Raw genomic sequence first — 144,179 nt, forward strand, 5'->3', positions numbered from 1 at the left:
ATAACGATTTGTATGTTGAAGATGGAACCGAGCCAAGAGCCGGTAGGCGGTGGTGAAGAAGGGATCCGGGATTGCTTGTGAGACACCCTCTTCCCAACAGCAGGAAACCGATGGTGGTCCGGAACCGTCGTCGTTACCACCCACAGCGACGATGCATCCCAAGTGTGGCTGTTACGAGACAATAACTGTCCGATTAGTTTAGCACCTTCTACCAGCAGCAGCCCATCAACGCCTCCGATTTACGGTACCATCAGTGCTAATAACAATAACAATTCTACAGAACAAACGGCCGCCAAATGTGGCTGTAATTGTAGTAAACCGATAGTGTCAACAATATTGAAACAATCAATGGAAACCCACTTCCAAGCGTTGGTGTGACAACACCGGCCAGTGCTATCTCGGCATCAAATGATTGTGCAAATAACAATGAAGCTTCATTGATCAGTGATATCCTGAGCAATCATCATCATCTGCTGCACCATCACCATCATCACCATCACCACCACCATCATCACATTGGACCGTGGACGTGTCCGACGTCTTCCTTCCTGGCGGTTGCCACCACTGCCACTCCAATTCCACGACTTCCTACTCCGGAAACGTGATCTGTGATAGCACTTCCAACAGCATGAGCAACAATGCCAATGTCCTGAATCGTACTAGGCAACAGCATCAGCAGCAGCTGCGACAGCAGCAACAATTGCTCGCCAGTGCCGCTACCCAAGGTCCAGTCAGTCCCATTTGATGGTTACGGCTAGTTCAGTGTGTGAAATGAGTGATAAGTTGAGTGATTTGAAGCTGAACCAAAGTTCCAACATCAGTGCTACAGAAGCTCACAGCAGCGACGAACACCCATTCAGTGCAGGGGAATGTCCTCGCTGTGCGATGGCATCGATGCGACAGGGCTCGACTGGGGAATGTGAGGAGAAGATATTGAACACAACCCAAGGAAGCAGCACGAAAGGTGAGTCGATTTTCTGTTCTGTTGCCCGGGGTTATCAAGATGTTTGTAAACTTTGCGGCGCAGGAAAGATGAACCTACAACCAACAAACAACAACAACGACGACAGGGCATTTGAGTTGTGGTTTGTGCGGTGTGGGAACACAATATGAATGAATGCATCCTATCAATGGCTGACGACAGCTGGGTGTAAGATCCAGCCATGGTCGTCGTCGGTAGTGTGCAATTCAATATTTATTTGTGGGATTGGTGTCACTGAGGAGATTCTTTGTTAACGATGTTGTTCATTTGTGGCGTTTCTAAGAACAAGCGATTGCGCCATGACACATGTGGGGCGTTTGGGTCGTTATTGAGACAGATGAGACACGGAGATCGTTGGAGTAATTGTTAGTTGTTTTTTACGGTTGTTCCCTTTAGAAAACCATCTTGATCATTTCACTATTCGAAGTTGCTTCTAAACCTCACCAAAATGTAGAGGAACTTTTTACAGATATTAAAACTGTGAACTTCTGGAGCATTTAGTCTTAATTCCACACTGTAACAATCAATTAATTTAAAGTACTTAGTTCGAAAAATATATGGGTCTTAATATTTCTCTCCGATACGTCGCCGCGCAAAATTTTTTAATCTGCATCATCATGACGTTTTTCATGATTTTACGAATGTTAATTGCTGTTGGCAAAACACACAATAACTCAAAGTATTAACAATAAATAAAAATATTCTAAAATGTGCATGTAATAGCAAATAGGTGGAACATTATGCTCTAATCTCGTGCGTATAAGTTGTACGAAAATTTTTATTCGGTCTTTCTCAGATCGTCGATGCGGTACAGCTCGTAGCTCGTAGTCAGTAATTGTTCGCTCAAACTGGAGAGATGGAGTATTTCTTATAACTCAATGAAAAATGCTACGATGAAACATGAGTCCAATAAAAGCATTGTGGATTGGATTTCTGAGATGCATTCTAAAAGATAAATTTCAGCAAAATTTGCATGGTCATCCATAACAGATGGGGTAGTCAAAGAGTGTCAACAAGGAGGAGTGTTTTCGTCTCAATTATGGTCTGCAATAGTTGATGAACTTCTAAAACAATTGGAAGCGCAGCGTAGGCTTCGCAGATAATATCCTCATAATAATACAAACTGCTCTAAATTATGTTTGATCGTGGTGTGTTGGAAAAGGATTTAATATAAACCTTCTAAGGCTAGTATGGAAAGGAATACACAGTCAAGTATCTGGGAGTAACTCAGGACAGCAAATTCAATCGGAATTCACATCTAGAGCAAGTTGTTAATGAGCTTGAGCTTTAGCTTGAGCTTGATTGACCGCCCACGGTTGCTACTCTGTTACTGCAAGATCAGCTATAATTACACAGAGAACCAATAGACGATGCTTGGGACTAGCAATCATCCTCAATGTGTAAAAACTGGTGATCTTAAATTAGGCAATACCAGCACCGGCCGTGCCCGAACACAGGTCAAGAAAGGAATGGGAAGGATTGTGTTGACATGACACTCGCTTTGATGGAAGCCGAGAACACCTTCGCACTTCTACGAGGAATCACTGGGATGTTGGATAAGAGGGTTGGGTTTGCAGCAGGGTTCGTTTTGGTAAACGATAAGCTGAATTGATGTCCTAACGATCATATAACGCGAAGGAGCTTGGGACTAAACCCACGGTCTTCTGCTCAGTAAGCAAAAACGTTTGCCACTAGGCAGACGAGCACCTTTTTCATCACCGAGTTGCTGTTATTACCATGTAGTCATATTAACAAATAAAACGATTGACGAATCTTGAATGTGGATGGGCCTGAGATTAGACTCATGATGTTCTGCTCAGTAAGCAAAAACGGTTGCTCTAAGGCCACCGAGCCCCTCATATCACATAATACCGTTGCTCAAATTTGTGTATCCATTCAAACCCGGAACCAACGACAACAACGAGTTTCGCAAAATACACGATACACAAGCGATTTTACCATAAATCTCTTTGATATGTAAGGACCTGGGACAGCGTTTTTCTGCTCAGTAAGCAGGCCACTGTAACCGACGATCTTTCAAATCCGAAAACGAAAAAGTACTTAGGCCTTAATTAAGGACAGCAAATTCAATCGGAATTCACATCTAGAGCAAGTTGTTAATGAGGCAAAAACAACAAACTTTTGGTTGGAAATAGAGTCTAAAGCTTAAAATGATCAACTGGATTTATTTGCCGATTGTAAGACCAAGAATAACCTATGCGTGACATTTATTCATACTTGAGTAATATTTTACTCAATCTATGAGCGACGCTACGGTTTTGCGATTTTGAGTGAACGCAACTCAAATATGAGCCAGATTCATTGGCCGTGTGTGTGAAAAGAACAGCACGTGATTTTAATAAATTAATATTTTAGAGATGGAAAATTTCTTCGTTTGCTTTTATCCAAAGGAGATGAATAATTCTCAATGGATCAATGAATTGTGGGAAACCAGGCGCTTCTTCGAATAATTAATGGAGAAGAGAGTATTATATTCTTTAAATATTCAATAAAGTAGGAAATAGTCCCTGAATTAAAAAGAGAATACTCCTTTCATTAAATATACAATAAATTAGGAATTCCACTAAACCCTGAAGGCAAATATATGACTGCTTTTTGGGTTTGCAAGCATTTTAAATTAAATCATTCTCCATCGAAAACATTATATTGGAGCAATTTCTTAGAACACCACCCCAGTACATAGTCAATAGTTCACATCGGGTTGTTACCTGTCGGTATCACACATTCAAAAGCTCAGATTGCATGACTAATGGTATTTGGATCTGCTCACCAATCTAGTACCGTTACGATGACGCCCGAAAAGCGAAAGTCCAGCAATAACATAAATTCTTGACAACAGAAATGTGTCGATCGCAGCCGACAAATCGAAGCTTGTTCTCGTGTTTCGTGTTCCATTACAACCTCCGCGTGTAGGTATGTGACACTCTGGTGACTTGTAGTGCGATCCGTCAGCACAACTTGACCCAGCAAATAGAAGCAAATACAAAAAAAAAAAGAAGGTGAAAAGCAACAAGAATATCAGACCTGACAACAAATGCACAGAAACTGCGCGAAACGGTACCGGAGAAAGAAGGTGTCGCAATTCGAGACTCCCCGAAACGAGAAGTCAGCAGTTCAATCGGTTCAGTTTGGGCACCGTTAGACTCGATTGTCGACGACGACTGGGGTAATTCGATGCGCGTGTGGAACCGAGCTCAGTTCACCACTGGTCTTTTTTTGTTGTTGTTGCGAATGGACAATTCCTGGTAATCACTTTCCAATTAGTTTCGTCATTTGTCTGTCCATCATGCACAGCGCAGCGAAATCACGAGAATGCAAAACGAGTTCCACTAAAAACTGTGATGATAACAAGTGTTGGTACATGCAGTGTTGGTCGTGTCATTTATCCCCAAGCTTGAGATTCGAAAAGTTGCAAATGTTCTGGTCAACACTGTTGAAAGTAAAAATATGAAACTCGGTGTTCGTTTTTATACTGATACCAGCGATTTCGAACTAATTAAAACTTTCTCAGAATTGTCCCGAGCGGCTAGCAAGACCTTCACACCCAGGCTATTTGCGTTGCTTGCGCAATGTTCGTATAAACTCCTCTTCATCGCGCCTTAACTATTTTCTCTCTCTCTTTAGCATAGTACATTGCTTTATTGAATCAAATTTCCTTTTGTGTTGGAGTAGAAAAAAATAATACTCCCAATCCCAACTGAATCCCGGTCCGAGATTGATAGATGAGTCACACAAAAATGATTCTCCCATCCTTTCGGATTGTAATTCCACGAAGGCACAGACACGACAATTTTCTAATGAGAATTTGCTGCGCATCCCGGGATTTCGTCGTGTTCAGCTGGCAGGCGAGGTCGAGCCCCAAGGGTCGGGATTTGCTCGAAAATAACAACCTGCGGCGCGCGTTCCGCTCCGACAGCCTTCATCCATCGTTCCAAGTAGGGCAAAGAACATAAATCCCACGAAAATCATGCTGGGTTCGTTCGTTTACACCTACACAACGAGTGTCTGGTGGGTGTTTTGGGTGGGTGAATGACGAAAGAAAATCGATATCCTTGTACCATCTCGTTTATGTGTTCAACTTTTGCGGACGATGTTGTTGAATGTGCTACCCTCATTCGGGGGGAAAATCCTGCCCCTCTGCTTGCTCGCTGGTTCGTTGCTTCTGTAGTTGTCGTAGGTTGCATCTGACATACATTGGGCTGTGGGCTGCGTGAGGAGCGGAATATAACCCACTTCCGGGAAGCATTTATTTTCCGAACATCAAAAGTGACGAACGAAAGCGGTGGTGGTGATGTTGATATGGAACAGCGTGAATATGATGGATTAAAATGATATTTTTCCGTCCGGCACAGGAATCCTCCACTGTTTCGCGCTCTGGTGTGACTCTTGGTTCGGTATAATCATTAGCACTTCCTAGAATAACAAGGTCGAAAGAGTGAAACGAGAAATGGCGTTTAAAACAAACTATGCAAGAGTGATGAAGGAAAAGGAAGACGGTTTGATCTGCTTTTCAAAACCTTCCAGGAAAAGGTCGTCGGTTGCCGACTATATGATAGCATTGCTGCACTTGGCTGAGCGTTCCAGCTACCTCTGCACTTGTCCGGAATGAAAACAGATGCAAGGTGCTGATTGGTGCTTAGCACATGATAGAACGTAGTTTCAAATGAATGAGAACGGGATAGGTTTTGAAGTAAGCCATTAATTCGATTTGAAAATTAAAAATTATTGTAGAGCTAGTAAACTGATCTTAAAAAATCTATACAAGAATAGAAGTGTCGATCATGAAAAAAAATCACACTTGGTTTTCTAAAATCAAATATATGAAGAACCATTTATTATTATTTTTTAAATCGAGAACTTGGTAAACTATTCAGATCCCGTAAGTTTAGTTCTAGAGGCAATCACGCTTACCACTACACCACCGGTGCCGCAGTCAGTAAATTTGTAGAAAGAGTTTAAAATTCGAAGAGAATCGAAGGACGAATTTTAATTTTTGTTTTTTGGTGTTCTACAAAGAATTTCTGAACTGTTATACATATATACATTTTCAAGGGACTTCCAGAGAGAATTTCAAATTTGTCTTAGAAGAATTCTGAAAAGAACTGTCAATCAAATAAAAACCTGTATAGTTTTGAGTAAAGACTTCGAACGTGTCGCAGAACCAAATTCAAGATCCAGAAAAGGTGCTGCTGTATTGGAAATGAGCCATTTAGCCTGCGCACATAGGACAGGGCTGGTAGCTTTTTAGTGACTTGGTCACTGTTTTGAAACCAGTCACTAAAAAGTCACTTTTTACACCAAAAAGTCACTAAAGTCACTATTTCCCTAAAAATAGTCACTAAATTCACTTTTTCACTACTAAAATAGAGTGAAATTTAAAAATATCAACAAAATGTCTAAGAAAGTCTACAGTAGTTTTAACAAAATATACATATCTGTAAATAAATTGAAAATTTTAACCAGGGTGACCAGTAAACCGCAAAACATTAGAACATCAGGAAAACTATTGGGAAATGCCTACAAATTCGATTATAAATCGGGGAAAATATACCTCCTATCCCAGAAAATAAATTGTAAACCTTGGAAACTTTCCAAAGGGATTTGTACGTGATAGATTTTCAAAAGTCTTTCAAGGATAATCAAGAACTTTAAAAAATCCAAAGTAAGTTTCAGGAGAAACGATTTTAGGGATGACACCAAGATATATCAGAGAAGAATAGCAAAGTACAGACTGCGAAACTATCATGTAAAATTAAGTGCTCTGAGGACCGATTTCTTCTTCTCCGCTTAAATCTTAAGGTTACCTATATAGTTAAACTTAGCTTAACACATACGAGCGTCGCTTTTGATTATTTTTTAAATAATTAGAGACGCAAAATTCAGCTCCGAAACAATTTTGGAAATAATTCTAATATAATTTAGAGTGAATTTTCACGAGAGTTCTGAGCAGAATTCTATAAAGATTGGATGAGGATTCTAGGTCCAATTCTAATAAGAATTCAAAATTAGTTCTGAAATTTAGAAAATCATGAAAATTCCATGAAAATCCTGTGAACTCCAAAGATGGTCTCTGCGGATAGTTCTAAAGGATTTCTGACGATACTTCCAAGAGAATTCTAAAGAGTTCGAAGTAAATTCTAAGAAGAATCCCAATGGAATCGAATTTGGATGGTTCAATCTTAAAGGAATTCTGATAAGAGTTTCAAAGTTTGTGATGGATTTTTGTTTTGAGAATTCTGAGGAAATACTATGGGGATTCTAAGGAGAATACGAATTCTATTCTATTTACAATTGAATGCAAGGGAGAAGTCCAAGATTATTCTAAGTAGAAATTTATGAAAGGAAATTCTAGGGATGGATTTATAGAAGGAGCCTTCAGGGAGTTCCTAGAAGAATTAACAGAAAATCGAAAATATTCTACTTTCACTAAACATGTGTTATTACTTCATGCGTGAATTTAACGATTTACATAGTCGGAGGTGTTTAACGTCAAATATCAGCGTGAAAGTGGAGATTTTATACGATACATGGGGAGATTCAATTATAGAGTTGATAGTTCCGTTATAGTACGGCAGTGTAAAAATTGTATATACAAAGTAAAAAGCGAGCAAAGGACAATTTTGAGGAAGGTACGAATCGGGTCGTCAGATGGCGAATTGAGTGTGAAACAATCGATAGAACTGTTTCCGCACATCGGAGGTACATGAGCAAATCGGCGATCATCCCTTTCGCCAGTGGTGGCAGGGGGAAACACCCCTCACCATCCCTCATTAACGGATGAGCTTGGTAAAGGAGATGCTCTACCCTATTCGTACCTTCCTCAAAATTGTCCTTTGTTCGCTTTCTATTTTCTATACACAAATTTCACACTGCCACACTATAACGGAACTCTCAACTCTTTACTTTCATCTCCTCATCTATCGTATAAAATTTACACTTTAATTCTGATATTTGATTTTCAGCATTTCCAACTACTAAAATAATCTATTTCCAAGCATTTTGTTTATTGTTCTGTAAAGAATTCAACAATGCAATATTATTTTTGTAAAAGCTTAATTGCCTCTAAGTTTAAGAGAAGGGGAATTATTCTAAAAAAGTTCTTGAGATCATTCTGAAGATATTCTGTGAAAAGTTCATAGCAAATTATCAAAGTTATCTACCTAGATATATCAAACAGGGTGTCGACTACCTGAAAAAACCTGGAAATTCAGGGAATATCAGGGAATTCATTTTTGGACCTGGAAAATCAGGGAATCTCAGGGAATTTAATTGAAATTCTGGGAAATATTTCTTAATCACAGAAGTATGACAAACTTTGCTAGTTCAAACAAATTAATTACTCGGTGTAGTTTGAGGATGGTTTAAAATTTAGTATAGTTGCGAGTTTGAGGCTGCTCAATGTTTGATGTGGCATTTTTGCAAGTTGAGCAAGAATTACTAAAATAAAAGGGTATTTTAATGATTTTGCACCTAATATAAATTCAGCTCCTACTGGGTGTTGACACATTCCTGAGTAAAACTGAGATCCTGAGGGTTGATAAAAATATCTTTATTAAATCTATATATATATAGACGTTGTTATTTGTTGCAAAATATATCCTCCAAATGGGTATGTGCGTCTCTTAATGTCACGACTGATTGCGTCTGACGTAGATCCTTTGGGTGCATTGGAGCGCTTTTTAACAAATTCAATACTGGTAAAGAGTTTAGATAAGAAGATCACTTGTGGTTCTTGTTCCTTATTTTGTTCTTTACAGCTGGACTAGCTCAGAGAATAAACTAAATGAGAATTTACGATAATGGCCTTGGAATAGCTCTTTTATGATTGGATAATAATTCAAGAAACGCATACTAACATTGCCTCGAGAGCATAGAGTGGCGTTATTCAGTATTCTAGTTCTTATCTTCTCAATGAAGTTTTAGTATTTCAATTGCGATGAAATTAAGCTACTAAATTTTAGAGGTGAAAGCCGTTGTTTCTACGATTGCCCACCATAGGAATCTGCCCGTGAATTAGCGTATTGTAAAGCGTATTATCCGGAATAGTTTTCTTGTGCAGCTGGGTCTCAAATTTTACTCAAGGGAAAAAATTACAAAGGGGTTAAAGACAAGTGTTTCATATGCAAGATGTAGGAGAACTGTGTAAATTTTTGCCCCTAGCGTTGATTGAAAAAGTTCACGATATTTCATGAAAAATTCGCGAGTCATAGATAATGGTGAATATTTTCAAAACTGCTTCTAAGGGTGAGAAAATCGCCATGCCAAGGACCTCTTCTCATATCATGAAGTTAATCGAGCAAATTTGCTGCAGGAAGCCTTGTTTGTAGATTGATATCGAGATGGTTGCTGGTTCCTCCACACATCACTATTAATCATGAATTGAATCTGGCGCTTACAATTTATTAATTTAGAAAAATGTATTTTTGGCAACACGTGATTACTGTCTTTTTTGCATCCTATAAAATGTATCGAACGTTTTATTCAATTTGAGATTGTACTGGACCGGTCTTCATGGGTTAGAGGTCCATGTGGCATTTCATGAAAAATGTCCAGAAAGCACACCCAACAATCAAAAATTTCCTATATAGTGTGCCTATATAGGCTAGTCTGCAGCTAGAATTGTTTGTTGGGTAGTACATATCTGAGGAAAGTAATAACTGATGAGGTCGTGTTGACTTAACCATTGAGACATTTTACCTGGATTTTCTTTTTAAATTACTGGAAAATCAGGGAATATCAGGGAATTTGGTTTTCTTCATTGAGTCGACACCCTGTCAAATATTTAAAGATTTCGAACGCAGAATCGAATTCAAGATCATAAAAAATGGGAATTACTATTTGCTAGTCATCATGTATAACGTAAGCAAAAGTAAATTATTCAAATCACTTCAAATGCTCTTCAAAGGAGATTCCGTTGTGAGATTCGATTAACCGTCATCGGAATTGACCGACATAATTCATTGTTGTGAGATTCGAATGAATTAGATGAATTTATGAAATTTGATTTTAAGTTCCAGGACATAAAAAGTTTATGTCAATATCAAACCGTATTTTAATTTCTAAGTTACCATCTATAGTATTTACAAGTCACTATTTGTATTTCCGAAATTTTAGTTACTAAAATCACTACTATGATATCGCATCAGCACTACCAGCCCTGATAGGAGTATTTGACCCAAAAAGTTGTACTTTAACTATTTTGTTTATATTTGTTCATCGTTGAAGATTCTAAGCGTCAAATAACAGACTTAACGTGGTCATTTTATACGATAGGTGGAGGAGATGAAAGTATAGAGTTGATAGTTCCGTTGGAGTACGGCAGTGTGAAAATTGTATATAGAGTTTAGAAAGCGAGCAAGGACAACTTTGAGGAAGGTACGAATCGGGTTGATCATTTCTCTTTACCAAAATCCCCATTTGAAGAGGGATGGTGAGACGTATCCTCCCCGCCACCACTAGCAAAAAGAGATGATCACCGATTTGCTTATGTTGGGTAGAGAACTACTTCGGCCTAATCGCCCATTTTAGGTCTATCGAGCAGAAAACTTCAAATAAATCCATGATTTCAGAGTTAACATGTCAATTATGCGTCTGGTACGATACTTTAGTTAGTAAGCTACCGAACAAAGTCAATCAGGGTTATGTCTGTGTGTGTGTGTATGTGTGTATGTGTGTGTGTATGTAACGAAATGAATGCGCTCACGTTTCTCAGCAACCGCTCAACCGATTTGGACAAACTCGGCGCCAAATGATAGGTCTTGGGGTCCCATTGAACGCTATTGAACGGTTTTGGAATCGGTGAACCGGTTCCAGAGATATGGCCGGAATAAGATCCGGTGAATATGGGCCTTCACGCTGGATTTAACGGAAAACGTATCAAAACCATCATGCGACACATCAAATTACTACAGAATTCAAAAATAAGATCAATACAAGTCGTGTTAAGTGTTCCAGACCACATTGGACACACTTGGACATGTTACGGGTACCCCGGGGAAGTTGCTTGAATATGAATTGAATTAAAACCCATTAAATCACATTAAAATACGATGATAAGGTGATTGGTAGCCTCACCAAATAGACTACACCCGGATATATTCCGGGTACCCCCAGGCAGTGGCGTAGCGTCTCTGGATGACACGGGGGTGGGGGGCTTGGTCACTGATAATGACAATAAAATAAATAAACTTGAATAAGTAAGAAGGGTCTGATCACACCATAGGCGGATAAATTCGGGTTTTTATATTCAAGATGGTGGCTTCCAGTTACAGGAAAATTGAAAAATACTATGAAATACCCCTCAATATGGGTATTTTTGCAATCGTGGTGATGTGTAGAGGCCGTAAATGCATGGCTGACGACATTTTGAATTCAATATGGTGGCTTTCCGTTAGCAAAAAACTTGGAAATTCTGTCCAATATGGGTATTTTTGGAATTGAAGTGACGTGTATGGACGGAAAACCCGCCTGTATTTTTCTATTTTTCTGTAACCGGAAGCCACCATATTGAATTTCAAAATAGCATCAGACATGGATTTCTGGACCCTACATGTCACCCGATTCCAAAAATATTCATATTGTGGTGTATTTGACAGTGTTTCCAAGTTTGTCTTCTATCGGAAGCCACCAGATTGAATTCAAAATGGCCTCAGACATCGATTTACGGTCGATACACATCACCCCAATTCTTAAAATACCCATATTGAGGGGTATTTGACAGAATTTTCAAGTTTTTCTCCAACTGGAAACCACCATCTTGAATTTCAAAATGGCCCCAGCCATCTTTTTCCGAACCCTACAAGTCACCAAGATTCCAAAAATACTATACTGTGTGAATTAAAGATAGCCTCAGACATCGATTTCTGGTCCCTACATGTCACCTCAATTCTAAAAATACCCATATTGAGGGGTATTTGACAAAATTTCCAAGTTTTTTCTCTAACCGGAAGCCGCCATATTGAATTTGAAAATGGCCTCAGACATCGATTTCCTGTCCCTACACGTCATCCCGACTGCAAAAATACCAGTTTTGTGGGGTATTGGCAGAATTTCCCATTCAAAGTGTTTTTTATGTTACTTCATACGCGAAGTTAACGATTTTCAGAGTTGGTTGGAAATGCTAACATGAAGCTTTAGTGTGATGATTTATTAGCTAGAGAATGATCTTTAGAAGAGGGTAGGTGGATAGTTCCGTTAGAGTACGGCAGTATGAAAATTGAATAGAAGTTGAAAATGAGCGAAGGGCCATTAAAGCTTCATGTTAGCATTTCCAACCAACTCTGAAAATCGTTAACTTCGCGTATGAAGTAACATAAAAAAACACTTTGAATGTAACAACTCAATGCGGGAGTAGCCGTCAACAATGCTGATGATGGTACAGCACGCAACAACCACCCTACTGCTTTCTCTCTGAGATGATCACGGTGGTCATGACGAGAGGAGCAACACAATAGTTGGGTAAAGAAGAACTGCATTATAACACACCATCGACTGGAAATGCTCTCGCCACGTGGGGCTTTAGGTAGTGATGAAAACGTCGCTAGAACTATTCCACAGCCGCAGTCAGTTTATGAGCAACAAGAGGGACGCACATTTTTGCCTGTGGACTTGGAGACTTGAAGTATGTCCCCGCGTACATCGTACGGGTTAGGCAAAAATGTGCGTCTATCTTGAAAAACTGTCGCTTTAATGGCCCTTCGCTCATTTTCAACTTCTATTCAATTTTCATACTGCCGTACTCTAACGGAACTATCCACCTACCCTCTTCTAAAGATCATTCTCTAGCTAATAAATCATCACACTAAAGCTTCATGTTAGCATTTCCAACCAACTCAGAATTTCCCAGTTTTTCTCCAACCGGAAGCCGCCATATTGAATTTCAAAATATCTTCAGACATCGATTTCCGGACCCTACACGTCACCAAGATTCCAAAAATACTCATACTTTGGGTAATTTGGTAGTAATTCCCAGTTTTTCTCGCAACGGAAGCCGCCATATTGAATTCAAAATGGCGTCAGACATCGATTTCAGGTCCCTACACGTCACCCCAATTTTGAAAGTACCCATATTGAGATATTTGACAGAATTTCCAAGTTTTTTTCGAACCGGAAGCCACCAGCTTGAATTTCGAAATGGCCTCAGACATCGATTCTGGACCCTACACGTCACCAAGATTCCAAAAATAGTCACACTTTGGGTAATTTGGCAGTAATTCCCAGTTTTTCTCGCACCGGAAGCCACCATATTGAATTCAAAATGGCGTCAGACATCGATTTCCGGTCCCTACACGTCACCCCAATTCCAAAAATACCCATATTAAGGGATATTTGACAGAATTTTCAAGTTTTTCTCCAACCGGAAGCCACCATCTTGAATTTCAAAACGGCCTCAGGCATCGATTTCTGGACCCTACACGTCACCAAGACTCCAAAAATACTCATACTGTGCGTAATTTGGCAGTAATTCCCAATTTTACTACAACCGGAAGCAGCCATATTGAAGTCAAAATAGCGTCAGACATCGATTTCCGAACCCTACACGTCACCAAGATTCCAAAAATACTCCTACTGTGGGTAATTTGGCAATAATTCCCAGTTTTTCTCCCACCGGAAGCCGCCATCTTGAATTCAAAATGGCGTCAGACATCTTTTTTCGGACCCAATACGTCACCCCAATTCTAAAAATACCTATATTGAGGGGTATTTGACAGAATTTTCAAGTTTTTCTCCAACCGGAAGCCACCATCTTGAATTTCAGATTGACCTCAGACATCGATTTCCGGTCCCTACACGTCATCCCGACTCCAAAAATACCAGTTTTGTGGGGTATTTGGCAGAATTTCCAAATTTTTCTCAAACCGGAAGCCGCCATATTGAATTTTAAAATGGCCTCAGACATGGGTTTCCGATTCCTACACGTCACTCCTATTCCAAAAATATCCATATTGAGGAAGCCGAAGAAACAAAAAAAAATTGATTGAAACAAATTTAGAAGTAATAAATTAGCGAAAACCGCAACCATCGCTTATAGAACTCTAAGGTTTTCCTTCCAGTCGACTGCAGCGGAGGTTACGACTCTTGTCACCTAAAATCGTCACTTCAGTACGACTTTTGTCACCCAAATACGACTGTGAGAATAAGGTGAGAGTTCATCGGGTTCATCCCAAGTGACTCTTCTCACCTCACTCGCCAGCTGGAATCGGGTGACACGAGTGACTCGAGTCGTCTCACCTCATTCGCCACGCAGAATAACCCTGAATGAGAACGCGTGATATGGAGGTTTGCACCCATTCTCCCTTATTCTGCGAGTCACGTGACTCTCTGTCACCGCTGAGGTGACAATTGTCACCTCGTGTGAGGTGACTCTCCATGTAAATCAAATGGACAGTCACCTCACACGAGGTGACTATTGTCACCTCACCGGTGAGAGAGAGTCACGTGACTCGCAGAATAGGGTAGATTATTCCCAAAAACAAAAGAAGCGCTCCGACCGATTCAATTTTTATCTTCATCCGATAGGCCGAAGTTAATTCATCGGCGTTTCAATGGCGTTTCAATGCGTTAGGCCGAGTTTGGCGTCAAGAAGCAGCGTTAGACTTTTGATAAATCTTATTATCAAATCTTATGGTACGTACAGAAAGGTAAATACATTTAGAAGCCATCAGTAATAATAACATTCTGTTTGGTGCTAAACTGCGTTAGATTCAGAAAGATTAAGTGCGGGTTGTGCTTAATAGGCCGGAAATTGGGTAGTTAACCCTACCTACGATGTGTTAGAAACAGTTCTACCGATTTTTACCGCACTCCAGTTGTTATTTGTAGGAAGGCATCCAGTCGTAGGTTTGTAAATTGCAGCTATTGTTGCCTCTACCACTATATGTGCTCCTGTCATAGTCGACTTGACGATCTCGACTGGGTAGTTTGGTAGAAAGAGTTGATCAACCCGATTCGTACCTTCCTTAAAGTTGCCCTTACTCGCTTTCTACTCTCTATATACAATTTTAACACTGCCGTACTCTAACTATCAATTATACTTTCAGCTCCTCCATCTATCGTATAAATGACCACTTTAAGTACGTTATTTGACGCTTTCTTTATGTAAAAGATGCATTCCGTCACTTGTTAAATTAGTTATTTCTAAGTGTCTATGCCAGAATTCCGAGTTCTTATAAGCTCTTTTACAGTAGAGAGCATTGTAAGCCGACAGTTTCGTGATTTTTGATATTGATACAATCATGCCCAGGGAAATCAAGCAAATTTACAACCCGAAAACGTCGTCGACCGGACCCGGAATCCAGCATGGAATATTGCGCTAATCGAATACGATTTCACCCAGAAACTCATTAATTTACCAACTATATACAACTCCTATCAATTAATCCCAGTGATTACAAAAGTAATAATATCGAAATTGCCCGGCATAATTCATTGGCGCAATCCTTCCATTCTGCGAGCCTTCGTGGAACAATCCTTTCAGACCACAGTGCGCTTCTGTCCTCTGTCCATGCATAAAATTAATTGCATTTGCCAGGGGGAAAAATGAACTGCAATTACTCATTCATCGAATGATAAATTTCGTTTTTCGCTGGAGTTCACTTATGTAATCATGTCCTCTTCTCGGAACTTTTCCATTGGAAAAATGACAGGGGTTCCCCACCACACCTCTATCGAAGGGTGCAGTGTGCATTCCCAGAAGCACTTATATTAGATATCGATAAAATTGCGATAGTAGCGAGTGGCTGCACTAATGCCTAAACGGGGAACAATATGAGGTGATAAGTGCATTCCGGGAAAGAGAGGCATTTTCATAATCAAGCGTGCAATTGTTTCAAAATCTATGTTCGATTGAATGCGGTTTTGTTGGATGTATGAAACATGCATGACACAAAGTGCTTTTATTGAAAACAAGTAGCAGTGAACTGTGGTGCGACGAAATTGATATCGATTATGACGCAAATATTGACTGGACTCTTCTTCCGGTTGGAAATGTCATCGCAAAGTTGTCGTCACCTACAAAGTTTGTTTTTCAACTCGTGAGTTGCACAAACGACCGGATACGATGACGAAAGACAAATTGTAAATACCGTAGAAAATCCAATCAATTTCGTTTGATAACACATCAAAATTCTTGTGTCAACCAAGCGACCTTAATCAAAACTGATAGCCATAGCGGGTAGCCGACACAAAAAAAAATAGGAAGAAGAAACAGAAGAAGAAGACGGTTTTCATTCATAAAAATGATTACCTTATCTATTATTGGCCGGCCAACCGTAGTAAATCACTATCTAAGCGTATTGGGCAAGTTCCTGTCGTTGCGCATCGCCGGCGTTATGGTCATTGTACATCTCTTCACATATCTGATGTGTGCAGTTTTAGACAAGCCTCAAGCTACCTATTTCAGAAACAGCAGTCTGGGCAATAATTCAATCAACGCTCGAATTGAAATAATAACCGTGGCATATTCAGCTTCTTTTGTCATCGCTTCGGGTGGAGGAGATACTACTACTACTACTAATAATAATACTACTACTTGTAAACTACTACTGAATACACACGTATGATAGTTCGGTTAGTTTTCTTTCACAGCTCTTGTTGTTGTTTTGTTTTTTTTTTTTAGAAAGGCGTACGTCAAACGTGGCCTCATGCTGCGACGACGAACGCGATGGGATCTTGAGAAACCATCATCTCCGAACATAACTCGTCCATCCGTTCGCCGTCGTCGGTCGGTCGGTTGGTTGGACGAGTGAAGATGTCCATCTTCTCGAATGCGACCAAACATTAATTTACTGCAGCGAAGAATGGATGTTGTGGATACATACAATGACCAATAATTTTATTATTTGATTAAGTAATTTCTTCCTCGTGTTTGGCTCGTTGGTCAGGGGAGCGGACCCTGCGGTGGTTTAATTTGATTCAATCTGAAGGAATGAATAAGTCTGTGATTGAAATGTGTTAAAGTTCTCTTTGTTCAGCGAACGACCATCAGGCCATGCTGGCGAATAGACTTCTGTGTGGTCATATTCATTCCCGTTTGCCCTTTATGTGGTGTTTATTAACAGGGCTACTTCCACTCACTTCGCTGTGAACATTGTTTTTTTTTCCGGAATTATAAAATCATAAGATATTACAATGATATTTTGTATTTTTAAACTACGACTAGAGGTTGGGAAGTATGTGTTTGACACATAATCTTATCAATCAGAGAGTCACAATTTGAGATTTTCCTATTCGTAAGAGAGTTCACTCAGAGTGAGCGGTCACGAATAACATGACATAATCATTATTCGGAATACAATTTTTTACAACGAAGCGAGTGCAAGCAATCCCGAACCAAATTCGTAAGGGGTGCTTCAACTAGCAGATCTTAGCGAGGGTGTATCACACTCTTGAAACGATCTGTTTTAACCTTTCAATTATTTACTTCAATATCAATCAATATAATATATAATTATTACTTCAAATGAATTATTGGAGTTTTGTAATTCCCCAAAATATGACACACGGTTAGTACGGTATCCTGACAAACACAGAATGGTCAGCAATCCGAGAAAACCGGAAATTTGAAAAGTAGCCGGGAAAACCCGGGAATTCGACGGGAGAACCGGGAAAAATCAATGAACTTTAACATACGGTCAAATTTTTGCTAGTGTTTTAAAATCAAGTAGCGAAAAATAGTAAGTCTTTATCAAAAGAAAGACGAACTCTTTTTGTTGCATATTTCAACCAACACATCTTTTTTTTCTGCTCAAAAAATGGTCGTTCGTTGACGCAGAAAAATAAGGAGTGGTATTCTAAAAGTAACCAGGGAAATCGGGAAATTGCCCGGTTTGCCATGATCTCTGAGTCGTGCAGATTTGAACTTAATCAATTTATGTGTTACTTTTCCAAATGGTTTCCACAAGATAATACCTTTAGAGCTCTTTTAGTACCTTGGATTTTTTGTTTGAAATTCCCTCGAAACTCCCCTAACAATTTCCTCGGAATCCTCCATTGGATTCCTTTAGTATTATGCTGAGAATAAAATTCCTTTGAAAATATTCTCAAAATATTAATTAAAACTTTCCTCGGGAATTCCAGTATTGTAAATTAGACTAGACTAGACTAGAAAACTTTATTCTGGAATCCACCAGAGTCTATTTCTTCATAAATACTCCTCAGAACAACCTATAAATTCTGTTAATTCTTATCTTATTATCTCACAATTCCTCATAACTATCCAGGCGTTAGCGTGTGAAAGGTGTTGAAAAGTTAAAATGCTTAAAATAGCCAAACAATAAGTAGTAAGTGGTAATATTGCGCTCGAGTGTGACCTGATTCCCTGTAGCGTCCTTTTTCGTGTTGCACTTCGCAATTTCACATGTAAAAATAATAACTTTTCTGTGAATGCACGTAGCTGAAACTACTACTTTTTGTTTGCTGCGGAGAAGCAAGCAATGTTTGAAATTTTCAGATGTATAAACCTCGTAGATCTTGAGTTGTGTACTCTTGAAATTGCGAGGTGTGATGAAAAAATGGACTCTACAAAGTAACACCTTACGAACCTTCTGTGTTACCGTTTTGGTAGACACCGCCATTTTGTCCGTTGACAAGATCAACGGACGCGCACGTGATCCGGCTTAGCAGCCCATAGGCCTAAAAGTAAAGGAACTAGTCTTCCTCAAGCCAGACCAAAAATAATTGGTAGGTAGGAATTTATCTCGGGAACTCTCCCTAACCGCCAAGGAAACGTTCCTCTCTCAGCAGAGTCACTCCGGCCTTGGCTGGGCTCTGCCGATGTAAGTCTATGAGGAAAGACGATTGGGAGGAACTATAAAGGGTGTGCACGATGAAATTGCCACACACAAAATTGATTTTCAAAATACGAGTTTTCATCCGATTGCCATCAAATTTTCAGGGATTGAGAAATAGCTATTAAACTTCATTTTACCATTTTACTCGTATTTTATTTACAGTCCATACGCAAATGCCCGCACCTTGGCCTTAACCCCGGCCATAAGATTCTGCACAACCTGTGAATCAACCGTTTTTTGCATGTAAACCCATACTTTCTTCAGTTCCTCGACTGTCTTCACTACCTTAGGTCGTTTAAGAAGGTGCTGCTTCATAATCGCCCAGTACTTCTCGATGGGGCGGAGCTCCGGTGTGTTGGGAGGGTTGAACATTTTCGGCACGAAATTGACCTTATTGTCCGCATACCACTTCAGCACGTCCTTGGAGTAGTGGCATGAGGCCAAATCCGGCCAGAAGATTGTTGGGACGTTGTGGGCCTTCAGGAGAGGAAGCAGCCGCTTCTGGAGGCACTCTTTTATGTACACCTGTCCGTTCATCGTGTCCTGGGTCACGAAAGGTGCACTCCGCTTCCCGCACGTGCAGATGGCTTGCCAAACCAGAAAATTTCTTCGCAAATTTGGACATCTTCTGAGTGCGGACATGCTCCGGAACGCTGAACTTATCCTTGGCCGTGAAAAACAGGTTGCCGGGGATCTGTTTGAAGTCGGCCTTCACATATGTTTCGTCGTCCATGATGCAGCATTCAACTTTCGTCAGCATGTTGAGGTACAACTTCCTGGCACGGGTTTTGGCGGACTTGTTCTGCTTCTCGTCGCGATTAGGGGCCTTTTGTACCTTGAACGTTCGAAGCCCAGCCTTAGTTTTGGCCTTCTGGACAAAACTTCAGCTTAGGTGCAGCTTCTTAGCCACATCCCTAACGGAGGCGTTCGGATTTCGGTTGAAGGCCCCAACTACGCGGTTGTGATTTTTGGTGTTGTACGGAATACTTTTTCCTTCACTTCTGGGCTTCCGATCGGTGGTCAACCGTTCCTCGAACCGCTTAATCACTCGCGACACCGTGGAATTCGCGATTCCCAACGTTTTAGCGATGGAACGATGCGAGAGATCCTTGTTCTCGTGATGAATGCGCAAGATTTTATCACGCACGAGCTGTTCTTTCGACTCCATTTCCGCGAGTTTTGATCACAGGACTTTAAAACTTGCAGGATGTAAATAATGCACTATGAACTAAATTCACCCACATTTTCATTAAATTCTACCCAACGGTTAAAAAGTTAGAGCAATTTCATAGTGTGGCAATTTCATCGTGGACACCCTTCAGTGGTTTCACGCGTCAACGAAACCGCTTGCTCACACCGCCATTCAACCAACTTTGACCACGATTGCCACACCGAAGCCGTCCATCTTCAGCATCAGCCATTATCATTCGGAGTACCGGTATGTTTTTCTAGAATAAACCACCCACACCCACACTAGTAGTAGCTTCAATAAACCAACCCTCACAAACAATAGTTTTCCTAAATAAAAGCTTTCCATCTTGAACCACTGTTGCATTGTTTCCATAACATTAATCAGGTGACAGTTTGATCAGTAGTAAGCCAACCTTGAGACCCAGCTATTGAGAACTTACCGGTAACAGACAGTAGAGTTACATATTATAGATCTTCAATGAAGTGCCACCAAATTCACAACAATTGTTGGAACTTCACAGAAGTTCTGTGGAATGAAAGGAAATGCTGATAATTTTTAGTAAAGCTTCATAAACAACTTACTGGAAGCTTTAAGAACTTCCAGTGAACTTCATACAAGTTCAGACGTTCAAACTGCAAACACTTTAAAGACGGTTTGAGAACTTCAGGAAAGAACAGAGAACCTGACATTAGAGAAACTACATAAATTTTAAAGAAGTTTCGAGAACTTGAGCTAATTGTTAAAACTTTTGAGGAAGCTTTAGGAAAACGTTCAGGGAAGTTTAATTTTTTTATTGTGCATCAGCCTAGTTGTGGACATCAGCCTAGTTTCTCAAACTACAAAAGAAGTTCAAGACGATTTCATTAATAGTTCTGAAGACCTCAGTATAGTCCATTCCATATTCAACGGAGATTTATCATGAAAATTCACTTGGAGTTCAACTCAGTATTCGCTTCGTATTCTTTAGAAACTCTCATGGAATTATTCTAGAAATTCACCTGGAACGCTTCTCTGAATTATCTAAAAAAATATCACCAGAATATACTTAGAATACTTCTCGCAATTCCATTGAAATATTTCTCAAAATTTCGTTGGAACCATCCCCCGAATTCAATGCTCTGTATAACCCTTGGGAAAGATTCTCAAAATGTTCATTAAATTCGTTTCGGATTGCCTTTTGAATCTCATTCCTTCCCTTGGAAACATTGAAAAGTATCATAATTGCTTTTTTTTCCTCTGTTCGGGACATAAATCTAAACCAACATTTGATAAGGGCGTAACTCTAAAATTACTATATCGAGAAAATCGCTTCCGAATTTTTATGACCTAAAAATTAATCCTATTTCACGACTTTCCGTTTTCTGGATGATTTTTTAAGCTAGACATATAGTTAATAGTGTAATCTATCATCATGCATCAGTAAAAACTAAAAAAAAGGTTTATTTGTCATGAAATTGAGCAGAAAACATCATAATTTCTTACATTTTGTTACCCCCTGGATCTTCCACCCTTTGAACTGCCAACACTGGTGATACGCCGTGGAAGTACACCCTCGGGATTTGATCATAGAGTTGAAAATTGGAAATACGCCATGTAAGAAGAAACGTTTTTGATGATCTGAAGTGATATTTTCTTATACTTTTTCGTGTTAATCGTGTTTGTGAACTGTTCTCTCTATACGTGGAAAAATATGGTTTGTTTACATTTTGGAGTTACGCCCTTTTAAAATGTTAGTCTAGAAATCTACTGCGACCAGTTATTTGATCTATTGTGGTATATCCCGTGTCCTCAGTTTAGTGCATGTCGTATTACTTCATCACTATTGAGAAAGGATGAAGTATTCTGTGTTGATACAGTTGTCATTCTTGCCTTTATCGCAAGGATCCGATTCTAATTGAAAGGTCCTGCTGTTTATACCCTTCTGAGTGTTGGAACACTCTCCAAAGGCGCGCCCCTGTGTCAGTCAACGGATTCCTTCGCAACAAAATCAAGCAATAACACCGATAATGACCATGCATCAGAATCCTAGTCTTAACCACTTCAAAATAGAGAACAACGAATGAAAGATTAGGATTCACGTTGATTAAAAATAACTACCTAGCTCATTTTTCCCTTGCTTCTAGTTCATCCTCGGAGGGCAAAGCCGAGTCTTGTCACTATCAACAATGCATTAAAAGTAATAAGGACTCAAAACAAAACAAAATCAATACTTTTCCTTTAGTTTGAAGTAGTTCGGACGAGCATTCTGTGGTAGATCTTAATGCCAGTAACGCACCACAAAAAGGTGATCTACCAGGCGTTACTGGGTCACAAATTCCGTAGATTTCTCCTCATAATTTGCTTGGCAAACTCTTTTGGAATTCTTTTCCGAATTCGTTTGAAGATTTTGTGGAGTTATTCTAAGTATTTTGACAGCATTCATCGCTCCAGCTCTGTAATTATAACGAGGCACAATCTTGAAAATTATGTTTGTCTTGAATCTGGATAAGTTTGTCTATTCATGGAAGTTTTATATTTTCAGGGTATAGGTTATTTGAGCTCGCAATTTTGTGTCAATGGTATTGTCTTGATTTTTCATGTTTTAAAATATAGAAATTTTTTGAAGAATTCGAAATTTGAAGAATTTCAAATGTGTTTGAATTTTCATATTTTACAATTTTAGAAGAAATTTTGTTACAAATCTTCAAAAATTTCCGTTAGAGATTGAGATTCTTCGTTTCAAAATCCCAATCTACTGAAAACCTCTTAGATTCTGGGACCTGGAATGAGTTTTACGTTTCTGGTGCTTAGCTTTTGTCCGATTCCGAACATATGAAATGATTCAAAATGTTCATGATCGTGGTACTAAAAAAAATCCAGATTCTGGGACTTAATAATTTTGGTCCTTTGATTTTTTTTGAGAATTTCTCGAGATTTAGGAATCAGATATATCCGACGTTCCTGACTATGAAAAATATCAACATTGGAAATAAGATTGAGATCATGGATTCTGGGAAATATTACAGATGCTAGAGTTTGAAAAAGTATTTTTTTCAAAATTTCACACATAAAAGAATATGCTGGAGTCAAGAATTTTTTTATGCACTTCACCCACGTTCACAAAATCGCGTTACTGTACTCGATGTGCTAAAAGCGTAAGCATTTTTATTGGTAATTTAAAAAACATCGATAATCATTAATCGATAATCTTGATTTATTACTTAGACTTTGATGTCTGTGCTAGGGAAGTTTGTTTCCACTTGCAGGGCTGTTACAACAGGCGCGGATTTCGCGAATTTCGCGATTTTCGCGGATTTGAACTTTCAGTCGAGAAAATCGCGAAGGGACTGATGTGCTGTCACAAAAATTGTGGAATTCATTGAAACCTTTCCGTCCCAGATTTTTTGCTGTCATCAATTTTTTGTTCATTTGACTCTCAATTTTTTACCGGTTCAAACCAAACACCCTGCAAATAATCGAGAAATGATCTCAATTCCATAAGTCACACCGAATTTACACGGAAAGTCCGTGAGGTCTGTCCAATGTGAGACATTTTCCTTTTTGATCTAATATGAACATAGCATTTTTCGTTGTCAAATCATAAACGAATCGTATATATGCGAGTAATTTCCATTTATACCGGATATTCTAGGTTCTCCAAATCGTCCTGGAGTTCAGTTGCTTTGTTCAACTATATCAACCAAGACTCCAATAATGTCTGTAGTATCGAAATATGTCCAAACAGATTCAAAGTGTCTAGGTGGATCGTGCCCGACCTATTGGTACGTATACAAGATGTTATAGGTTCTGAAATCATTCTGGAGATCATATTATTTTTCTACAAGATCACCCAAGACTAATTCAATATCTGTTGTATCGAAATATGTTAAACAAATTTGCAGTGTCTATGTGGATCATGCCAACCTACTTTCGTGTATGCCAAATGTTCTACGATTTCCATATCGATATTACTAAACTACAATTATCCCAGTCTTTGTTGATCTAGTAAAACAAATCATCTCAACTGCAGGACGATTTGGAGAACCTAGATCATCTGGTATACGTGGAAATAGTTTAACATTATCCATATAGACACTATGAATCTGTTGGGACATATTTCGATACTACAGACATTATCCCAGTTATGGTTCATCTAGTAGAATAAATCATCTGAACTCCAGAACGATTTGGAGAACTTAAAACATCTGGTATACATCTGGTTTCGATACTAAAAACATTGTCCCAATCTCGGATGATCTAGTAGATCAAATTATCTGAACTCCAGGACGATTTGAAGAACTTTGAACATCAGGATTGCTCGGAAATAGATCATGCATGATCCACATAGACACTTTGAATCTGATTGGACATTTTTCGATACTGCAGACATTATTGCAGTCTTGGTTGATCTAGTAAAACAAATCAACTGATGTCCTGGACGATTTCGAATACCAATAATTTCCGGTATGCATAGTAATAAGTCATGCATGATCCACAAAGTCACATATCAGGCATAACATTTGATAACGGCACAAAAGCGTTTGTAAACAAACATTCTAAGGCCCTTTACACGCGAACCAAAGTACGCCCACGCAAACATCATCGGATAGAGGTAACTATCACCTTTCCGAAAGTGGTATTGGTTTGCGTGAGCGCACTTTGGTTCGCGTGTAAAGGGCCTTAGAATGTTTGTTTACAAATGCTTTTGTGCCGTTATCAAATGTTATGCCTGACATATACGAATCGGTTATGATTTGACAACGAAAAGGCTCATATTAGAAAAAAATATCATTGCATATCTCACCATTGGACAGACCCAGAGGAATATCCGTGTAAATACAGAAATTGAGAAAACTAGAGCCAAATTAACTACAACATTTAGGACAGCAAAATACGTCCGAGACGCAAAGGAATCACATCTAGGCCGGTATTATTCAATAGAATCTCATAATGTAAGGGTGTTTTATTATGTTCACTTATTACTCATAATTTATATTATACATAAATAACTGAAGCAGTGGCGTCGCGTCCACATGTGCAACCTGTGCACGACACAGGTGTAAATAATTAAAACAAATGCGTTTAGATTTTTATAGATTTTATTGTCACATTATAGCTGTACTTCTTTACTCCTGACAACAAGTGACAATGAATACACTCTTTTATAGTGTGGCTCAATTAAATCTTAGACCTTGGTTTGCTTCAAAAAGGGTTAAATTCAGTTTGGATGGTCTGCCTAATCCCTAATGCATTGATTTCCAAGCATTTCGATAACACTACCATGACAAAACTCGTTAAATAGTGCACCTAAAAGCGAGCTTTTTTGGGTGGCGGGTGGCAAGTTTGAGAATGGTCAAATGTCTGATGTAAGCCAAGCAGACCTTCTATCACCTCTTGAAACATACCACAAATTTTCCACAATACATGGCGGTTTGCACCACTAATTGTAATTGAAGCTTTCGCTTTTCGTCAAACGGGAGCAACACGGAAACAGCAGTCTGGTACGCTTTGGACGTTATCATACTTGCAGTCCGGTTTGAATGTGTGAGTTTAAATTAGAAGAACATTTATGATGTATGGGTGCCCAAAGCGTGCATTTCTCGTTGTGCACTTGAATACTTGATTGCAGACAAAGAGAGTAATGGAGAAAGAGAGCGCAAAAGCCCACTCTCACTCTCTTGTTAGTTGTGAATCTCTCAACTACCGATAGTTGCGCCGGTGCGCCTGTCAAAACTTATGAGCTTCCTCTGGTTCATTCTAGGATTGGGCGATCTTCAGAGAAAGATCGATCTTAATTTTGGCTCTAGAACCGATCTACTGATTAAATCGATACCAAAGAATTGATCTTTGGTAGATCGATCTTTGAATTTTGGTAGCCCGAGAAATTGTTTCCTTTATAATATTCAATTAAATGTTTTCGCGACGGTAAGCAGTAATAAGCACAGGAGGGAGCTAGCACAAACCTTCAAATGTTGCTGTATTCGTAAATATCGGAGCAAATAGTGACGCATTGTAGGGAGCGATGCTGATGTTGACGTTATGATCGTTAAATTTACTACGCAGTCTGTAGTAAGAGTAAATCGTTTTTTTTCTATGTAAATACACTTAAAAAAAAATCCCACCTTTTTTTTTTGAAGATCGAAAGAAGAGATCGATTTTTTTTTCGATCTTTTCGTGGACAAAGAATCGATCCGAAAAATCGGAAATCGGGATGAAAAAGATCGATCCAAGATCGCCCAATCCTAGTTCATTCTGATAGTGTTGTTCTGATGAATAAAGAGTTGATTAATTCAAGTTTGCTACCCAGGGGACTATGTATTTTCTCTAGATTTTGACACTTATATTACTTAGGACCTAATGCAATGTTCAGCTTGAATTAGTTAATTTTTGCAATTTCGGTTAGCGCGAAAAGGGCCTTACAAGTTTTGTTTATACAAGATGATAAGCCCTTCAAATGTTACGTTAGGTAGTGATTAATATAGTAATGGAGAATATGTCTCTCGAATTCATGGAGCATTGAAAAATAAAGCAAAAACTAATATGTGGTGGTAAACTATAATGAACAAAGCTTGGTGCACAGGTAAACAAATGAGGCACGCCACGCCTCTGAACTGAAGATGATACATTGTTATTTTTTTATTTTTTTTTTTCAAAGATTACAAACGATACTCCTTTAGCTCAGTCGGTAAAGGCGCAGCTACAAAGCAAGTCCATGCTGGAGGCGACTGAGTTCGATTCCCGTCCGGTCTATTAATTTTTCAGGTTGGGAACTTTCTATACTTCTTCTCACTTCGACGATATTTTTGGAGCTCGTTTCAATTCTATTTTATAAAAGTGAGCGTATTTCATTATCTATCTGAGTTTGGAAATCAAAATGCCATATTCGAAGCAGCAGTATAATTCAGATTACATTGACTGCAACTACGGAGGAAACTTAGGATAAACGTTTGTATTCGAATTTCGTCACCACTTTTTCCAGTCAGTAGGACCTTATTTTCAAGATAGGGGAGAGCATACAAGTGTTATTAATTAGTTATATTACCTCTTCACTTATGCAATATACCTTCGTATCTTCGAAGCGCATTGCATTTGTTACATACATTGAAGGCTTAAAACGTAACAATGACTAAAATGATGTTCCTTTGATTACTGAAAAATACTGTTCCCCTAGTTTGAAGTAGTCAGAACACTCCACCGTAACGCTTTATCCCGTTTTTTCGGTTCTCAGTGGATTTTTTTTCCAAGGTCAACATCAAAAAATTCCCCATCAATGTCATCAATTGTCTTACGTCATCCAGTCCCGAAAGCTCGTTTCTTCACAATATGACTCATCACGGAATGCTCCAGCATTTCTCCAGCATTTGCGATGACAAATAAGTCAGAAGTCTAAAGTCATCCCGACCAGTTGTTTTCACTTTCGTGTCCTCTGTTAAGTGAATCACCAGCACAATCCGATCCTAAACTTGGATACCATTCCTCCCTCTCCTTTAATTTATCCCTCACCCGTCTCGTTGATGAACGCAATAAAGAGATAACAGTGAGTCATGCCTAATGCACGCTTTTTGCTACCACTGCCAGTGACACACCCCCGTACTAATAAATACCCATTCGAGAGGACCGTGCACTGTTTTTGTTGTTCACAGCTACTCAGTTCGTTGGTCGAGTTATTTCTATTGATTTATGAGGTTTAATATGGCAATTATGGGTCCGTGGCAAAGGGGCTATAAACATCGTCTGTACAAACTAACAACCATCAGCCTTGGTCTAACTAATTGTGGCTTTATTAATGGATTAATTGCCTGGTTTCTACTGAGTCGGGTCGCGTTAGTGAGGTTTGAGGATCGTGTATTGAAATCAATTAGTCTGAATTGATAGGAGAAATGGAGTCAGTGCTGATTGAGTAGTGTGCCGCTGAAACTGATAAGGGATCTTGGAAATAGTAGGAGGCGCCTGTCTGTGGCTTTGAGATGAACATTTGCTATATATTTCCTTCAGATAATAACGGAATGAAATGGTACGGTTGTGGTGGACCCACATTTCCTGCTGACGATGATAATACTTCAAAGTGGCAAATTAGTGCACCCGATGACGCGCGCTGTACGGCACTAGAGTGATGCAAAATTTGAAATGTTTGCTCCACAGTGCTCAAATGGTTCCAAGTCGAGTCTTGATCATTCTCCCAAAATTTGAACTTATTTAGTTAAAAACTGAATGTGCACAAACAATGTGAAGTTTCTAGGGGAATAACTTTTTTTTCACGATATGTACGTTCGAAAAATGTGCATGACATTTAATCAGCTACAATTTTGCTGAAGATATCTTTTCGATTAAATGTAAGGAACAAAAGTTATTAACGTTTCAAGACGCTGATGTCTTATGATCATGCTCAATCAACTGTTCAACAATTCGAGATAGAGCTGGAATTAGGGCGAAACAGTTTTTGTAAACAATGACTTCTTTCGATGATTTCTGGGAACTCAAAGCACGCCCACGCAGACCAACATAACCATCGGATAGTGGAAGTCTTTCCCTACCCGATGAAGCTGTTGGTTTGTGTGGGCGAAAATCCAAGATTTTTAGAAATCATCGATAGAAGTCATTGTTTACAAAAGCTATTAGGCCCTAATTCCAGCTCTATCTAGAATTGTAAGTGTAATTTTCATTAAATTGTTGAACGGAAACGTCACTTCCGATCGAAATGACGCCTGAGATAAAATTTTAGTGAAAAATAAAGTATTTCTGCCAAAATTATACACGTTATTTTTTCTTAGCAACTTAGAGTAAAAATTTCAAAAACGTTTTAAAAATTTTAATATTTCAAAAAGTAGGGGAAATGGCTTTATTGTTGGCCTATGGAACTAAGATTGGACCCATCGCTAAAAACCTGCTATTTATCAATTTTATCTAGATGAACGCGTCATTAGAACTGTACTAATTTGTATATTTGGTCGCTATTGAAAATTTAGTCAACTGCTGAATTTATGTATGGGCCCAATTAGGGGCATTTAGGCCGACATTACATCGATTTCCCCTATATCTTCAAATTTTTATTATTTTTTTTGTAAAAAAAAATACTCATAAAAATGCAAACTTTTGGAATACTTAAAACCTTTTACACTTGAAAATTGACAACAATTGTAGAACAAGAACTTTTGATCAAATTTTTTAACTTTTTGCTAATACGCTTTTAAGCTAGTAAAAAGAATTTTAAAAAATACGACCAAAAGTTGATGTTCTACGATTTTGATGTTTGACAAATTTCAAGTGTCCATGATTTTAAATATTCCAAAAGACTGCATTTTTCATGAGCTTCATAAAAAACCTTTAAAAAATTAAGATATACTTTTAGAAATATTTGAGTTTTATCACTTTTCTGGACATTTTACTCAAAATAAAAAAAATGCCATGCATATTTTTCCTAAAAGACGTTTCTCAAACAACTTTGTCCAAGACGTCATTTCGATCAAAAGTGACGTTTTCGTTCTTAAAATTTATTGAAAATTGTCAAAGATGCCATTTTGGAAGATCCAAAATGTTTGATTTTTTGAAAAAACAAAAACAAAAAAAAACAAAAAAAAAATGCAAAGTTTCATGCAAATTCTAGAAGGCCGACCCATTTATTTTATATTTTTTATGCTATTTGGCGTGGATCCGTCAAAAATTACCAATCTCCTAAATAAGCTGAGAAAAAAAAGCAATATAAAAAAGGGTAGAAGACAATGAACAAAAAGTTTGGATTTTCCATATTAATTCCCAGTTTGCATGGTTTGTGCACTGTCAGCTTCTAACCAAACGAGTTCAAATTTTGCGAGGCTAATCAGGGACCCGATTTGGTTAAACGGTTCCACAGTGGAGCGAAAATTTTATATATTGCATCAGCCTACTGGGCACATGTATGTGGTTCGGTCCGATTCTGTCGTAGGCAGCAGCGGTGGTGGTCCTCCGAGTTTGAATGCGGCACTGTGTGCTTGCTATGCTTGTATGTGATGAACTGTCATTAGTGAGAAATAAAGTCATAGGTCATTTTTCGTCTGAAGATGACGCGAGCAGTGTTTGAATGCGGTTGAATGGAAATGGGCATAAGCGGGAGCGAGAAACGAGCAATGGCGTGTGAAGAATAGGGTTTGGCTTGTTGATCCAACTGACAAGGGGAATGATTTATAACGGCGTTCGGCGAAATATTTTTGTTTGGTTGAAGATTAGATACTCGGAAAAGGAGCAAGTGCTATTTTTAAAAAAAGGTGTGCTCGAAACGTATTATCGTGTTTGTTGAAGCTAATTTTATCAATTCAAGGATGACTTATTTTAAAGACGTATCTTCTTCTGCAAACAAAGATTCAAACGGTCTTATTCTAGTTCTTTCTTGGGTAAAGTTTCCCTAGCGCTAGTTTGCGTGACCGAGCTAAGAGTTTCGATAAATTGACGCTTGATCTTTGTTTACGAAAGCAGATCCGTCCTCTTGAAAATTCATTCTTGAATTGATAATTTTCTATGAATCTGAACATTGGGAGTACATAGTAGTTTAACAATAATTTTTAAATTTTATTTCCTTTCAAAGCTTAGCTTTAGGTAATCACGTGATCCAAGTTCGAAAGGTCTAGTACTGTACCCACCATATTTACAATACTATTTTTATTCCAATTCTAAAACGATTCCAGTATACAACCCTATTCTGTTCGTAATCGAGCCGCAATTCCTGGTATTTTGGTAAATATATAGATGGCGTGGTTTCCCTTCCGACACTCTCGCTTGCACCCTCGTTAACACATTTTGACGTGTCGGTGTCGATGGTGGTAGTGGCCAAGGCGGCGGAGGCGGCAGCGCCGTCGGCGGATTGGTATTCAGTAAATATACATGTAGAGTAGACACATTCGCTTGAAGGTTGGTCCGCTCGCTCGTGCATGGGTTCTTTGGTTCCCTCTCTTATCTCTCCGCCAATCGCAGTGAGAGAGAACATTCGTTGCATAGCCTACTATAAACACGCTGCAATATCAACAGGAAATTCTACGGAACATGACCCGCCAAGAGAACGAGAGAAAGGGAGAGAATATGAGCCATTCGTGCTCCGCAAAGTAGGCTATACGGCGACCACCAGCTGACTGATAGCCGTGACTTGACGTGTATGTTATTACTCACTCACCCCGCAGTTGGCGTTCGGTTCTAAAGCAAAGGCGACGTACGGTTTTCGTCCGGTAACGAAACACGGTTCTTGCTTGGTTCTACGTACGTACATATCTACCAAAGAAGGAATTACAATCTAGTCCTACTAGTGCAAAAATTTCCCTAGTCTTTCGGTTCGGTTCTAGTCAAGAAGCGTGCGAAATTTAGTGCGACTGTGATAAGGAAGCGTGTTGTGCGTAGGTGTGGGAGGCGCGTTATTAAATTATCAATTTAAATTGCGATTAAGACATTTCAACGACGAGACGCGGAAACATACTACTGCAAGTGGTGATAAACGGTACCGGTTGTGTAGGCGTTGGGTGAAAAATATAGCGTTAAAGGAGTGAATGAATAGCGCACAGACACTACGTGCGCCCCCTCCAGCAGTCCGGCAAGATGCGAATTAAGTGGTTAAGTGGACTTACTTTCTCCGGTTCTAATAAAGGTAAATGGGAAAATAGGGAATTAATTGAATTATTGCTCGGCACTCTAAATGGGATTCTATTAAGATGTCATGTCTCGTTTGAGAGATGATTTTTGATGAGATGATAATGGTATGGAAGTCGCAGTCCAAGGGGGGAGGAGGAGAGAGCATAGCTACTATGGTGCAAATTCCAAGGAATCCAATCGATCCGTGGTGGTTTAAGTTTCCACTATGAGGGGAAAGATTTGAGCGGGACGATCCAATTTTCCTATTACCGTGAACTTGCGGATCACCTGCTGTGGAATATTTTGAACGATGATGATGAACGAAGTCTTGGAGCGAGTGGGAGTAGTTTGCTGGGACGTTTGCAACTATTTGAGAGTTGTTTTGAAAGGAGAACACCGACAACGGCAATTCTAGAAAGTTCAACCATTCTATGAAACTTTCAGTTTAATCTCATAAATTCATGGTTTTCTAGGTGTTCGTTGGAATTGATAACATTGTGAAGAAAACTTGATTACTTTATTCAAATTCTCCGAAGTCTATCATGTGGAAATTTATAGTTGTTTGCTGTGTGTTGTTGCTGACAATGTTAGCTTTAACAGTGGGTTAAGTTGAATGTATTTAATTTGACTAAGAAATATATTGTACTTAATAGTATCTAAACATATACCCGGCACCATACTGATTAGCCTCTCGTAAATCCAGATTTCAAGTTTCTTCGTAATCCGATGGAAAATAACAATATTAACTTATCGTATATGATAAGCTTTGTGCTTTAGTGTGGCTAGTTGTAAATTATTTACTGCACGTGCTTGTCGCTTCAAAAATGGTACAGACTTAGAACGCTCTCAATGACCCACTGTCGAAGGGTACAAAATAAAAGAAGTTGAGAGCAGGCATAAAAGAATAACTCCAAACCCCCTGAATGTTTTACTTCGTATCTTCGGTATTGCAAATCTCAGTTCCCGCACCCCGCATGCATCAAGGTGACTCTTTATTAATTTTTCATTTACCAATGAAGCTACGTGATCCCTTTTGACCCATTTAATTTAAACTTTTAGACAGAAGTATTTTTAAGCTTGATATTAGATTAATATTGCTTCCAAGAGGTGTGGTCTTTGCTGTTTTTCAATAGTTAGGAGAAATTATGTAATTTGGTCGGGCTGAGGACATTTATCTTTTATATTTATGATGAAATGCTTAATTGAAAAAACATATTAAGCTATATGGGTTTATCTAAATCAAGCAAGCAACTCAAAAAGGATGGGAGTTGCGTTCGACTCACGATCGCATTTGATGTCAAACCTTGCAGAGTCCGAAAAATGGTCATCCGCTTGAAGACACAATTTGAATAACAAAATTAATCGTGACTCTGTAAAGCTGCAGCAATTGAGCCTTAATAATCTAACAACATAAAAAAAAAACGGCCGTTATGATCACTATAAATTCAAATTTTCTTCAGCGCAAATCTCAGACGCTGTTGCGATAATGTGCATGCAACTGTTATGTCTTGGTGATTCCCTGTTCTGTGTAATTTTCTGATGGGAACTATAGTGGTCGTTCGTACAATACCCTGTAGTGAATAAGCTACTTTGTCTAGTGATATTTTTTATACAAAAGCTTCATATAATTTTTGTCTTGGTTTAGTGTATTGGTGGGAATGGGTGCACTTCATAAAACTAATTGAGATTAATTATAAATTATTGAAAAGTCTCATTATTAACTCTGCTCATGTTGATTTTTAAATGCAACCGTTTTCTAGGTACCTTGGAAAAATTTCGACATTTTTATTTTTTTTTTTTTCCTTTGGTTTGTTTTTTCCGTCGATCTTGTTTTCCGTGCTGAGCACCAATGCTACCGACGTGCCAGGAAGGCAGCTCCCACACCTGGACCCTACCTATCGACCCATCAACTCATGAACCGGGGACCAACGGCTTTACTTCCCATCCGAAGGAAGGCGTGATCAGAGATGTTATGCCTCAGAACATCCCGGCGGCGCTGACTGGGATTGAACCCAGGCCTGCTGGGGTGAGAGGCAATCACGCTTACCACTACACCACCGGTGCCGTTGAGATTTTTATTTTATTTTAAATGAAAAAAAAACTTCAAGGAATAGATTTTTCAAAATGTACATACAATTTATCAAATCCTTAATTTGTAATCTCAAAGAAATGGTCTCGCCATAGAATTTTCGCTATCTCGATTATTTTTTTTTATTAACTTATTGATCATTTGTGAATTCAATGAGAATTAGAGTGGTAAAGTTTGTATGGTGCATTACAACCCTCTGTTCCCCATTGCTCTTAAGATTTGCATTAAGATCCCCACCAACTGTGCCAAATTTGAACGAGTTAGGTTTGAATTAGGATTTACGGGAGGACTTTAAAGTTTTAGTTTGGAAAAACGTGTGTTCATACATTGTTCAACCTAACCCATATCTGAAACTTAGATTGGGTAAAGTATGCAGAACAATTGTGTCCAAAACTACAAATCGGTTGGAATTCTGTGCTTAAAGATATTAACCATTTACCATTCAGCATTTAGTGGGACACCTGGAGCACAAGCCTCTCTAGCAAGCCATGTGTTCAGATAATTTCCAAGGGAAAGACTTCCGAGTTCTATTTTTAAGTAGCTTTTCATCCCTGGAGATTACTGTTTTTTTACTGTGCCTTCTTGTATGTAGTTGGAAAGTTGTTACGTAATTAAGTTTTTTTTATTCGCTTAAATATCATGTTGTTCTGTGATATGTTCTGAAGCTCCTTAGAATTCCTTTGCAATTATGTGCAAAGTTTTCTTTGGATTCTTTTTTGTACGGTTGTATAAATTTTCTTTCGCTGGATTCTGATCTTTTGAAATCAGTTGCATTCAATTTTGGTGTCATTTAAAGACCGTGGACCGTTCAAGAAATGTATCGGGTGTAATTTTAGGAATACCCTTGAGCCTATCTCAGAATTACAATCAATAATTAATTTTTCTACACAGTGTTATTCAAATGGGAGCTACCCATTTGGTACCCAATGAATACTCCGTCACGCACCTAACGGTTGATTCTCCATTGAAGTTCATTAAAATTATTCATAGAATTCGCCAGGAATTCTACTTGCGTTCAGAATCATCTTAGAATTCTACTCAGAACTAATTTGAAATCCTTCCTAAAATTTACCAGGAATTCTTCTCACAATTTCCATAAAAGTCTTATCAGAATAACCTTGGCATTCTTGTTAAAACTGGCCTGGAATTCTCCCCAGAACTTACTTCGAATTCTGCTCCTAACTCTGATTTTTTTTTTGAAGTTTGACATCTCTTAGCCTCAGAGTATTGAAAATCTCAAAACATTTTCCAGGACCCAAAATATGATAATGATATTTTAAGCCTCTGCAAAGTCCCAGAATTATGATAAATGAATAATAACCCTTCTTAATTTAGTCATGAACCAAATACAAGGGACTGTTAAGCTGACATTAGGAAGAACATCCACCCTACCAAATCATTTTCCAAATGTTATTGATAATGATGGACGAAAATGGAAATAGCAATAACGATTCGCTATCATTCGAATGATAATTCCGGAACATTGATATTTAGGCGTAATTACTTTTGCAAACAAATATGTCAATCGCCGTTTTTCCGCGAATATCCGCTCAATATTGTAAACAACCTATGCCAAATGGTAGAAGAATCATTCCTATATTCCTATACCTGATTGCGTGATTCGTTTTCGAGAATGAGCTTTTATTCACAAGAAATCGGCGATTGACGAGTTTGTTTACAAATGGAATCACTCCGGAATTTCGATCTGCTTTGAGAAACGCAGTATTGAATATAATCTGCGGACAAATGGTTGAAGGGCGTAGTCAGGTTTCTATCTAAGGGGGAGACGAAATTTGGCCGAATGCCAATAGGCCGAACGTTTTGAAGTTGCTGAGTTTACCAATCCGACACCCATTAGACCTATACCAGACACCATCCCGACATTTGTCTGTCTCGAACCCGACGTTTGGACAACATCGGTCTAAAATTAATACAACATTGTGTTGACATACCTAATCGGAACCTTTTGTTTAGTGTTACTCCTCATTGAGAGCATTGAGAGTGGAAAATATCAAATTGCTAATGATTATATGCCATCACTGCTCCTCAGTCCAATGTCATACATCAATTAATAGTGAATGTGACACAATTGGCAGTAGATGAGCTTCCTTTGAAACAGCTTTTCTAGAATTGATGGAGATGAAAAAATACGTTGAACAGGACTAGTTGAATAGTTCTGGTGGATCGCATTCATTACAGTGATTTGAAAATTAGCTACAATAGCTCTAAGTGGGAGGGGGTGTAAGATTCTGTGATAAGCAATGTATTTGGTATATGAAAAACGTGACGAAAGAGGAGAGGGGGGGGGGGGGGGCGGGGGTTAAAATTTTCTTTAATTTAGCGTGCCATAATTAATGCATGGTTCATATATAATTTAAAATGTAATTGTGAAGTGCATGTAGGAGTCATCAGTGTTTCAAAACCCGTTCACTTGACCGACTCCAAACAATATTTTGTGAACTATCAATTCTACAATTCAAATACAATCCAATTGCAACGACGCAGTTAATCTTCTGCAACATTGCACTGTCATCAGTAAAATCGCCATTACCGCTATCAACATCGGTGACGCTGGTGAAAGTGGTCAGTTTAGTCGGTCGTTCGAGGGCTGCGTAGGTGTCTTCGTCTTCGTCAGCGGTGTTCCCGTTCTGACGTAGTGCAATAAATGCTTATCGCAACGTATTTAAATTCAAAGATTACACCATTCTGTCGTCACAGTTCAGGTAGGTGTGTGAATCATACATTGCCCGGCTCGTTATCGGAAAAGGTAATCTTCGTCCGAGGGTTTCCTGTGAACTGGCGAATGGGTATTTCCAGAAGAACGTGGAATGGTAATTCAAGGTAAATGGAACGACTTGTATTCGATTAGCATGAATTTCGGACGAGCAGACGATGAGAGCGGCATTTTCCAAGTATGTAGCACGTGCAAGACACTCACTCGGGCTTCTTCCTTGTATGACCTGTTTTGCGAGCTCGTTACTGTTACCGAACGGCCTCCGCCCGCCGTTCCAGGTCAGTAAACAGCTGGTTAGTAGAACGTGTGATTCACAGTTTTCCTCTCCTACACGCGTGTCAAAGAAGTTCATTGTTGTCGGTCTGTCGAAGGCGAATGTCGATGGCGATGCAGCGGCAAAACGGTTTGTTTATGTTTTTACGCCCCAGTTGCAGCTGCTTGTGCACACCTCCGCCCTCTTTCGATGCTTGTGTCGTGTTCGCCTCCCTCCGGTTGTTTCTCTCTGTGTCAGCTGCTGCTTCTTCAAGACCAACTACCTACCTACTTATGCGTACGTTGTACTTCTCTTTAAAATATAGATTAGGGGTTGCAGCTTTGCTGGCATCCTGCGAAAATACAGAACGACTCCCGTTTATGTCCCTATCAACAGCGGATCGTTCAGCTCGAATTTGTATCAACCGGCAGAAGACGAGTCTCAACTTGTCCGGACGTGTCTGTGTCTGGTTCATTTTATTTGCTTTGCAACTGTTGTGTACACTTGCGAGTCAGCGGCGCCCTATATGTATATGCCATATGAAATGAACCTCCTTATATTTGCTCATCATCATCGAATTTTTGCTCGGCATATCAAATGCATAAGGAAAATTTACTCATCGCTGAGTTCCTGTACTTTTGGTGATTATGAGTAAACTAAATTCAAATTTGGGTCGTTATCATTGACCGTGCAGCTACAAGTTTGGATCATCAGTACATTTCCGTTTCATGGTACAAAATGCTTTTCACGCAAGTCGAAAGTATAATTTTTTTTGCCATACAAAGTTTACTCAGTTTTGAAAAAAAGTGAAGTCAACTTAACTCAGTCGCCGAGTTACTTTCGACGGGCGTGTTCAGATTATTTTATCAAATCCAACACTAATTAGAATCGAAAGTTACTATCAAATAGATGTTATCACCCTTCTCGAAAAGCAAACAGTCTGAGAATTGGGTGAACGAAATCGATCTCAGCTGAAGTTTTCCCTTCCGTGGAAAACCCAATTCGGAATTTGAGGAGTTTTGCCCTCTCGAAGAGCATCAGTCGAATCCTAAGAAATGCCTCTCATCGTTGTCGTCGTTGCTGTTTATAAATGATTGATAAGGAAATAATTCCCCATGTCCCTTTCCTCGCCGGTTTCCTGCTTATCCTCTATACTTTTCCGGAACGGATAATTGAATTTCTCGTTGGCACTTCTAGCGAAATCCTACTTCAACGAAATCACATAGAAAGAAAGCAAAACATTGTATATTAGGGATCACTCAAAATTCCGGACAATATGGCGGCGCAAGGCCGCACGAGACATCTCTTGGGTGGCATCCGTAGTCCTAGTTGGAATTATCCTGGAACAAGGAAAGCGAAATAATTCTTCCTTCCTGGTAATGGCTGACCGGGGTCGCATGGGTGACTGTTTCTGCTGCAGTCATGAGTGACAGATGGCACTGAAACTTATTTCACGGAAATTCTCTATGCGGATTATTGTCGATAATTGTAGAGGTCATCTTATTTAAATATAATCAACATCCCGTGGGCCTCAATTGCATGCACGGTTCGCATAAAGCTCGGAGGCTACAAGTGTCAACCGCAAACAACTGTTCTCCTTCTCTGTGTCAAATTTTCCATCCATCACTACGAACGCATTAACTTGCCTGGCACTCGTACCACATTGATTACATTCTCAGGAAAAACGTCCGACTTAGTATTTTTTGACGATTTTGTTGGTTGGTACGCATTCATTTTAGAATGTGGGGCAAGGATGGAGATCAGTGGTGCAGTCAAAATGGTATATATTCTGTCAACGCCAACTTCGTTTTCCGATCATAAAATCGGCATTAAGGGTATATCAGACTTATTCAAGCACCATTTCTAGTGTTTCAAGGCCTTTTGGTGATTCAAGACTAGGGTGTTCCAAAAAAATGTTTTCCAAAAAGTTAACGTGGTCACCCCTAGAATGATAGATTAATCTGGAAAATATCGGGATTTTATTTTTAACCGGCAAAACCGGGAAAAAGCTGGGAATTTGAAAGATCCCCCAGGAAATTAATCTTGTTCCAATATATCTATCTATATGTCTGTCTGTCTGTCTGTCTGTCTGTCTGTCTGTCTGTCTGTCTGTCTGTCTGTCTGTCTGTCTGTCTGTCTGTCTGTCTGTCTGTCTGTCTGTCTGTCTGTCTGTCTGTCTGTCTGTCTGTCTGTCTGTCTGTCTGTCTGTCTGTCTGTCTGTCTGTCTGTCTGTCTGTCTGTCTGTCTGTCTGTCTGTCTGTCTGTCTGTCTGTCTGTCTGTCTGTCTGTCTGTCTGTCTGTCTGTCTGTCTGTCTGTCTGTCTGTCTGTCTGTCTGTCTGTCTGTCTGTCTGTCTTTCTGTCTGTCTGTCTGTCTGTCTGTCTGTCTGTCTGTCTGTATGTCTGTCTGTCTGACCCTTATAGACTCGGAAACTACTGAACCGATTGGCGTGAAAATTTGTATACTGGAGTTTTTGGGGCCGTGGAAGGTTCTTATGATGGTTCGAGACCCCTCCCCCTTCTGTAAGGGGGGGGGGGGGGCTCCCATACAAATGAAACAGAAATTTCTGCATAACTCGAGAACTAATCAAGCAAATGGAACCAAATTTGGCATGTGGAGGTCATAGGGGGTAGACCCTTAGGTAAGAGGGGGGTACGTACAATATAAAATGCTTTTTTTTTATTGGCGCATAAACTCAAGCTAATATTGAATCCCGAGCAAGGCCGGCACACTCAGCTAGTGATTTCAATAATGTTGGAATTTATTGATAATGGCACATATTTCAAAACTTAAACTTCTACGCGACTAAAAATGTGCTACAAGTTGAACAAAATTTTCCAAGAATACCTGTTCATACAAGTACATTCTAAGGTCACTTTTATATACAATAAGCCACGCATGAACACATCGATGGATCCATTGGATACATGTAATGCATTTACACTTCCAGAATTAAAAAAAAATACTTTTTTTTTTAGTCTGGCGCGTATTTAGTATAAGCAATTTTTGTATAAATATGAGCAATAATTTAAAACGATCTCACCATCTTTCACTCTTTCATCACTCTTCTGTCCAATTGGCGTGTCTATATGTGAACTCGTTGTCCTTATCTGCATCACTGGTAGTCTAGCCTAGCGAAAGTCTTGCATTATTTTTGTATGATGATCTTGAGTTCCTAGTTGCGTCTTATAAAACCGGAATACCATTGCGGAAAATTGACATTGTCCATCTTCGAGTATTTTCTTAACAAGCATCACTCCATTGTCGTATCGCATGTACTCAAATTTCCTGCTCTCCTTTCAATTTTACTTTGTTTACTCCATGGTTCCCGAAAAGAATATATACATTATTAGCAATGCTGTGATATAGCTACAACGGGATGGCCGTTCAGAATGGTTCCACGGATATGAAATGACGGACGATTTAAAGAACTTTATTGCAACATTCAATTTTTTGATTAACAATTAACACATTTTTTTTAATATCTGGAAGCATTGACTTCTGTTTTATACAAATCGTATCAATGTTCCGTCATATCGTATCTTTAAATGATCTTCGCCAGTGCCACATTTCATTCAGGCTCTTTGGAACTACATGTGATGATATATGAAACGCACCTTTAGAGTTAATTGCACATAACAATGACCAATGTCATCACTTACTCACACATGAAATCTACCTCGACCAACCTGTGTGACAATCTCCTATTTGGGTGGTGAATTTTCGAACACTTCCTCGAAGTATAGAAGCAATCAAAGTCAAAATAGCAGTGTTAATGTCGGTGACGGTACCACGATAGAGAGAAGTGGTTCCCGCTCAATACTCTTTTCAGGCCGGCTAGCCTCTCACAGCAATTAAGATGAACTAGCTACCGATGGCCGAGAATGAAATGATAATGACTTCATTCACAAGAAACTCAATCAGGTTCGAAATGATCGCGTAAAATGGTGTTTGCCACTCAAGGGTATAATGTGCATGTCACTAATGCTTAATTCTACTCAACGTTGGGGGCCCCGTACTGCTTCTGCTAACACCGTGACGTCGCACTACTGCACCGTGACGTCGGGTAGGCGAGCGTTTCCACATCTCCAGATGTCACACAACAAAGTCGTGTCGCTGGATAACCGTCGTGTCCAACCAACTTGTCGCACGGTTACTCGGATGTCGCACAACCAGTGCTTTAAATTCTCAAAATTAATTGAACATTTTTGATGAAAATGAGAAAAGCAGCTATTCGCTATCAAATGGGACTTCCTTCGAATGGGTGATATCAGTTGCTTAATCATTTGACGAAGGCATGGATGTTTCTCATTTGAGAAACGCTTGATATCATTCAATTCAGTGTAACCTACACATAAACGGAGCTCTGGTCGACATTCCGGCGAAAAAGCTCAGCCAACCCGACACCAACCTGACTTCTACCAAACTCAACCCGACATAAACCCAAAATTGACCCGACAACAACACGACATTGGGTCGACATCGACCTTAAATTTGCCTTACATTGATCCGGGTAGACTTGTCTGTTCGGGACAATTTTGCTGGGTGTCTTCCATACTCCACTGTCGTATATCAATTGACAGTGACAACCCAAGCAACCAAAAGTTCCGCATTCAACACTTCCAAGTTCAACAAAGTTCAAATAAAGTTCCGACAGAACATTCAAGTTGCATAAAGTTCAAATAAAGTTCCGACAGAACTTTCAAGTACCATAAAGTTCAAATAAAGTTCCGACAGAATTTTCAAGCCACATGAAGCAATCCGCACAAATCTTTTTTTGTTACAAAATTTAATGTACGTAAATATGAAATAATCAGTGGCCCGAATAAATCATAATTCTTATATTTATGCAACATTCTATCCAAAAAAAAATAAAAAAATAAAAAATACTTTCTTGGATTCGAACCCGTGTATTCGGCATGCGATCTACGAACGCTAACCTCTGATGGAAGTGTGATGGAATACCATGCGGGCAAACACCAATTTAAATTCATCAAGGTGTTGTGTTTCGTATTCAAGTCAGTCAGCTGGCTCAGAAAACTCCAACAATAGGCGGGACAACAACTCACTTTAATATATTTCAGATGACGTAGTGGTGCGTACTGAGACTCTCACGCAGAAGGACTGGGTTTAATTCTTCCAACAGCTCCATTACTACTACTAATGCTGATAAATCAATACACATTAATACCTGCCTTTAGAAATAACTTTCATGAAAGTGTGAACTTAAATATAGAATTGGTGTAGAGGACAAAACCTCTTTTAATTTATTTTCTTAAAGTTCCGTTCAAGTTCCGCCAAAGGCTGCTTAGAATGCTCTTCAATTACCGGAACTTTCAAGTTCTTATAACGACTTAAAAATGAGGCTGCTTAGAATTCTATAGACCACCTTCAACCAAGGTGCTTAAGCCATAAATAGCCTTTTATTATAACTTTTGGTTACTTGGGAATGAGCTTCGAATGAGAAAGGGGCTCTTCAAATTATGGTCATGTGCGAATTCGTTTTCACAGAATTGATTGAATGGTTGTATTGGTTCATCTTCAATCGAATGATATGAAAATTAACAGCACTGCGCATAACTGCTCGGTCGCGATCGCAATGCACTATCGATGGTGTATCGCGATCACCAACAATACGTATCTTATCGCTCTCCTTGGTTCTTCTACACTCCTTGTCTCGGCAATCGTTGCTTCGCGACGGCTCCTCGGATACTTTGGCTAGCAAGAAGTGGTATGTAGTGCTCTTGTGATGATTGTAAGGAAGTACGTGGCTGTGTCCTACCGGAGGAATCCGGGTATGATGGCTGTCGTACAAATCAGCCGTTGGAGTTAATGCTACAATCAAAAGGCCCTCTAACGAGGCGACACACTCTGTTAGTGGATCCATCACGTCATCAGATGTTGTTGGTGATAGACTTTACCTGATGAAGGCCTTTTCTGATTTGCGTTTAATACGGAAAAGCTGTGTAAGCAACATTGTGGGGTCTCACTAGGCAAGTTCGGTTTACCTGGTGATGATGAATTGACCTCCTGTCGTTCGATTGAAATGACCCGAACGGAACACTCTTCCAACTACAGAGATGATGGCCTCAAGCTGTATGCAAAGAAACTGTATTGCGCATGTTAGCATTCAAACGTGTTTGCAACCTGGAATGCGTCATCCCTTGTTGGAAAGTTATTCCCGTTGATGTGTCCGTCTCTGGCTAATGTCCAAAGCCGAGCACTTTTACTGGTTTGGTATTTCGGCAATTATTAAATGTTGTACCACTACTTGATGAAGCCAACCACACTTTAGCTGTTCTTTTACCACAATGCCGAGCTAATGTCCCTTACGGATATTGTTTTTCGATGCAGATGAGCGAGATGTTGGGATCTATCTATTGTTTCTTATCGATTTTATTGATGACGCCGTGAGACGTCTGAACGTATAACGGATGCTGTATTCAAAATTGGTAGCGATTTACGGGATACACAGGAATACATTTGTTGGCGCATTTTGTCGGCATTATCTCAAAAAGTGTAACACCTGGAAGAAAACGCCCTAATCCTCACAGAACTAAAGGGCAGGGGTCTAGTAAACGTGTAGAATATCTGGACCGGTGGATAGCTCAGTGGATGGATCTTCCGAAATCTGCACAGCAGAAATAAACACTCCTTTTGACGTAGGATTACGTCTTTCGGCAACATATTGTGGGTGCAATTTCAAAAAATCAAAATCGACCGCGTTACGAAAAGTGGTCAGGTTTTGACTACCTATAACACTGTCAATAGTGGACGGATTCTAGTTCTAAACAAGCCAATTGATTAGAAATTTATCTACGAATCTGCTAAACTTGAACACTTAATCAATTTTTAATACGTCACTATTGAAAATTAAACAAATGTCCAACTGCTGCAATGGTGATCAAAATTATCATCGATTGCCTGCTAACAGCGCTTTCCCTGACACAGACGCCGAATATTGATACCGAGCACGTAATCCTACGTCAAATCTACGGGCGTGTCTTGACGAGTACAACTTCTTACTTTTTTACATTTAACACTATTCTTTTCTTGAAGAGGACTCGACCAATCATTACATTTATTTACACCTAACAAATTTCTTCTTCATACTAATTTTGGTCACGCAGGACCGTCTTCGACCTTGTACTACTTCTCACTGAAAATAATCTGCAACTACTCCTAAAACAAATCCTGAACATAAACAATCTGTGGTGAATTTATACACCATTTCCGACGAATCGTTCTCCCACGCTCACCATCTATTGGCTACCGAACCCATCGATTGCATCGATGACGTCAACGTAGGTGCTATCGAAAGGGAAAGTGATCTCCCTTGTTGATCTGACTGGCCATCGAACGATTGGCAAGGCAAAAGCCATGCAAAACAACAGTCTGCCGTACTGCTGCTGGTCGGTTGAGATGGTAAGGTTTAGGGTGGTTCTCACATACAAAATGTATTGCATATGTATCGTTATTTTCATGATTTGTTTTTTCGAATCAATTGGTTTGACGATAGCAACGGGATTCGTTGATCGCAAATTCAGGCGAAAATTGATAGTATGAGTGTATGAGTGAGTATGGCGTGGCTGATCGCTGAGTCGCTTTCAGTTATAATTATAGGTAGCTTGATAGAACAAACCAATCCTTACAGAAAAGCACCGCAATCATCTAGGACAATTTTTATAATGCGGCTTTACTTTATCGGTCATTCCTGATTATCCGTAGAATCATGATATTAATTACGTTTTCATCTCGTTATTCTGAAATATATATATATAAAAAAATCGCTAGGTTCTAGGACAATTTTTGTAATGTGGCCACTTTATCGGTCATTTCGGATCCTCCTTTGGGCCAGCAGAGGTTCCTTGAGGGCGTATTTGGTGTCGTTACACCGTATATACTTAGTACTACTAATTTTCAGTAATATACATAAAGTAACACTATGTCGATAGATAACGGCATTTCCTACTTTACCGGGAACTCGACTTGATCCCGGCCCTCTATCTCGGCAGAAAAAAAAGTCTCCGGCCAATGAGACCACCACCAATCGATTAAGCAGAGTTTTCGTTTAGTCGCGGTTTTGTCAATTTTTGCCCACTGTGCAAGGTACCAATAAAATAATTTCCACCAAGTTTTTACGATAAGGACGTCAAATATTTGAACAAAACGAAGGACCAACAATTTCTTGCAACACGCTTCCTTGTTGTCCCGTCCGCATCTTCCAGGAATTCTACCGAATCCGCCTGTTCTTCAACGTCAAACATTCAAATTAGAACGAAACCCGTTCTGCCGGCAAAAAGGGATCTTCCCAGAATGGTTCCGAAAACCGTCCTACGCGCCCTCGGAAAAAAGTTTTGCATTTTCCACGATATGATTATTTTAAAAATGTCACCGCTATTGCTGCTGATGCAGTGAGGGAAGGAGGGGGAGGGAAGGGGGGTATGTGTATCTTTTCTCCCTTCGCCGAAGCGCTCTCGCGTCGTCCTAGAGCTTTTGGGTGCCACCGCCGCTCGCTACTGGTTCCCGGAAGTACTTACAGCATAATAAGATTTTTCCTTTCTTTCCTTTTCTCGATTCGATTCCCCAGAATCAACAAAAATCGTATCATCAGCAGCAGCAGCAGCAGCAGCGCCATCCCCAGCAGCTACAAATGCGGCGTCGGCGACAGGAGCAACGACGGTGACGGCAACGACATCGTTGTCCTCCTCAACCTGCTGTCGGCAGCCGTTGCTGACGACGACAACGACGACGACAAGGACGATAGCACCACCAGCGCCAGCAGCGACGTCAACGTCGACGGCGGCGACGCTGCTCAGTTCGCTCACATCATCCGGCAAGAAGTCACGCGTGTGCAAGTGCTGTCGCAGCTCCAACTGTGCCAATCAGGCGAATAACAATAACAACAACAACAGTGGTAAAGGAAGTTCTGGCACAAATTCATCAACAACAACAACCGGAACCAAATCCAAGAAGGGCAACTGGGGTCTCAAGTTCAACTGTGCCAAACTGCGCGGTTCCAAGTCCAGCCAGGCTGCGGCTGCGGCGGCCACACCTTCGTCATCGACGACAGCATCGACAGCAGCAGCAGCAGCTTCGTCAGTGACGAGCCCCTCGTGTGCGAGTACTGTCTCGTTGGCGGCGACCAGTCCGTCATCGTCGATTATTGGTTCCTCCAGTAGACTTCTCAAGAGTGAATCAGAAAAGGTTAGTATTGAGATGCGTCCAAACTCACCTTAGTTAGATTTCTTTGTTTGTAATTGTTTAAATTAGGGTCGGGTGGGGGCAAGAGTACCATATGGGGCATGAGTTAAACTATGGATGGTGTTGCTATGCAGCATTATAGAAACCTCTGTTCGAAATGAAGTCCAAATATTGTTTCCTTCAATTCCTGGATTAAGGCATCATCACTAATAACGATTAATTGAAATATCAATATCAAAGAATAGGTTCATTGATCAAAAATCATCCACCCCCCTATATGAATAAAATTATACAAAAATGTCAAAGAAATTGCATAATTTGGCAAAACCAGCCACATAAAATATCATCAACAATAGTTTTCATTTGAATTCATTGGTAAACATAGTCAATTGGTTATGCATTGAATAATATTGTAAAATTAAATAGTTAAATCTAGTAAACAATAACAACTGCTGCTAGCATGATTAATAATCAAAAGGCTATGTTTATAAACAAAAAATTAATAGATATCACTCAATTTAAGACACATGGCCCTTATGCCCCATAGAGGGTGGCACTCTTGCCCCATTACAGTTAAAAAAAAAAAGATTTAAGATGACATTTTGAACAAACATCGTAAACAACTTTTGACGAGATTTAATTTGCATTACATTGCTGATGTATGAAGGCAATAAATGAACTTGCAATACGGTGTAGAAACTCCTATCCTCTATTTAGCATAAATAGAAGGTACAATTGTTAAGGTATCACTCTTGCCCCACCAGGCCTTACTTCTCTCTTTGGGCATTGTGATTGGCACGCAATAGGCTAAACGTTACCCTTAGGAATCCGGGAATGAGCATTTCAGGATTCAATCGTCACCAGAAAAAACCTGGAAAATGCTGGGATTTTAGAAAAATTAACAGGAAAATTGTCGTGAAACAAAATCCATGGTTGAGGGGGCATTTATTTTCAAACAATCCAAGTTTTCTAGTTTAGGCACTGCTCCTAGCCTCCCGTAGACACGTTTTGAGAGGTTTTAAACCTCCCGTCTCCCTGCACAGACAATCGTTCATACGAATTTTTGAAAATACTACAGGGTGGCCACGGAACCGGGAGCAGGCTCACAGGTCACAAGATTAAAAGGACAATTTGAATAATTCTCTCTAATTTACTTTAATTCCTCTCTATAATTATCCTTAAAATTAACTAAGTGTTGGCCATTCTGATTTAGCATTAAAGCGATAGTCCTTAGAACCGGAATTCGTGGCCCGTGGATAGAAGTACTTTTTTTCCAAACTCGTTGTGGGACGTATTTTGAACAATCCTGGTAATCATAAAAGTTTAAATTTAATCAAAAAAATAAACTCAAAATTTAAAGAACGCTGTTCTACACATAAATTTCATCGGAATTCCACAAGTTATAAATAAGTATCATTGTGCCTACAATACAATATAGAAATGCAAAAATGGTACAGCCTTAGAAACTCAGAAATTGTTGAGGGCTAAAGCAAGAAGTACGGGGAGAAAATCAGGACGACTAGGGGCGGCAGAGTCAGCTGATGAGTTGATTGTCGCTTTTACGGAGCGGAAATCTGTTGAAAGTACATTCGTGAAGTAAAAAAAAAAACATCACTTCACGGAGACGCATTTTCCGATATCCTGCTCCGGGCGAGAAGAAGATTACACCATCCGCTAATTAGTTGACTTTGCCCGGTCAATGTTCGGAATAAAGAAGCAACGCGGATACACTGTCCTTTTTGCGATATCGCTTCAATGTTGTCGATCAAGTGGAAGGAGCAAGAGTACGTTGCTTCTAAAGTTTTCCATCGTTACAATACCGAGAACTGGGGCGCTTGTTTGTAAAAAATGCCAATACATAGAACTGAAAGTTTCCCTACCTTTTCAGCGAAGGTTGAAAGAATTTTTTCGCGGGTGTTACGATGTGCCTGACGGCATTTGCGCTTGTTAGAGAACTTTCCATACATACAAAGCAAATTCTTACCATCTGTCGTTTCCATCTACTTACAGACGGATTCATGCATTTGCACCCTGTACCGCAAGGTGGAGGACCTACCGTCGACGGTATCTTCCAACAATGGTTACCCGCTTTCCACGAACCCGTTGATGATCCCTCACCAGCAGATACGCTACCAGCACCACCACCTGGACGGATCAACTTCGAACGGCCCTGGAGGAACCATCAGAGGAGGAGTAACCGCTGGTAATCAGCAGAACCATGGATTCATCTTTCCGTCGGTGGCCACAACGGCAGCCGGAGCAGCAGCTAGTCATCACGATCTACACACTCACCATCATCCGGGAACGGCCACCACCACGACCATCATCCATCGGATAGATGGATCGGCAGCGCAGGCACTGTGGGGAACTGCCACCGGTCACCCGGCTGGTAATTCCGTAATTGTGCTTTCTACGCCCGGAATGTTCGACATTTCCAGGTAGGTTTCAGTGCGCGAGAATGTGAAAATAAATTACAATTATACCGCGAAGTGCCTGATTCAGCGTTGGCGACTGTTGTTCGTCTGGTTGGGAAGGGACACACTTTCTCTGGAACTAACTTTCGGAGATGGAATGTTTCTACGAAGCTTTCCTGTCGACCAACAGCGACAACTACACTCTTCCCGGAAGTGTTCATTTGCGCAGTGTATCAAAGTTCGCCAACGAAATATCATCATCATAAATTTCAAGCGAACTCCCAATGTCACCTTGCTGCTTGCCCTCGGTAACAATTTCATCTATGTGCTTTCAGGTTCAACAGTAGCGATGATTTTTCACTTGAAGATTGCGATGAACGAGCTAGGCTTCAGCGCGAGCTGGAAATTCGCGAAGGCGTTGACGCTCCACCCAATTTCACTCCGCGAGGTTTGATGTCCGGAGGAACGTTGACCGGCGGAACAGCATTGGGGGCAGTTGGAAATGCCTCGGGTGGTGTAAATACGACTGCCGCTGGCAACCATCAGATTGCTTTCATGTGCACACCGGACTCGTCGTCTGCGCTCAGTTTGCTCCAGCGAGGATTACTGCTACCGAATAATCTGCTCCATGCTGAGGAAATGCCTCGGCTGCTCCATGCCGAGGAAATGCCTCGGGTGCACTCACAGGTGAGATTATTTCATTCTTAAACATTGGTCCTTGGGTTCACTATTAAAATAATACTTACGTCCAACGCAGGTCGATTTCATCCACTGCCTGGTGCCGGATCTGCAGAAAATTACCAGCTGCTGTTTCTACTGGGGCAAAATGGACCGGTACGAGGCGGAGAAGCTGCTGGAAGGCAAACCGGAGGGTACGTTCCTGCTACGCGACTCGGCCCAGGAGGAGTTCCTGTTTTCCGTTTCATTCCGAAAGTACAACCGTTCGTTGCATGCTCGCATCGAGCAGTTTAACCATAAGTTCAGGTGAGTTGAACATTATTTTTCCTTTGCAATTTGAAGGTTTTTATAAATTTAATTGAAATCAATTCAGTGACTGGGCACTCAGAAAAAAAATTGACTCATAACAATCGTATGATTTGCTAATTTAAAAAAAAGGTGTGCACACATTGCAGCTACCGCCAGTTCGATTCAAATAAGAGTCTGTGCATGAAACGTCGAAGATTGCTGAAGGTTCATGGGTCGTGCAAAAGAGTTTATGTTTGCAAGGAGTTTACAAATGAAGATTTTCAAATTTCACTAATATCGCTCGAACTTTGATTCTAGTTGTGCAAAAGCTGCCAAATTAGAATAAGTGGTTACAATGACATTGCCTGTATTTGTTAGTTTGGCCTGGATATCCAAAAAGATAGAAATGCACGAAAATAATAAAAATTGGGTTGATTGATAAATATGTAGCAGGTCACTATTTTCAAGTCAGTCATCAAAAAGTCACTAAAGTTCCTTAAAATTGAGTCACTAAAGTCACTTTTTTACGAGCAATGTTGAGAGTAAATAATATGACTTTAAAAACTCAGAGTAAAGTCTGACAAGAAGAGTTGTGAACATATGGAAACGTTAACTGTTTACGGAATCTAATATTTTGATTTTTTATCTTGAAATTGGCATAGACCTATCATAAATTTTCAAAGATTTCGAAAAAAGTTCTACACCCAGTATTCTGGCTATTTTACATTGAGATTTTTCTTGCTTTATTATAGCGATCTTGAAAGTTGCCCAAGCCTACACTGCAAAAAAAAAAGTTACGTAAAATTCACCTGAAAAGGCATGTAGATATTTTCCATCACACTTTTCAGGTGAATAATATGTATTTTGGGGGCAGAGATTACATTTGAGTGATTCACCTAGAAATCAATTGATTTTCAACCATTTACAAATTTAATCGGACTTTTCGATGATCTTCAAATTGGCATCACTTTAAAGTTGCAGGAATTAGCAAGTAAATGTTACTGGATTTAGTAATAATGATCAAATGAGTCTGACTATAGATATATATTTCGATTTATTTGAGTCATGAAATGATTGCATTCTAGGAAAAAATACTAATTTACATGATCTCGAAGTTGCAGTACATTAACCGTATAGTACCACCCTTATAGTTCGTCAATTGTTGATTCTTAGCACCTCGAACAATCCATTCCCGTATTCTGCCATTTCATTTTTAATTTATAAATGAGTGTGAGTTTACGCTTGAAAACATGAAGAATTCTGGTAATTCCAACTCGTCCAACAACGACGAAAGCGCACTTTCTTCTATCGTCATTTTTGAATTACAAATACGACAAGAAATTCAAGATAGAGCTGGAATTAGGCAGTAACAGCTTTTGTAAACAATGACTTCTTCCGATGATGTCTTGAAAGTCATGACTCGCGCAAATTAATCAAGACTTCCCCTACCCGACGGTAATGTTGGTTTGCTTGAGTGTGCCTTGAATTCCTAGAAATCATCGAGAGAAGTCACTGTTTACAAAAGCTGTTACGCCCTTACTCCAGCTCTATCTAGAATTGTTCATACCATGAAATCACGAAAAGCTTACTTGAATTTCACTTAACCTTCACCAGCATGACATGTGGACTGGTCCAGTGAATCCAGTGGAATTCATTACCATGTAATTGCATTTTATGTGCGGCACGTGAACCTTATTGAATTCCTATTTTGAAGAGGATACCTGCATTTCTGGTAAAAATTACCTTTCCCGTTGGTTCAATGTAAAAAAAAATGGCCTAGGAAGATTTTCAAGCTCTCGACATTTGTTCAAAAGCCCGAAATTCATATAATCTTTAACCCCCGGTAGCTTTAGTATTTGTCCTAACATCGAGAAAATAAATCATGTCACAGGTTCTTGAGTTCCTTTTTAAGGCCATTAAATTGTATTGTATTTTGTCCATACTAATATTCCGGTAATACTAAAACAAAAATTCAAAAAAAATCAAAGAACTCTAAAATGTATTCCTAAAACTCTAATTTTTTACGATTGAGATTTTAAGTCCCAGACGCATTCATTTTGTTTTATGTCCGTGATCACTCCATCTGGGCCATAATAATGAGATTTTTTCTTAAACTGTGATCTAGAAAAGTTGCCTAGATGCCAGAATTATGATTCTTTTCTATGTTTTGAGGTGTTACAGAAGATTCCATTCTTGGGAGGTTACAATGAACAGAATGATATTTTATTAATATACTCATGGCTAACTTAAATCTATATACATTTAATTCTAGACTGCAGTTCTTCATGATGTTAAATGCATCGCTTCATATATATCCTAGATCTTCAAAAACTGCTGTCCTAAAATTGTAAATTGTGTCTCAATTTCGCGATCTAATAACAAATTCGTGATCTGCAGAGTGAGGAAGTGGAGGTTAGAATTGGACCGTGGTTACTTTTTAATTGTTTAAAGGTCACTATTTGGTCACTATTTTCGTAATTTTAGTCACTAAAGTCACTACTATTACATCACATGCCCACTACGAGTCCTGTTAAAGTACTTCTTCTTCTAGGCTTTTTAAGCTTCCTTAGCGAGTGTTTTGCCGGCTCTCAACTTAGTGCTCTTGGTGTACTTTCACGTTTTTTAAAACACTTTGTTTGTTCCAAATTCAAAGATTCAATTTTGATCTTAAAACTGAAAAACAAAAAATAAATCTTATCTAAATATAAAGGGAATTAATCGTTGCAATTGAAGCAATATTTCACTTGACTTGACCTTGGAACTTCGTTCACTTTTCTGCAGTCTGCTGCAAATAACACGAAGACTTCTTCCTTTAGCGGAAATGCCTGTGTCATCAGCGAACAAAGATGTGTGGCAACCCTGAAGCAAATCAGGGAGGTTCAAAGTGAAAATGTTATACAATATAGACCCAAGAATGCTACCCTGAGGAACTCCTGCTCTAAGAGGTAGTCGTTCAGATTTGGAATTTTGATAATTTACCTGCAGAGTTCAGTTACATAATTTTGAACTAATTTCATAATATAGAGTGCAAAATTAAACAATCAAACCTTCATGCCAAATAATGTCGAATGCTTTTGCTATGTATAGAAGAGCAACTCCAGTTGTGCAGCGTTCAGATGTGTTTAAACGAATTAAATTGGTAGCTCTTAAGAGTGGATGAATAGTTGAACGCCCTTGGCGAAATCCAAACTGCTCATCTGCTAAAATTGAGTTCGTATTGATGTGAAGCATCATTCTATTCAAAATCATCTTTTCAAAAAGTTAACGTATTGAAGAAAGCTAACTTATTGGACGATAGCTAGAAGCTTCAGCTGGATTTTTATCCGCCCTGGAACAACTTTTGCATTTTTTTCATTTATCAGGAAAGTATGCTGTTAAATAATTTTACCTAGAAAGACAAGGTACTATCTGGGAGTTTCTCTGATGACTATATAGAAAATTCCGTCATCACCTAAAGCTTTCATATCTTGAAACTTTTTAGTTTTTTGTAGATCTTACTTCGTCCAAATCCGTCCCCCAGGAATCATCAAACATATTTTCCCGAGAGAAAATATTCAGAAAATCCCGAGCAACCTGATTCTCAATAGGACTAGTAAGACCCAAACTGCCCCGTAACGTGGGTAGATCACCTTTTCGTGGTACGTTACGGGATGTAAGATCTACCACCGATTCCTAGTCTTGACTACTTCAAACTAGGGGAACAGGATTTTTCAGTAATCAAAGGAACACATCTTAGTCCTTGTTACTTTTGTTGCCTTGTTGATAGTGATAGTTGATAGTTGATAGTTGAAACAAGGAAAAATGAGTTAGTTAGTCTTCATCTATGTGATTCCTAATCTTCTATTCGTTGTTCCGTAGTTTGAAGTGGTTAAGACTAGGGTTCTGATGCATGGTCATTAGAGTGATGCAAAATTTGAAATTTTCGCTCCACAATACTTAAACGATTCCAAATCGGATCTTGACTAACCTCTCAAAATTTGAACCCATTTGGTGAGAAACTGAGATGGCACAAACCATTTGAAGTTTGTATGGGAATTACTATGGTAAAACCAAGATTTTTGTTCATGTCTATCTAATAATTTACCATACCGGTCTGCTTCAAAAGTTTTCAACTGCACTTGTAGGAAATTTTCCCAGCTACAACTTTGATGAAGACCACTTTTTGATAAAATGCAAGGATCGAAAGTTATTAATGGTTCAATGCACTGATGTCTTATGATCATGCTCAATCAACTGCTCAGCAGGCAACATTGGTGTTTCTGGGGCGTTGAATAGGACACAAAAATTATGGCTACTATGTCACACTGCAAAATACAGTGTTGCCTACAGAGCAGCTGCTTGATCATGTCATAAGTTTACCAATCTCTTAAATAATTAATAACTATTTCCTTCTCGATTTACATAGAAATGATATTCAGCAAAGTTGTAGCTGAGAAAATTTTCTATAAGAATAGCTATCGAGTTGTTTTGCAGCTCAATATGGAAAAAGACTAGAAGGCAATGAACAAAAAGTTGAGATTTCCCTTAGTAATTTACATGTAAACTTCAAATGGTTTGTGCGAAGTCTGTTTCTAACCAAATGAGTTGTAACTTTTGGAGGCTAATCACGACCCGATTGGAAACCATTTAAGCACTGTGGAGCGAAAAAGTCAAATTTTGCATCAGTCTAATGGTCATTATCGGTGTCATAGCTTGTTTTTGTTGTTAAGGAATCCAATTTTGACTGACAAAGGGGCACGCCTTTGGAGGGTGTTCCAACACTCCGAAGGGTATGAATAGCGGGACCTTTCAATTAGAATCGATTCCTTGCGATGAAGACAAGAATAACAACTGTATCAATACCGAATACTTCATCATTTCTCAATAGTGATGGAGTAATACGACATGCAACTAAACAAAGGACACGGAACATACTACAATAGATCAAATTACAGGTCGCAGAGGTATTATGTCCCGAACAGAGGGGGAAAAAAGACCCAAACTGAAATTATGGGAACTCTCGAATTGCTTAGCAAGTTTCTGAGCTTTTTCCGAATTTTTGATCAACATTTTACCACCTTCTTTAAGCACTGGAATAGGCTTTCGAGGTTTTTTTAAAAAATGTTATGAGCTTTCAAAAGGGTTTAGAGCTCGGGTCTAATTTTGAAACATTCGAAAATCGCGTTGTAAATTGTTTTTGCAAATCCCGCCAGATAACTTTCATGGCAGGATCGCGTATTCTTTAATATTGCCGCCTACGGACATTTTTAAGACGGATCAAGAGCTGAAGATCATCGTCAATTATAATTGAATCGAATTTAACATCGCATTTTGGTACTGAGGCAGAGATTCAAGAGCTTAATTAACATCATCTTTGGTTTGCAAAGGAATGTTTAGATCGAAGTTATATTCCATAAATGTTCGATATTGCTCCCAATCAGCTCTATGCTAATTGAAAGTAGAGCTGTTGAGATTAGAAATTATTTCTTGGAATATTTCAAAACCTACTGGAAGGTGATCAGAACCGAAGTCAGCATGGGTAACCAGTTGGCTACAAAGTTGACATGAATCAGTTAAGACCAAATCAATAGTTGAGGGATTTCTTGCAAAGGAAAAGCATGTTGGGCTGCCACCCTTAAAACAATCTTTTGCTGGCCATTGGCGCATTGGAGTGGCAAAACGGCAACTAGAAACGTAAGTTGTCTAAATTTTGTTTCGACAGAAACTCCCAAAGTTTCAAAAACTTTGGTTTCAAATGAAGAAAGAAATTGATGTTTGATTCGTCTATGAACAGTGATGCTAATGAACAGTCTATGAACAGTGATGACGATGATTTCGATAAATGAAGGAATTTGTGTCCCTTTTAACCTTATGATCAGGTTTAAGGAACGTTTCAGTTACATATAACGGCGATATGCACATTATAAACTCTCAAAAAGATGAATAGCTCGGCTTCATTATCTTTAAGGTGATTCCTTGTAGAGTCCACAAATGGCCGCCACGAAGGCTATACATGCACTACCACTTCGAATTTTCAATTACACAAATTTCAGAAATTATTGCTACAATTGTATGTATGTATATATGTACAATCCAACTTCCACTGTCCGGCAGTGTTTTTTATGAAAGAAACATGTTTGCAATATAATCTTTTAGTATCTTATACTGATCCCATTGCAAACAACTTTAGCCCGGAAGTTGAAAGGTGATAGCTCTGTTGAGATTCAGTAACCCATTTCAGAATTCCCTCCTATTAAGCACAACCCGCACTTAGTCTTTCTTAATCTAGCGCAGTTTAGAACCAAACGGAATGTTATTATTATTATTTATCTTTATTAAGGAGGCTTTCAGCCTTGGGCTGGTTCGCCTCCAAACGGAATGTTATTATTACTGATGGCTTGTAAATTTATTTACCTCTCCGCACGCACCGTAAGATTTGATAAAAAGAAATCAATCGTTGAGATATTGTCAAAAATCTAACACTGCTTCTTGACGCCAAACTCGGCCTACGGATTCTAAACTCGGCCTGATGCATTGAAACGCCATTGAAATGCAAATGAATTCACTTCGGCCTATCGGATGAAGATAAAAATTAAATTGGTCGGAGCGCTTCTTTTGTTTTTGGGAATAATGGGTGCAAACATTTATATCACGCGTTCTCATTGACTTCGTTCGGTAACTTATTAACTAAAGTATCGTACCAAACGCATAATTGACATGTTAACTCTGAAATCATTGATTTATTTGAAGTTTTCTGCTCGATAGGCCCAAAATGGGCAATTAGGCCGAAGTAGTTCTCTACCCTAGTACCGATATAAAATGTATATTGGTACTGCGTGTACACTTCCATCATCAAAGCAATTCCTGCTTTGTAGATGGCACGTATTTTTAGTAGGATGCATTTCATATTTTTATATCTAGTTGTAATCAGTTAGATCTCACCACTTATGTATTGTGTCCTCGACGCGGGAGCATCGTAGTCTAACCTGCAACCAAATACGTAAAAAGACACGGCAAACGTTACTTCCGGGAGTGGAGGCGTAGCACCGAAACACGCTAGCAATACGCTACAGCAACACAACTATTCAAACAAAATTCTTGCCCGGGAATTTTCACAATAATTCATAATATTAAAACACTGATCATGATGAATCTATATACACATGATAATAATGAAAACGAATTACTTTTTGTCTTGGTACAAGCCAAAAAGCACGAGGAAAACACGGAATTTGTGACAGCCAAATTAAAACTGACCATTTGCGGGCAGAGCCTACTGCGCACTCTCTTATACAAATCTCAGAAATTAGTGCTACGATTCACCTGAAATTGCTACTTTATGTATGCTGCAGTGCAGCGAACGTGGAGTAACAGTTTCATTGTGGTGTGGTACGTGTCCTGGAAGTTGATATTTCTGCACTTGAATTTTCGAAGTGATTACTAGAATAAGGGTCTCACAGCAAAACACCTTAAGTAAGCATTTAAATTCAAAATATTTAATGATTTAAAACCCATTACTGAATTTCAAAGTCATGACGATATTATTCGCAAATTGAACTCTAATTTGAATAGCATCAAACATGAAGTAAGTTTTCAGCATATCAGTAATTATGTCGATTAATGATTTCTGTAAAAATCCATTTTAGGAGCAGTAATAGAATTTTGTTTTGGGTTTCTATCAGCTCCAATAGCAGCATAGGTAGTTCCATTTACTTGTCAAACATTATTAGCATTATGTATGGTTATGACTTTGAACCGGGTACGAATGTAGAATTTGTTGCTCGCTGACCGTTGTTAATGTGAGCAATCAAATCTGCTTTCTAATCAAACGCAGCGGATCGCAATTGTGAAAATGGTGAAAAGGAATGCGCCGGTCTGCCTTCCTACCAATCACCTCGACACGTTGCGACCGACGGGTACCGTCAACAATTCGGGCTAGGTACCTTACTAGGCTCGGTTCATTCACACATGAGGCATCTATTTGGACGCCATCGTCGTCGTCTTTCTGAGAAGGCAGCACTTGGGTCTCGTAGCCCTCGACTACGACTACGACTACGACTATGAAATAGCGCTCAACGCAGGGGCAAACAAATGACCATTGCGCGATAAACAAAATTATCATAAGCGTGCGCGCTTCTCCGTTTTCGATTGATTTCTATAAATAATATTTTAGCAGAGAAATTAGTACCTGTTCGGGAACGTGTAGCGTTTCCAATATGTCACTTAGAACGAGATTGTAGGATCGCTTGGGACTCTTACATACCCAACAATTTGATTTGTGGTTTTCACCACAATTTGAATATTCAAATTTCTTAGGATTCTTCCTTCACAGGACAGTCGTCCTTTGTGTGAGAGGAATCACCACAATTCATGCATTCCGCAGGCATGTGGCATTTTTTGTTCCGTGACCCCATCGCTGGCACTTACGGCACTGGGTGAGGTTTTGAAAATTTCCTCCAGTCTTGCTGATGTGTTCCCACTTAACTCGGGCATGGAGCATAAGGCTAGCTTTTTCTAAGACCTTAAGGTTGTTTAGTTCACTAGACTTGAAGTGAACTAAATAAAAATCACTGGAAATTCCTTTGCGCGAATTGTCAGGACAGGATTGCATTTTCAGTTTGATTACTAGGAGTGGCTCAACTCCAAGTAATTTTGTCAAGTCATCTTTGATCTGATCCACTGAGACAATTTGTGTGGCTTATTTTTTAATATAATGTCCAGTTGAATTTTCAGTTAATTTATCTTACACTTAGTGTTTTCACTGAAAGTTCGCCCTTGTGAATTCTTCCGTGAAAACACGAAGTGTGGCTCAACGGTGCGAAATGTTAATCATATTGAAAGTCAAACAGCAACTATTGTTCCGTTGTTACCTTAATCCTTTCCATTTAAATCTCCATTATAGTTTCGACTCTCGGGATCCCGGCGTCTACACGGCATCGACGGTGACCGGTTTGCTGGAGCATTACAAGGACCCGTCCTGTGTGATGTTCTTCGAGCCGATGCTAACCTACCCGCTGAACAGGAAGTTCGTCTTCTCACTGCAGCAGCTGTGCCGGGCGACGATCGTCAGCAATACAACGTACGACGGAATCAACGAACTGTGTCTGCCAAAATCACTCAAATCCTACCTGAAAGAGTACCATTACCGACAGCGGGTACGTTTCAGGCCGCTCGATGAACACCTCTATCATGACCTATAGTATACAAGATCGCAGAACAGCGGTGCGCGAATGCGTCGACACCAATCACGACGTTCGATGCGATTTCGACGGCCGAGGTTTCTTACTGGCGACATATTCAGCAGCGTGCGAAGCAGCAGCAGCAGCATCAACAGCAGCAACGTCAGCAACAGCAGCGACGAAGTGGATTACAATTGGCCAGATCCACCGGTATCCGCTGCTGGGCACCGGTATTCTCCGAGTAGGAGGTCAATAGATCGTATTGTCTATCGTATTCCAGAGATGAGACATGATGATCATCCTTCTGAATTGGCACAAGCTTTCTTCGTAATGTTGGAACGGGAACCTCATAGGCGACCGCTGCCGCAGACGAACCAAAGGACGAGGAAGCGACTATTTTGTTGCTTCGGAGGGTCCCCGTAAAGATGATCTAATGTCTTGTGCCGTACTACTGTCCTGTATCATAGTTGTGGTAGAATCTTCAAAGATTGTAAATAGCATTCTATTATTTCCAATAATAATTTATACCAATCGTTGTTATTTAAGTTATTTTCCCAAGAATCATAGATCATTTTCGCTGTAAAAAGTAAGTTCAATTTTCTTCCATCAAAGTGGAACAAAATCCGCTTTGCAATGCACACATATAGCAGATAAGGCAAAGCAAACTATTTCCTTCCTAGATTTTAGCGACTGACGTTAGTAGAGAGAAAAGCAAAAAGGAAAGTTGTTGTAGTCACAAAATAGAACGATCGGAAAAGGTAAAGTAAAGGTTTAGTAACGGAGAATAGAGAAGGATCATAGCAAAAAGGCATATAGAGCAAAGACTAGCAAATTATAAGCAAAATGTAGGATCACCTTATGTTGTTTTTGTTGATTACTTTTAGTTCGAATATTAATTAGACATTATTTTTGCTGTGAACAATATACCTATGATAATACTAAAAAATAAACCAGTTGGATTCATTCGAAGCAAAGGAAAACGGAAACTTACCTTACTGTTAACCATGAACGGACTCACACACTCTCTCCACTCAATCTCAATCTCCAGTTGCCACCAGATGGAAACATATAACGAAACCAGCTCCCCGGAAGTTCAACAATGAAACAATCCCAGTATTCGAAGCTTTCTTCGCTAAATATTACAAACAAACAAATGAAAAGCGTACAACTGTTAGAATTACAATAGTGCTAAAACAAACGATAACAACAAACCCATATCTAAAACGGTAACATACACAAAATCACAGTAATACAAATGGAAGCGTTCCCAGTGGTGGTCTCTTGTTGCAATGGAAATCTGAAATCAAAGAAACTCACTCACTTAAGTCTAGAAGGTAAATGATTAGAAATCCATAAATAACCAGTAGATCAGTGCAGAACACAACAGATACACATACATTCAATTGTGCTAGTGTGAGTGTCGAATCCAAACTTGATTGCATTTTACGTTAATAACAACAGAAAAAAAAAAAACAAATCAAAACATGAACACACGCCACGAATGGAAGGATGAATGAACAAGGTATGATGAAACACAAGCAGAAGTGAGACTCGGCATAGAAGAATAAGAGGAAGTTATAAACAAACGGTAATCAAATACTAAAGCAAGCAAATCACAGTTGAGAAAGAAATACGTTCTGGTAGCTTTAATTAACTAAAATTATACAAACGTAGAAGAAGAGAAGCATAATATAAAGAAAACACTACCCCCTAAAAGTGGTAGGATCGTTTAGAGAACAAGAAAACAGCAAGTGTATAAATGAAATAATAATAAAAATGTGTAATATAATATCAATGGTGAGTTGTCCGATGTATTCGAAATAGCCTGTGGTGTCTTACTTGAGAGTTAAATCCCGTTTGCGGTTCTGGATAAAATATTTTCAATGTTTGAATTGCCTAGATAGGGGAAATGGCTCTAATGTTGGTCTATGGATCTATGGGCCCATCGCTAAAAATCTTCTATTTATCAATTGTATCTAGTTCTAGATGAACGCGTCATTGGGACGGTACTAATGGATATTTTTTGTTGCTATTGAAAATTTAGTCGATTGCTGAATTTATGTATGGGCCCAAATTAGGGACACTTAGGCCGACATTACATACATTTCCCCTACATTCTAGATTTACAGACACTGATTGTTCATAGGATATTGGATCGGGAATTTTCTCAACAACCAATTTTCGACACGATTGGAGTGCAGCCACTTGGAAGTGATATATGTCCTTCCTTGTAGGATATCGGCCACGGTTAGGGCTCTGTTTGTGTCTCTTCTAGTCCGGAGAAGTTCTAGGTCGATAAGTTGACAACGGCTTTCGTAACTTGGTAATCGAAACGGATCATTCCAAGGCAATCTACGCAACGCAAAACGAAGAAAGCGACGTTGAACAGATTCAATTCTCTCGGGACCGTTGTTGTAGTTTGGGTTCCAAACCGCTGAACAATACTCAAGCGTCGATCGAACAAGCGAACAATAGAGAGATTTAAGACAGTAGATATCAGTGAAGTTTTTAGCTATCCTAAAAATGAACCCTAAAGTTCTTGACGCCTTATCAACAACATATGCAACGTGTTGCTTGAATGAAAGCTGCGAATACAAGATCACACCCAAGTCTTTCACCTGATTCACGCGTTCGATTGTCGAGCCAAGCAGGTCATAGCTAAATATTATCGGTTGTTGTTTTCGTGAGAACGTAATAGCGGAGCATTTGGCTGGGTTCACTACCATTCTGTTTAACCTGAACCAACTAGCGAATACATTCAGTTGACGTTGAAGAAAGTGACAGTCAGCAATGGAGCAGATTCGTAGGAAGATTTTGAGGTCATCTGCATATGATAACCGAGGAGCTTCGATGACCAGATGCACGTCGTTGAAGTACAGTATAAAAATTAACGGTCCCATGTGGCTTCCCTGAGGTATACCTGATGTGGCGAAGAAGCTAGTTGATCTGCAATCTCCTATGGCAACTTTTAGTTGCCGACCGGTAAGATATGATCGAAACCAACTCAGAAGATAACCGCATACACCGAGCCTGCCGAGTTTAGCAATCGCAATAGCATGGTTCAACTTGTCGAATGCTTCGGATAGATCTGAATAAATAACGTCTGTTTGAACCCGATCCGACATGCTTTCGGTTATAAACGATGTGAGACACAGCAGATTGGTGGTTGTAGAGCGGCCGACAGCAAACCCATGTTGATCAGCACTCAAATACTGCTAGCAACGGTTCCATAATCACTAGCTCGAATAGCTTCGAAACGGCACTTAACGATGTAATTCCTCGATAGTTATCCACAGCCCGTTTCCTTCCTTTTTTGTGGACGGGAAACATGTGCGCAAATTTCCAGCAAGATGGAAATATGCCACCTGAGAGAACAGGCGAAGAAGCGGAATTAACAAGCTAGCAATATGTCTCTTCAAAAATACAGATGGAACTCCATCAGGTCCAGGATTGAAGGATGACTTGAGCAGAGTCGCGGCCTTAGAAATCATTTCTGCATTAACATCAATTGCACCCAGCGTTTGATCGTTTACTGGAACGTTCCTGGCAGCCAGGTTAATATGGTCGTCAGTTAGTGTCTCATTAGTGAATACACTGGCAAACTTTTCGGAAAAAAGGTGGCATATATCCTGAACAGTGGCAGCAACTTCTCCGTTGAATTCCATAGACGATGGGAGGCTGGATTCCCTGCGTTGCTCGTTCACGTTGTTCCAAAAGGATTTCGGGTGTAGCAATGAAAAGCATTCACGACTGACTCGCTGATACATGTGATTCAGCCTCACATAATGTAGTTTCAGAGGAAGCGTGCGATGCTTCGAAAATCTTCTCAATGCTGCTCTCTTGATTGACTTCAACCTGCGTAGCTCTCTCGTCTGCCAGGGAGGGTGAGACACTTTGTGGTGAGTTCTTTTCGGGACGTGTCTGTCAATGACATATGCCAAGACATGTGAAAAGGTTTGCGCTGCAGCCTCAACGTCATCTGGATCAAGGATGTTCTCCCATACTATGCTAGACAATACATCTATGATGCTACGGTGGTCAGCTTTACGGAAGTCATAAGAAACCGTGGCAGTATAGTCGCCGAAATCACGCACGAGTTTGTCCTCAACAGTGACAATTAGAGGAGGGTGATGTGGAACTAGCTTAGTTAGTGCACAAGGAGTTGAGGAAATTGATGGAGCCCTGTCCTGTGTGCTCACGAAGCAGAGGTCCAAACTACGACCATTTTCGTTAACTACATGGTTAATTTGAGAAAGCGTCGCTGCGCTGTAGTTGTCGAGAAGGCTAATAGCTCCTGCGTGAAATGTGGAGCTATCAGGATCTGGATACAGGAATCCGCTATGAGATGGACTCCACGAAACGCCTGGCAGATTGAAGTCATCAAAAATGAATATCTCATCAACTGGAGTGGAACTTTTGACAACTGTGAAAACTGACCGACAGTGAGTATCGATGAGTTCATTGTCGCGAACTCGATCAGGTGGAATGTACAGAGCGCATAGAAATAGTGAGCGATCACCCAGATTGATGGCTGTCCAAACCTGCTCCACATTGTTCCATGAATCGTTCTCGATGGCCTTTGCCTCCAACCCGCTACGGACAGCTACAAGGACACCTCCACCAGTAGATTTACGGCTGTTGTTAGGATTCCGGTCGCAACGAAATACCTCGTAGTCAGGACCGAAGACTTGACTGGAAAGCGTTCGATAATCGAGCCACGTTTCGCACAGGACAATAATATCGTAGCAACGATCCGATACAGCTAGGCGGTACTCTTCAACATCAGAATTCATTCCACCGGCGTTTTGGTAGAAGATCACGACGCCGGTGGAATGACGATTGCCGAAAATATTGTCATGCCGAAGCCGTCATTTCCCCTAGATTCTTTGAAAAGTAGGCTGTTCTTTAACAATTTAAAATTTTATCTTGCAAAGAGCAGCCTATTTTTCAAAGAAGGTTGCATTTTCTAGAAGATCATACGATGATTGGTAATATTTTTGTTTATACATTTGTTTTATTCAAATTGTGTTTTCAAAACCTGTAGCCGGTAATGACAAGTAAGTCTAGTTATACAGAATTGTATGTTGAGATTTGCCAATGGGGCTCTGGGTACTTATTATGATTCCTATAAAAGAGGGTCTAGTATAAGAGAGGATCGGATTCACAACAAGCTGCCTTGCCAACCTATGCGGTGATTTTTAGAAGCACTGCTAATGCAATCAATATAGGTGCTGCTCGATTGGATCTGGCTTTTTTTGTGCTCTAAACCAGCCAGTTCACTCCACTCTCTCTACTTCCTATTGATCTTATTTTTGAATTTGAACGAATTAATCAACGTCTCACAGGAAATCGAATTCACTGATTGCGAGAAGCTGCACTCGAAAATAGAATTAATGGTTTTGTGACACCATTTCTCATCACGTGTTTGTTTCATTAGAATTGATCGACGGGGCTTAGCTGAATATGTTTGAACGAAGCGTAACATTCTGCACCATCGATGACCGATCGATTGAATTAATGGATGAAGCGATCGAGTTGAATGGTGCACATTTTAGGGGTACCGTAGAACGGGGAGAATTCGATCGCTTTTTACCGATAATCCTATAAATACCTCTCAAGCCTGCGCTAGCAAATGCTTTTATAAAGCACGAAATTAGCTATGAAATTGCATGATTGTTTTATATTCTTATAGTTAGGCCCTCATTTTTATGACAATGAATTCTAGGGTGGTTCCTATTATCATTAAAATCAAAAATCTAACTTTTTTGTTTGAATAAATTAAGGTATACATTCTTAGGCAAAGTTATAGCTGAGCTAATTTCAAGCAACTTTGTCGAAAAAACTTTTTTGTATCTCTTAAATTGGCTGATTTAGAGCTATTTTCTTGAATTGGATAGGGTGGCTCTTAAAAAAACAGTTGTTTTGCTCTAGTTTTCTTTTTTTTTCAAATTTCTCAGCAAAGGTGTCTTGAAATAACTTTTAGATCTTAAGAAGGCGCAAATTTTTGCTGCACAAAGCTTGTCAATATCTTTCACCGATCAAGAGTTATTGACGTTTTTATACTAAAAGTATGCACTTTTCAAATGTTAATATCTCTGGTTGGGGCATACAAAAAAAAAAGTTTTTTTTACGTATTTAATCAATTTGAATGTATTCATATTTTTTACTTTATTTGGGTAATTTTTTTTTATTACAAGAGATACAGGCAACAAATCGAGCTATAAAACATTCGTCTTAAAGAGTTTTAAAAGTCTCTAGAAGATGACTTGCAATGGAAGTTAGCTCAGAAGTTAGCATTTATATTTGATTTGTGTTCGCGGAAAAAGAATTTGGCGTTAAAATTTTAGCAAAAGTTGTGGATAAGTACTAAATTATGTTTATTTGTGTTGATTATGATAGTGCATTGATGTAACATTTTAATTGATTAGCCTTCCCGGCTATTCATCCTTGTTTAATTTGATATCCTAATTTAATATTTGCGTTTTCAACTAGTTTAAAGAATACCCATATTGGGGGGTGTGTGTTGTTTGAATTGAAAAAAAAGAGAAAACCTACCTAATTACGATTGTAACTTAACCTAACGTGCTAGATCACGTATGATCTGATGATTTGATTTAAGACAGGTGTCTCTGAACCTTTTCATGATGAATACTCTCCGTCCTTCTAATGTCTGAATTTTAGCCAGGAGGTGGATCTCAGAATTTCTAGTCCGCGGGGAACTCTTTAGGACCATCCTACACGCAGGCAAAAGAACGTAAGAATTACATAAGAAACACTTATGAATTTTAGCCACAAGAAATCAGTATGAATTTCATTGATTTGCCTTATGAAAAATAATGTTGACAAAAAAATAATAAATCGGAGCAGACTGGAACCGAGCCAAGGACGTTGAGATTACGGAGTTCGTGTGTTGACCACTCGTCTTTCAACGCTTAAGAAAATGGATTGGCTAAAGGCGTATAAGAGCCACGTTATGTTAGATGAAAATCTTTCATAAGTCGCGCTTATGAAATTCATATTTGTCGTTCATAAGTCGAGTCTTAAGAAATTCTTAAGTCTATTTACCTCAGTGTAAGGATCTTGTTCTGGATCCTTTGGAGAGTTTAAGTTGATGGCATTTGGCGCAACTCTCCCAGATTGGCATCTCGTATTCTATTACGGGAAGGATGATTTGTTTGTAGACAGCAAGCTTATTTTTCAGGGATAGAGTAGACCTCCTGTTGATGATCGGATACAGAAGATGTTACATTTGGTTTTGGTTTTGTTAACGTGCTCCCTGAAAATCAGCTTGCTGTCTAGTGTTAAGCCGAGGTAGACTACCTCTTTCGACCATTCCACCACTGTGCCGGTGAGGCAGATCTTATCATTCACCGACGGAACAAGTCTGGGAGATTTGGAGTGTGGTAAGATAATGACCTGGTTCTTTGCTGCGTTGATACGGATCTTCCAGCTGTTGAAATATTGAGACAGGACGTCCAGGTCTCTCTGAAGTTTGGCAGTCAGAGCTCCAGTGACACTACCTTTTTTTATACAGGGGGGAATCTGCTCACAGACACCTGAGAAGGAACTCAGGGTGTGGGGATGGGAGAATTTCACTCCCGACTCACTAAACCTTACCCTGTGCGCTTGGCCCTTGACCTCCCCGGAACCGCCCGAAGGCATTACTTCGTGGTAGGGCCCGCTTTAGCGCTATGGTGCCTCTCTAGCAATACTCTAACGATCTAGTCGGGCAGTAGGTGACTGCTGCTCGGCTCGCCACTGTCCGAAACTATGTGGGTGACCGCAGTCACCACCGCGCTCCAGTTCTCGGTGGTACCACACATCCTAGGAACGATGTTATCCGGACTGGTATCCGCTCCGCATATCGCTAGCATAGCGCTCGATACTGGCTCAAAACGTGGACAGGCGAACACAACGCGTTCGGCGGTCTCCTCGACACCAGCACATGTGGGGCAGATGGGAGTACTTGCATGTCCGAACCTATACAGGTAGCTCCTAAAGCAGCCATGGCCTGACAGGAACTGTGTCAGGTGGAAGTTTACTTCCCCATGGCGCCTGTTGACCCAGCTTGATACGGAAGGTATCAAGCGGTAAGTCCACCTCCCCTTTGTGGAGTTTTCCCACTCCGATTGCCATCTCGCCACCCCTCGAACGGTCCTCGCGTCATAGCACACCACATCCTCCTTAATGATAAGGCTGATTGGCATCATCCCTGCTATGACACAGACGGCCTCTCTCGAGATAATGCGGTATGCACTGGCCACCCTCAAGCACATTAGCCTGTGTGTGCTCTCTAATTTCTGCCTGTGGCAGTCAATATCCAGTACCGCAGCCCACGCAGGGCCGCCGTATCTGAGGATAGATACTACGACCCCAGCGAGGAGCCTGCGCTTACTGGCATTCACTGCCGAGCTGTTTGACATCATACGGGATAATGCCCCCACAGCCATAGACGCTCTCTTGCAGGCGTACTCGACGTGGCAGCCGAAGCTGAGCTTATCGTCGAGCATAACCCCCAAGAGTTTCAGAGAGCGCACAGACCTAATTGTGCTTCCGCCGACTGTCAACGTCGCATGCTGTACTGACATGCGATTTTTGACTACGACCACTTCCGTCTTGTGATGGGCGAGCTCCAGTTTCCTGGTTCTCATCCATTCCTCCACAAGCCTGACGCAGTGGGCCGCTGTCAGCTCTACCTCCTCGAGGGATTCCCCGCAGACTACCAGCGTGACATCGTCGGCAAAACCTACAATTTTCACGCCTACCGGGAATTTTATCCTCAACAGTCCATCGTACATGACGTTCCATAACACCGGGCCCAGGATGGAGCCTTGTGGCACTCTTGCGGTGACTCTAACGCATTTTTCGCCATCTTCTGTGTCGTACGTCAACACACGATTCTGGAAGTAGCTTTCCAGAATCTTATACAGACCTCCGGGAATTTGGAGCTAGTGTAGCGAGCGGGCTAACGCCCCCCAGCACGCGCTGTTGATCGCGTTCTTCACATCTAAGGTTAGCACCGCGCAGTAGCGAATGCCCCTTCGTTTCCGATGGACCACCTCTGCCGTCTGGATGACGTCGCAGATGGCATCCACCGTGGATCTGCCGTTACGGAACCCGTACTGGCTGCTTGACAGGCCGTCTACACCTTCGGTGTAGGTCGACAACCTGTTGAGCATGACCCTCTGAAGCAGTTTCCCAGTGGTGTCCAGCAAACAGATGGGTCTGTATGCTGATGGGTCCCCAGGGGGTTTTCCTGGCTTCGGAAGCAGCACCAGCTTCTGCCGCTTCCACGCATCTGGGAAGATGCCTACGTCAAGACAAGTCTGAAAAACAGAACGGAACATGTCTGGATTTTCCGCAACGGCCGCCCTCAGAGCCACAACCGGGATCCCATCTGGGCCCGGCGCCTTGCCCACCACCAGCGACTTGGCAATACCGCCAAGTTCACTGTTCGTCACTCTAGACACTTCTCCCTGATCCGCGCCTGGGATACGCGGCCAGGAGTCTACGTCCCTACGCGGGAACAGGAACCCAACGATCGGAGCCAGTACCGTTGGTGATCTCTCCGGGGGTGCCGTCACGCCGCGGGTCTTTGCCATGACCACTTTGTAGGCATCCTCCCATGGGTTCGTGTTGGCGCTTTGGCATAGGCTGTCAAAGCACGCGCGCTTGCGTCTGGCGATCTCTTTATTGAGGGCTGCCTTAGCCGCTCGAAGAGCGACACGGCGTTCCTCCCGAGATTCAGTCGTACGAGCTCGTTGCATCCTCCTTCTCGCCTGGAGGCAAGACGCCCTGAGGATAGCAATCGACTCGCTCCACCAGTACACCGGTCTATGGCCATGCCTGGGATAGGCTCTCCTAGCCATGGTTGTATCGCACGCCCTTGTCAGTGCTGCTACCAGTTCTTCCCCCGTCAGATCCGGGGTTATTCGCTCCCGCCTCAGTGCTTCGCCGAAGACCTCTTCCTCGAAGAACGACGTCCATCAGCCTCGAGCGCAGGAAGAATTTCCTCCTGCCACTCGCCTCTCACCTGGCCCCACACTGTACCGAATCGCCTGATGGTCACTATGAGTGTAACCCTCATCGACCCTCTAGTGTAGGTTGCCCTCCAAACTCGGGCTGCAGTATGTCACGTCGATGACGGATTCTGCACCATTCCTTCTGTAGGTACTGACCGAGCCGGTGTTGGATAGTACAACGTCCAGCTTGGCCATTGCCTCCAGTAGGATGCATCCTCTCTGGTTGGTGTGGTGGCTGCCCCACTCCACCGCCCATGCGTTAAAGTCGCCCGCAATGACCACCGGTCTTAGGCCGACAAGTACCGCAGTGAGTCTGTCCACCATCTGCGAGAATTTCTCGATAGACCACCTGGGCGGAGCATAGCAGCTACTTAAATATACTCCATTAACCCTGGCGATCACGAATCCCTCGCTCGAGTTGGACACGACTACCTCCTGAATGGGGAAGCTCCCCATCGTGCATATCGCCGCCATCCCCGACGCGTTCGTGACCCAATTCCCGTTGCCGGTTGGGACGCGGTACGGATCGGAGATGATTGCGACATCCGCTCCCCATTCCGCTGCCGATTGCCACAGCAGTTGCTGGGCAGTCGAACAGTGGTTCAGGTTCAACTGCGCACCTCGAACATGGCTGAGCATTGCTCTTGGCCCCCGGGCAGCGTGGGCCACCTGCCATATGGTTGGTAAGAGTATTCTCCTTCTCCGCGCATATAGTGCACCTCGGCGGCTTTTGGCAACCTCGCGCCTTATGGCTCTGCGAGCCGCACCATCTGCAAAGCTTGCTCCTGTCGGTGTTCTTACAGTCACGGGCCACATGGCCCTGACCGAAGCACCTAAAGCAAGTCGTAACCGGTCGGGGAATACTAACGGGGCAAACCGACCAGCTACCGCCTTTCTGGCCTCAGCTGCAGAGAGCCAGACGGTAGCCACTTGGGTGGAAAACAGTCCCTTCCTCAAGGTAATCGCTGCTTGCGGTACCTCTACTTGACACTGTTCCCGGAGCGCCGTGAGTATCTCGGTCGCCTCCGTCACTTCGTCCAGGTCCTTGACCTGGATGGTGATAGTCGAGCCTAGCGACTTCACCTGCACTCCAGTACCAACGACCTCCTTTGCCAGTTTCTGGTAGGTTGGTCCCTGGTCTTTAGCACCACGCTTGAGCACCAGGAGCATCTCGCCTGTACGAGTGCGCCTGATGCTCCTCACGTTGCTGCCCATCTCCGCAAGACGCTCGTCCGTTCTCATTTTCTTCAAGACTTCCGTGTATTTCGACGCTTCCGTCTTGAAGATGAGAGCTTCGCCCTTCATCTTGTTCCTGTTCCGGGCAGCACTGTTCTTGGGGACAGTTTTGTCCGGGGGTTTCGGGGGGCGCCCTTCTTACCGCCCTGCTTCCCGCCCTGCTTCCCGCCCTGCTTCCCGCCCTTGGAGCCGCTACTTTTTTCAACTGAATTTCTATTGGCTATTCCAGCCCGATGTGCGGTAAAAGAGGTGAGGAGAAAGGAAACTAGTGAACTCTTTCATTCTGACGGTGTTCTTATGCAACAGCAGACGTGACGTCACGTCTGTTGCTGCATAAGAAGACGCGAGAACGAAAGAGTCCACTAGTTTCCTTTCTCCTCACCTCTTATACCGCACATCGATTCCAGCCCTCTTTTGCGGTACGTTCACTGATGCAGTGGACTGATGGGCCACCGCCACGCACTCCACCTGTGCAGAGACTTTCCGTCTCTTAGGGCGTGCCGCGCCCTTTACTGGCGAGGGTGAGCGCCGATCGCGCTTCTGTCCCTGCGTAACGGCAAAGTGGAGGGCCTCGCTGGACATCGTGTTGTTGCCCGCGAAGTTGAAGGCGTCCGTCTGGGTATTGCTCGCGTCCGTCTGAGTATTGCTCGCTTCCTAAGCCGCTCGTGATCGTCCTGGGCCTCGTTCACGGTTGCGCGGAGCTGTCGCAAGGCCTGCTTTAGGTCCTTCGCGATGTTGCTCTTCGTGCTCGTGAACTCTATGATGGCGTCGAGCTGTCCCGCGATTGCAAGCAACCTAGGGAGGGGCCCAAAGCTATTCATGGCTCTGATTAGCCCGGGCCAGTCCTTCGGCTGCTCCTCCGGCTGTCCACCGATCTCGGCCGTTGTCTCTGCGTCGTGCGGAGATTTTGGCCGTTTGTTCGGCTCACTGTGTTGGGGAGATCTGGATAGACCACCCTTCGCGAATGGATTCGCGACTTGTTCGCTGGGGGTTTGGGGTTTTGAGCTTTTTTGATGATTTTTTGATGAAATCATCCCGACTATTGGGTCCCCCTTAGACCGCTATCCTACCGTGCAAATGGAATAGTCGCTGATTGATCCCCATGGGTACATATGCGAGCAGTGAGGTCCATGACAAGGGTTGACATAGGCCTTCATGGGGCGTTATGTTCAGAGCCGGATCGCGTAAGACGGGAATAACTCAACCGAACCTATTCCCACCGCAGTCTCCCAACTGGGTGGCACGGGAGGAACGTATTCTAAGGCCTGCCAGGGTTTTATGGGACGGAGACGAACAAAGCATTAGCTCAAACGTCGTTTCGGTCGGTTCCACCCGACTCTACTAAGAGGATGAAATACCTTGGCCGCCAGCCCGTAGCGTGGTTTATGAGAAGTTTCCACTCTGTATCCTACATAATGCCAGTGTGTCAGTATACATACTTGCGATCTTACTGACATCGATCGCAAGGCGCCGTCCGGCGCGTCCCCTCGTTTGTTGTTCGATTAGCCGACTGGATCAGTACCGCAGCACTGGTGGTCCATCGTTTCCAGGGTGCACCACGAGGAGGCGAACAACTTCACACCCCAACAACTTCACACCATCAGGGAGCGCCGGCATATCGGAGGTGAACAGGTTGAATAGAATGGGGCCAAGGATGCTTCCTCGTGGAATCCAAGTACCGATGTTGAAAGCATCCGATGTGATGCTATTCAGAGAGACTCAGAACGTCCTGTTCGATAGATAGTAGTTAATTATCTTCACGAGGAAGATTGGAAGACCGTACTGCTGCAATTTAAACACCAGGCCATCATGCCACACATTGTCGAACGCTTTTTCAACGTCCAACAACGCCATGTCAGATGTTTTCGAAACAGACTTGTTCCGTCTGAGAATGTTTGTTACTCGAGTCAGCTAGTAGACGGTCGAACGACCTTTCCGAAAACTAAACTGTTCCTCGAGTAACAGTGGTAGCCTGCTCTTTCGGACAGTTTTGATAACCCTGAGAGAAGGCTGATTGGTCGATAACTTGAAGGAGAGGACGGATCCTTCCCAGGTTTCCGGATGGGTATGGCTTAATCTGACTTCCAGCACGAGGGGAGGTAGCCAAGTCGGAGGCACAGATTAAAAATCAGTGCCAGATGGTTGTAGAATCTGGAACTCAAGTGTGGGTGGAATGGGTCTTGGCTTATTTTTAAGAATTTTAGTTAGTTTCCAAAAGGGCTTTGCACAATTTGGGAAAGGACGGATCCTGTTAGCAAAGTCCTGATTTCTGAGGTCCATGGCTTGGATGATTTTTGTTAGGCGATTACAGTGGGTCTTATGGACAGGCAGACCAGAGCGTTGGTACTGCCTTCGGATGGTGTTACGGAGTCTTATAAGGTCTTTGGTAGATCTGTCAAGGTTCAGAGTATTGCTCACCTGTCTGGATACTGGCACGTGTTGTTCCCTGGCACAGGATATCGCCTCCTCGATGGAATGCAGACACCGGTCAACGTCTTCGGGCGCCTCCGGAAGGGCACCGTAGTCGACACAGTGCTGGAACTGATCCCAGCTGACACGATGGTAGTTGCATCGGGAAGCTTAGAATCGGTTGACAGATGAGCCCACATCGGCCACCACCGGATAGTGGTCCGAGCTATGTTGAATGTTGTCTCCCATGTTGCTGGCAAAGATGCCGATGGTGGAGTGTACACCAGACCGGCTCAAGCGGGTGGGAGAATCCGGCGCTATTATGTTGTAGTGAGCCTCTTGCAGGTCGTCGCTCACGATTGTGCTGTTTTGGTTGCGTCGACTGTTGCCCCAAGCCTGGTGTTTGGCGTTCAGATCGCCAGCGATGATGTACTTCTCACGGCGTCGAGTTAGTCTGGTGATGTCTCTCCGAAGGTCTGCTGCCGACCCGTCCCTGATGGTGACTTGTTTGGGACAGTAGGCCGCAGTGATGGTAATAGGGCCGACAGAAGTGGAGACTTCCACACCCACCGCTTCGATCATCTTCAGCTGGAAAATATGTTGTCGGATCTGGATGAAGGCCGCTCGCTTGGGACATCTCCTATCGGTGCCCAGATGGTTGGAATCACAGTTCATGCGCTTAGATTCAGCTTATTCTTCTTTCTTGCATGCGGTAGTATTGTGAGCCCCAGCACATTTGCCACAACGAGTCTTCATGTGACAATTTGGTCGGCGAATTTGATCTTATACGACTTCATCAGTTCGAGAGTCGCAGAAGCGTAGTGGGTGGATGCAAGGTCGGGCCAGAACAGTGGGGGATCCTGTGCTGACGATACAGAGCAACAAGTCGTTTTGAACGCATTCTTTGGGATAATTTTCACAATACCTCTGCAAGATTGTCGCTCTGAGCAGTATTTTTGAATAATGAAAACTTTGGTTTCTTCATCAATTAATGCCATGTTCCGAAATTAAAATGCTTTCACAAAAGAAAAAAAAATATCTGTATTTTGTCAACAAACCTTTGTACACGGCGAAAAGAAATGCATTAAATTGAGGTAAAACGTTAGCTTTCTATCCTCACATGTAGATGTCCGTTTTATAAAATGAACAGTCCTTAAAATCTTTTTTATTATATGAAATCGTTCATTTGAACAAAATTTGATTTCAGATTCGGATTCAGCGACCCAAAATTAAGTAAAGTACGTAATTTTTCCGATAACAGCACAATAATGAATGCTGATTCTGATACGATGTTTAGGAACTGTTAATAATTGAATATATTATCGCATCTACAAAATTGTACAATTAGAGTGGTAGAATGCATCGTTTGTTAGGGTAAACGGTTCAAAAGTACTATTTAAAAATAATTAATGAAATACCAAACAAATTATCTTATAATAATATCATGAAAAGGGATTCATGAGAAACGAAAATTGGACGGTGTTTGATCAACTTCACCCCGTTTTATGGTATTAATAAAATTGCTTTAAATTTCACGATGAAGATCCGAATTTGATTTGCACATATGTAATTCACTGGCTTTTTTTATCATTCTCAATATTAAATTTAAACTCTATCCTCACTGTACATGTATTACAAAAGATGAGTAAAGTGCCAACCTGACTCCTTCATTGGGGTCCTAATTGGAATTGTTGTGCCAGTAAATTTGAAGAAGATTTCGATCAAATTTAATGGTGGCTCAGCTTTTTAGAGATGCGCTTTATGTTTTATGAAATGTTCAACGTCCGTTTGTCTATGGTGATCGTGTATTTTCGTACGCAACTGTCGTATACTGAAATAGTACAATCCAACAACGTAGTCAGATCGCACGACGCGAACAGCACGCTAATCGGAGCAATGCACTCCCGCATGTGGTTGTGGCAAGGAGCGTGCAAAAATTAGAAGTGCGCTGCAAAGAGAGTATTTTCCATTACGTAAAGCAAGTAATGTTTAGAAAATGCAGCGTTTAGCCGATCTTGGTTTTACTGGCTCTTGAATATTCGATGGGACATTTTCAGTCACCGATGGATTGATTTGCATCTGTTCAGTTTGATTGAGGGTGGTCTGAAACAAATCGAATCAATTCATTTAGATTTAACCATACGATCACCGTGCAATGATGGATATCACTCTTTCCAGGAAATTAAATTCTCTACTGCAAAGAGCGTCGCAAAAATATTTGTTTATACATTAAACGTTTCAAGAATTAATTCATCAAAAGAGATGAGATTCGCTCTCAGTTCCAGAATCACTGAACTTGTTTCAAAAGCAACACGATCGAGTAGCGATGACTGCGATGCTCCGGGTTGACGCAATGCTAGAACTCAAAGTACACCTTGACTACGAGATGAAGACTCACCTTTACTTTCGTCATGCAATTTTCCAACTTTACTCTGTTAATTGCCATTCAAGCAGCGACACACCGCAACAACCGTTGCTGCTCGTTCCATCGTCGTTTTCTTGTGCCTCTTTCGTTTCGTGGTTGAAGTTGGTAAAAGAGAACGATCGAGGTTTTTTTTTCCCACGAACAGGTGTGGCGGTAACCTTATACCAATCATGTGCGTTGGAAATAGTTTGATGATCAAACCCAATCACTTCTTAATGAAGCTGGTCGGAGATACAAATGCCAAAAATCATTTTGTTCTAGACCCCCTTACATCCTTTTCACTAATTGTAGTTGTTAGTAAGCCTTGAGAAATCTCGGTCCCCGTTCTTCTAACATTAGTTTTGGGGATGTTTATTACAAAATGAACTTCGGCACCGTAAAGCTGCAGAAATTGAGCCAAAGAAACATCTTGATAACATACAATAGTTGACCGGTTCCGGAGATATGGATAACGCTGTTAATTTTGACCACACTATGTACGAGAAAGACGACAATCATCGTTGGGTGGATTGATCTGGGTTCTATCTGTATGTTCGTCTACATTGTATAACTGGAATTTGTAGCTGTCGCCAAAGTTGGAATTAATTCTATTTATATTTTAAGACCGTAAGATTGATCTGTTACAAACCGGACTGCAGTTAGTATTCTTCTCTGACAGATCAGCAATTCTAAAATGGAATGATTTAATCCCAGTGAACTGGCACTGCAATGCAGGATGCAACAATTTAAACTTCAAGCATGATTTTCACTGCATGAATCATGTGAGCTTCAGCATAAGAGTATGATCAGCATTCACATGCTTTTATCCGGTGATACTGCTGCTGCATACCTGAAGGCGATTTTCCGCTGCAATCGAAGTCAGAGGACGGTGCACTGCTATACAGATTAAGAAAGTTTACGACACGTTAGGGTCGTTCAAATTTTGAAAATTTTCCGAAATCCTGTTTCTCATCTCCATTGGCGTAAATAAGAAAAATAAATTCCTGAGCAATGCGAACTCTGAAAGTTTATTTTGAAAGCGGACTATTTGTTTACGATGTGCTAGGTATGATTGAAGCCATTTCAAAAGTCCAGGCTCCATTCCTATTTTCTGCAATTTTAGGATTAATACAGGTATACCTCGATATAACGTCACTGTTACTTTTGACTTCAATCAACATCAATCATACAAATCAACATTACCAATAGATGGGGGATGTCCTTAGCTGTCCGAGGGTGTTGTTACTTTGCTTGATTAAATGATCGTTCGCCACAAATCGACGATCGAAGTCAAAGGTGACAGTTACGTTATATCGAGGTATACCTGTAATGGTATGTCGATGCGGTCAAATGCTTTACTGAAGTCGCTGTATAACGCTTCAACGTGCTTGTCACTGTCCAACGCTTTAAGAATGAAAGATACATATTCTAGAAGATTAGAGTTAAGTGACCTTTAAAAAAGCCCTGCTGTTTACTTGTTATTAGGTTTTTCACCTGCTGAAAAATAACCCTTTCGACGCGTTTAAGTTTTTTTAGTGCATTGAGGACTTCATGTTGAGAAAGTTGGTAGTAGTAGTAAAATTCTTCTTTATTTTTGATTTGTTATGTGGTTTACAATTGCTAATACAGGGCAAGAGGTTAGCCGGAAGGACTCTTCATCTTTGGTGAACTTTTTGATTTTGTGTTGTACATGTTGTGTTTTACTGTGTAATGTTTTTCAATTTTCTTCTTGTGAAGTATGTTGTTTGAATGTTTTAATTTGTTATTCTACCTACTTAACCTAATTTAACCTAACGTGCCAGATCCCTGACGATCTGTTGGTCGGCTCGCCTATAGCAATCTCTGAACCTTGCGATGGAGGCAGCTCTCCGTAACTCCAGTGTCTGAAGATCAGCCAGGCGGTGAACCTCAGAGTTTCTAGTCCGCGGTGGACTGTTGAGGATCATTCTCAGGATATTGTTCTGGATCCTTTGAAGTTTAAGATGATGGCTTTTTGCGCAACTCTCCCAGATTGGCATCCCGTATTCTATTACGGGAAGCTTATTTTTCAGGGACAGGGTAGACCTCCTGTTGGTGAGTGGATACAAAGATCTTATCAAGATGTTGCACTTGGTTTTCGTTTTGTCAACGTGCTCCCTGAAAAGAAGCTTGCTGCCTAATGTTAGTCCGAGGTACACGACCTCTTTGGACCATTCCACCACTGAGCCGTTTAAGCAGATCTTATTATTTTCAGACGGAACAAGTCTGGGAGATTTAGAGTGTGGAAAGATGATGACCTGGGTCTTTGCCGCGTTGATACGGATCTTCCAGCTGTTGAAATATTCAGACAGGACGTCCAGGCCTCTCTGAAGTTTGGCAGTCAGAGCTCCGATTACCCTACCCTAGTAGACGATGGATGTGTCATCTGCGAACAGAGGCAACGATCCACCATCAGGGAGAGCCGGCATATCGGAGGTGAACAGGTTGAATAGAATAGGGCCAAGAATGCTTCCTTGTGGAACTCCGGCACCGATGTTGAAAGCATCCGATGTGATGCTATTCAGAGAGACTCGGAACGTCCTGTCTGATAGATAGTTGTTTATTATCTTCACTAGGAAGATTGGAAGACCGTACTGCTGCAATTTGAACACCAGGCCATCATGCCAGACATTGTCGAACGCTTTTTCAACGTCCAACAACGCCATGGCAGATGTTTTCGAAACAGACTTGTTCCGTCTGAGAATGTTTGTCACTCGAGTCAGCTGGTGGACGGTCGAACGACCTTTCCGAAAACCAAACTGTTCCTCGAGTAACAAGTTGTTTTCTTCGGCAGATGTTAGGAGCCGGTGGTACACTGTTCTTTCGAACAGTTTTGATAACCCTGAGAGAAGGCTGATTGGTCGATAACTTGAAGGTGAGGACGGATCCTTCCCAGGTTTCCGGATGGGTATGACTTTAGCTGACTTCCAACACGAGGGGAAGTAGCCAAGTCTGAGGCACTGATTAAAAATCAGTGCCAGATGGTTGTAGAGTCTGGAACTCAAGTGTTTGCGTTCCAGATTCAGGATGTTGTCGAAACCTGGGGCCTTCATGTTTTTAGATGATTTGATATAGGCCAACAGTTCGTCAGCCGTAATCTCGGATTCCTCTGGAAAAATGTTAGGAATCTGATGAAGATTGGTTGCATTTTCAGCAACCTCAGATTCATGAGGGCTGACGATGTTTTGTCCGAGATTATGGAAGCTGACGAAATGTTGACTTATCGCTGCAGCCTTCTCTTCAGGAGTTATCAGATGAACCACTGGGTCGCCGGAACGATCCAGTGGGGTCAATGGTGGAATGGGCCTGGGCTTGTTTTTAAGAATTTTCGGTAGTTTCCAGAAGGGCTTAGCACAATCTGGGAGAGAGCGGATTTTGTTAGCAAAATCTTGATTTCTGAGGTCCACCATCCTGGCTTGGATGATTTTTGTAAGACGATTGCAATGGGTCTTCAAGACACGCAAACCAGAACGCTGGTATTGCCTTCGGATGGAGTTACGGAGTCTGATGAGATCTTTGGTAGATCTGTCAAGGTTCAGAGTATTGCTCACCTGTCTGGATACTGGCAAGTGTTGGTCCCTGGCCCGGGATGTCGCCTCCTCGATGGAACGCAGACACCGGTCAACGTCTTCGGGCGTCTCCGGAAGGACACCGTAGTCGACAGTGGAGTCGACACAGTGTTGGAACTGCTCCCAGATGACACGATGGTAGTTGCGTCGGGGAGCTTGGAATCGGTTGACAGATGAGCCTACTTAGGCCACCATCGGATAGTGGTCCGAACTCAGCTCCTGATTCTTGCTGATGAGATTGTCAATGGTGGAGTGAACGCCAGACCGGCTCAACCGGGTGGGAGAGTCCGGTGCTAATATGGTGTAGCGAGCCTCTTGCAGGTCGTCGTTGAGGATGGTGATGTTTTGGTTGCGTCGACTATTGCCCCAAGCCTGGTGTTTAGCGTTCAGGTCACCAGCAATGATGTACTTTTCGCCAGCAATGATGTACTACCCCTAAAGCTTCGATGGTTTTCAGCTGGAAGCTCGGCAGAAGCCGACAGCAGATGTTTCTCCTTACAGCAATAGCAACTCCTCCTCCCCCGGAGCTGGTTCTATCTAGTCTTAGAAGCCGGAAGTCAGGAAGGTAGACGTTTACCTCCGGTTTCAGGTGGGTTTCGGTGATAACGGCAATGTCGACGTTTTGTTTGTTGAGGAAGTCAATGAACTCGATGATCTTGCTCTTGAGCGAGCAAGCGTTCCAGTTGGCGATCTAGATGGTTTCACGGTCCATAATTGTCGATGAAACGTGATGCAGCAAGAATCTGCTCGGTTCTGGTTCTGCAGGAGCGCTTGATGATGATTGCTGCTGCCATGATGGTAATAAGTTCATCTGTTGTGAGTAGCTCTTCGTTTTCATGCGATGGTAGGGCATCATCTCGACGTCACGATAGACCCGGGGGAGGGGACGAAACCGTTGCCGCAAAGGACTGACGGCTCGGATTAGCCGGATGGTTTGGCACCTCAGCAGTTGGCGGAACCGATGAAGCAGCAGCAGCTAAACGGTTGTTGAGCGGTAGTGGCGGAAGAATCGGAATCGGACGCCGTTGGCTAATGGCGGGGAAATTCTGCTCATTGCGTGCCGGTACCTTTTTCCGACCCGGCTGGTTCTGCGGGGATGACCTTTTGCGGATTTCCATGAATTCTGCACGCTTCGGACAAGACTTGCTGGTAGCTCGATGTGCTGCACCACAGTTGGCGCATTGTGGATCGGCGTTCTCCATGCTCTCGCATTCTTCGGGTTCGTGTTGTTTGCCACATTCGTTGCAGCGATGAGCCATGTGGCAATTTTTGGTCCCATTCCCAAACATGAGGAAGTTTGAGTATTGGGTGACGTTACGGGGGCGAGGTTGGTAGCGTTCCCACTTAACCACGATGTGGAAAAGCGCCCGAATACACTGCAGGTCCTTCAAACACGTTGTGTTTCGCTCGAGGTTGACCAAATACAGCTGGTCACGGTACTTGCGGGAGGCGTCGTGCCAATTCATCCTGAAGACTTGCAATGGCCTTAGGCCGTTCTTCTTCAGCGCATCCGACAGCGCGGCGATTTCCATATCGGGCAGACCACGCACGACCACCTTGAGCGGCTTGTCCTCCTCGATTTTTTCTGCTTCAGCAGTACATCAACGGCCTTGTAGTCCTTCCTTGCTGGTACCATCAGCATGATGCCTTCAGAGCACAGGCGCATGGTGCACTTCAAGAAGCCTTTCTCGATGTAGTACTCGATGTTTTCCCGAAGTCCAGGCGGGAATCCCTTGACAAAAAAGGGTGGTAGTTTCTCCTTCTTCTTTATTTCCGGTTTATCACAATTTTCCAGAATGGCGTACTACGGTTATGGCTTGGTGGAGTCCCTCCAACGCTCGGTCGATGTCCTCCACGGTGTCAAGCGGCGGGTTTTTGATGATGTGCCTGTCTACCACGCGTCCAAACTGGGCCCAGTTTACGCGATGGTTGTCCTTGCGCAGGCTTGTTGCAACCCAGTTCAGCCACCACCGGTTGGTGGTCGGAGCTGAGTTCGTTCAAGGCTACCGGCTTGGACAAGCCAATATTTGTCAGGAACATGTCTAGCGTCGATGGGTTGCCCGCCGGTGAGATAAATGTTGGTTCATCCGAAAACCAAACGGAGTACAGCCCATGCTGAGAGTGGTCGAACAGCAGACGACCGTTCTGGTTCTGCTGGTAGTTCCGCCAGGCCTCATAGCGAGCGTTTAGATCTCCTCTAACTACGAAGCGGGAACCGGTACGGGTGATGGTGGACAGGTCCTTCTTGAATTTAGCCACTAGTCCACTGCTGGCGGCACATTGTCGAGGGCAGTAGACGGCGATGAACTGGACGTATCCAGTCGACGACTCCACCTCCACACCAAGGGCCTCGATGATAGAGGTGTGGATATGGGACAGAGTGTGGTATTTTATTCTTTTCTTGACGATAACCGCAACAACCCCCCCCCCCCCCCCTGGAGCTGGTGCGATCAAGCCGAATAATGTTGTGGTCAGGCAACCAGCAGCTGTCGCCGGACTTTAAATGGGTCTCTGATAGAAGGCCCACGTCCATACTATGCTTGCGGAGGAAGTCAGCAAGCTCGAACTTTTTGGCTCGTACAGAACAAGCGTTCCAAGTGACTATAGTTACTAAACGCCATACTGAATGATAAACTTACCGAGCACTTGGATCTGTTCGGGCTTGTTGCGGCACTGACGAACAGCGCTGGTCATGTCGACAAAAATCTTCATCAGCTCATCCGCAGAGAAGAGATCGGGATTGGCGTTTTGTGCTGGTGGTTGTCTCCAGAATCCAGGGGGAGCGTATTTAAGAAATAAATACCGGAGCAATCTATTTTTGCATCTCATGGAGGAATGGCGATGTTTTTCCAGATTATCTAAAATAAACTCTGCTGTTTTTTTGAATTTCCTAATTAATTGCTAACGATTGGTCTTCATCTTTTATTTACTTTATTGCTACTGACTAGGAAACGGCCTAATAGATATATAATCAAAATGCATCGAAATACTGTTACTGTTACGCATTTGACCAGAGACGTTTGGTTGCTGAAAACATTATCAAAGAGCTTTGTGGATGATATGGCTAGCAGCAAGGCGAGTGACCGTTCAATTAAAATCAACTCTTAAGCAACAATAATTTATGGTGGTCCTGAAAAGAATCGTATTGTCGTGATGTTTCAGTAACGCTGAGCTATTAGGGTGTTCAACAGGACGAGGGTGACGCGTTTGACATAGATGGTCCAAAGCGGCTCACGACGAGCAACTGAACCCGATCAGTAGCGGTGCGGCTTCTTCCTTCTTCTTCGGTGAATCGAGGGCTCTTGAGGGCAGCCTTGATAGATAACTGCTTGCGGGGAGCCTTTCGTTGTGTACTAGAGAAAAATGTACAATGCCTCGCACCGAAACACTGCTTCTGATGACGACCGACTTAACACCACCACACACCGAATGGAATTTGATTTTGAAATCTGTGTTAGGGAATGCGCTTTTTGCAGTCAATCGATGATCATTTCGATCACCATTGCAACAGTTGGACATTTGTGTAATTTTCAATAGTGACCTATTGAGAATGGAGAAAGTGTTCATTTTAGTAGATTCGTTGTAAAAATTCCAATTGCTTAGAATTAAAATCCTTCGTGTCCTATCGTGAATCATAAAACACGAATGATAACTTGACAGGTTTGAATGTGTGGCTGTCCCATTTCTTCCTTATCCATGAATTAAATGGACCCGTCTTAGGAAAGATTTCAGCAAAAATGCTTGTGTCTTCCTTCTGCCTACACTAAGGGATTTGATTCAAAATAGTTTAAACCTAGTAAATTATATACAAATTTATACAAAATTCCTGATCGTTACAGTTGGCAACGTCGAATGATTTCACAGATACAGAACAAGTTGTTCTATTAACCGGTTGTGAACAGTTGTTTACTTACACCTTACACATCACACTGCTTTGCATCATGCCTGACTGTAGTTTTTTATGTTATGTAGCTCCATAGATGAATCAGCGTCTGGCTGAAAATCTTCTTAATAAAGACAACCAACCAACTAACCATGTTATGTATGCTGTCGGAATACGTGTGTTGTCATTGTCATTGGAAGTTTTGACGAGATATTGATAGAATTATTTTTGACATTGTCACTGGAAGCATTGAGCCTCACATTAACCTTCGTCAAAAACTCATTAATCAAAGAATCACTATCTCTTTCCTATTATTGATATCTAGGAAGTTTCGAACGTTGATTCTAGTTCACTTTGACGTATCCATGGACTAATTTATTTAATTTTTTTTACAAATTTAGGTGATAACAAAAACCACACCTGTCCGTCACTGACTATATTGTCACTGACAATTGACATGATTTCTCTTGACGACCTTTGGCTCGAGTGAGTGACGAAAGTTGGTTTGTCAATATCGCCTTATATAGTCGATATTTTGCAGCAGGGCTCTACATTTTCGAAGCTCTAAAATGAACTCGAGTTTTGTTTCTCTTATACAAACGTGTTCAACGCTTCATTTCTATAACGCCTAGCTAGTCTATCAGCAAGAAATGATAATGATAAAGAAGCACGCTTAGAAGGAAACGCTGGCTGTGGATCTTCTCGTCGTTGCTTTGCTCATCGCTTTCAATGTAAGTACCTACCTAGTGTCGATTTTCTAGCTAAACGAAACCTCATTATGGCTGTCAATCCCCTTTCACGAACACTCTATCACCGCTCTTTCACTTTGTTTAAAATGCGTTATTTTTTTTAGATAAATAGGGGAAATGACGGCTTCGGCATGCCACACTATTTTCGGCAACCCAAATTTAAACACTATTTTCACTGGATTTTCTTACGAAAACACTTCGCTGAATGCATGCAAACGATTCTTTTTGCTTTCAGCTTCAATTTGACTATATTTTTACCACTGAGAAAAAGCAATCTAGCAAGGTTTTCTTGAAATGAAAGACACGCACTACAAATTGTAGCTGATTTCGAGTTGCCGATAATAGAACAGCAGATTTACACGCAGTTCAAATGGAACGGTTGCCGAAGAAAAACTGGTTGCCGACAATACTCGCTCTCACTAGAGAAGATTGGAGCTTTGTAAAAGCGTTTCAAAACAGTTTTTGACAATTCTTTCGACTGAAATTGTTAGAGCAGCTGGCAGCAAAAGATTGTAAACAAACCAATACTGCATATGTGTGCGTTCCTTAGAGAAAAAGGCTATAGAAAGAAGGTCGCTGCTTACCTTGCCGAGAATACGTAAATTCCCCTATGTGAATGGAAACCTCTGTTGATGTGTTTCATGAAAGAGAAAACTATCAAAGTCGAGCGCTCTTTCGCTCATCCGTTTCACCGAAGCTTGAAAGGATGACCAATGGAGCGACGAGAGAAAGAGAGGCAAGCGATTGAACATTTGTTTGTGCACGCCGACTGAGGTCCTAGAATGCTGCGAAGCTGTTTGACTTTAACAGAAAAAGAAAGCCAGCAGTCTCTTCGTGGCATCGATTTGGTCGATTGAAGCTGATATTGTGACGTCCTGTTTTGCAGCACTGATTCCGTGTCCTTAGTTTAGTACATGGCGTATTAATTCATAACTGTTGAGTAATAATGAAGTATTCGGTTTTGATACAATTGTCATTTTTGCTTTTATCGCAAGGAACCGATTCTAATTGAAAGGTCCTGCTACTTATACTCTTCGAATGGCTAAAACACCCTTTGTCAGCCAAAATTGGATTTCTTAGCAACAAAATTTTGCAATGACACCGATATTGACCATGCATCAGAACCGTAGTCTTAATCACTTCAAACTAGAGAACAACGAATAATAGATTACTTGAACAACAATTAACTAATTCAAACGTAACTATTCAAATCGACGTATCTGATTTTGTAAACAATCACTTCAATCGACGATCTGTGGCAACTGATAGCTCACTCACAGAAACGAACAACACCAGCTAGTAGGGGAAAGATTTCCCTACCTGGTAATGGTGTTTGTTTGCGTGGATGAGTTAGCAGTTAAGACAAATCGTCGATTGCAGTGATTGCTTACAAAAGCAGATACGTCAATTTGAATAGTAAAGCTTGAATTTTCTGCTTTCAAAGTCATCTTCGGTGGAAAACCCCGAGTCTCGTCACTATCAACAAGGCATCAAAAGTAACAAGGACTAAGATGTGTTTCTTCAATTACAAAAAAATCCTGTTCCCCTAGTTTGATTTAGTTAGGACAACACACTAAGATTTTTTTACAGGAGTATTTTTTACTGGGTTTTTGAATTGCTGAAAAAGTCGGTAAAAATTCAAATGACCGTTTTCCGTAAGTAATCGTTGAAATCGACCAATTATATTGTCTATCATTAAATGGGGTTAACAGAACTAAGTATGTACAAGGTCAGAACAAATTTTCTTATTAATAAATTTTCCACAAATTTTTAAACTTTTACCGAATAGTTCCGCAATTCAAAAACTCAGTAAAACCGAACTGACTCGATTAGTGTGAAGGCTTCCGTGGTAGATCGTGCTCTAGTAACGCACCACGAAAAAGTGATCTACCAGCGTTACTGCTTACATTCTGTTATATTTTTACTGCCCTCCGAAAATCCACCATGTTTCCGTTTTTCAATGTTTCATGCTTGTGAAAACAATAATACCGGTTAGATTCGCTTTCATTATCATTCCTAGGAAAACACCACCCAAAGCAGAAATGTACAAACACTCCGAGGCCGCCACCTAAGTAGGCCACTTGTGATGTCAAAATATCACCCAAAGACCTAGAGACTATGATGTCCACCGGTTTTCGGACAGTCCGGCAAACAGTGTCCACTTTCAACTGTCGGTTTGGATCACATTTTAATGATTTTCTAATTTCACACTGACATCACGGCGCGACGCTTTGCCGAACTGACAACGGTCGAACGCCACTCGTCGTCGTGTGGTTGGCGTTGCGTTTGATTAATTGGTTAATTTCACCAGTTGATGAGTCGTCGGCAGTTTTCTCCTAATAGGTATTCCCCCTGGGTCGGGGTTGCTTCGTACGTGGGAGCCGGGAAAATTGTTTATTTACTGCCACCAGCTGGTTGGTTTCCTCCACCACCCAGGGGCGCTTGATCACCGGTGATCTGCTGGCATGGCAGCCGTATTTTTCAATGAAGAATTTATTCGGGAGCAGGTGGTGGGAGATTTTCCTTTTCCTCATTCGCGAGGAATGGACGCAGTGGGCGTTGAGATTGCGCGTGCCAACTGTGTTATGATGTGATCGTTCCACAGGTTTGTGTCTAACATGGTCGGCGAGCCATGTTTACAACGGATTGCTACGATCTCGTACCTAGAAATGTTTATAATTGTCACAGATGGCTTGCTGTGCGGCTTTTTTTTTGCACCTATGCAGGTTGGACAAGAAGGGCCAGAACCTCTTTGAAACCTCTGTGAAAATCTGAAAATGCAACTAATTTAAATTGTTGCGCTCTCGAGTAATCACGTAATGAAGCGTGTGGATGCTGCACGGTACGATGGCAATGAGTAATGGATTAGCTGGAATGGTGCCATGTTTTTCCAGATTTGTGGTTGGTTCCCAGCAGGGCTGATAAATTGCACAGATGTGCACCGAGTTTAATCAGTTGACGATCGTTTATTTTGAGAATCGCCAAAAATAAATTCCCCGGGTTTCCTGACTTTTTATTTCACGATGAACATTTTTCGGCCGTCAATGTCTAAAGGTTTATCGTTAAAGTTGGTTTATTGCAAGATGTCTGTACTTTCGTGATTTTATGCATGGCCAATACGGGTTGACAGATACTCATTTCATTAAAAATCTCTAACAATATTTCCCATCGGGTTTCAGCGAGACACATTCACGTTCCATTCCAAGCAACAGTTGCAGTCAAAATTATTGAAACAATGTTTTACACTTGGCTGAAGGAAATCATAAACATTGTAGAAAAGATTAATCGGTTGAAATTTATTAGCCCGCCACTGAATATTTCAACTGTTTTTTTTACCACTCCGCTTGAAAATCAAGCACACCCAGGCGCCTTCCATTTGTTAAGTTTTCACTTTATTTGTCAAAAAGATGGATCACCACCTGCGCGCGTGTCCATCTTCCATGCTTCGTTACGGGCCAGCCATTATACGTAGTGCTAGTGCAGTGGTGGCAGGCCCGGATTACTTTGATGGACATGGTGCTTCACCTTTGTCGTTTGAAAGGTCTTGCACACTAGATTGCAATTTTTCTTTCGCCGATTGTCAAACGTCAGATATTATTTAATTTGTGGCGCAGTATTTCAATTTTTCTAAGCAAATGTGTTCTTCATATTTTCGGGTTTGTTTTCGCTGGGGCTAGACCTATGCGTCGATGTGTTGTGAACGGCGCGCGCGCGTGCGTTCTAAGAAACATATGGCGGTGGCAAATGATGGCATAATTTGTGTCAAATTTATCTTACTTCTCAAGCACTGGCTGGATTAGTATGAAGCAGATGAAAAATGCGTGTGAAGTAGGTGGAACGTATTTGGGTTGCTTGCTGTGTCTTTTTTTGGGGGTTTAAAAATAAACCAATAAGATTGACAATGTTCATCATCGTCAAGTACCATGTTCTTGGCAGAGATGTTTTAAGAGGGAAGATGATGGAAGTTTTAATATTATTTGTGAGCTATGTCCGAGAAAAAATGGTAATGGGAGTGAATTCCATAGTGTTTGTGGCCATTCATGAGCCAGACAGGATACCTTCCACAGGGGTTTGCGTTAGTTAATTGTGGAAGCCTTGGGCTTATGTTTGTAGTGATCTGTATTGTGTTGTGCTGATACTTTTGATGCCGTAGATTTTATTGGTCAACTCCAACGAGATGGATCCGGAATTTTGACGTCTGTGTTTTAAGGAAATACCTGCGATGGGTCGAAAAAAGTCCACGAAGAGGCCAGTTGCTGTTGGTACAGCTCCACTTGGTTATTGGAGTGAGATCATTCCTTTTTATTTATGTATACAATAACCCCTTCGTATCGTTAGGACATCAATTCTTATCGTTTACCAAAACGAACCCTGCTGCAAACCCAACCTTATTATCCAATATCCCAGTGATTCCTCGTGGAAGTGCAGAGGTGTTCTCGGCTTCCATCAAAGCGAGTGTCACGTCAACACATTCCTACCCATTCCTTTCTTGACCTGCGTTCGGGCGCGGCCGGCGCTGGTATTGCCTAGTTTGAGATCACCAGTTTTTACACATTGAGAATGATTGCTAGTCCCAAGCATCGTCTATTGGTTCTCTGTGTAAGTGCAGCTGATCTGGCAATAACAGAGTAGCAACCGTGGGCGGTCAATCATGCTCATGCTCATGCTCGTAGATTTTATTGGTCAACTCCAGAAGGCTTAGGTAACAACCTCAGAGGTTTAACGGATATTGGCCAGTAAGAAACATCTTATATAATATCTGGACTTATACCTCAAAACTTCTAAGCTTATCAAAAATGATATCCGGATTTGTTTCAAATATATCTGGGTTGCCCCATTACCCATGATCTTTCCACTGAACTGGCCTCGCAAGTTCTCAGAACATTCCTATAAATAAATTTCATAACATTTCTGCACACGCTCTGCTTCATGAGCTAATCTTTAAGTTTTGATGCAACAAATAAGACCTTCAGAGTTAGTCTAAGATGTATATTATAGTATGTCGATTTATAAAGACTAGACAAGACTGAATCCGTATAAAGTTTTTACTTTCCGTATATTCTCCAAAACTGACTTATAAGCCATCCAAAGCTATTTTTTATGATCTGCAGACTTGACGTACAAGGCTTCTGTAATTGTGTTATAATATCTCCGACCAGGGAAACTTCTGAAATAGTGGAGCAGATAGTAATTTATTAGTGTCTTTACCGCGGATTCCAACATATCCCGAGTCACTAAACTACACACATTCAGAGGGCAGTTATTCCATCATTAGCTGCACAATTCTGGAGTTTCAGGTGGAAATTCATTTATCATAATATTTGCACATGCGACATGCGTACCTCTACTATCTTACTATCTTACATTCACATTAAGAAAAAAGATTGGTGGGGTTGTGTACAAGACACGACCGCATGGTTGACGTAGACTACGTTAAGCTGTGTAGTGAAATTCTCGTTAATTTTTCTAGATATTGATTTAAATTATAGCAGAAGTAACCTATTATTTCGGTCCTATGTACATATTTTAGATTTCCTACTTAGTAAAAATTTGGTTAAATTCAGGACCTCATAAAAATGTGAATACGTATTCTATTACATATGGTTCCTCAATTACAATCAGATATGAGTAAGGCTTTCTTCAGGTGATTCAACAGCGTCCAACAATGACCGTCATGATGGCTGATATTCCCTATCACTTCAAGATTTCTAAAACACAAATCTTGGACGGTTGTGACATCACTCATGAAATTGAAACTTCTTGTGTACTGGACTGCAACAAACGTGAAATTCCAGTTTTTTTGTTATAAGTTTTGTGAGAGCTGATATCTGTACTCTTGGAATTTTCATGTGGTACTGAGATTGATCAGAAATAAGGTTTCCTCAGCGATTCAAAATAAATGCACACACAAAAACGAAGTGCACAACTTCGCACCAATGTTATGCAACAGTTCATAGTTAATCGGGATGATATCAATTAACCATGAATCCTTCCAATAAGTTCTCGGTAAATCTTTTAGCTACCGGTTGAACACATAAAAAAATAATACTTAGGTTGTGTTCCATTTGGAAAATTTTCACTTATTAAGATGTTCGATGTTGTTGTTGATCGGACGATTTTCGAGAAAGCGTGTGTGTGTGTGTGTGTGTGTGTGTGTATTCAATCTAACCCCCTCTGGCCGGCAGTGTTATTATGGAAGAACTCTCTCTACAATGTCGCATTTATGGTCATTGTAAACAGCTTTAGTCCGGGAGTTAGAAGGTGATAGCTCTATTGCAGATCCAGCAACCCATTTCAGAATGTCTGGAGAGTCACGCCCATTCCGAGGTTACTTTCACTTACAATAAGCCCCGCATGTATGCATCACCGTTATCAAATGGATATTGGTATTACATACACGCTTCCAGGTTTGAAAATATATTTTTTCAAACCTGGCATGTATTTAGTTTATTTTTGATATATTTTTTTTTTAATAATTGGAATGCTCTCACCATATTCTGCTCTTCCGCCGTCGTTGATTACTTCTTTTGGAATCCCTTGGACTTTTTCTCTAACGCTTCGTATTTCATTCCGTGCTTCACCGGCAATTTCCTTCCGTAGATCGTCCTTGGTTGGTTCTAAAATGATTCCGCCTTTTTTGGTCGGTTTCATTGAATTGAATTGAATTTCCATGGTGATCTGGGACGAGGCTCACGTCCAAAGTCGCTGTTCCACCAAGCGCTCCGTGTGCGAAAAGAGAATGAAAGAAATACGAAAGGGATCAGTTTCAAGAAGTGACAGTTTCATCAGATTCCCCAACTAATCATAGTCAAGCAAAGTAAGAATATACAAGCTATATTGCGACTATATGGTTACTTGGGTACTCATATGGCCGTCAGAATGGTTCATCGGTTGCGAAGTGAATATTTCTGAAAGTGATGCGTTATATTTCTCAATGTTTTGATTTTATCCTAACGTTACCTTCATGTTATATCACAGACAAGCAGACACAACACATTGAACATTTATCACTGTAAACCCTACCGCCATCTGTCGTATATACTTTGATGGGCAATACACTCATCAGATGGTTGTAGTGTGTAAACGTCAAACGCTAGGGAACTGATTATGTGCACCACAGGTGGCGGTACTACCAACTAAGAAACATTTAAATTGACCGTTAAAAACGATTTCGATGAAGGTTTTAAGAATGTTATGTCTGCTTGTCTGTGATAATACCTTCACTATCGCAACCAGAGCTGCCAGGTGGTTTTATAAAAAATCTGTATCAATTCTATTAAAAAATCTGTATTTTCTGTATTGACGATTTTTTTCTTAATTAATCATGTTTTGTTGTTTTACAAATACAGTGCATACAAAATAACCATAAAAAGTGCTTAACCACGTATTCGGGCTATCGTACTAACCATACGGGATATAATTGCGCCATTTGTGATATCGTCCGTACTTATTTATAAGAGTGATATGAAGCCGTTTGAAAATGTATGGAGATTTTAATTTCTATTCATTATCTTCCTGATAAGCAGTTTTAAATGCAAAAAAGTGCACGAGTTCATTACTATTTGATATTTTTAATATACTACCGTGACGGGCGTGACTGTGTTTTCCGTTGGAGGGAGTGAGAGAAGCATAAAAGAAACAGCAACGCCTCGAGCAGATCCCACTGCAAAAGATATGGTTTTTAGCACAACAATTAATTTTGGAGAGAAGGGGGTACGCTGATAAAATCGAGCAAGTTATTTTGTTTTTATTAATTTTGAATTTTTTTTTTCTCAAGCATTTTATAAAAATCTGTATAAATCTGTATTGTAATTTAAAAATCTGTGATAAATCTGTATTCTGTATCGGGTCTGTATTAAGATTAAAAAATCTGTATAATACAGATAAATCTGTATAAATGGCAGCGCTGATCGCAACTTCGGGTAATCTGCGAAAGTATTTGCATTTTTCTCAGCCACTTTTGATCTAACTGCAATTACTATCTCATACTCGAAATGTGCCACGACCAAATTGGCACAACGACGCCCTATACGCTCTCTGACCGAAGCGCAGGGGACGATTTTCGAGAAAGCGTCTGTCAAAATGGATTCCTTGTCTGTCAGAAATAGGTATGCTGAAATAGTAGGTTTATTTGAAAATTTTCCATGTGTCAAATTTAAGTTAATATTCACCAAATGGAACACAGTCTTAATAACTTGAGCACAGAATCGTTTCTTGTTGTGTTTGTCGATGCTAGATAAAAACTTCTTTTGGGGGGAGGTAGTTCATCGATTCTTCCGGTTCGCCTCCTAGCATCGTGCTATAAGGTACCAGGCGATAACCAGGGTAGTTGATCGATAGCTCTATGACGTCATTTCGTTGGCGTCTGCAATGGGAAATTCTCATAGCAGGCGTTGACGATGGGACGTTGTCGAGTTGTTGTTGAATAGCAACTTTCGTGGAAACTCACCAATTACCTGTCGATCTGCCAAATTTGGAAAGACGTCTGCATTGAATTGTCTCATATAATAATATTCCGCCCACTATATCACAAGAAATTGCGAGTAGCTGAGTGGAATGGAGATAAGCATTGGGTACAGGACCAAGTCTCCCCTGGGTGGTGCCAGAAGATGAGCGCAATAGAATCATCAAGTTGCCATAAGGCACGGAATGAGACTATTGCATGGCTGGGTAGTCAAAGTCTTCCATTCGTTAGTCATTTCAGGTGGATAAGAACAGGTTTAGGTTTAGGGTGGGCGTTGGCCAGATTTGGATATTTCAAATGTTTTATTGTGACTAATCAACACTCAATGCGTAAAATATCAAATTTGCGGTAAATTTGAAAAAAAATGTAACTTGGAGTGTAGAGCGCACTGCCCACTGGACGATTCTGAAGCCTGACCAAGTGAGTGGGTTACGGGTTTATTTGATTGTACGTCATTTCCAAGTTATATATAGATACATTCATACCATTGGCATTTTGTATTTGAGATAAGACAGAGATAGGATGCGGAGGGTCCGCTTAGGGGGAGCGTAACCCATGTTATGGCTTTCATTTATTAAATAGTTCAGATAGGCTGGAAATGATAGGCTCATGGTGAGAAAATGTACCATATGGTGCCCGTTCACTGATCAAAATTAGATTCAAACGTCAGGCCCTGCCCTGTAATAAGGGAATTGACGATGATTTGTCAAGTTTCATTTTGCATTTGCATATACATTCACAAGACGCGACGCGAGACAAGACACAACACTTATCGTTCTTACAACTTTAAAATAAATTAAAATTTACCTTACTGTCGACCGGTTTCGGGCGTGATGCTGCCCATCTACGGGACAATGTCCGACTGATTACTTGGATGTTCATACGTTGTTCCGTACACGTCCAAAAAGAAGAGAAGAGAAGCTACTGGATTCTCAGATTTGTCAGTTTGAAAAGGCAGGATATAATGGGGGGTTCATCTTCATTCATTAATGGTTCAGCAGCATTGGTGATAAATGATGATTCCCAGGCGTTTAGATGTGTAGTTTTTCTGACGGATTTAATGAGTTTTGCACCTTTCCAGTCAATGTTATGGTTTAAGCTAATTGTGTGTACTGCCACAGCTGATTAATTTGATTTTCTGTTGTCTACAGCATGTTTATGTTCCTTTAGGCGGACCTTTACTTTGCGGCGCGTTTGTCCAATATAGACTGAAGGACAATCCTTGCATGGAATTTGATAAATTCCAGACTGTTCGTCCGGCGGAACTTTATCTTTCAAATTACACAACAGGTCACGCAAAGTGTTGTCGCTCTTGTGTACTACCTGTAGTCCTTGTCGCTTGAGTGTGGATTTGATTGGATTCGTAATTTTGGAATAGAACGGCAGGCTGATTCTTTTTACTTCTCCCATCAGACGCGCGTGCACGGCACAATGTAGCGCGTCTGATGGGAGAAGATAAGTTTGTAAGAAAGTTCAAATCCCCAATCCGATGGTGGCATCGCTATATTGTCTACCGAAGATCCACAAAAATCCGGTTGGAATGAGACCCATTTCGTCAAATATCCGCACACCCACCGAGAAAATGGCAGCGTGGCTTGTAGATGAAATGAAGAACTACCCCGTAACGCATGGAAAAAGTGTTAAAAATTCGGTAGATTTGGTTGAGCAGCTAGAAGGGTTCAAGTTGAGACGAGGTGAGATTTTGGTATCGTTTGATGTTGCAGCACTATTCCCTAGCGTACCAATCGCCGACGCTTTAAGAAGCCTGCGTCAACATCTAGAACGCAGTCGAGCGTCACACAATCACATCCAGGCTTATCTGCTTGTGGCTGAGGTATGCATGAACCAGAATTTTTTCACTTTTAGAGGGAAATTTTACAAACAAACGTTTGGTCTAAGCATGGGCAGCAAACTTTCGCCTCTCCTGGTGAACATCTTCATGAGTGACTTTGAAGCCGATGCTGAAAAATACAAGTTTTTCCCACGTGTTTGGAGGCGCTATGTAGATGATGTTTTTGCACCAGTGAAAGAACGCTACTTAGAACAAACTGTAAGTCTACTTAACTCCCGGCACAGTTCAATAAAATTCACGGTAGAAAAAGAGGTGGATGGGAAATTGCCCTTTCTGGATCTAATGATAACCAGAAAGGAGGACGACACCCTGAAATTTGGTATTTATCGCAAACCGACGTCCACCGATCGCTACATTACTTCCGATTCCAACCACTTTGGAGCTCAAAAGCAAGCCGCTTTTCACTCCATGGCACACCGTGTTTACAATGTACCCATGGAGGATGACGAGTTTGCAGAGGAAAGAATTCGTATCTAAAAAGTGGCTGAAGTGAATGGGTACGAAAAGGAGTTCGTGGACAAAATTCTCCGAAAACACAAACGAAAGAAGCACCGACAAAATATAACCACACTAGAACCAATGGGAGAAGAAGTAAAAAGAATCAGCCCGCCGTTCTATTCCAAAATTACGAATCCAATCAAATCCACACTCAAGCGACAAGGACTACAGGTAGTACACAAGAGCGACAACACTTTGCGTGACCTGTTGTGTAATTTGAAAGATAAAGTTCCGCCGGACGAACAGTCTGGAATTTATCAAATTCCATGCAAGGATTGTCCTTCAGTCTATATTGGACAAACGCGCCGCAAAGTAAAGGTCCGCCTAAAGGAACATAAACATGCTGTAGACAACAGAAAATCAAATGAATCAGCTGTGGCAGTACACACAATTAGCTTAAACCATAACATTGAATGGAAAGGTGCAAAACTCATTAAATCCGTCAGAAAAACTACACATCTAAACGCCTGGGAATCATCATTTATCACCAATGCTGCTGAACCATTAATGAATGAAGATGAACCCCCCATTATATCCTGCCTTTTCAAACTGACAAATCTGAGAATCCAGTAGCTTCTCTTCTCTTCTTTTTGGACGTGTACGGAACAACGTATGAACATCCAAGTAATCAGTCGGACATTGTCCCGTAGATGGGCAGCATCACGCCCGAAACCGGTCGACAGTAAGGTAAATTTTAATTTATTTTAAAGTTGTAAGAACGATAAGTGTTGTGTCTTGCCTCGCGTCGCGTCTTGTGAATGTCGTGTAGTTCTTACGTTAGCACAAAACATAGAAAATAAGTGTCATTTGCATATAATTGTAAGTTTAGGTTTGCTTTTGTAATTGTAAGATAGATAGTTTGGCTCAATTGAAACATTGAGCTGTATAAACTTGACGAATCATACCTCTAAAATAGTAGTAGTTACAGTGCCGCATTATCTAACAACCACTGCCTGCAACTAATGTTGGAGGGGTCGGCAGGGCTGATTACGGATCAAAACTAACAATACTCTAACACTGAAATGATCCCGAAACTAACGCTCATTCATTGCACTTTGAGTCATAAAGTAGTTTTATTTATATTCCTACTAATCTATCTACACACTTAGTTTTTTCTACCGAGCTCGGCTGTGCGGGTCTCGGCGGGGAGGGTTTCGCTGAGATCTCGGCGGGAGTGACATTTGATTGAGGTCTCGGATAATGCCTTTTCTAATAATCTGCCTACGTTTCTTTTCTTTGTTATCTACTTTATCCCCTTTTTATTTTTCTGCTTTTCTTTCCTCTTCTCTTCTTTTGTTTTGTTTGTTTACATATAACTAATACTAATACCTCCTTGTTTTCTCTCTAATTTGTCTACTATGTCCCACCATCACAATGAGAGATGAGCTACCGTACATGGTACACGCTCATATACACTCCCAAAATAGTATGCCGCAAGTAAGTATATCACAGAGGCAACTAAAGATCCAGAAACAAAAACCGATAATGCTGAAGATAATGAGTTGTGGTGATTTATATGACTATATAGTATTATTTATTTATACTAACCTAAACACAACGTGGGGTGACCCAAATCCAAACGATCACTAACCAAAATAATAGACTTATCTTTTTTCAGCAGGTGTAATTTCGTTTAGTTCTGTTTCTCTCTTTTCAACAACAACAAAAAAAAACCTCTATTACTCTTCTCCATTCTATTAATCTCCTACTATCCCTTATAAATGTATCGGAAACTAGTGGGACTGTCTGTGCAAACAGAAACAGGCCTGCTAGTGGAAGAAGGTCGTTATGCTATACGGTCTAGCATAGGCCTACGGCCAGGTTTCAGTAGGTACACACTCGCTTAACGGCAGATTGGTTTACAGTGGTCGACCAGGGTGTGTGCTGCTAAATTACAAAATTACAATTACATCATTATTTCATACGTCAGCTTGAATTACGTTGATCGATATTAATTTTTTTTTGCTGTGCACTACACCAGCCAGCAAAGTTCAACAATCCATCGTTGCTTATGCCTTTGTTGTCGTTTGTAACCAGTTTTGCGAGCTAGGCGACGATTGTGCATATTTCTCGCGTAACTTTTGAAAAGGGCCTATTTATAGCCTGAAAAATACGTCAAGAGCAAATTGAAACATTGAACGTCGCGTGAAAGTGGAACGTAATGAAGGTCTAAGTACTTTTTCGTAGTTTTTAGTTTTCGGATTTGAAAGATCGTTGGTTACAGTGGCCTGCTTACTGAGCAGAAAAACGCGGTCCCAGGTCCTTACATATCAAAGAGATTTATGGTAAAATCGCTTGTGTATCGTGTATTTTGCGAAGCTGTCGTTGGTTGTTGTTGGTTCCGGGTTCGAATGGATACAAAAATTTGAGCAACGGTATTATGTGATATGAGGGGCTTGGTGGCCTTAGAGCAACCGTTTTTGCTTACTGAGCAGAACATCATGAGTCTAATCTCAGGCCCATCTACATTCAAGATTCGTCAATCGTTTTATTTGTTAATTTGACTACATGGTAATAACAGCAACTCGGTGATTAAAAAGGTGCTCGTCTGCCTAGTGGAAAACGTTTTTGCTTACTGAGCAGAAGACCGTGGGTTTAGTCCCAAGCTCCTTCGCGTTATATGATCGTTAGTACATCAATTCAGCTTATCGTTTACCAAAACGAACCCTGCTGCAAACCCAACCCTCTTATCCAACATCCCAGTGATTCCTCGTAGAAGTGCAGAGGTGTTCTCGGCTTCCATCAAAGCGAGTGTCATGTCAACACAATCCTTCCCATTCCTTTCTTGACCTGTGTTCGGGCGCGGCCGGCACTGGTATTGCCTAATTTAAGATCACCAGTTTTTACACATTGAGGATGATTGCTAGTCCCAAGCATCGTCTATTGGTTCTCTGTCAAGCTCAAGCTAGATAAAAACTTCTTTTATCGATATGTGTGCTAAAAATACCTGGGCCGAGTAGATTCAAGGAGAAAGTCGACGAAGAGAATCTTGTCAGTGTTACTTAGGACCTAATGCAAAATATTCAGATTGAATTGTTTCGCTTAGCTGTAGCAATGTAAACAGAAAATCGATGAAGAGAATCGAACATTACAAGTAGGCCCCCTTTGAACGCTCACTTTCGAATTTCAGAACCTAGCACTGAAAAAACTACTGCTACTACTGCTACTAAAATTATGTTTATTTCTGTTTGTTTATGATTGGACATTGATTTTACATTTTAATTGATAAGCGTACCCGGTTCTTCATCTTTGTTTAATTTTTTATCCTAATTTAATATTTTTGTTTTGCAACTAGTTTACAGCATACCCCTTAAGGGGTGTGTTTTGTTTGAATTGGAAAAAAGTGATAACCTACCTAACTGCAAGCATAACTTAACCTAACGTGCTAGATCCCGTATGACCTGGTGACTTGATCTCAGACAGGTGTCTCTGAAAACTCTCCGTTCTATTAATGTTTAAATTCCAGCCAGGAGATGGATCTCAGAATTTCTAGTTCGCGAGGGACTGTTTAAAAGCATCCTAAGGATCTTGTTCTGGATCCTTTGGAGTTTAAGGTGATGGCATTTTACAGGATTACAAGAAGGATGATTTGTTTGTAGACAGCAAGCTTATTTTTCATGGACAAGGTTGACTTCCTGTTGATAAGTGGATACAACGATCTTATTTTTTTTTGACCTATTTCGCAACCTTGCAAAAGCATTCCATTTAGCTGCGCTGGGTTTATCTGTTTTCCATTTATCATAAGCTTCAGATCGTTTTTGGAAGAGATTTTTGATGTATGGATTAATCCATGGAGCACTAGGATCAAAAGTAGTTTTCATTTTCAACGGGGCATGATCATCAATGACAGAATAAAGCACATCGTTTAAAATTTGTAATTTTCCATCAACTGAGTTGCAGTAATAAATAGCATCAAGATTGTACCTTTGCAAGTCAGCTATCGGTGTTTATCTTGTGATATTCTCTTGTCCAATACACAGCTGGAGGTTGATGAGGTACCTTAACTCTGTAATCGAAGCAGATCAAATCATGATCGCTAACACCTCCTAAAGAAGATTGAAAGATGTTGCTAACGTTAAACGTACAATTTCCAAGTGCATAATCAATAAAAGATGAACTGCAGCCTGATTTATGACAAGTGGGGGAAAGAGGTAAAATTTTAACAGAAAGCGATTTAACCATATCGATTAACTTGTTTGTAACAGGTGAAGAAGTGTCACACAAATTTATATTGAAATCGCCCATCAATACGAAATGAGATTCAGTAGCACTGATTTCCAGCGCAAGTTCGAAAATACTGTTAAGTTTAGAAACCCTTACATCTGGAGGTCTGTAGACAATGCCACACACAAGCTTTGAATGAACTAATTTAACAAAAAGGTAATCAATTTTATCACCAGCATCAGACTTAGCAAGAACCTTATACTTTGCTTTACTGTTTAGATAGAAAGCAACTCCTCCGCCTCGCTTCTTGTTGTCTAAAAGTCGATCAGAACGAACAATTTTGTAGCCATCTAACTCAACAAATTTGTTTGTTATTGAAGACTTCAACCAAGACTCAACAATCCCCAACACAGCTAGCTTTGAGTTCTGAAAGAAGGTTCTGTAATAATCAATATTTTTAACAATGCTGCGAACATTATGGAAGGCAATTTTAATGTAGTTCCTAGCGGGTTTCTCAATAAAGTGTTTCATGATCGTATCAGAAATGCAACGTGAATTAACCGATTCATAGACATCATCGGGCCTTACCTCGGAACTGATCATCATCTCATTTGTTAGGACTGCTGAAGGCTCACTGGTCGGTTCGTGTTTTTTGATTCGAATTCACGGACCTGAACGCCTTCGGGCCAGTAGAAGGAATCACTGAAAATACCAACCAGGTCATCAGATAACGTCACCTTGAAGGAGATGAATGTTAGCTCATCGATGTTTTTGTTTCTCGGAACTAACTTGGCACAGCGAAGTGTAGAATTCTCAGCGTTCGAAATCTCTTTGATGTATTCCAGGATGTCGACTTCTGTTTGATCAATGGTGAATGGTGTTACATAGAAAGACCTCAGCACTTCTTCAGTCTGATCACGTTGACGTTGGTTCCTATTTGCAACTCTCAGACGACATTCCGTTTGTGGGTTTCGTTGTTCATCATCTCCCGGGTTAGTGGTGACCGTTGCAGCAGATGATGAGGAAGAGAGAGCGGTGGAGGTGGCAGCAGTAGTAGTGGCGGCAATGGTAGTTGGAGCAGGAGTAGTGGCAGTAGCAGCAGCAGCAGCAGCAGCAGCGGTAATAGCAGTAACAGTTGCAATAGTATTGGTAGATGCAGTCGAAACGGAACTTGCAGTATTTTGGGTGGCTGTGAGTTGGTTCACAGAATTGTTTTCCACGATAGGTGATAGAGCTGCCAGACCATCCTCACCAGCTGATGAGTTCTCCAACTGCGATTGTAAGGAACTGTCCAGGTTTATCCGATCAATACTCGAATGAAAATCCGCAAGACCGCCACCAGAACAGCCGGAAAGTAATTGCTGGAGACGATTGGATGCACTGGATTCCCTTCTGTTAGATGGTACAGTCTCTCGGTCCATGACAACAGGATTGAAATTTACTCGGCAGATGTCACAAAACCACAGTAGCCCCACATTCGCCGTCCAGGCTTTGTGATTCGTCGCGTTTAATCCAACACAGCAGGGGTGAAAAAATTTTGCGCATGATCCACTGCACAGGACGGTCTTATCCGTGGGCTCAGTTGGATTGCCACACATTCTACATGGATCCATGATCATCAAATTCACCCTACGTTTCTGCAGCACACTTTCAGAGAGAAGTCCCTACCAGGAGAAGTATGTAAATTCAGTTGGAAACAGGAAATAGCAAAAGTCAGAAATGTACCCTGAAACTAGAACTGCACTGTACAATTGCAAGCTAGGTTTCCTATACAATGCGAAATAACCGTCTCGTTCAGAATCCACCAAAGCATCCGACCAGAACCAGAATCTAGCCGAGCTGATGTATACCAACTTTTGAGACCGCCGATGTACACAACAACAGCGACTCTATTCACGCATCAGCACCGCACGCACTGTTTAACTTCTGACCAGGACTGGCTCAGGTTGAACAACACGACTTTTGAGACTGTCGTATATAAACACCTTCGCTATCCTATCTAATCGTAAACAGTGGAACGTGTGAATAACTGGAGCAAAACAGAAACAGCAAATTCTAGTACTACCCAAAGAGCAACTAACACAGATACAGTATGAGCACAAAGCAGATAATGAGTAACACCACCGATCGTTCCCTAAAGAAAACACAACACTCCTGGCAACAAAATATCACTGTCAATGGCGGCAGAATAGAACCAGGGAGTGAATTTTCAAACCAGCTCACCACTTCGATTTGGGCAAAACTCGATGCGTACTTTATGTTGGATGGTACAGGAGCTAATTGTTTACCGATTCACTGAAGTTGCAGTCCAAACGGTATTAAACGATACTATTAAAACCGATTCGAAAACAGAGCGCTTATCTATGCAGGTTTGACGATTTAGCCGTTATCAAGATGTTGCACTTGGTTTTCATTTTGTCAACGTGCTCCCTGAAAAGAAGCTTGCTGTCTAGTGTTAGCCCGAGTTACACGACCTCTTTCGACCATTCCACCACTGTGCCGTTCAGGCAGATCTTGTTATTCTCCGATGGAACAAGTCTGGGAGATTTAGAGTGTGGAAAGATAATGACCTGGGTCTTTGCCGCGTTGATATGGATCTTCCAGGCCTCTCTGAAGTTTGGCAGTCAGAGCTCCGATGACCCTACCCTTGTAGACGATGGATGTGTCATCTGCGAACAGTGACAACGATCCACCATCAGGGAGAGCCGGCATATCGGAGGTGAACAGGTTGAATAGGATGGGGCCAAGGATGTTTCCTTGTGGAACCCCGGCACCTATGTTGAAAGCATCCGATGTGATGCCATTCAGAGAGACTCGGAACGTCCTGTCTGATAGATAGTTGTTTATTATCTTCACGAGGAAGATTGGAAGACCGTACTGCTGCAATTTAAACACCAGGCCATCATGCCACACATTGTCGAACGCTTTTTCAACGTCCAACAACGCCATGGCAGATGATCTCGAAACAGACTTGTTCCGTCTGAGAATGTTTGTTACTCGAGTCAGCTGGTGGACGGTCGAACGACCTTTCCGAAAACTAAACTGTTCCTCGAGTAACAAGTTGTTTTCTTCGGCAGATGTTAGGAGCCGGTGGTAGACTGCTCTTTCGAACAGTTTTGATAGCCCTGAGAGAAGGCTGATTGGTCGATAACTTGAAGGAGAGGACGGATCCTTCCCAGGTTTCCGGATGGGTATGGCTTAAGCTGACTTCCAACACGAGGGGAAGTAGCCAAGTCTGAGGCACTGATTAAAAATCAGTGCCAGATGGTTGTAGAATCTGGAACTCAAGTGTTTGAGTTTCAGACTCAGGATGTTGTCGAAACCTGGGGCCTTCATGTTTTTAGGCGATTTGATATAGGCCAACAGTTCGTCAGCCGTAATCTCGGGTTCCTCTGGAAAAATGTTAGGAATCTGAAGAAGATTGGTTGCATTTTTAGCAACCTCAGATTCATGAGGGCTGACGATGTTTTGTCAGAGATTATGGGAGCTGCCGAAGTGTTGACCTATCGCGGCAGCCTTCTCTTCAGGAGTTATCAGATAACCACTGGGTCGCCGGGACGATCCAGTGGGGTCAGTGGTGGAATGGGCCTAGGCTTGTTTTTAAGAATTTTTGTAAGTTTCCAGAAGGGCTTAGCACAATCTGGGAGAGAGCGGATCTTACTAGCAAAATCGTTATTTCTGAGGTCCACCATCCTGGCCTGAATGATCTTTGTTAATCGATTACAATTGGTCTTCAAGTTAGGCAGGCCAGTACGCTGGTACTGCCTACGAATGGTGTTACGGAGTCTAATGAGATCTTTGGTAGGGTTGTCAAGGTTCAGAGTATTGCTCACCTGTCTGGATACTGGCACGTGTTGTTCCCTGGCCCGGGAAATCGCCTTTTCTTCGGCCGTCCCCGGTTTGACATCGTAGTCGATGGTTGTGTCGACGCAGTGTTGATATTGCGCCCAGTTGACTCGATGGTAGTTGCGCCGGGAAGCTTCGAATCGGTTTACCGAGGATCCAACTTCGGCCACCACCGGGTAGTGGTCCGAGCTCAGCTTCTGGAATGCCACAGGTTGCGAGATGTTGTGTCCCATGTTGCTTACGAAGATGTCGATGGTCGCATGGACCCCAGACCGACTCAACCGGGTGGGAGAGTCCGGGGCCAAGATGGTATAGTGGCCCTCTTGCAGGTTTTCATTGAGGATGATGCCGTTTCTATTGCTCCGACCGTTGCTCCAAGCTTGGTGTTTTGCGTTCAAATCGCCAACGATGATAAAGTTCGCGCTCCTCCGGGTGAGTTTGATGATGTCTTTCCGGAGGGCCACTGACGACCCGTCCCTGATGTTGGTTTGCTCAAGGCAGTAGGCCGCGATGATGGTGATTTGGCCAAGTGATGTGCTCACATCGACTCCGATGGCTTCAATTGTTTTCAGCTGGAAGTTTGGTAGCAGCCGGCAACTGATGTTCCGTCTTGCAGCGACGGCCACTCCTCCACCTCCAGAGCAGGTGCGATCAAGTCTGACGAGCCGGAAGTCGGGAAGGAATACGTTCAGTTCGGGCTTCAAATGCGTCTCGGTGATGATAGCTCTCTATGCTTGTTCGTCTGTGAGCAAGCGTCCCAATTTGCAATTTTTATAGCTTCACGGTCCATACTTGGTGACGAGTGACAAGGCAGCATGAAGCTGTTCAGATCGAGTCTTGCAGGTGCGCATGATGATGATGACCTCGGCCACGAGCGTCACAAGTTCCTCCGAGGTGAACGGAGAATCGTCGACAGATTCACCTGAGACAGCACCAGCGTATGATAAACCAGGGGCGGTGGATGAACCTGGAATTGGCTTGGCCGCAGCAGCAGCGAGACGATGCTGAACTATCCGACTATTGGGAACCATTTGGATACTCGCAGGATTGGCTTGTTGGTTGTTGAGCGGAAGCGGGGCTAGGTTCGGAACATGTCGACGGGGCTGGAGAGCTGGGTACTGGATTTCCGTGAGTACAGGAGACGAACGATGATTGGCGACCGAGGTGGTTGTTGATTGTGGCCTTCCGACGGATATTAATGAACTCCACTCTCTTAGGACATCCGCGATTGGAGGCTTGGTGGTTTCCACCGCAGTTGACACACGTTGGCTCGATGTCATCGACTTGCTCACAGGACGCAGTTGAGTGAGTTCCAGCACACTTGCCGCAGTTTGTCTTTGGTTTTTGGTGCCATGGCCATATGAGAGGCAGTTCATACACTGCGTTACATCACGATGTTGGGGTTTGTAATGCTCCCAACTGATGATGACCTGAAAGAGGTCCCGGATTTTGGATCTCAGAGCCGCAAGACTGGTGGATCCCTTCGTGAAATGCACCAGGAACAACTGATCACGGAAGCTGGTGTTGTGGTTGGGACACCGGTTCATCGGGTACACTGCCTCAGGCTTGAGCCCAAACCGCTCCAGCTCGGATTTCACCGCAGTCGCCTCGAACGACGGTAATCCACGCAAAACCACCTTCAGTGGCTTGCTCGATGGCAGATCATGCGTGAAGAAGTCCACGTTGTTGTCCTTTAGGTAACATCCTATTTGTTTATACTCCTCCAGGCTGGAGCACATGATTTTGGTATCGATGCTGCAAAGCTTGAAGCGAGGCAGCAGCTTGTGTTTTGCCAGTTCGACACCCAGCTTGGCAACATCCTTCATCGGCGTGAAAAGCGGGGGAATCCGCTCTCTTCTTGCAATGGGAACGGCGTCACCATCAAATTCCTATTCCTACACAACACACAAGCTCCTGCTGCAGTTAACAAAAATATTTATTACATCATACCACGTAGTCCTACGTCATCATTGCGTATAACCCCATTAGGCTGTCCCTTGTAGTTTTTTTTATTGGTGATTGGGACTGCAATGCGGGTATATTCAATATGAGCCGCACATGATTTAGTATTTTTTCGCATTTTCTCCATAAAAAATTTGTTATTTTCATTGGAATTTTTGAAAGTATGGTAACTTAAATGTGATGAAAAACGATATATGACTGATATGCGAGAATCAACAGTCATGCAAAGCAAAAAAAAAAAAAACTGGTGAATACCGTGCACCGAGGAAGTTTACAAGTAATGGACGCACTCGCTGTAAAAACGTAAGATATTGAAACGGATAAGGTTAATCACTGTGACATCCTTATTCTCGGAACCACTTCCAAACTTTAGGTGCACAAATATCAACTTCTACGACACGTTCAACATTCAAATCGTTACTCCACGTTTGCTGAACTGCATCATACATGAAGTAGCAATTTCAGGTGAAGTGGGGCACCGATTTCCAAGATTTGTGTAATTGAAAATTCAAAGTGGAACTGTATGTATAGTAGAGATGGTCGGGTACGGTAATTTTGACGTTGGATAACGTCTTTCGGCAACATACGGGGGTACAAAATTGAAAACAGTCATTTTGGATGCGTTACGAAAAATTAAAAGATTTTGAACGATAATAACTCAACCGTCTCTCTATAGATTTACGAGATAATGGCATCAATCGATTGGAAATATTTCTAGCAATTTGCTGAATGTTTCAAAACTATTGATTTCATTCTGTAAACTATTGAAAAATGGTTAAAAGTAAATCATTGTCTAAAGATGGTGAAAATCGATTGATTTTTTTATATTCTTATACTTTCTCCAACCGAGACATCAGATGCGAGTATCTGACATCTCTGATATTTTCTGTTCTACTATATAAGCGTCCAACAAGGTCACCCGTTCCATCATTGTCTATCCGATCGTCGACCCAGCAGCAGAGCAGCAGAGCAGCAGTACCAGAGCAGTGGCAGCAGAGCAACGGTAGCAGAGCAGCGGCAGCAGAGCCTGGGGGCGAAAGGGCAACTACGCCGAGTGCGTTGGTGCCAGTGCTCCGATATACTGGGCCGCCGTCATGGAATGCCCAGCTTCTGCAGTTCTCAGTCGGTCGTATTCATCGTCTGCTCCGCAAGGGCAACTACGCCGAGCGCGTTGGAAAAATGGCCCTTTTTAGGGCCACAACATTATCAAGAAAGAGTTTAACGTACGTATGCGAGTATCTGACACCTCTGATATTTTCTGTTCTACTATATAAGCGTCCAACAAGGTCGCCCGCTCCATCATTGTCAACAACATCAGCCCAACAAAACGGCCCTTTTCAGGGCCACCAAACTTTCGCAAAAGAGTTATTAAGGAATATTCCTTAAATATAATATACACAATTAAGTACAACACATAACATACGTTATCCAACGCCAACCCTGCGGTCGTATCTAGTATACAACCCTTCCAACTTTTTACCCGAAAATCGACCCGTACCCATACCGGATGGGTTCGAGTCGGGTACGGGTATTAAAAAAAAAAAAAAAAAAAAATCGGGTTCGGGTCGGGTACGGGTATTAAAATGTCCATACCCGACCTTCTCTAATGTATAGCCTACGTGGCGGCCATTTGTGGACTCTATAAGGAATCACCTAAAATGGAAATTGTGTAACCCCCTCCAATAGCTCTTCGTAGGGGATTCTGTTTAAAAGATCTATAAAATTAATGGGACGTACGTAGAACTTGAAATAATGGACGCACTCTAAATTGTGATTGATTTATCAAACCCATTATTTCAAAATGCATTAATTTTCAGACTTTTTCCAATTGACCTACTCTTTCCGAATAGCAATTACTCAACCATTTTCAACAATGTGTGAAAATTTCACGATCAAACAAGTTTCAACCCAATTAATCCGGCCTGCAGCGAACCCCACTCAACAACATTAATCGAATGCATGCGAGTAAAATCCTGACCACGAAGCGAATCCATCAAAACTAGCAAAGCAATAATCATTCGGTAGTAAAAACTCCACCGCTCGCTCCTCAACCGTCTCAAAGTGATCGTGGAACGTCCTCGCGAGCACCGCTCACACCATCTGTCCATTCGGAGAAAATTTATGACATTATCCGGTAAAAAAAAACGATTATGATCACGCCCCCTCGCCGCTGCCATTTGAATTCGCTTCAGTGGCGCCCGAGGCGATGAGCAAATCAGTTGGATTAATTTCCGCCTTGGCTCTGATTCTACACACTGTACTAATCTGGCAACTTGCTGAATATTATTTGCGCTAATTTCGAATTCCTAGCTTGTCTCCGTTCTGCTGTGTGAGAAGCACAAACGGATCAAAAGATTGAACAGCTTGTAAAGAATTCAAGAAAAACAAACAATCACGTTTTTCGCGCCGTCTCTCTGACCGTCTACTGAATGCTATCGTGAAGGCAGGGGCAATGTGTGAACATACTTCACATTGCTCGCGATCGTCGTGCGTGCCAAAAATGCACAAAAAACACAAAAAGGTGGGACACGGAACAGGATGGTAATGAGCGCGTGCTTACTTGAGATTATGTTTTATTGGCTTGAGTGGGAATAGTCCAAGTCAGTGACAGAAGATGTGCTGAAAGATATGTTAAACATAATGCTCTGTGCAACGTCCAATTTTCAAACAACAAACAATAAATTTTCTCAATTTAAAAATTAGGTACCAAGCGCCTCCATGGAAGTCGCCCATTACGGAAAATACAGCTGAAGCACGTGTCACCGAAGACACTTTAAAAACACCGACTAGTAGATTGAGTGTTTCGTCGGGAGTAAGATAATGCCATTGGACCTTGAACGGACTATCTACAACTGTCTGCTGAGTGCCGTCCTTCATTGCGTTGATTTTCCACCGACCGGCTAACGGGTGATATGGTTTCGAGCGTACGTCACACATTATGTCGTGGCCGGAGACAAGTCGAATGCGTGCTGGGAAAAGGGAACGCACGTTCCGTTTGATGCTGAAACCCGACCCCATACCCATTTCCTACCCCCCGGAACATGTCAGAGGCTGTTCGGATTTCTTCATATCTACTGGGGCAGCGGATTAAGTCTTTTGCTTTATCACCGGCGTGTTCACTGGGGGAAAAGAGACGAATGACTGATTTATGTTACTTTTCCCCAAACGAGCACGCTCGAGAGGACCGACGACAAACGACGATTATTGTAAAGAGAGTATTTATTTTCACGTGAATATTTACTTGAGAGCAATTGTTACGAGCGATTGTAAAAATAGTTGGTACCGCATGGTCCTTACCCACGCCCCACGCCCCTCACGCGATGATGTTATCTGCGACTTTGACTTGGTACCACCACCGCACCGGGGGGAAATAAATCCCGCGGCCGCCTGCAGCTGTGGTCTTTTTGTGTATTTCCTCCTCCGGTCCGGTGTGACCTGTGGCCTCCCCCTGGGCGGGGATGTGTGGGGGCCAGCTAGATTTTCATCACTAGCGGAGATGGTCCCGGCAACTTCTAGAGCCGATGCCCCTTGGCGCGACACAATGCACAGATGGCTATAAGCTAATCTACAACTATATCAATAATGAATTTTTGCCAAACCCTTACTCAAAAGAGAATTTGATTTCCTTGACAAGGGTAATAAGTTATCAAATAATCACAATGAAAGGAGGATCTTCGAAACAACAACATAGCGGACGAGTGAGTGCACACGTGAAAGAAGAGGTTTATTTGATGCAGAGTTAGTTAGCCGTGGATAATTAGTCTTGGCGAAGGATATTTGTCATAAATTGCTGGCACGGTGTGGAACATTTGTGGCGTAAAGTGAGAGTGAAATAGCTCATAATCTGCTAATCCGCTGTTGAGAAAGTAAACATTTTTCTCGTTGAAGTGTATCGGTGGACATTGCAATTAGTTGAGTGTCATTCTTTTCGGACTTGTTCAGTTGTGTTTTCTCAAAGGATCAACACCAATTGCCTCTGAAAATAATTGGCACCAAGCCTAGTAACGATTTTGAGTTTGTCGTGGTTTAGAAAAAAAAAGGTGAAGTTTCGGCTATAATAAAACCTAAACAAATTGTTTAGAAACAGTTGTGAAACCGGAGGCAATGCATTATGCCAAGTGTTTCTAATTGAATTCAAATGTAAGCACCATTGAATTCATCCATGTCCTAGTTATCAACCGTTAGTTTTGTCTTACGGTATCGCAACTGCAATTAATCAATTAAAAACTGTGTATCGATCAATATGGATGAATCAAAGCAATCAAGAAAGGATCAGTAAAGCCCTCTGTCGTGACCTTTCTGCAACATTTCACTCAGTCACAGTGTTCTTCCGTCAATGTCTCTTGAATCTCCTTTTTTTGGAAGCGTACGCTTTTAGTGGACGGTCTGAACCTCTTTGAACGTTGAACATTTTACTGTTGTACCTTTCGTTTCCTCGCATGTATCGTGTATCATTCCGGCCACCTCTGCCATGATACACCCATCATCAGGAGGGGATCCCAACAAACAATTTGAGTTGATCAACAACTGAATAAGCCACTTTTTAGCTGAAGAAGCTAATTTTTGCTTGAATAAGCTCGTATTTAACATTCAATGTTTGTTGGGATGTTATCGTAGAGATTGAAGCAATTAAGTTATCACACCTAGATACGGAGTTTTTATTATCCTCCAGTTCTGCTTCCTCGATGATAGCAATCCGTTTTGGTGGTGGAACGGAGAATGTGGCTTCCTGCTTTCGAAGTTTTATTCCAGTTGTGGGTTCAGTTTTTGTCTGCGATGATCAGCACGCTCTTTGTATGTGACCCAGCCGGCCACAGTTCCTGCAAACTTTGTCTGCTGCGAAGCACTTATCAGCACGATGGTAGACACTGTCACACCTCCAGCATCTGATTCCGCTGGTTCCCGGAGTAGCTCTTCCTCCTGCACGTTGATGATCCATTCCTCGCTTTGGATAGTTTGTGGTTGTCCATTGCACAGTGGTCCAGAATGTAGATTTAGGTGGAATGATATGTTTTGAAACTTTAGGCTAAAAGTCTCTTGTACAAAGTTGTTCCTTATAGTTAGGCCCTCATTTTTATTGCAATGAACTCTAGGGTGGTTCCTATTATCATTAAAATGAAAAATTTAACTTTTTTGTTTAAATAAATTATGGTATACATTCTTGGGAAAAGTTATAGCTGAGCTAATTTCAAGCAATTTAGTTGTAAACAACTTTTTTGTATCTTTTAAATTGGTCGATTTAGAGCAAAAATACCTCCAATTTTTTTCATATTATTGAAAATAACATACGCTCTTTCAAATGCCGTAAGAAAACTTTTTTTTTGTTTGCCGCAACCAGAGATATTAAAATTTGAAAAGTGCATATTTAGTATAAAAACGTCAATAACTCTTGATCGGCGAAAGATATTGACAAGCTTTGTGCAACAAAAATTTACGCCTTCTTAAGATCTAAAAGTTATTTGAAGACACCTTTGCTGAGAAATTCGAAATAAGAAAAATAGAGCAAAACAACTGTTTTTTTTAGAGCCACCCTAACTTAATTCAAGAAAATAGCTCTAAATCGACCAATTTAAAAGATACAAAAAAGTTGTTCCGAACTAAATTGCTTGAAATTAGCTCAGGTATAACTTTGCCGAATAATGTATGCCTTAATTTATTAAAAAAAAAGTTAGATTCTTGATTTTAATGATAATAGGAACCACCCTAGAATTCATTGTCAAAAAAATGAGGGCCTAACTATAAGGAACAACTTTATACAAGAGACTTTTAGTCTAAAGTTTCAATTTCAGGCTCAAAACATATCATTCCACCTAAATCTGCATTCTGGACCACTGTGCATTGTGCATTGTCACCCTTACTTACCTTAAGGGTCCTGTGCACCACCAGCGGTGCAAAGGGCCAACGTGAAAGACTTCCATCCTGGGCGGCTGCTCGCTTTTGCCTTGACCTGGGCCCAGGTCAGATTTCTATCGACTTGCTTAATTTCCTTATTGAGGCTCCGCCGCCATGAGCCCCTGGGTCTGCCTCTGCTGCGATGTCCTGCTGGATTCCAATCCAGCGCCTGCTTGCAGATTTCGTTTCCGCCCCGTCGAAGTGTGTGGCCCACCCACCTCCACTTTCGCTCTCGAATTTCTGTTGCTATCGGCTGAATCTGATGACATCGACGATGGAGCTCGGCATTCGAGATCCAGTTGTGAGGCCACCAGGCACGAATTATATACCGCAGGCATCGGTTGATGAAGACCTGCAGCTTATGAGTGTTCTCCGCTGATACACACCACGTCTCGCTGGCGTATAACAACACAGATTTCACGTTCGAGTTGAAAATTCGGATTTTGGTGCGTTGACTTATCTGGTTGGATCTCCATACGTTTCGTAAACTCGCAAAGGCAGCCCTAGCCTTCTTGATTCGTGCACCTATGTCGCTCTTGGTCCCGCCGTCCGACGCTATTTGGCTGCCAAGATATTGGAAACTTTCGACCTTCTCCACTGCTTGCCCCGCTACCGTAAAGTTGGAAGGGTTGCCCGTGTTGATATCCAACGATTTGGTCTTGTTGACGTTGATGGTGAGACCCACCGCAGAGGAGCGTTCGGCTAGGTCATTGAGCTTACTCTGCATATCAGAGCGCCGTTGTGCTAGTAGAGCAACATCAACATCATGGTGATAGGCTGCCAAAGCAGCCCACGGTTCGGTACACGGTCAATTGCACCTACCATGATCTCGTCGATTACGATGAGAAACAGTAGCGGTGATAGTATACATCCTTGTCTCACACCAGCGACTACCCGGATAGGGTCGGACAAGGCTCCGTTATGCAGAACTCTGCACGTGAAAGCCTCATACTGCGCTTCGATGAGGTTGACGATTTTATCCGGGACTCCCTTGCGTCTCAGGGCGCCCCACAGATTCTCGTGATTGAGACGGTCGAAAGATTTTTCGTAGTCAATGAATACCAAATAAAGGGACTCTTGGAATTCATTGACCTGCTCCAGGATGATGCGGAGCGTGACAATATGGTCCACACAAGATCTTCCGGCACGGAATCCTGCCTGCTGCCGTCGGAGAGTCACGTCGATCTTCTCCTGTATCCGATTCAGGATAACTTTGCACAGAACTTTGAGAACAATACACAGTAACATGATGCCTCGCACACAGTCAGATCCCCCTTCTTTGGGACCTTCACTAAGATGCCCTGCATCCAGTCGGCCGGAAAAGTCGCGGTGTCCCAGATATTACAGAATAGTTGATGCAACATTTGTGCGGATAGCATGGGGTCAGCTTTGAGCATCTCTGCTGATATGCGATCGACCCCTGGAGCCTTGTTGGATTTCATGCTTTGGATAGCTGCTTCAATCTCCTGCAGTGATGGGGCCTCGGAATTGACGCGAGTGATCCGCCGCACCCTATGCGGATCATGCCGAGATGTTGATGGCTGGTTGGCCGTCGAAACTTGAAGAAGTTGTTCGAAGTGCTCAAACCAGCGTTTCAGCTGGTCAGTGGGGTCGGTAAGCAATTGTCCAGTCGTGTCCTTCACTGGCATCCTCGGGTTCATCCTTGCTCCACTCAGGCGTCGTGAGATATCGTAGAGGAGGCGTATATCGCCAGTGTTTGCGGCTTTCTCCCCTTCGTCGGCCAGGGAGTTCACCCACGCTCGCTTGTCCCGTCTGCAAGAGCGCTTGACTTCCTTCTCTAGAGCCGAGTACCGTTGACGGGCTTCGTTCTTGACTCCTCTGGTTCTCGCCCGCTCTATCGCGGCTTCTGCTTCTCTACGCTCCTCAATCTTCCGCCAGGTTTCATCTGTGATCCACTCTTTCCTCTGGGTGCGCAGCTCACCCAAGTTGTTCTCGCTTGTTTCTATAAAGGCATTCTTGATGGCCGTCCATTGTTCTTCTACGCTGCCACCTTCTGGAACGTCCGCAGTTCGAGTCTTAAGTTCATGAACAAAAGACCTTTTTACCGCTGGATCTTCAAGTCGGCGTGTGTTGAACCGCCGCCCGAGTCTCTCCTCCCGTCGCTGAATCCGCACCATGTGTAGGCGGATTTCACCGATTAGAAGGTGATGGTCAGACGCGATGTCGGCGCTGCGTTTATTCCGGACATCAAGAAGGCTCCGTCTCCATTTTGGGCTGATGCAGATGTGGTCGATCTGATTCTCGGTATGTCCATCACGGGAAACCCACGTGACTTTGTGCACTGGCCGATGGGGGAAGAGCGAGCCCCCGATCACCATGTCGTTATTGCCACAAAATTCTGCAAACAGCTCACCGTTCTCGCTCATTTCGCCGAGACCATGGCGTCCTATGACACGCTCATAGTCCGTGTTGTCGGAGCCGATCTTCGCATTGAAGTCGCCAGTGTAGATCTTGATGTCACCCTTTGGAACCTTATCCATGACGGCATTCAGTTGACTGTAAAAATTTCTTCTTGTCCTGTAGCTCGGCAGCATCGGTTGGCGCATAACATTGGATTATGGTAAGGTTACGAACCCGTGTTCTAAATCTGGCAACGATTATCCTCTCATTAACAGGCTCCCACTTGATGAGCGCAGCACTTGCCTGGACGCTAAGTAGGAGACCAACTCCACGATGGCGGGGAGCGTTTTTACCTCGAATACCAGAGTATAGTAGTACCTGTCCCGACGGCAGTTTGTGTTCTCCAAAGTTTGGCCAACGAACTTCACTCAGTCCCAGGATTTCTAGCTTCATGCGTCGCGCCTCGTTGGCGAGTTGTGCCAGTTTACCCTGCTGGGCTAACGTCAATACATTCCATGATCCAATTCGTGTCTGTTGTTTTGCGCTAAAAGTCGTTGCCGTTATATCAGTTCGATGTCTTTCTCTGTTGGTTTCTGTAACAATTGTATTGCATTGTCACCACGAGAAGTAAAACTTACGGAACGCCTTTCATCCACTCGAAATTCACGACCCGTCCTTGATGGTATATCGGCGCGAATAGGTGCGAGAATCGCTTCAGGTTGCTTGTGGTGTTTTCGTTCATACCCAAGTAACAATTTTGGTTCTATGACGGTTCTGGAGACCATGATTTAGACTTGTAGCATGCTTTAAAACGTCGATAAAACTTGCAATGTTACTTGGGTAGTATTCCTCGTTAATGCGGATTGCTTCGAGTCCCCGTACCTTGTCAACTAAGTCTGTGTAAGTTCCTTTTCGGCTTAGCATCTTAAGGGCCGCTGACCGCACTTGCTTGTGAGTTGCATGCTCCGCCACGGTACCGACTATCTCCACAACCTCTTTTCCCTCACCAAAATTACACAGTCGAGCAGTTCCTGTTACTCTCGACACGAAGGTCACACCTCTTCAGAAGTGACACAGGAACAGATCGAAGTAGACCTGAAAAGTGGACGCAGCGTTTTCTAATTTCGAATAATCGGCTATCGCAGAGTTCGACCGCACTTACGACCCTTTGAAGTCTTGTTTGTCTGTCACGCCGTTAGTAAATATATGCAACGAAATTAAAACTGATCGATTTCGGTCTTAGCATTAGCATTAGCATTAAGCAAGTTGCACAAATCCGTAGGTGGTACAAGCTCTAGACCACTTTTATGTGAGTAGTGGCACCTCCGTCCGTTACCGCATTGACCGAGATATGGAATTGATCTTGGCCTCTTAGATGGAAGTAGCAGTATCTCCAATAATCGAGAACTGTCCTGGCCACGTCCTTGCAACTGTTGGGAATGGGAAGGATTTTTAGTTGGACACTTACTTAAGAGAGGTGCAGAGAACTCTACGACCTCTCGTTAGTGTCACAGGAGTTTGGAGGTCATACGTTCGATAAAAGTTATTGGCAAACGTTTTTATATTAATAAATAAAAATGGATAGCCTTCACCAATTTTGAAATGTTGAAAGCTGCTTCTTGTTCTATTTGGATTCCTTTATGGTAAATTCATGGGATTCCATTGGATTGGGCTTCTAGCCAGTTTCAAAATTTTCCAGATTTAGCAGACCTTTCTTCATCATTGGCGATTCTTGAAAACTTTCTGTGTAACATCGTACTATACTTCAACCGAAACTACCCGAAACACGAAAAAACGGAACAAAATCAATACAGAGGAGACGGCTCTAATGTTGGCCTATGGATCTAAGACTGGGCCCATCGCTAAAAATCTGCTATTTATCAATTGTATCTAGTTGAACGCGTCATTGGGATGGCACTAATAGATATTTTTGGTCGCTATTGGAAATTTAGTCAATTGCTGAATTTATGTATGGGCCCAAATTAAGATCATTTAGGCCGACATTACGTCCATTTCCCCTACTTGACGAAAGAATAAAAACCACATCCGTCTTCGAATACCGCACACTTCGATATCACGTATAGACTGATCGATTTCGGTCTTATGCGGATTTTAGTATTGCACGGTAGTCTCTTATCGTATTTGATTTAGACTATTCAAGAGCAAATTAAACAAGCTTATGTTCATTATGCCACATCTATTCAAGGAACAGTAGCTCAAGCTCCTCTTTAACTTTACTACAACTTTGCTCAAGAATGAAACTAGCAAGAACAAAAAAGTAAGGTTTCTGGTTTAAGTTGAAATGACGACCACCCTAACCATAATGTTCCCTTTGTATGGGAAACAAAATGAACTTATTATTGCCAAAAATTCAAATATTGCTCAAATTTCATCATATGTCGGAAATAGATAATCCTAGTCAGAACAACTTTGTCGAAGACTGCAAATCGATTCTGCTTTTGAGAAAAAAGTTATTATTATATTAAGTTAGACCTATTGCTCCACGCTGTATATGACCTAGTAGGTACGTGTGGACATTTTAGTCTAAAGTGAAAGATTAGTAACCTTTTGTACAAAGATCAAATCGATTTGCAGTCTTCGACAAAGTTGTTCTGTATAGTACCTATTCTCAATCTAAGTCCAAGATTTGGTGAAATGTGAGTTATGTTAAGTTATGTTATAATTGGAATTTTGGTAAGCAAATGAATAGAATCGTTCGGTTTCTCATACAAAATTTAAAATTATTCCACAAATCCAGATTATAACCAAATTTGTCCAAATTTTGCACAGTTGTTGGGGACGGGGACTACGCATTGAAAGAGCAGTGGGAAACAGTGGGTTGTGAAGTTGAACCACTCTAGTACTCAAACTCTCTACTCATGCTCACATCCTCGTATTTGCCGTCATCGGGACAACCATTTTTGGTTATTCTTGTAATCAAACTAAGGCCCATTCATATTAACACTCCGAACACGATGCCTTCGGTAAAATGTGTAACGGCAAACTTGCAATGTTTGAAAAATCTTAACTTAGCCATTTATTGACGAATTTCAAATCTACTGGCGCCGTTTGAAATTAAAGACTCTAAAAATGTATTCGGTATGAATAGATTTAAAATCCATCGATAAATTGCTGAGAAATGATTTTTCCAACATTGCCGATTTGCCGTTACACATTTTACCGGAGGCATCGTGTTCGGAGTGTTAAAGAGTTTCATAGTCACATTGCTTGCTCATCGTATATTTTGTGGAGCTTGTCGTCACAGAGCTCCCCATCGTCGTCGGTGACGGGTTAGAATGGCCGGTCATAAGTGGTGTACTGTGATATGAGGGGCTCGTTGGCCTTAGAGGAACCGATTTTGCTTTCTGAGCAGACATCATGAGTTTAATCTCAGGCCCCATCACATTAATGCTTCGTTTGTCGTTTTTTGGTCTGCATTTGCCTATTATAAAGTTTGAGATCATCAGTTTTTACACATTGAGGATGTATATTAGTCACAAGTATCATCTGTTGATTCTCTTCCTAATTACCGCCGATCTGGCAATAACGGAGTAGCAACCGTAGGCGTCGTGTATAAATAGATTCCAGTGCATAACTCTTAAAAAATAGGCTATTTAATATGTTTCGGTAAATAAGCAATAAACCACATTATGAATCAATTTTATATTTCTAATACTATTTGTACTCTGAAGGTTACAGTGTTGCCAAAAATGCACAAGGTTTTTGAAATCTTAACTAATATTCTTTAAACCGTTATGTGCTTGACGGGTTACCCTATTACTCATCTCTCATTTGAATAATACGGTGGTGGAAAATGCAAAACATTCATCACGCACATAAGAATTAAATTTGGTTGCAGTATTCAACAAGCTTCCTGTGGCTTTTCCGTTCTTTCCTAAAACGAATGGAGCGACCCTTTTTACGCAATTCACACGTTGCTCTCATGCTTACCAATAACTCGTAGCTTATGATGTCAACATTTTCGTAATAATCAGAAAGCGTGACGTCTGTCTTGCACAATATAATTTCATAACTTCCCCTGGCATGGATGCGCTCTGCTTGACTCCTGATCAGATCCTCCTCTCTGGAATCTTCAGAAAAGAACGTCTGAATGACGTGATACTCTGCTCCATCCTTCTCGCGCTCACTACGTTCTGCCGGTTGAATCACTAAAACATTTATTTCATCTCTTAAAATGTCCGCAAGCTTTTCCATCGATGGTGTTTTATAGTCAGCCACATTCAGCCGTTTGAGCTGTGGGCTGAATTCACTCTGAAATTGACTCCCCTCTGCCTTGTTGTAGAAGAACACCAACACCGTATCGTTTCGCTCAATAGCCACAAAGATGGCAGCCATGATAGCGACCATCCAATGCGACTTTGACGAAATACAGCTGAAGTCCTTGGCGGGATCGAACTTTGCCGAATCGGATTCGAGAGGACTGACCAAGGTATTTAAGGAAATGTTAAAAGTATCCGAGAGAAGTTTGATTTCGAATTTTTCCAGGAAATTGTGACTGCTTCCTACGGCTAGAACCAACGGATAGCGATTCAGAGAATATTCGAACGGAAATGGTATATAGTGGAGAAATAAGCTGCCGTAATTCTGGTAACCTCGTACTGTCTGCTGGAAGTTTGATTCCTTCAATTTGAAATATCTCCATGTCGCACTGTAATTGACAATATCTTGTATGCCATTTTTTTGAGTCGTAAGCACTCCGTCGTTTGTTAGTTCCCAATAGTTCTGGGGATCATGATTTTTGAGCATAATGTTCAAATGCTGAGTGAAAATGGATCTGTTTGTGTATTGTGTTTTCTGGGACAATCCAAAACCAATCATGTTATACGGCTTCGATCGACTTAGGAACTTTCTCAGTTGGCAAATGTCCGGATCATCAGACTCGCAAATGTATTTATTTATCTCGCCCCTGGTTGCATCGGTTGACGATTGGTGTGAAGTGTATATTTTCTCTTGTAGTTTACCCAATCCAGGAATATTTGGACTGACAATGCGATTAAAAGACTGTTTCCAATACTTGTCCATCCGGAAGATATCAATCTCATCTATGAGTAGAACGGATTTTTCCAATTCTGAAGAGTATTGAGGTTGTTTAGTTGGCTTGAGTTTGGTGGATTGAATACCAAGGCATTCATTGACATGGGAAACATATTTTTCGTAAATCTCCTCTGATTGTCTCATCGCCATACTATCTATAGTTCCATACATGATTTTGGAACGGATATTGAATTTTCTGAACAGTTCAATCATGCTTGCTGCATTTCTTCTGGCTAGATTGCTATGGTAGCTGACAATCTGAACTCTGTGATCATGAAGGGCCAACAATGCTGCGATAAACCCTAGAACAAGTTCTTTTCCTTGCCTGGCTGATATTTGCAGCAAATGATTTCGCACACCTGGTTCAGGAGCATCTACTGACAGAAAGTATAAGATACAGCATATTTGGAGGCACGTTGGTTTTATTAAACTGCCATTGTTTGATACTTGGACTGACCGTGCTGCACTCAATCCAGCGAGAATTTCTGGCAACGTGTTTTGTTTATAGTGACTTGTCCAGCTAGTAGCTAGAAGGGGTTCAAGCTTGGACCGCACCACTTCAACGATGTAACTGATTCGGTCTCTACTCGGCAATTCGCTGCTTTTGTTTATAAACTGTTCATATTTAGATGAATAAATGTGGAATGATTGAGTTAATATTTGCGCTGAAGACAAATCGCAATTATTAATCATTTCCAATACACCTTTGATATCAATTGCATCCAAATTTGGTATGCTCCTTTTGTCGAAATCGCTTGTCGTTGCCATTCGATTGCTGAAATCTTCCAGAGAGGTGCTTTTTTCAACTGCATCAAAGAACGGGTCAGTTATCGTCTGCACAAAATTGTCAAAGCAGGCGTAGTCTGGCTGTGACTTGAGATATAGTAGAGATTTCCTTATTGCCCGAATCATAGCAGTCATACTTTCCAGATGGTCCCTTTCTGAGAGTTGTTTTCCCCCTTTCCAACTCTGCTTCTTAGCTAGGGTCTCCACAGATAGCAGTAGCCTTAGGATTATCCGTAGTTGATAGTGAGTAGGAATCTTCCGGTCACCGTACAATGTTCGGTACATCTTTACGAATCCATCTATATCCTGGACATGAAAACATTTCTGATCGGTATCATACTGTTGATTTCCTACTGGAACGGAGAGCTGTCTTTGCAGCAACAGACTGCCTTCGTCGGACGGACCTAACCGTATAAAGCATTCCAGCTGAAGACTGCCAATATCATCCAGGAGAAACTTGAAAATCTTAGAAAATGCCAAGGCTTCAACGGATGTAAGGTTCATTCTACTAACTCGAAAGATGATGCGTAAAAGTAAATCCCGTATAAGAATGAAATCCAGTTTGAAATGTTGCCCGGGTAATTTGATGGAGAAATGTTCAAGCATTTCGTTGTAATGCAGCAACTTCGGGTCCTCGTTGATTAGTTCGTAAATGCATGATTTTGTTTCTGCCAGTGATCGCAACGCATTGTGGGTCATCATCCGCATGCTTTCCAAGGTTTCGTGTTGGAAATCATCGGATGAAATGAAACTTACGTATGACTTGAACAAACATGAAAAGGTTTGCATTTTTCCGTAAGTGACTTGAATCACGTCCGCCATGGAGTGGTCCAAGAGACACAGCCAAATGCGTACTTCTTCGGGGATCGATTCCATGTCCTGAAATACCATGAACTCGTAGGGAAATTGTTTGGTGCGATCTGATCCACCCGGTGCGAAGTGATTTGCAAGCTTTACAACCATTTGGAGCTGTTGTCTTAAACATCTGACTAGAGAAGTCTGGGACTTTTCTTGCAAATCGGTTACTTTCCATCCATGTTCATCGTTGTAGACGATTACATCGTTTAATTTGTCGTATACAGCAAGCTCTTCGACTAGTTTCTGCAAACTTTTGCATACCGAATAGAAAATTCGGTTGGACAACCGATTGGAATTGGCTGACATTTCATCGTCGATTGTTTTATTGCTTGCTAGCATTTTTGAGAAGATCGATGACATTACAGGTTCAAATATGGCTGGATCGAGAGTGTTCAAATCGGTGAACAAACCTACATCATCTTCAGTTACGTGCAGGATGTGATCGTCATCCAATGCCATGAGATTGTTTTTCATAATTGTAGGAAAGTTGCCTACAAGCTGAGTTCTGTGGGCGATCATAGCTTTTTCTAGTTCGGCCATAAGGAATTCGACTGAAAATAGAAAATTGTTCGAGCCGTCGAGAATTTCATTTCGTTGGACAAGTTTGACTGCTATCGTGATATAGCTGTGTAGAGCTGTCATTAGTTCCTTCGATAAGCAAGAACAATTTTCCAGACTGGACTTAAAATTTGGGTTTAATATGGTGCCATGTTCTTCCAACAAGCTCCGCAGGAGCATCAGATCTCGTGCGCGATCATTACTCTTCGTTGATTCATCAGTCACTTTATCCAGCACCATTTCCACGGTTACCTTAGCGTTGATATATTCGTCCATTAGTTCGTCCAGCAATACTTTCTCCACTCTCAAATGACGTAGAAGAATATCTACTGTCTTTTCAAAATCATCAGCATTGTCCAGCTCAACCACGCTTTCCATCATGCTGACCTTTGCAACGAATGAGCGTCCTATTGTTAGCAGACACGTATCTCCGGCCAATCTCCACAATTCATCACGCAAACGAATCTCAGCCGAATACGATATGCCATCATCAGAAAACCGCCGTTCAATGAACTGCAGTCCATCGGGATGAAGAAGTGTCGCCATCTTGGAATGGGTATTTAATTGTTTTAAATCCATCAAGCTCACATCACTGCCACCGGAGTAAATCGACCACCCTAGGTCTCCATTCTCGGATAGTGTTTCGATCGAATCATCGTCCTGTGTAGTGCCAACAACGACATCACCAAATGTATCCACGTTCTCCATTATGGTTCCACTGAAATGATTTTCCTCAATTAGAGTCACTTGCGTTTGCCAACTTTGAAACTTAAAACTCACCAAGCACAATTTAATCAAACTTCAGTTTTAAATATCCGCAGCGTTGAACTGTAGAACTTCCGAGTAAACTCAAGCACTTAAATAATGTTTGCTCCTCAAACACGACACTGGTTACGTTTAGGTAACAAGTTACTTTTTTCTACCAAATGTCAGCTGTAAATAGCAGAAGAATTTACCTGTAAGCACTCATAGAAACTTATCAATTTGAACTTACCAGTGCGCCAGTCGTCTTGCCAAATTCGCCTAGTTATTATTTCCTATTGGATATTGTCCTTATTAATGGAAGCAGTTGCTTTATGTTTAATTGTTCTATTGAGGTTAAAGAGTATTGAATTAAAAAATGTCAGTTTAACACATTTATTGAATTGACATAAAAACAATCTCTCGATTTCTTTTTCGAAAGGACGTATCTGCTTTTGTAAGAAATGTATTTGATCGTCGATTTGGCGTAACTGGTAGCTCATCCACGCATGCTAACACAACCATCAGTGCTCTAAACAGGCCTGATAGCATTGAGAAATTAAACAAATTTCAAATTAACTAAACATTAAAAGACACGTCTGTGTCACTTGAAAATTCAAATATGTCAACCACACAAATACAAGAAATAAACATCATTTAAAGTTAAAAAAGAAGAGATGGTTCACCTTGGGATCAAACGAATTAAAATATTAGAAAGAACTCGAAATTATCTACTAACACCACACACAATATACGATTTATGCCCATTTCACACTAAACTGGCCAAATAAGTGCGTTTTCACTAGTTAAAAAGTGCAAGTTTCCGGTTTAATTATCTTAGTATCTTCGGTGCACTTATTTCTTATAATGCAAACAATAAATGCTCGGAAGACACTTAAACGATTTGATGGAAACGCGCGTAGTAGTAGTAGTTTTCCTCGAACGATCGTTCATTCAGCAGCATTTCACAGGCGCTCCTAGAGTCAGTGAAGATGACCGCTTTCCTGTAACCTTTCTCCTTGACTAACTCGATTGCGCCTTCAGTATGCCGAACAGTTCCGCATTCGTGATCGTGAAGTTGCTATTGATGTTCTCTGCCACGCTGGTCGCATCCGTTTCATCGAAGACAGCGAAAGCTGTCCCCAAGTGTGTTTTTGAAGGATCGGTGTAGATTCTGTTGTGTTGTTTATACGAGTTCTGAATTGCTTCCTGAAACAGTGCCTGCCATACTTCTGCCGGGGTGCGTTCCTTTTTATGCCTTGCCTCTCCTAGCGTTGTGCTTACAATTGTATCGAATTCGACTCGTTGGAAAAAAACGCATTCTTTTTTCCAGATGAAGATTCCTATCCGACGGGTGGACTTGGAAAAGTAGATCCACATGCTTATCTGCTATCTCCGTTAGGAAGGACTCGTTGCTAATTTCCCTGTTCAGGGTATCACCGACGAACTTCATCAGAGGAGTTCTGAACCAGAGTGTCCTGATGAGTTCCCTCTTGGTAAGGGCTTCAATCCGTTGTTCCATGCATTATATGAACTGGAGTGCCGGTGAGGTAACACATTGCTTTCCGGATGTACGAATTGTGCTGAACCTGGATCTTGTTGAGGTGCGTCTTTGCTGCGTTTCCATAAATCGTTGCTCCGTATTCCAACCGGCTCCGTATCAGTGCGTTCCCAAGGTTTCCGGATTTGCTCCGCTAGATTTGCGAGCGAGCATTTTCATCAATCCATCTTTGCTTTTTGCTTTGTCTCTTACCGACTCTTGTTACCGTTTTGGTTCCTGTACCCTATTGGTTCAATCCGAGCGAGAAAAATCAGGATATACACTCAAAAAATTCCACACGCCATCATCATGTGTCTCACACTTAATTTTGCGCTTATTGTGAAACACATCCATTTCATGTGTGAATCTTACGCTATGAACCATGCCTGAACACTATGGATTTGAATTGTGACACACTTGGATTCTATGTGCCTCTTTATGGTGATATCAATAGCTTTGCACACCATAGTTCAATATTCTACAATATTCTACTTTATCGACTTCTACTTTACCGACTCTAAAAATGAATCGACAAATATATAAACAAATCTGCCAGAGGCCAGAGCTTTCACATATCTTTTTAATGGGTCTGATTTTGGATTCGATCCTGAACTGTTGGGGTGAGCTGCTGCCAGAGTCTTCGTTCGATCTCACTGTGTCACGGTTGTTCTCATATATGAGGCGGGTTGATAGGAAAAAGTCACAACTCTTGTTTTCGATGTTTACCTTTCTGAGCAAGCAATTCACATCGTATTGAAATGCAAAACACTTTAAATCCATCTGTTTTGAACAGTAGCGTGATTCAATGTGCAATACACTTGAATAGATAGTGAAAAAAAATCTACATTTCAAAGTTTGAAACACTACAAATTAACGTGTATAACACATTGAACCAAGGTGAAATACACTTAAAGTAAATGTGATTCTGCATTTAAAAAATCAAGTGTTTAAACACTTCGATCAAACGTGTGAAATTTTTTGAGTGTAGCGAGAGCGAGGAATAAGGTATATGTGTGTTCATTGTGAATTCAATCTGTATGTCAGTTTCTTGTATGCAATATTGTCTTGTTTTGAATGTAAATATAATTAAATATGTAAGGCAAATGAAAGACCACTCCCAAACCAACGGTCCAATTAAATATTGTAACCCAGTCACACCAACAACACATAACGGGAAGGAGTAAGGATGAAGGTGGGCGTTGGAAACAGGAGAAGGATATGGACAAGGGGTGGTGGAAAAGTGGGAGGGAGGTGGAAATGGGCTTAGGTCAAGGGGGAAGCTACTGGGTCAAACTGAAGAGAAGGTTCTCTTTCACTTCAGCCATTGCGCGAGATAGTTCGATCTGCCAAGTTTGCTTTAAGTTTTGAAAAATAGTGAAGAGTTACCAACAAATACCGGTTAATACCATCGAATACGGAGTCAGGTAGGACCCAATCAATAACCCGGTAGCGGAATTCCCAGCCCTAAGACCACCTCTCATATTCCCCTCAGGACCCATTAATTACAGGCTAAAACCACGAGGGCGTCCGTTAATACGCCAACACCCGGGTAGCAAGCGTCCATCGGTTATATACCGATGACCACTGGGAGACCACCGTTGATCACCCGATCGAGTCCCAGTACAACATCCGTCGTGCCACACGGTGATAACCGTCGAGTACTGGCATCCACCGTGAGCAGTCCGTTCATCCGCCGCCGAAAAACCCCTCCCGCTGCAGAATCCCGTCATCGCTGGCCAGCACTACCCACACATACACACTACAGACACCGAAATCGTAGGTAATAAAAGAGTAAAAGTGATAAAGAGGTGTTTTGTACTTTTGATCAGTGCCGACAAGCCAGGAGCCGACCTTGAAGCTCCAGGGTTTCAAGCTCGAGCTAGCCAACAAAAGAGGCGAGTGTAGCCCACCCCAGACGATCTCCGTGGCTAGACCAGAGGTTAGGAGAATCCCTTTTAACTAGCCCATCTGGCTAGCCATTAACACTCTATGTGCTTTATGTGAGTCAATCCTCTGTCCAGCACGTATCACAGGTACGGATGTGTGTTTACCAATTCTATTCTTTCTCCATGTACTGGTACTCTCAGTCCATCGGTCCTTTTCCGGGCAGTGGCGTCACGTGAGAAAATTCCTTAGTTGTGCACCTATTTTATTTATATTTTGTCTGTAACAGTAGAAGCCAATTTTGATGCATCATAAAAAAATGGGTTCTTTTTAAGTATCATGTTTATGATATTTGTCATCGTTACTCACCGTTTCCTAAGCAGTAGCGTAGAGTTGACGCCAATTGCGATTTCCTCGAAATGCTCCACTTCCCGCGCAATTTCCTCGAGCATGACACAACCAACAATTTTCACTTGTCCATTTTCGGCAAAGTTCCGCGTTATGATTTTACCATTTCTTTTACATGTCGTTTTCAAGTTGTCCAACTTTGGTCGTGGGACGTCCATTCTCGCAATAAGCATCTGGATGGATCTTCTGGCAAACGGTCTTTTCAGGAGGTCATCAACAATATCCTGTTCCATGATTCCTATTTAATTTTGCCCAATGCTATGAACAATATTCCATCAATGCGCTGAGGCTACTGAATGAAATGCAGACATGGCAGTGAGAAAATTTAAAAATTCGATGTATGCGTGTAGGTAGATATACAACGAATGACGGCTCTCCAAGATTCAATCAATTCAGAGAGAAACTTAAATGCGACGTTGCCTATACGTGCCAATTTATTCTCTTCTCTTTAAACTGTGCAAAGATAGAAGTGCACAAAATAAACACTAACACAGCGGCAATTATGCTTACGGGACTTCAATACATGTACAACTGATCTGGTTGTAAATACGAGCGTTTCTGGTGCACAAGCATAAGTGCTCAGACTGGGAGAACTAAGCATGTGGTGGCTTTGGTAGAACGAAGGCATATTTTCCTTGCTTGTTTTGTCGCTCATTCGCCATAGAAGCCCAAAAAGAGTGTTGTCTGCACGTGGTAAAATCCCAGCGTGCCCGTACGTGAAATCAAGATCGCTATGCCTCGCTTCTGTTTTACGTACATTTCTTTCAGTGGTAGGTAAAACGGAGGTTGAGCAGCGATGTGGTAAACAATTCAAGAACAATATGTGAAAAGGGCATACAAGCTTTTTGTAAACAAACATTCTTATGCCCTTTTCTCGCCACGCATATGACACCAACGCAAACCAAAAACATCGCCGGATAGGGGAAGGTTTCCCCTTCCTGATGATGTTGTTAGTTTGCGTGGGCGACCCTCGGTTGGCGAGAAGAGGGTCTACAAAGGTTTGTTTACAAAAAGCTTGTATGCCCTTTTCACATGTGGCTCTTGAATTCAGCTACTATCCAGTGAGGTAGTGGATAATTCAGTTACTATCCATATGAAACCAATAAAAAGGGCGGACAAAAATGGTTTTAATTGAGTATTAAATTTTTACCTCTTAATTTTTATGAAATATAAATTTTACTTTTTGAAAATTCAAGACTGTGCAGTGCACGAGGTGCACATATGGACGAGACGCCATTGCTTCCGGGTGAAGGGGATGATCGCTGATTTATGGTTGCTGACTTTCAGGTTCAATCTTGCCAGTCTGTCGTACAGTTGTGGTAGAAACCTGGTGCAGATTTCCGCCGCTTCTTCCACTGAGTCCGCTGTAACGATTACGGCGAAGTCGTCCGCGAGCCGGCGCCGGTGGTGTAGTGGTAAGCGTGACTGCTTTCTAACACCCCAATGGGTCTGGGTTCAATCCCAGTCGAGGTCGGTGAGATTTTTCTGAGGCATAAAAATCTCTGGTCAAGTCTTCCTTCGGAAGGGAAGTAAAGCCGTTGGTCCCGGCCCATGTGTGTTGAATGGGTGCGATATCCTACGCAGGTGTGGAAGCTGCCTTCCTGCACATTCGATTGCCGGCAATGGATGGCAATCGATATCCGTCGGTGATTGGCACTAGATTGCGGAACAGAGACCGACGTTAAATAAAGGAAAAAAAAAAAAAATTCGTCCGCGAATTGCACCAGCTCACATCCATTGTGGGACAGTTCATGGAGTTCGGCCGTGTACAAATTGAAGAGAATAGGGGAGAGGGGGCAACCTTGAGGGAGTCCTTCTGAAACTTCGACTTCTATAGGTCCGTCCTCCAAGCTTAGCACCATTTTCCGTGATCTTAGGTACTCGTGAAGAATTATTTTTCCTGGGACCCCTGATTTTGCTAGCCTTGCCAGCAGGATTGATGAGTTGACTGAGTCATATGCCATACTTACGTCCAGGAATATTACGAATGCTTCTTTCTGGATCTCCTTCGCACTGTGTATTGAGTTGACTACGTAGTTGATGCAGGTTGACGCTGAGACATGCTTCCGGAAACCGAAAGATAGCTCAGGAATCAGGTTCTTAATGCTGCAGATTTCCGTTAACCTGTTTTTGACCGCAGCGTTGATCAATTTTATCTCAATGTTCATCAGCGCTATCGGTCTCATGCTGCTGGGTGTCCCAGCCTTTCCAGATTTCTTAGGGCCTTACTTCCGTGCACCTCCACTGATCCGGAATTTCTTCGGATACGAACACTCGGCTGAGCATTTCGCATATTTTCCGTTGCATCCCTGGGTTCAGTTGCTTGAGCACCGCATATGACATCCCGTTTGGACCTGCGGCAGAGTGTGTTTTCCTGTCCTGAAGCACGGTTATAATTTTCCTCGTCTTTAATGGCCATTTCGTATCCTTCAAGGATCTTTTTCGTGTCTACTGACGGAAAGAGAACCTCTCGGAATTTGTCCTGGAAGTAATGATCCATGAACTGTTCTCCCTCCTCGCGCGTGATTTCTATTCCCATTTTTGTGCCTTCCTGTGAGCGCCGTATCGATTCCTTTCACCATGTTCCACAACTGTCTTGGTGGGGTCGCTTCATCGATTTTTTCCGACAACTCCCTTACGTATCTTCGTTTGGTCCTCCTTACTTCCTTTTTGAAAAGTGCCCTTTCCTTTTGCAGCCTGTTGAAGCTCGAGTTCGTTTTTTGTTTGTTCCCGCTTGCTTTCGTAGGGGTTCGCGATTTCATCCGTCCACCAGGTTTTTAGGAAGTTGGCTTTCTTGTTTTTGAAGCTATACGAGGCATTCTCTACCGCTTCGTTGAAGGTGGCCACCATTTCCTCAGGCGAATAGATGAATTGTGGCCGCATCTTATTCAGTTGGTTGACCAGCTTTTCCCGATTGATCCTCCTGACCGTTCTTTCCACCTTCGGAATTTCGCTGTCAATCTCCAGAGCGATGCACATATGCGAACTTCCAAATTCTTCCTCCTTGACAGTCCATGTGGTATTCCTGGCCAGCCCGGGGGTCACCAAAGTTACGTCGATGGCTGAGTTCCTGCCGCCAGGTGGGGCAACCGTTGTGGGTGATCCGTCGTTGAGCAAAACCAGGTTAGATTCCTGAATAAGGTGAACTAACAACCTCCCGCGATTGCAGGTTGTAAATTCTGGACTCCGGGATGTGTAATGTGCGTTAAAATCCGCTCCTATCACTGTTTCCCCGTCCATCTCTTTGAGAAATTCGAAAAACGACGTTATCTCCTTGCGGGCCCCATTGCTCGAACCTCTCGAGGGTGGTAGGTAGGCCGAGATAAGATTGATTTGGTGGAATCCCTGTTTTAATTTGACTCCCACTACTTCCAGCAGGTCGAAATCGGGAGTTTCGATTGCCTCCGCTACGAACTCGTCTGCCACCAGGATTCCCATTCCGCCGTATCCATCCAATCGTCTCTTGGAGAACAGCTTGTGTCCCTTAAAGTTGAATTTTTCGTTTTCTTTCAGCCAAATTTCTTGGAGGAGCGCTACGTTGAATTGATTTGAGGCCATGCATGCATAAAGTTCTTCTATTTTCTCTGGTTGCCTTATACTTTGTATGTTATGTTGGAGGATTTTTAGTGTTTTATAATCCATTGTTTAGTAGATCGTTATTCTGATGCTCCTTGTCGGACGCCATTGTATATTTGATGATTTTGTCTAATTCCATGCTGACCTCAATCAATAACTGGTCTGTTTCTAACTCCGTTCTCTCCCGTGAAACCCGGGCTTCCAATTTTGCTTTGAGTTGAACGATGGGGGACAACCAGCTTTTCCCAAAACAGAACTTCATCAGATCCCGTCTCAGCTGTTTGATGAATTTCTCAAATTCCGTGGCTTTGTGGCAGTTTCCGCTGTAAACTGACCTACCGCTTCCTTCCGGCTCGCTTTGCCGTTCCTGGCCTCCTGCTTCGTGATGCTCCTGATGCTCCGTTTCTGTCCCCGGCCTTGCTTTGACCGATCTGCCTTGGCGGTGAACGTTTCTCCAGTTCCCTCCGGCGCACCTGCACCTTCCCTCGACCGCGATCCTTGGGCCGGTGCTGGAGTTTCCGGGCCCCGTTGAATCCTGATCGCACAGCCCGGGGAATTCTTCATCGTCCTCCAAACCTGCGAACCGGTTTTGAAATTTTGGGTACAACCTTCCAGCTTCCGCGTAGGGGATTCTGTCCAAAAGCATCTTCTTCAGAACTCTGCGTCTTCTTTCACGTTCCGGGCAGTTTCTGTCATTCGCTGGGTGATTTTGGTGGCAGTTTACGCAGGACGGAGAGTTTGCGCATTCCGCGTTCTGGTCGTGCACTTTGCCGCAATTGTTGCACAACATCCTCCCAGTACACTTCGCTTTTGTGTGTCCAAACTTCCAGCAATGTGCGCACTGCTTTTCCGGGAAGATGTACATCTCCGACCGAAAATTCACTCCATACAATTTAACTGCGACTGGCGCTTCTCTGCCTTGTACGGTCACCTTTACGTTCCTCGTGTCAACAAGCGCGCCGTCCTTGTTCTTCTTCTTGATCCTTTCCACCCTTAACACTGGAACGCTGGTGGTGATGGAAGCTCGCATATCCTCCTCCGTGAAATCAAGGGGGACGTTCTCTCGACAGCTGAGCAAAATCACCTGCGGAATCAAGGTCTACTTTAAACCGGAACTTACCGATTTTGGTGATTTCCTTGTACGTCGTGAATCCGCCTTCTCGTAGAAACTTTCCTACTGCCACCGGGTGGCTCGGGGAGGGGTTTTCGTACCTGATCGGTTCTAGGTAGACTACCTTCGATGCCTTGTATGTTGTGCTGTTGCATAGTTCCGGAGTTGAGTTACTCGAAGAACCTCCTGCTATGGTACGTGTGGCTGCTTGGTCCCGTCTTGTACCTCCAGTGGTCAACGGGCCCACCTTCCTGCTTTGCGATCGTGTCTTGATTCCTTGGCTCGTCATCTTTTTCTTTCCTTATTCTTTTCGGTTTTCTTCAATTGTGACTAACTTTTCTACTCACTAATTTTTGCTCTGCTCTTAATCACTAATTTCAAGTTTTTTTTTTGCTCTAACGGATTTTTTACTGAATATCACCCTTTTATTTCCTTGCACGGGCGAGCCACCCGCGTGGCTGCCATATTTGTTTCTTGACCCCTCACTGAGTCGACTGAATGCAAAAAGCTTCTGGTAGACAATTCCGACTATTCAATTCAGCTACTCGCAATGCATTTGCCGTCTCGCACTCTTCCGCCAGGAGCGGGCACTGCTTTCGGTCACTTTCGGCCGCGGATTCACGCTAAAATCTTCGATTTATCTTTATCACACCACGCGGAACGAAACACCAACCAGAGACTCCGTGAAACAATTAGAAAATAATGATATTTTCATCGATTAAGAAACTTGCTGGCATAAAACTTCCACTAAAAATGTAATCTGGCTTTTTAAAATATTTGTTTAACATTGTTGAAAGTTCTAGTAGAATCGGAGAGAAGAGAAAAGAAAATAGGTCGACTCGAATGACAAGTAGATTCGAAACGAGATGTGAGCCATCATCAACAGTGAGGCTCATAAGTATTGACTTTTCTCATTTTATGTTTTATGTTGTCTGTGAACTTAGATGTAAGAGAGAAATAATTTTATACTTCACTTCAATTTCAACCTTCTTTAGAATAAGATCGACTAAAGTAAAACTTAATAAAGAACGTAGCGTAGGGATTTTTTTTAGTAGCAATCTAATAAAGTTGTTTTAAAGTGAATAAAGTGTAGTCTAAAGAAAAATGGAAGTGATTTTTTATCTTCATCATTGTCGCCGGTGTGCTTGAAACTAAAAGGAGGAACTGAAGCACAAGTAGACAATCAGCTGTACAGAAAGGAATTCCATATTTGCGAAGTTCGTGGTTGGATCGCACACGGTAAGGTTACAACAAAAATTATTTAACTAGTTTTGAATGACTTAAAAAAAAACACTACGGAGCCGAGTACATCGAATAATTTAAATTTTATTTGCGTACCTCCACTAAAGATCGGTGGTATGGACACAAACTCTTCCAAAGATCCGATTAACATTAGTGAGTCGAAGAGCGGTGGTTCAGTTTAAAACAGGCCTGCCCAACATTTCTACCCCCTAGTTATGGAGTTAATGAGGTGGGATATCCAGAAGGGACCCACTAATTAAGAGGAGTGGACAATCCAGAAGAGACCTCCCTGGTAACAGAGTATTTGTTTATCAGAGTTGGCTGTCGAGGTGCTGTCGTAGCTACAGTACTGGACAAAATAAATCATACGCTCAACCCAAAAAAGTACATTACATAATATTTTTGCTATTTTGCACGCAATTTCAGCAGTATATTCAGAAGAGTACAAGTATTTCTCATGGTGCATTCAATTAGCTGAATGAAAATTGTTATAATATTCTGCTATTTTTGTTACAAATTTAAATAAATACATGCTCACTTTTGTGCATGGACAAAATAAATCGTACACTCCTAAGATTTTATTTTTTAGCCATCGAATAAAAACAAAATCTGAAGATTTGGCATCCCGGCGAAATATTTGACAGTTCTTGTTCCGCATCACACCATTGTGCTTTGTTTGCGTCATTTAAAAAGTGAAAAATGTCGGGAAAGCAGATTTCGCTCGATGTTAGAAATTTGGTGATTCGCGATCGTGAAAAAGGAATTTCTTTTTGGAAAATTGCCGAAAAGTACTCGATCTCAGTTGGAGCTGTTCAGCACATATGGAAAAAGTATGAAACACGAGGAATGGTGAGGAATTTATCCGGACAAGGACGTCATCGTGCGACAAGTAATCGTGATGACATCAGAATTGTTCGAATGGCTAAGCAGAATCCGAAGTATTCGTCGAGGCATATTGTGGCATCGATGGATCTCAATGTAAGTTGACGTACTGTTCGCCGGCGACTTAATGAGAGCGGTTTGAAAAGCTGTTTGGCATCGAAGCGTCCTTTTATTAACAACCGGAACCAACGGAAGCGACTAGAATTTGCAAAAAAGTACGCCGGAATCACTGTGGACTTTTGGAAACGAGTTCTGTGGATGGATGAGAGCAAATTTGAGTTATTTGGACAGAAAAGGCGATCAAGGGTTTGGCGAGGTTCCGGTGACGCTCTTAAGAAACCATACATTCAAAAGACGGTTAAACAAGGAGGTGGAAATATCATGGTATGGGGAGCATTTGCGTGGTCTGGTGTTGGAAGCTTGGCTCATATAAAGGAAATAATGACTGCAGATGTGTACATTGACTTGTTAAGTGAAAATCTGGAAGTTTCGCTACTGAAAACTGGCCTGTAATCAAATATTATAAATTAACAATATGGTTCACTCTTCTATTATCCCCAAGACACGATTTTTCCCGACACTAGCGGCTCTAGTGACGCGAAAGGTGACTAGTACACTGTAAATTGAGCGTAACAAGGCTATCAAAAACTGCTCACTGTTGAGTAAAATTTAACCACACGGTAAGAAAAAAATAGTCAAAATTAAGTTTATATCTCAAGCGCCGCCGGGAATTTCTGAGGTACAAAATCTCTTATCACGAAGGGTGGTTGTGGAAGCTGCTTCTCGGGCGTCGGTAGCATTGGTATTCAGTACGGAAATCAAATCAAGGAAAAAAAAAATTATTTCACCCAACTAGGTACTATGTGGGAAGCCCAAAGTAAGTAAAGTCCCATGTACTCAATTAATCATGTTTTGTTGTTTTTGACGTCATCCACATCCAGAGGGCCAGTCACTTTCGAATATATGGGAATGGTAGGAAACCATTTGGAAATGCATGAACATTTTCAGTTTTTATTCATTGTCACAAATGACATCAAGATGCCTCACAAGATGCCTAGCCGAAGTCAATTTTGTTCTGAATAGTTTTCAATCCGACAAGTAGGCTTACTCAGATTGGGCTTTTCCGCTTTTTGCGCTGCCGTTCCGCTTCCGCTGTAATTGCGTAATAAATAATAAAGCGGAATGAAACGATGCAAAATGGAAAGCAGAATCAAAACAAAACCGCAAATAAGGCTACCAGAAACTCAAATTTCTAATGGTAATAGGGTTATAAGAAGTTCAAAATAAAAATAAACCCCGTTAATATGCACGAAGTGTCATTCAAATTAGCGGGGGTCCACAGTATTGTAGGATATTTGGACACATGCGATTATAACCATTTCCCCAGAATGTGGGTACATTTAACTCATTGTAGTAAAACTGGTTTACTCAGATTCTGCCAACTCCTTACTGCACATAAGAATGGGTACCGTCTACCCAGTCTCAGGGTACACAGAAAATGAAACTTACCCAAAGCTTGAGTTTAAACAACTAAAATTTAAGTAAAACCGCAGTAAACTCAGCACGGAAAACACGATCGACGGAAAACAAAACAAGAAAAAAATAATTCTCTATTAAATCTCTATAGTATTTAGTACTTACGACCACTATAAATTATCAACGATTGCACATAAACACTATCCATAGTCCAGTCCACAACACTCAACTTTATCGTTTTTGTTTTGAGCTATGATGGTTTTGATGTATGATAGAGAAAGCTAGTAAGTAGAGAAACAAGTAAAAAAGGCCTATTTACCAAAAGTAAACAATGACTTTGAACGATTTCTCGTGAGTATTGACTCAATCTGGCAAACTGACACCAACATATGAGAGATAATTTGCTCTATCAGGTGATATAGTTAGTTTGAGTGGGCATGTTGCAATTCGGGAACAACCGACGTTTAAATGCATTGCATACATTTGGCTTATATGCTTTTGCACATGTTGCTGCATGGAGAACGAGGTACCCAACACGCTAACTTGAAAGTACTCATTTATAAGTAAAAAAAAAGGTTCATTTTGAAGAAAAGTGACTAAACTAGTATTAGTAGTTTTTTACCCATTAATGAGTAACTGTTATCCATTAATGGGTTACATATACTCATTAATGGGTAAAAATTGCTAATTTAATGGCCAGTCACTTATCCTTAAAATTTGTATTTTTTTACCCAATAATGGGTACTTTAAAGTTAGTTAAAAATTGAGTTCACTTTCAGTCATCATGTGGCTTCCATGAGGCTAGGTAAAATTAAATAAATTATGAAAACTAAATTTTGAGAAATCCTCATCAATAATCCATTGAGTGAAAATTACCTAACCATCAATTCAGTGCCAACATTTCAAAGGGGCGTAATTGCATTTGTAAACAATGGCTTTAGCCGTCGATTTCTTGCGAATAAACGCTCATTCATAAAAAATAATGACACCAGCAGGTAGAGGAATGTTTCCTCTACCAGCTAGCATTGTAATTATCGAGAGGTAAGATTTCGTTCGCGGGAAATTGACGGCTAAAGTCATTGTTTACAAAAGCAATTACGCTCCTTTGAAATGTTGGCACTGAATTGAATGCAATTGGCGTTGACAGCGACTCTGTAGCTCTTTACTCCTATGTTAAAATTCATAAGTAAACTTCAGACTGTGCGTGAAACATGGCGGACTTCGTACTATCAACCAGTGGAAACTAACGATTTTAAATTGATTCACTACTTGAATAGCCTATTGGTCTCAAGCAAATCGATTAACGTACCCCATTCTAGTCGAAATTCTAGTACTACACTATGTTTGTTTTGATTATGTATGGAAGTTTGACAGATACAATGAGGGGTTCGTGGATTTTCCTATGTTTCGAGGGGTGCTTCGATTAGCTTGGGACTGAAGATAGTACCAGAACTGAGCCAAAAAGTTGAGCACATTTTTTCGGGACCTTCTGGTCTTAGAGTTATCTCTATGGTACTATCCTTTCACTTCACCGAAAAATCTCATAAGAAACTGTCAATCATTTCAAGAAGAGACCATTTTTCGACGGTGCCGTCAACGCCAATAATGGAGCACGAACGAAGGCGATGAAGCACACAAAAATGACAGTATCAAAGGCAGCGCAGGTTGCTATGATTTTCATCCAAAAATAAGTTAAAATTTCCCAATGGTGAAAACATGAAGGTTGAGTACTTTTAACTGGAAATCAAATTAATTCTTATTTATTGGTTTTTGAGCTATTTTTAAACTCAAGTGTTTTTGAGTGTTTTTTTCTTACCTTGTTTTTTAATCTATTGCCCAAAATTGGGTTAACGATTATTAGCGTGTTGAAAGTTTTCCTTCTGTCAGTTGCCAATGTGGCATGTAAAGAGGGATGGCAGATATAATCTGCATTTTCTTCTATTTGTTTGGATTACCTCAGGGTAGGCGTGTAACACAAGGGGGGGAGGTGGCTGTCAAATACGAACAATCGTCGCCTACCTCGCATAACTGGTTCCAAACGTAAACGAGCCATAAGAAACCTACAGCGTTTGTTTACGTTTGGAACCAGTTTCATACAAGATGATCAGTAGGCTGATTTGACAGCACGTCCCCCCCAGGTGTCGAGGGGGGCGACACATCTAAAATGGCATGTGGATGGCAGATAAGATGAATCTACTTTTTTCGATCATTGTAGTTTCTTCAGATTCGACTTCCTACTGTTCGCTGCCTCATTCGCTGCATCAGGCTGCATCTACTTTTTCGATGCTACAAAAGATACAGAAGATAGACGTAGTTTTTGTCGTAAATGGCAAAACAAGAAACGAGAAATTATATTTGAGTGTGATGAGTGTTGTTTTATTACATTTCGTAATATACTGTGTAATGCCAACAGGTTATTAGTAGTGATTTATTAAAAATAAGGAATACTGTATTGTTTATACCCGAATAGAAATTGTAATGTAGGAAACATCAGCAGACATCTTCAATACATTAAATTTTAACGTGTATTGCTGTAACCTTAATGTATTCAGACTTCAGTGTGACGTCCAAGTACATAAAAATACATTAGCCTCAAACGTTACATCAGAATCAAACGTCTTGACGATGTAAAATTTGACATCAGAATACATCCAATGACAACAGAACCTAACGTTACATTAGAATCAAACATCATCACGATGTAATTTGTTGCACGCATAAAACATCAGAATACATCCAATGACAACAGAACCTAACGTTACATTAGAATCAAACTTCATCACGATGTAATTTGTTGCACGCATAAAACATCAGAATACATCCAATGACAACAGAACCTAACGTTACATTAGAATCAAACATCATCACGATGTAATTTGTTGCACGCATAAAACATCAGAATACATCCAATGACAACAGAACCTAACGTTACATTAGAATCAAACTTCATCACGATGTAATTTGTTGCACGCATAAAACATCAGAATACATCCAATGACAACAGAACCTAACGTTACATTAGAATCAAACTTCATCACGATGTAATTTGTTGCACGCATAAAACATCAGAATACATCCAATGACAACAGAACCAAACGTTACATTAGAATCAAAGTTCATCACGATGTAATTTGTTGCACGCATAAAACATCAGAATACATCCAATGACAACAGAACCAAACGTTACATTAGAATCAAAGTTCATCACGATGTAAATTGTTGTCCCTCGGTCTCTCGCCGCATGCAAAGTTTGTTTTGTCCTGAGTCAGCACTACACGGCGAATGAGAACGACCCTAATTTGAGGTTAGTTCACTCATAAATCGCAAAAAGTGCAGGAACTCAGTTTTGAATTAATTTCCCTCATGTTCCGAATATGAGAAAAGCAAAGATTGGATTCTCTGGATTCTCGTAAATTTTCCTTATTTTAGGGCAGATTTTTGAGGTTTTCCACAGGAAAACATGCGGCAAATTCCTGCACTTTGTTCGATATTGAGTACACTGTACTCAAATTTGCGTTGATCTCATTGGCCGTGTACAGTTTTTTTTCGCAGTGGGAAAAGTTTGATTTGTTTACGAATTAGCCCGGGAAAGTGCCAATAATGTGTCCGTCGCGAGTTTTGGTGGCGATGCAATGTTTTTCTGGTAAGTAAATGTGAATTTATTAATTTAATGTAATGTAATTATTTATTTTTTTTAGGAAAGTGTACCGGTACCAGTCCCAGCCGAATCCCGGTAGGGAATCCGAAGCTGGATCCCGGGCGGGGAGTTTGCAGCCAGATCTCTTTGCAGGTTAGTCAGTGTATTTTTTTACTAAAAGCTACAAGCCCGATGACGGGTTCCGTAAACGGAGCCCGATGGGGATTCCGTAGACGGATCCCGATGGGGAAACCGAATACGGATCCCGATGGGAAAACCGAATACGGGTCCCAATGGGGAAACCGAATACGGATCCCGATGGGGATTCCGTAGACGGATCCCGACGGGGAAACCGAATACGGATCCCAATGGGGAAACCGAATACGGATCCCGATGGGGATTCCGTAGACGGATCCCGACGGGGAAACCGAATACGGATCCCGATGGGGAAACCGAATACGGATCCCGATGGGAAAACCGAATACGGATCCCGATGGGAAAACCGAATACGGGTCCCAATGGGGAAACCGAATACGGATCCCGATGGGAAAACCGAATACGGGTCCCAATGGGGAAACCGAATACGGATCCCGATGGGGATTCCGTAAACGGATCCCGACGGGGAAACCGAATACGGATCCCAATGGGGAAACCGAATACGGATCCCGATGGGGATTCCGTAGACGGATCCCGACGGGGAAACCGAATACGGATCCCGATGGGGAAACCGAATACGGATCCCGATGGGAAAACCGAATACGGATCCCGATGGGAAAACCGAATACGGGTCCCAATGGGGAAACCGAATACGGATCCCGATGGGGATTCCGTAGACAGATCCCGATGGGGAAACCGAATACGGATCCCGATGGGAAAACCGAATACGGTTCCCGATGGGGAAACCGAATACGGATCCCGATGGGAAAACCGAATACGGGTCCCAATGGGGAAACCGAATACGGATCCCGATGGGGAAACCGAATACGGATCCCGATGGGGAAACCAAATACGGATCCCGATGGGAAAACCGAATACGGATCCCGATGGGAAAACTGAATACGGGTCCCAATGGGGAAACCGAATACGGATCCCGATGGGGATTCCGTAGACGGATCCCGACGGGGAAACCGAATACGGATCCCGATGGGGAAACCAAATACGAATCCCGATGGGAAAACCGAATACGGGTCCCAATGGGGAAACCGAATACGGATCCCGATGGGGATTCCGTAGACAGATCCCGATGGGGAAACCGAATACGGATCCCGATGGGAAAACCGAATACGGATCCCGATGGGGAAACCGAATACGGATCCCGATGGGAAAACCGAATACGGGTCCCAATGGGGAAACCGAATACGGATCCCGATGGGAAAACCGAATACGGGTCCCAATGGGGAAACCGAATACGGATCCCAATGGGGAAACCGAATACGGATCCCGATGGGGAAACCGAATACGGATCCCGATGGGAAAACCGAATACGGATCCCAATGGGGAAACCGAATACGGATCCCGATGGGGATTCCGTAGACGGATCCCGACGGGGAAACCGAATACGGATCCCGATGGGGAAACCGAATACGGATCCCGATGGGAAAACCGAATACGGATCCCGATGGGAAAACCGAATACGGGTCCCAATGGGGAAACCGAATACGGATCCCGATGGGAAAACCGAATACGGGTCCCAATGGGGAAACCGAATACGGATCCCGATGGGGATTCCGTAGACGGATCCCGACGGGGAAACCGAATACGGATCCCAATGGGGAAACCGAATACGGATCCCGATGGGGATTCCGTAGACGGATCCCGACGGGGAAACCGAATACGGATCCCGATGGGGAAACCGAATACGGATCCCGATGGGAAAACCGAATACGGATCCCGATGGGAAAACCGAATACGGGTCCCAATGGGGAAACCGAATACGGATCCCGATGGGGAAACCGAATACGGATCCCGATGGGGAAACCGAATACGGATCCCGATGGGAAAACCGAATACGGATCCCGATGGGAAAACTGAATACGGGTCCCAATGGGGAAACCGAATACGGATCCCGATGGGGATTCCGTAGACGGATCCCGACGGGGAAACCGAATACGGATCCCGATGGGGAAACCAAATACGAATCCCGATGGGAAAACCGAATACGGGTCCCAATGGGGAAACCGAATACGGATCCCGATGGGGATTCCGTAGACAGATCCCGATGGGGAAACCGCATACGGATCCCGATGGGAAAACCGAATACGGATCCCGATGGGGAAACCGAATACGGATCCCGATGGGAAAACCGAATACGGGTCCCAATGGGGAAACCGAATACGGATCCCGATGGGAAAACCGAATACGGGTCCCAATGGGGAAACCGAATACGGATCCCGATGGGAAAACCGAATACGGGTCCCAATGGGGAAACCGAATACGGATCCCGATGGGGAAACCGAATACGGATCCCGATGGGGAAACCGAATACGGATCCCGATGGGAAAACTGAATACGGGTCCCAATGGGGAAACCGAATACGGATCCCGATGGGGATTCCGTAGACGGATCCCGACGGGGAAACCGAATACGGATCCCGATGGGGAAACCAAATACGAATCCCGATGGGAAAACCGAATACGGGTCCCAATGGGGAAACCGAATACGGATCCCGATGGGGATTCCGTAGACAGATCCCGATGGGGAAACCGCATACGGATCCCGATGGGAAAACCGAATACGGATCCCGATGGGGAAACCGTATACGGATCCCGATGGGAAAACCGAATACGGGTCCCAATGGGGAAACCGAATACGGATCCCGATGGGAAAACCGAATACGGGTCCCAATGGGGAAACCGAATACGGATCCCAATGGGGAAACCGAATACGGATCCCGATGGGGAAACCGAATACGGATCCCGATGGGAAAACCGAATACGGATCCCAATGGGGAAACCGAATACGGATCCCGATGGGGATTTCGTAGACGGATCCCGATGGGGAAACCGAATACGGATCCTGATGGGGAAACCGAATACGTATCCTGATGGGGAAACCGAATACGTATCCCTATGGGGAAACCGAATACGTATCCATTAGTTATCGTTTCGTGTGGAAAACCTGGAATTGGGTTGTATAATTTCGAAAAACAAACAAATTTTTATACATCATCTGAACGAGCTTCGTTTTCTGAGCACAAATATATTTTTATCGTTCCCATAGACATTCATCTCGATTTGTAAACCAAGATTTAAATTGTCGATAAATTGCTTTAGATGACATTAATATCCTTTTGAATGACAGTTCGCTCTATGGCGGGGGCCGCTAAAATGGTGATGTTTGCAAATGTAATAACACTGATTTATCATAGTTCATGTGAACCAAAATTTATGAAATTTTGGATTTAGGTTCCATTTTTAAACCATTTTTTCAACCTATTAATATTGGATTCAGAGAGCCGCAATAATGGCGGTAAGCTCCAACTCGGATTAACTTTTAATACCGTCCCTGTTTGGATGATCTGCGTATTGTTTGCATAGCATCGTGTTGAATAACTCTGATGTCGACATAAAAGCAGCCGGACATTCTTGATCGGGATATAATCCGAGGATAATACCGATTGGAGCTTACAGCCATAAGTGATTTAATGAATAATTCGCTGATTGCGACTCTCTGAAAACTAAATGCACAGGTTTCATACGTCAAACTCATCCTTTGCAACGTCCTCTTGTAACTTAAAAATACAAAATGTCATAATAACGTAGGGTAGAGAACTACTTCGGCCTAATCGCCCGTTTTGGGCCTATCGAGCAGAAAACTTCAATAGAAATCCATTATTTCAGAGTTCGTCAATTCAATTATGCATTTGGTACGATACTTTAGTTAATAAGCTACGGAACGAAGTCAATGAGAACACGTGATATGAAGGTTTGCACCCATTATTCCCAAAAACAAAAGAAGCGCTCCGACCGAATCAATTTTTATCTTCATTCTTTATTCTTTATTTCCATTTCGTCAAGCCAGTGTAGACTACATACAATGATTAATACAATGTTTAATCTTCATCCGATAGGCCGAAGTGAATTCATTGGCGTTTCAATGGCGTTTCAATGCGCTAGGACGAGTTTAGAATCCGTAGGCCGAGTTTGGTGTCAAGAAGCAGTGTTAGACTTTTGACAATATCTCAACGATTGGTTTCTCTTTATCAAATCTTACGGTACATACGGAAAGGTAAATAAATTTGGAAGCCATCAGTAATAATAACATTCCGTTTGGTGCTAAACTACGCTAGATAAAGAAGGACTAAGTGCGGGTTGTGCTTAATAGGCCGAAAATGGGGTAGTTAACCCTATAATGACTTCATAATTCCGAAAAAACATGTTTCCGGGCGGAATAAGTTTCATCAAGCCTTATGATGGTACACAAGATGGGTCGCAAGTTTATATAAAATTTAAAGTGTGGTTCGCAATCAGGGAAAGACTGAGATTTAATCTAATGTAAATTTTTCATAAATAATGTCAATTTAGAATTCTGTACTATCTAATAACTATTCTTCGAACTTTTAGGCAGTTTGGATAACAATTTAGCCAACGTATAAGATACTTACCACAGACAAATAGACATAACACATTGAATATTTCTCACTGTAAAACATCGTCGTTAAAACATTACCGCCCTCTGTTGAGTACACTGTGGTGGGTAGTACGCTGAACAGATGGCGGTAGTGTGGAAACGTCAAACGCAAGGGAATTGACTATGCGCGCCACAGGTGGCGGTACTATCAACTAAGATACTTTTAAATTGACCGATAAATGCTTGTTCGATGAACATCTTGCGAGTTTTATGTCTGTTTGTCTGTATACTTACTTTACTTTTGCTGATCCGACGTCCCTCGGAACCTAACCTGTATAACAAGTTGCGCCAACTAACTCGGTCCCTGGTTGCTTGTCTCCAATTTCTCGAGCGTCCCACACTTCCTACATCTTACTCCACTTGGTCTAACCACATAGCACGCTGTGCTTTTCTGCGTCTTGTACCGGCCGGATTTGAGGAAAACACCATTTTTGCGGGATTGTTGTCCGGCATTCTTACAACGTGTCCCGCCCGTGGAAGGGTACAATCTTCCACTTTTAGCGACTTTCTGGATATTGGGTTCGCCATAAAGTTACGCCAGTTCGTGGTTCATTCCTAAATAGAGCTGGAACTAGGGCGTAACAGCTTTTGTAATCAATGACTTCTCTCGATGATTTCGCGGAAGTCATGGCTCTCCAAGGCGAATCGACATCACCATCGATTAGAGAAAGACTTCTACTACCGTGTAGGCGTGTCTTGAATTCCGAGAAATCAACAAGAGAAGTCATTGTTTACAAAGGCTGTTACGCCCTAATTCCAGCTCTATCTAGATTCTTCTACTCCATTCACCATTTTCATATACCCTCTGCCAAAGATGGTCCTAAGCACGCGTCGTTCGAAAACTCCCAGTGCTCCTCGAGCATTGTCCATTGTCATATTTTTCATGCACAATAATTTTGTTTATTATATATTTGCAGTTCGTTTGCAGCAATTTTTGGAGCGATCCGTGAAGGGGAAGGCTTGCCACTTGTATATCCGAACAGTGGACCAAACAAGCCAGCAACCCCGTCCAAAGTGTCATGCATTATTGACAAATTGGCACAGTGGGTCGATTTAAAGGGAGATCTGGAGGCGCAGCGATCACATTGTCATGATTGTCTGGTAGTTCACTCAAAAATGCTATAACAATCGCCAAGCTCGCTGTAATGTCACCAAGTGCCTCGTCACCCACGAATAGGCGCCTATGTCAGTGGTCTAACAACTCTTAGCGCGCTAATGGCATAGTTCCCCTGCCGCATAGAGAGTTGCCGCAATGATATTAGGTTAGCTAAGGTCAGTTAACTGACTGGTGGGAAACGGGAGCTTCAGCATTGACTGTTATGTACGCATTTTTATGATGTAATCTAACAACAATCGTGTGTAGTGTTTACACGATCATGTTTCTAGTTCTAATGTGTTGTAAATATAATTGAAAGCATTTGAAAAGTAAGATTCTAGTGTTTTGTATATCTAAAAACATTAGTAAACATCTACATTTGAAAACATTCAAACAACGTTTACTTTAAACGTTTTGTACATCTGAAAACATCAGAGAACATCAAACACGAAGTACAATTGAAAACATCCGAACAACGTTTAGTTCTAACGTTGTGTACATCCGAAAACATCCAAAAAAAAGTTTGGTTCCAGCATCGGGAGGCATCTACGTTAGAAAACATCAGAATACATTTACATATAAAAACATCCGAACAACGTTTAGTTCTAACGTTTTTTACATCCGAAAACAACCGAAAAACGTTTGATTCTAACATCAGGAAACCTCTACATTAGAAAACATCAGAAAACGTTTACATATAAAAACATCCGAAAAACGTTTAGTTCTAACGTTTTTTACATCCGAAAACAACCGAAAAACGTTTGATTCTAACATCAGGAAACCTCTACATTAGAAAACATCAGAAAACGTTTACATATAAAAACATCCGAAAAACGTTTAGTTCTAACGTTTTTTACATCTGAAAACATCCAAAAACGTTTGTTTCTAACATCAGGAAACATCTACATTAGAAAACATCAGAAAACGTTTACATTAAAAAACATCCGAACAACGTTTAGTTCTAACGTTTTGTACATCTGAAAACATCCTTAAAACGTTTGGTTCTAATGTCAATAGATTGAAATTTTTGACGTCAGACCGACATTAGAATGGCAAAATTTTGTTCCAAAATTTCTGATGTATACACCATGTTACGTTGCTTAAATACAACTAAATCATAATGTTTCCTAATGTTTGACATCAGGCATACATTTGATTTCGATGCTGATGTAGACATCAAAATCAAACGTTGGGCTAATGTAAATTTCTATTCGGGTAGTGACTCCAACAGCGTCAAAACTTTTCTAGCGGACCTGGTTTGCGAAAAGTTTGTGAATATGATGAACATTTCCAAGAACAATATCAGTTAAGTTAGGGTCCAAAGCAGCTCCGTAAACATAGTTGTGTACCATGTCCGCAAGAGGAACTGGGTAAGATTAAGAACCACCGAATAATTGCAATTGACGTTCACCACTCAAAAGCCTACCTGCTGACGAAGGAACTGTAGAATATCTCCAAAGAGCTCGGCAGGTTTTTCAAAATGTCATCAAGGAAAGCGTGGTACACAGGTTTGTTGTGAAACACAGATGTAATGTGATTTATTTGGCTAATACCGACTAGCTTCACTCTCTAGGTTTAGTACGGACATCCGGCTCGGGATTGATCTCTTCCATCATGAAGTGTTCCCGAATTTATCTGACATCTACGAATAGTTTTCGAATGGTCCTCATAGATTTATTATATTTTTTTATATATCATCTGTTTATGATTTATTAATCGATTATTGAAAACACAGTCATTTGTACAAAATAATGTTCCTGTTTATTTTAGCTTCTTTTTTCGTCCAGTAATTATATATTAGTGTAGCTTTATAATAGTTTCCACACGTTACTGTTGAGGGTCAGATCCCGATATCGCTTCCGGAATCACGTTTCGTCCTTGTCAGCGTTAATTCATTGAGAACCACGGAAATTGTTTCTTTGGACTTTGTACGGTTTAAAAGGACAACATCGAAAATTATTTCATTTTTATTTGCATATCAAGAAATTTGCTATTGGACAGTACGACAGGATGTACAACAGGAGCTTTTGGTATTTTGCTGACCGAAGTTGTGATCCGCGATAGATTTATCGAAAACTTCGAACAGAACGTCCAGTAATAAATCTTTCAATACGACGTGATAGGGCAAAACCATATCTGCAATCTCCTATTGTTATCATACTAACGTTTCAGTTTAAGAACTTGTACTGGTTTAATTCCATCGTTTCACTTTCTCCTTATCATTCGGCATGGAAAGTTCTTCGTCTTGCAATATATACCAAAATTCCATGATCACGTACTGCACGACTCATTCACCGAATAAGTTCAACGTTTATCGGTACACTTTACCAGAAAATTAACTATTCTCTTCGTGGTTTGTTCTCCCGTATGCTCTTCGTTGTTGAACTCCCAGTTCTTCGTCATCGGACAGGATAGCGGCAAACACGATCGAAGAGTAGCACCGTAGCACTCTAATGACGGCTGAAAGAAAATATGTACATTACAAAAGTAAAATTCTAGCTCTTATGCTCTTCTTCCATACCACCTCCAGGAATAGGTGTATGTGATTGAGTGGAAGAATACTTCTAGCTGTGTTGAGAGCACATTGTTTTCTAAAAGAAACCGTTTTAACACTTTCAAACGGTACCTGATCCCCCGTAGATATTCCACAGGAACTTCTGATGATGCGGCATAAGTCGAAGGGTAGGTAATGATTTCCATTCTCTGCTTCCAAAACAGGGTACTCATCTCCACAAACCGAATGTCGTATCACTGAAAGGGTCTTGGTTAAAATAAAAGCACTTGGAAGTAATTCAACGTTACACAGCATCTTACAATCTGCAAAGCTTCTCAATTGGACAATCGATCAGTGACACCAGCGCACTCGTCGAACAGATCATCTCTGATTAATGAAACTCAAATTCCGGCGTTGACGATTTACAATTTCATCACTACGGTCACTACTCAACCTCCAATTCACAGCAAAATGTAAACAAACAACTTTGGTTCGCTACCTCGCTTGC

At 41.7% G+C, this 144,179-nt stretch overlaps 1 protein-coding gene across 2 annotated transcripts; it reads left to right on the plus strand.

The window, feature by feature from the left end:
- The first annotated feature begins 469 nt into the window (after positions 1-469).
- Socs36E (Suppressor of cytokine signaling at 36E) lies at positions 470-60,164 on the plus strand. 2 transcript variants are annotated; one of them, XM_065234785.1, is made up of 6 exons: positions 470-964; positions 45,218-45,834; positions 47,842-48,269; positions 48,581-48,932; positions 49,003-49,229; positions 58,093-60,164. In XM_065234785.1, exons 1-6 carry the CDS (start codon positions 745-747, stop codon positions 58,388-58,390), a joined length of 2,142 nt encoding a protein of 713 aa, XP_065090857.1. In that variant the 5' UTR covers positions 470-744; the 3' UTR covers positions 58,391-60,164. The 2 variants fall into 2 exon arrangements, with proteins under 2 accessions (XP_065090857.1, XP_065090858.1); XM_065234786.1 differs by lacking the exon at positions 470-964 and adding an exon at positions 31,112-31,568.
- The last annotated feature ends 84,015 nt before the right edge of the window (positions 60,165-144,179 follow it).

This window comes from Ochlerotatus camptorhynchus, unplaced genomic scaffold (genome assembly GCF_037179485.1).
Source record: "Ochlerotatus camptorhynchus isolate MF236.1 unplaced genomic scaffold, CSIRO-AGI_Acam_v1.1 ptg000443l, whole genome shotgun sequence".
NCBI classification, from domain to species: Eukaryota; Metazoa; Arthropoda; class Insecta; order Diptera; family Culicidae; genus Ochlerotatus; species Ochlerotatus camptorhynchus.

Coding starts and splice junctions, on each gene's coding strand:
- Socs36E (XM_065234785.1), top strand. CDS start 745: ATGGTTACGGCTAGTTCAGTGTGTGAAATGAGTGATAAGTTGAGTGAT. Junction 48,270..48,580: donor GGAATGTTCGACATTTCCAG/GTAGGTTTCAGT, acceptor ATGTGCTTTCAG/GTTCAACAGTAGCGATGATT. Junction 48,933..49,002: donor TGCCTCGGGTGCACTCACAG/GTGAGATTATTT, acceptor CGTCCAACGCAG/GTCGATTTCATCCACTGCCT.